The sequence below is a fragment of the Rhinolophus ferrumequinum genome, chromosome 14 (assembly GCF_004115265.2).
Source record: "Rhinolophus ferrumequinum isolate MPI-CBG mRhiFer1 chromosome 14, mRhiFer1_v1.p, whole genome shotgun sequence".
NCBI lineage: Eukaryota > Metazoa > Chordata > Mammalia > Chiroptera > Rhinolophidae > Rhinolophus > Rhinolophus ferrumequinum.
In genome coordinates, this window is record NC_046297.1 from 58,043,215 (window position 1) to 58,145,677 (window position 102,463).

The 102,463-nt window shown below is 36.6% G+C and overlaps 2 protein-coding genes across 6 annotated transcripts; both read right to left on the minus strand.

Annotated features, from left to right (window-relative positions):
* Nucleotides 1-1,531: 1,531 nt before the first annotated feature.
* Nucleotides 1,532-72,930, minus strand: TAF2 (TATA-box binding protein associated factor 2). 5 transcript variants are annotated; one of them, XM_033126624.1, is made up of 27 exons: nt 72,223-72,930; nt 71,727-71,781; nt 63,031-63,191; nt 55,206-55,324; nt 53,731-53,872; nt 52,207-52,438; nt 49,688-49,872; nt 48,587-48,700; nt 46,794-46,893; nt 45,061-45,146; nt 42,127-42,262; nt 40,931-41,085; nt 40,145-40,259; nt 39,675-39,784; nt 37,832-37,897; nt 36,456-36,708; nt 34,931-35,071; nt 32,137-32,247; nt 29,584-29,777; nt 28,661-28,800; nt 25,775-25,844; nt 20,785-20,894; nt 16,984-17,213; nt 15,385-15,540; nt 14,796-14,901; nt 11,959-12,081; nt 1,532-2,563 (listed from the first exon to the last, which is right to left on the minus strand). In XM_033126624.1, the coding sequence occupies exons 1-27, from the start codon at nt 72,303-72,305 to the stop codon at nt 2,268-2,270; spliced, it is 3,789 nt and encodes a 1,262-aa protein (XP_032982515.1). In that variant the 5' UTR covers nt 72,306-72,930; the 3' UTR covers nt 1,532-2,267. The 5 variants fall into 5 exon arrangements, with proteins under 5 accessions (XP_032982515.1, XP_032982516.1, XP_032982517.1 ...); XM_033126625.1 differs by having other exon boundaries at nt 1,532-2,533; nt 72,223-72,928; XM_033126626.1 differs by lacking the exon at nt 15,385-15,540 and having other exon boundaries at nt 72,223-72,928.
* A 793-nt stretch (nt 72,931-73,723) lies between these two features.
* DSCC1 (DNA replication and sister chromatid cohesion 1) lies at nt 73,724-89,806 on the minus strand. The gene is made up of 9 exons (XM_033125764.1): nt 89,347-89,806; nt 87,119-87,287; nt 84,615-84,749; nt 82,561-82,651; nt 80,581-80,719; nt 80,045-80,097; nt 79,672-79,826; nt 76,788-76,936; nt 73,724-74,185 (listed from the first exon to the last, which is right to left on the minus strand). Exons 1-9 carry the CDS (start codon nt 89,526-89,528, stop codon nt 74,077-74,079), a joined length of 1,182 nt encoding a protein of 393 aa, XP_032981655.1. The 5' UTR covers nt 89,529-89,806; the 3' UTR covers nt 73,724-74,076.
* Nucleotides 89,807-102,463: the final 12,657 nt, after the last annotated feature.

The window sequence follows — 102,463 nt, forward strand, 5'->3', positions numbered from 1 at the left end:
TATAAGGGAATTTAGAATATAACACTTGAAATCTAGAGAGAAAGGACAGAGCTTTAAATACATGGTGTTGGGTAGCATTCTGGAAGGATTTATCAAAATAAATCCCAGATGGATTCTAGTTGGATAAAGGATATAAACCTGAAACATAAAAACTTTAAAACCAATAGAAAAATTGGGAGAATTCTTTTATAATCATGGAATAAGGAAGACCTTTGTTAGAATGATACAAAATGTGGTAGTCGTAAAAGATAAACTACACAAAAGTAAAAAACAATTTCTGCAAGTATATCATTCGTTAAAAAGTGTATATACTATATAGACATATGTATAGGCTAGCTGTGGAAAAATACATGTAAAGCTGCAACAGTGCCTCTGGTGAAGGAGATTGGGAAGTCTTACACTAGAAGTTTGTATTGTTTGTGTGTAATTACCTATTTTGAAAATGTGAATAATTTTTTGCATTATCTGCTCCTAGTCACCAGGTTAAATAGCTGAAAGCTCACCATAAAAAAATGTTCTTCATAAGAAACATCCAATATAAATATCCAATTTAGACATAACATGCACAATATACAGTTCCTAGTACAATGCTTGACATGCAAGAGATGCTTAATTACGTAGGTAGCTATTATTTGTCACTGTCTTCCTACAATGCTGATATTTTTTAAATGCATCCTTACTATTTCAAAGCTGGGAATTCTATATATGGTATAACTGCAGACTATAATATAAAACATTCCATTTTCCAAAAATAATTTCAGTTGGCCAACATTCAATTAATTGAACTCTTCTAGTAACTGCCATTTAGGCCCTTCAGTGTCTGATCACGTTCCCTTTGCACTTGTACTCCAAACCAACTGCACTGCTTTACAATTATGGAACATGCCCTTGCTTTGCACTTTTGAAAATACTGTATCTTCTGCTGAGAGAACGTCACCGCATCTCTGCCTACTAAAATCATTCTTCTCAGCAGGGCCAGATCAAATCCCACCTATCCACAGCGCTCTCCCCAAACTTTGTGGATAGGTATATTACATACACACAGAAAGAGAAACGTAGCAAAAAATGTAAAAAGATACAAAGGCAGAATGATCAATTTAAAAAGTTATTTATTAAACAAGTTAAATGCAAATAAAAGTATATTTAAAAGTCTAACATTAAGGGAGCCTTTTAAAATATCTATTCTGGGAAGAAGTATCTTCCAAACTTCCTAATGATGAGGGAAATGATAAAAAATACAACAGGGATGAAAAACATTTTTAAACAAACAAAATAAAGCACACGGTAAATTAAGAAATAAAAAAACACACAAACATACAAACAACTAAAGTATAAAACTAAACATTTCATATGTTTTTAAATGTTTATGGTATATTCACATGAGGGCCGAATTGTCCATATCCAAGTTAATAAATAGTATATAAACTTTTTTAAGGTACCATAATTTGGGTAATATAGAAATAATTTTAGAATATGTGTTGGGTGTGTATATTGTCCACATTTAGCAATTTTTTTTATGTATGAACATTTACACTTAATGAAAAAAAGCCAATTTAAACATCGTGATTTGAGAACTACAGATTTGATAGTTCTGTTAAATTCCAACATCATAATCGCTGAATGCATTATCAAAAGACTTATTCAATTGTTTTTCAAATGCTGCTTCTAAAAATTTCAGTATTTTCAGGCAAAGGAAAATATCAGGTATTCTTGTTTATAAATTGGTATTTAGTTTCTCTGTTTAACACACACACACACACACACACACACGCAATAGAGAGAAGATTCTATAGGAAAAGCCTTTTTCAGTAGTTCCAAATGGTGGTATGTAATATGTCATTAGTGGTTTCACCGCAGATTTGGCAGTCGCTTCTGTTTAAAACATAACTTTTGCCTGATAACATTCATCAAAGGCTTGAAAACATAATTGGCTTTGGCAGTGCACATGGAGACCGCGAGGGGTGGGAATGAGGACTACCAGTGGAGACGAGGGCTCGCATGAAGAGGTTTGGGGTGGGTGGGTGGGCGTGTGGGGGTGTTAAGCAGGAAATGGTGTAGTCCAAACTATAAAACACATTTTCCTAATTACATCTCAATTGTATAAATAATGTAAATCAAATGTTTAGCACTTAAATGGATTCTGAATTTTTAGAAGAGGCCCCGTTTTTTTTTCCTGTTATCCTTCTTTGTAGAGGACAAAGTTTTAGTTGAGTACATTGTCCTGGACACCGAGGGAAAGGAGTCCAAAGGTGTCCTTTGTCCCCTTCTCAGTCTGAAAGAGAAGGAGAACGGATAGACCTGCCGCTGGCGGGGCTGGAGAAAGTGAAAGCCTCCTTGTCCTTTTCCTTACTGTCGTGCTTATGCTTGTGCTTATGCTTATGCTTGTGCTTCTTCTTCTTTTTCTTGTGCTCGTGGTGGTGGTGGTGATGGTGGTCACTGTGTTTGGAGGACGTAGATTCCTTAGAAAACACTGAGAGTGGAGTTGTTGCAACTGGATGCAGAATGCTCATCTCCAAAGGTGACTGTTCTTTACCTTCAAGATTAAAAACACCCAAATGAATTCCTGTTGATAACAAGGAAAGTGAGACGAAAGTAAGAGGGAGCTGATGACAGTAGAGAAAAGAGAGATTCCTAAATGTTTATCCCTTCCCTGGGAATAATTAGGAACAGGAGAAGTATCTAAGTAAGACACCCAACTGGTTACACACAAGTAAGTTTTTAGCACCGTGGCCAGGAAGTTGAATATTTCAATCCCGTACAGTCTATACGAATTATGACCTATACCATTGTGTCACCAAACCATCTTCTAAACACTAGTGTTCAATTATTTTACAGTACAATGAAGCAACAGTAATGAGGACACAGGTGTATTACAGGTTGAGACCCATATTGGTCCATGAAAACATAGCTCCTTCAACTACAGTTCTGCCCTAAGGTATGAGGGGGGAACAGCAGTACTATATTTGTGCTACCTGTACAACAATTAAACACACAAAGACATGTAACACTAGTTACTGCTAATGATCTCAGCGAAAATTCCAATTTCTGTAGTTCCTTAAGACAATTTCTGGGGATAGGCAAAGTGAACTATCCTTACATTATTCAGTATACTTAGCTTAAGAAACCCAGAAAAGGTGGGGAGTCTACAGAGGGGATGTCTCTAATTTAAAGACAAGAGTAATGTCATTTAAAAATAGAAACAAACAAAAACCCCCTGAGAATTAGGAGCCCTGTGCTCTAGGACAGGTTCTGTTAACCTTCAGCACATTTCATCCCTCTTTATTTCACCTAAAATATGAATCAAATGTCTTTGAAAGTTCTTTCCATTTCTAACATTCTCTCTGTCCAGGAATCTACAATAGTAGTTTTCCGACTCTCGTGTACAAGAATCGTTTCCTCCACTCTACAATCCTTGGGCCACACCCTAAGAAACAACTCTTTCTGTAGTATCCTAGGTTCATGTTACTGCTTTCCATGCAGCCAACTAAGAAGAAAGCCTGAGAAACACTTTAGATCCACTCCCCTTCTATTAATAGATCTAGTTGGTTACCAAATCTTGTTGATCTCACAAGTATCTCTTAAATCTGCTCCCCACCCTGTCTGCAACTGTATTAATTCCAATCACCTCACCTCACCTGGATTACAGTACTAGTCTCCTGTTAACTGGTTTCTTGGCCTGAAGTGTCTTGTACTCTAATCCTTACTTTACACAGCTGCACAGGAGTCGTTCTCAACCAGGGGCACTTTTGCCCCCACGGGGTTATTTGGCAATGTCTGGAGACATTTCTGTTGTCACAACTGGGGAGGGGTTGGGGGAGGAAGGGTTACTGGCAGCGAGGCCAACAAACACCATACAATGGACAGGGCGGCCCCTACAACAAGGAATTCTCATGCCCAGCCTGCCAGGAGCGTTCACGCTGGGGCTCCCTGCCTCACAGTGATCTTCCTGAAAACAAAGCTGGTCATCACTATCCGCTTAAAAATCTCAGTTGCTTCTCCCGATAGACTAAAAGCCAAAGTCCTTGCATTTCCGTGGAACGGTTTCTGGAAAAACATATTTTTTTTTAATCCAAACTAAAAAAATTACGCTTTTCACTAAAATGGACTGCAATGCAGTCCTTTCTTTTCTTTTTTAAAAAGTAAGTTCTCAGCATTAATTCTGATCCAAGCCAGCCCCCAAACTAATTTTACTGACAATTTATAATCTGTCCTGAATTTACCGTTCTAGCCTTATTTTCCACTTATTATACACTCTAGGCTAGCCCTTTCATAACTCTACGTATTTGTAAATGCTATTCCACATTGCTTTGAATACCCATCCCATATTTCTTCTCTGGCTCACACATTCGTTTAACGAACAGCAGAAACTACACGGTAACTAGAGAAAATGGTGACGAACTGGACAACTCAGTCCTCCTGGAACTTACAAACTAGCAAAGAAGAAGGAAATGGAATAAGTACACCTGAGTAATGAAAAGATAAAACAGAGTGAAGGAGGAGCAGAACCGAAGACGTACATTACATGGGAGTGGGAGTTGGAGGGAATAAGAGGCAAAATTCTCCAAGAAAGTCAATTTTAAACTAACCTAAAGGAGGGGTAAGAAAAAGAAAACAAACAAACAAAACATTTTAGGCTCCAATAATTTAAAACTCAGCTCAAATGTCATTTTGGGGGGACCCCTCCCCCAAACTGGACCGCCCCCTCCATTAGTTCTTTCATTTTCCCACAACATAATAAAGATGAGAAAATTAAGGCACAGAGAAACTGACTTGCCCAACGTTGTACTGAGCTACAAAACCAAAGAGCCCGACACCACAATCTGTGCTCTGAGCCACTCCGCCCGTCTGCACAAAGCATGGTTCATACTGCAGCACACCTTTATCGTTGGATCTCTGCCATTAGACTCCTAACTTCTTGAGGACAAGGAGTCTGTCTCATTTCATCTTTGTATCCCAACATCTCACACAGTACCTAGCAGACCCTACATGCCACCTCCCCACCCCTGCCAAAGCTTGCTAAACAAATGAATTAATGTAACAATTATAATTGTTGTGTTTCTTTTTAAAGAGAATATCAGGTGCACTTAGTCCAACTAAATGCAATTGGAAGGTCCCCAAGTTTGAAGGCAGACGGACAAAGCACAGAAACTAGCATAGATCTTTCGTTCAGCTAGTACTGACTGACTACTGTACTTCTCCGCGTCAGGCACTGGTCCAAGTTTTAGAGCAAGTGAACGAGTCAAAGTTCCTGTCCTCACAGATTATTCACATTTAGCTATCGCAAAATTGTATTTTTTATATTCATATGGTTTGGGTAAAGCTATCACTTATTATTATAATACAAAAACTAAATAAACAAATTATATATATAGAAGCAAGTCTGGGGATCTATATCTTTTGCAATTTATTGGTGCGGAGATATTCTTCGAAAAAGAAAAAATTGAAGGATATCTGATTTACAGTATCAGTGAAATATACCACTGTATGATTTTAATTTAGATTAAAAAATGAGTTACATGAACATGGTCACAATTCTATAAACATGGGGAAATAGTTTCACATCAAACAGAATACATAGCCAGGTGATGAGGAGAAGTAAGAGACTTCAAAGCCTCATGAGCAAATTCCTTTAGCGCCTATCTCATTATTTAGTCACTCTGTATCAAGAGGCGCTGCAGCTTTCCAATTGGCTGTCTGCACTACACTGGGAGCCTGCGGTCCTTTTCTAACTGGGGGAAGTATCATCATTAATGCTAAACACTTGCCAAACTACTTGGACTGCAGAAGAGCCAACAGTTATATTGGAAAATGTACTTCTCAGCAGAGGCAACTGCCAAATGGACAACTGAGCGCACGTGGGTGGGTTCTTTTCCAAGGAATACTTACTTATAACTATTTCCAAAGTACCAATTTCTTGTCCAGTGGCTTTATACTTTGCATTAAAGATATACTGACTGATTATAAATCTTACATTTCTCTTGATTTGTATGAAGTCTTATTAAGAAGACAATGGATTAGCTAGATCCAAGGCTAAAGGTATTGGGAACCAGGGCTCCTAAAGTCAAATGGCTGATTGCAGGTCTGAGCAGATAATTTACAAGATGAGCATGAAACATCTGGTATAATAGAAAGGAAGATAAAGTCTTCTTAACAGACTCAAGAGTCAACTTAAGAGGTTCTCATTGTCCAGAGGTGGGACAATTTGAATACTGGTAAGGATAATAACTGTACTGGGCTGGAACTCACTGATCACATGGGAGGATGCTGGTTAGTCAATTTGTTACTTTTAAAACTTATTAAGTAAACAGAATCAAGCCTTTATCTTTGTTTCCCTTTATGACCTATGTATATTACTGGGCAACAGTAGATGAGGGGGAATTTAGCTTTATAAAAACAATCCAGTTTATAAATAAAAATGGAAAGCTAAATTAGAATGTCACCAGGTTACAACCCTCGGAATTAAGGAGTTGAGGCTTTGAGCATCTTCCTGACTAACCTCACAAAGTCACCAGACGTGGTGTGCTCCCAGACCGAAGAGCTCACCACCATCTAGAAACCTGAATCCAATTAAGCTTCTAGATACAGCTACAAATTTACAGGCAATATACAGGACTCCAACATGTTAATTACACCAGAGGTATACAATTCGCAAAACACAGACTTGAAAACTACAGATCAAAAACCTGATTTCTTTCACAAATACGTGTACATTGTAAAGGGGTGGGGGAAGAGAGATAAAAAGATCGACTGGAAACTTTAAATTTAAAAAGATCTAAAGGATGTATCAGCCAACTGCAATGTGTAGACTTTATGTGAACATTGACTCAAACAAATAAATTGTTAAAAATATAAAAATAATGGCATTTATAAGTCAACTGAAATGTAAACAATAACTGGATATTTAATGATATGAAATAATCCAATTTTTAAAATATAATAACATTACTGTGGTTATGACTTTTTAAAGCCCTTATCTTTTAGAGATACATACTGAATTATGTAAAATGATGTGTGGGATTTCTTTCAAAATAATTCAGAAGAGTGAAAATGAGTAAGGGTATAAATTACACAAGACCGGCCATGATCACTGTTCAAGCTGAGGAACGGATTCATGGGGGTTCATTATAACTAATCTGACTAGTTCAGTTTTCCATAATAAAGCGTTTTTCTTAAAAAGAGAAGGGAATTTGGCACCATCCCTGAAAATGTTAAATGCCCATATTCTTTGATTTAGAAAATTCATTTCTAGAAATTATCCCACAAATGCGTTCATGCATATGTGCAAAGACATATTGTAATATTCATTAGAATAGTATTTGGAACAACAGAACATCTGATAAAACCTAATGTTACTCGATCACCATCAACAATCTTTGGCTCTTTTCATTTATTGTAGACAATGTGTATTTTTTGTTCAATCTCTATCTTTCCTGAGTTTTATCAGGTCTAATCCAAGGTGGTAAGAAAGTGCACTTTCCTTCTCATGTGGAGTTGTATTAAGAGTCAGATTTGGGACACATGAATTTACTTACATCCTAGCATAATGAGGTCATCAATAGAATCTCCATTGAGAAAAATGCCATCTCCCTAACACAAACATTTAAACACATAATTTCATATAATATTTCAGAGGTTTACAAGATGCCTGGGAACTTGAGGCCCATCCAAGATTAAGCACTGCTCATTTTTAAGCCAATGAAAATCCTTTCAGTAACCTGAAATATGTTTCTACTGTAGAATAGCAGATGCATAAGAAAAAGGAGAGAAATGTACAATTCACATTCTATTTTTTCTATTTCATGTTATATACAAAGAACAAAACGGATGCTGACTTTTGTTATTCTGCCCACCATAAAATTTTTCCTAGAGACCTGACAAACCGCATTACGGATAAGGGTTAGCTGCAGTCCATTTAACAAATGTAAAACACACAGAAGGAGGTGCTCACTATCAGCCTAATGTGGAAGCTTCCCAGCCATCTGATAAAAGCGCTGATGAGAGGCGGGAAATTACCTGCTAGTTCTCTTAAACTCATTCGCATTAGGTATATATTTAAATTCAACACGGACTCGGCAGTTTCCATTAGGAAAAGTGTGAAGTCTGTTCTTGGAACTCTTTAGATCACTATAAAAAAGTGTAGAATTATATCGTTATAATTTAAGAAAAAAGATCAAAGTCTGTTTTTCATATTAGAGTTTTGAAAGAAAGAACTCTAGGGCTCTCCAGCTTTTTTTAAAAAGGATTTCATACACCAGAACAGTGTTTTGCTGCCTTACGCAAGAAGCCATTACGTAATACAGCAGTCCTAGCTAAGCAGCTGCTGGAACTCTCCTTCCCACCCCCACAGAAGCCACTAGGGATTTCCCCCCACTCGTGCTCCTGTCATTCCTTCTCTCCACTTTATCACAGCGACCCCTGTACCCGCCTCAGGCTTGTGCAGTGGTGAAGAAAGGACATGGTAGGCTTAACCCATGGAAACCATATAACTCTTTCTCCAAATTCCCTTCCCTGGACTCAGGAGACGGAAAGAAACGGTAATGACAGAAAACACCACTGTCACTTCTCCTTTCTTACTCCAAATGGCTTAACCTATCACACATGTATCATCCGTACCCCGGAAGTATTCTTCTCCCTATTATATGCAAGGAAACAGAAAATTAGGGGGTGAGGTGGGGGGAAGGTTAAAAAGCAAGCCAAAACCGGTCCCATCCCTGTTTTATGGGATCGAAACCCTTTTCTATCCCTCCCAGATGACATCGCCAACTCATTCCAATTCTCATCTTGCTTCCTGGCTCTAAAGCACCCGTCTCAGACTTGCTCATGAATAAAGCAAGCAGGGGTCCAAACTCCAAAGTGTTGCACTGGAGACAGCATAAATGAGTATACAGATTACAGGTGCAACACAAGGGGAATCAATGAAATAAAAAGCACATCCCGGGGCCGGCCCGGTGGCTCAGGCGGTTAGAGCTCCATGCTCCTAACTCCAAAGGCTGCCAGTTCGATTCCCACATGGGCCAGTGGGCTCTCAATCACAAGATTGCCGGTTCAACTCCTCGAGTCCCACAAGAGATGGTCCACCCTCTGTAACTAAGATTGAACACAGCACCTTGAGCTGAGCTGCCTCCCGGATGGCTCAGTTGGTTGGAGCACGGGCTCTCAACCACAAGGTTGCCAGTTGGATTCCTTGACTCCCGCAAGGGATGCTGGGCTCTGCCCCCTGCAACTAAGATTGAATACAGCACCTTGAGCTGAGCTGCCGCTGAGCTCCCGAATGGCTCAGTTGGTTGGAGCGCATCCTCTCAACCACAAAGTTGCCGGTTAGACTTCCGCAATGGATGGTGGGCTGCACCCCCTGCAACTAGAAACTGCAGCTGGGCCTGGAGCTGAGCTGCGCCCTCCACAACTAAGACTGAAAGGACAACAACTTGGAGCTGAACGGCGCCCTCCACAACTAAGATTGAAAGGACAACAACTTGACTTGGAAAAAAGGCGTGGAAGTACACACTGTTCCCCAATAAAGTCCTGTTCTCCTTCCCCAATAAAATCTTAAAAAAAAAAGCACATCCCTGCCTAAAAAGGCCTCTCAGTTAATTAACTTTTTCACGAGAACATGAAAATCCAGATTTTTATGTGTAATCTCTTCATTTTTAGTCAACCACTTCAAAAAAATCTGTAACACTTCTATAGGCCAAGTAAAAGATGCCTCAATTGAAAAAGCTGAATAAGGCCCCCAAAACCCACCTGAGAACTTTAATCTAGAATCCCTGAAGACTTAAGAGAGATCACAGCTTCCCTTACCACTCGCTGTTCTATGCCTTCTCTCCTGAACCCCCAACTCTCAACCCCAGGCCAAGGCTCTCCACAGAAGGAGACACCCAGCTCTAGCCGGGAGGCCACAAGAGAGGACGTTCCTGTTTTACTGCCAGCTTTACTTGGGTTAGGTTAAAATTGTGCTTCTGACATTCCAAAAGATGGAGCTAAAAGTACTCCTTCTCTCAGCAATATTGTTACACGAAGTGGCTAGGTTTGATACTTCTGTTCTTCACTTATAAGTTAAGAGGGTTTCTGTTGGATAGTTTGGGAAAGTTACCTATCAAATACAACAATGTGTCTAAGGGAAAACTGCATTTAGAATCGCAAAATAAATACAGGTATAAATAAACATTTGGAACACTAGCATTTGTAAAATGAAGGAACACTAGCATTTGTAAAATGAAGGTTTTCTAAATTCTAATGGTCACACTAGTGAATTTTAAGACTTGGTCAGTGTTCACAGGGTAGGTACCGAACAGCATAAATACATGTAAAGAACATGCAAAGGCACATTAAAGAATATATTCAAATCAGTCTGTATATAACATACTGGTATGCACTTTTGCCTCATGACATAAAAGGGTCCCACAATGATAACAACCAAAGCTAAAATTTTAAAGCTTTGCTATTTATTCCCTACCACTAGCCCTGTATCTCATCCCGTCTTCCCATACGATGCCATGAGAACTATAAGATAGTAAAGAGAAATTCCAAAAAAAAGTAAAAATGTACTTTTTAAAGCAACATGGGACAATAACACAAAGGCTCAATGGTGGCACAAAAAGGTGTTAAGATTTGCTTCTACATAGGTTAGTGTGCCACACAACTAAGAAAAACCAAACAAACGTATTCAGATTATCTTCTAGAATAAGAATTTATCTGACTGTTGGAATTTAGACAGAATTTATTTTTCTTAAAGACAAGAAAGGCAGGCAGATGTATGACTCTCAAACTATAGCAACAGGTTTGAAACATCCGAAGCATTATAATTTTTAAAAACGTAGAAAAATTTTCACGTCTAGTAAAATTTCAATAAGTATAATGATAACAAAGCATAACTACACCCAAAACAAAAACAAAACCAAGAAAATACAAAATGGGCAAGGGCCAAGAAATGTCAAAATTCACTTATCAAAGTAAGTTCTAAAGTCTCCAGCTGATTTCCTTCTGAAATACATTTTGTGAATCTATTACAATGAATGCATAGAGCACACAAGGAGATATAAGCACCCAAAAGTCTGGGGTCTCAACACCAAAATATTTTGATGTGTTGCTTTTGTTTGAAGTCTCCTATTAATCACAGTTAATTCCCTAAGTCTCTCAAATAAATAAACAGTTACTCTTGTTTATATCATAAAAACCAAGTTTATATTATATAAGCAAAACCCATCTGTTGAAATTTTAAAGCCTGACTAATGAGTTTTGGAAAAACTATTCTTTAAAAATGATTTTGCTTATGTATCTTGTTTTTTACTCTCTGTTCCTCTAAAACTTGAAGGCTGAATGTTTGTTCATCAGCACTGAATGTTCACTCTTCATTTGGATTATAATCTTCTCTTCGTAGGCAGCAAAAGAACAATATAAAATAGGAGAATCGATAATAAACATATCTGAACTGAGTTACCTTTCATAAACTCAAGGCCAATTAGTACAATTTAAAAGATAGAACATGTTAGTTTTCCTAACATCAAGTCTTAGGGATTGACCAACTGTAAAACTTTCAGGGGGAGTGGGAGGAGCAAAAAAGTGGTTGATTTCTCTATTTTACAAAAGTGTAAAGGCACAGATTCGATAGTTTTTATTGAAATTGGCATTTTTCATATTATAATATTCTTAGAAAAAGCACCGCAAGGAATGAGCAAAATGTTAATATAATGGGTATCTTCAAATGGCATAATGAGGGATGATTTTTTTCCCCCTCCTTTCTACTTTTCTGTTATTTCCAAGTTTTATGTACTAGGGATACTCTACTTTTGAAATAGTAAAATGTTCATTTAAAATAGTCTGCATATGCAATAATATAAATTCAATGTGTTGCAAGGAAAGCAAGTCCTCAGATCTATTTTTTTTGTTTTTTTAAATTGAAAAGAAAACTTATGAAGTTTATAGTTTTGTTCTTAAGCAAAACAATAACAATAATTTCACCTGTTCCCTTCCGTGCAAGTTCCATACTCCACGGGGGTTTTGTGGCGGGTGTGCCATCACAGCCTGGTGAGTGCTGGGGTATTAAAGCAGACCGGGAGCTAGCTGGTCGGTATTTAGACAGCCCTAAAATGCCAAAGAAGAAGGAGAACAGGGATTTATTTCTTTATTTCCCAAAAGAAAAAAGCAAAACCTGACAGGTTTTTATAAGTTAACCTTAAAACCAGAAGCAGTTCAAGAGTAAAATTCTAATAATAAAAATAATACTTTTTACTACTGACGATCCCATTTGATTTAATCCTTTGTAACGGTTCCTATATGCTTAAGTCTGAGAACAACACACATTCGAGAAAGACAGTAAGTTTGACTTGCCTGCTGAACATATAAATTGGATTCTATACTCTGGGGCAGAAATCATGTCACATTTTTTATTATTTATGTGGCATTTTGCATATAGTAAAGTTTGCCATCCCCCCTCAATATGCTAATCAAGTCCATTAAATATTTACTCAACAAATCAATCCAAATAATTTAGGGGTTATAGAAGATATTAGGAAATGGTCTAATGTGAACAGCATTATAGTAGGTATCAGGAGACCCATGTACTGATTCCAAATTATCAACAAATTAGATATATTATCCATGTAAGACATTTATCTGTTTGTGTCTCAATCCCTTCATTTGTCACATGGAAAAAGTGTAAGATTTGGGTCTAACCCTGAGTTGGCTATTACTTGACTCTGTCATTTTAGGGCAAGCCATTTGATATCTTTATGTTTAAGTTTACTTATCTGTAAAATGGATAGAACAGATCAATAATTGTTAAGATCTCTTACAATTATAAAAGCCAAAGATTTCATAACCTGTCAGTTTTCAAACATATCTTAAGCTCATATTCTACCTGAAGCCAGTTCTCAAATTCTACTAGCTAATCCCAGATTACTAGATAGTGAAAAATAATTTAGGTCTCATAACTAAAATTAAACAAAAGGCCAAATAAACAAAAAGCAGACCAAGGTAGATAGTAGATAAGAGGGACTTTGCACAAATGTAACATGTTAAAAAACAAACAACAACAAAAGAAAACCTCATTCTCATTCAAAAATAAAAAGAAAAAAGATCATAAAAGACAAACAGCAAACAGCACAGGGTTATGAATAGGATTTTCCAATAAAAATAAACAGGAACAGTACCCCCAAAAAAAAGAAGAAAAGAAAAATCGTCATAATTATAATAAAATAAATGCATTATAAAGTAAAACTGAATTATCATTTTATAGTGTATTAACAAGTATCTTTCAAGTTATTACACTGATAATAAAACATGACATAAAAAATTATAAATTATAAATGAAAATTAATGAATTACACCTTTTATCAATAAATATAGATGAATTTTAGAACAACGTTGAGTGAAAAAAACAAGTCATACTGAGTATCATACCATTCTCATAAAATTCAAAACCAAGTGCAAGTAAACGTACAGATCATATAGCTATGTGGTACACTATAAAGAAAAGCAGCAGAATGATTATAAAAAAGGAACAACAGAAAATTCAAGGCAGTATTTACTTGTAGTGCAAAGGCCAGTGAAAAGAATAAGGGAAGAAGCACAGAGGGAACAGGTGAAGCATGGAGTAAAATATACAAGTTAAGGTAGGTGGCAGTTCACAGATATTTGTTTTATTACCATAGTTCACAACTTACATGCAAGTTACATCAAAGCTTTATTTCCGAAAATTAAAAAATGCTGATGACATAAACTAAATATAATCTCTTCAAAAAGTATTTTGGCAATATGAAGCAAGAGCTAAGAAAATCTTCTGAAGTATCTCATAATATAGCTAAAATTAATCATTTTGCCAATAATACCATGTTTCCCCAAAAATAAGACCTAGTCGGACAATCAGCTTTAATGCGTTTTTTTGGAGCAAAAATTAATGTAAGACCGGGTCTTATATTATAGTAAAATAAGACTGGGTATTATATTATTATATTATATTATATTAATTATATTATACCGGGTCTTATGTTATATAAGACCCGGTCTTATATCATAGTAAAATAAGACCGGGTCTTATATTAATATTTGCTCCAAAAGACGCAACAGAGCTGTTTGTCCGGCTAGGTCTTATTTTTGGGGAAATGGTATATTTTGGGGAATTTACTGTAAGAACATAATTTGACTAAAAAAAAGAAATAAAAGCTTTTGTATGAAAATGTGCAGTGCAGAATTACCTATAATAAACAAAAATCAGAAATAATGTAAATGTCTACCATCAGGGAACTAATAAGGTAAACTATAGTATATCAACTCAATACTGTCTCAGGTAACATTTTCAAAAAGAAAGATTATGATGTTTAAGATACATTTAAAAACATCTATGATACGATATGTGAAATAGACAGGCAAAAACACAGGTGGCATTACCTTTAGTCAAGAAATGTTTAGATATAATTATGGTTACATTATTAAAAAGAAAATAGATCTAGTATTTTATTTTGAAGTTAAGCCTATTACAAGACAGAAAGAGAGAGAAAGAGAGAGAGAGAAAGGAATTAAAGTTATTGGAAGGAATTTGATGAATGGATTTTTTAAAAAAAACATCAAGAATATCAAATATTAAACAATAATAAAATAAAACAAAATCTAAAGAAACACTTTTCTTTTTTTTAAATTTATTCCTTTGCTGATATGTGTTATAATCTAATATTTTATTTTATACCAGCTACTTTAAAACTGTACAGTTGTTCACTTGAAAATAACACTACCCACCTTGGGATAGTGATACATGTGAACTCTGTGCATCACGCCAGTGACTGCAGTAATGCTAACTGTACCTGGAGTTGATGGCCTTTCAAGCATGTTCAGGTGATGGGAAATAAACGCCTGGCTATCATGAACGGTATCCATATCAATCTCCTCCTCGTCTTGAGAACTTGAAAACTAAAAAACACACACACAGAACAAAGGAGAAAAAGGGCCACTGTATCACTTTACGCTTGGATCTTACTTAGCTCTTAGGAAAGGTAGCAGAGAGGCCACAAGATATACCCCCAAATAATCTTAAAAGGAAAAGCAGTCTCTTTTTCTCAAAAAGTATTAAGAGAGAGAAAAGATTATGTGGTTTTTAGTCTCCCAAAGAAGCTGACGAAATGTAACAGCAACTAAAATCTATTCCTATGTTGTGGGAAGAAGTAGTGAGCTGTGGTAGACTGTGCACACATAGTTCCTCCCCAAACAGAGAAGAAGTACGTGATAACAGAAATTAAACAATCAACTGGAATGTCTGAGATGGACACTTGGGTTCTTTTATGATTCAGTCTGCCCCATCTGTTCCTAAGGAAAAACCATTGCAAGTATTCACAAAGATTTATAAGAAGATGAATATCCTACACTGTTAATACAGGCTTAACCTGTATTTCTTACTCTGATTTTCAGTTTGACTTTACTGCTATCCTCATTCTTCTCCAGTATTTGACCAGGTTCTAGTGGGGACCCCAGTGGTGTATCAGCCTTCCTCTTCACTCCCTGCTGATGAGCTGATATATTACATGATGCTTCCTTGGCAAGGTGATCATCTTCCTGCAGCAATATTCAAGATCAAAATTAGATTCCTGAAGACAAGCAGCTCATATTATAGCTGAAAACTAATAGCTATAGCAACCATGCAGATTAGAGCATGCCCAGTGCCTAAAAGTTATCAGCAATGGGCTTACAATAAATTTCACCTTTTCCTGTCTGCTGGTTTTTTATTTTTTTGGGGGGGAGTTGGGGGGTAAGGGAGAAGGAAGTTATGTGAACTTTTAGATCTTTCCCAAAAGAATACTATCTTTTGGTGTCTTTTTCTCCTCTTATTCTGAAGACTCCAAGTATGAATGTGAATAAATGAACATATGTGAGTAAGAATTATAAACACATTCATTTCTATAGGTTTATAAATATTTAGATCTGAAAGAGCTCTTTAATGAGACTCTTTTTTGCTATGGAAAAATTTGTCTTACTTCTTTATAACCCAAACTCGAGGATACATTTTAAATTTATAACAAATAAGTACAATTATATTTCAGAAACTCTAGATAAATAAGTAATTTAAAATGACTATGTCTAACTAGCATAGAGAGAATCTCTATGTGTCAAAACACCAGTAGGGAATTGCCAGGCAAGTAATCTGGTCTAAATATTGGTGAAAAATGAAGCTTGAAATATTGGGGACATTTTGTCATCAATAAGAAAATCATTTCTAGAAAACTTTCTTTAAATTACAATAAAATGACAGATATGTATTCTAAAAGTTTTTCTATAAAAAGTCTAGTACTTTTATAATCCATAGTCACAAAGAAAACTTTTCTAAAGGCAAACACATACACATATATATAAATTTCAAAATGTAATACTTAATCTCCTTCCAAATCAGATTACTCATTTACCTGACCATTCGTCATTATTTATTTGTTTAATTCAACAAGTATTTGCCAGGCACTTTCATATGTTTACAACTGTGCTACCATGTTTCCCCGAAAATAAGACCTAACCGGAAAACAAGCCCTAGCATGATTTTTCAGGATGACATCCCCTAAACATAAGCCCTAATGTGTCTTTTGGAGCAAAAATTAATATAAGACCTGGTCTTATTTTGGGGGAAACACGGTAAGTATGACACAAAGTGGAAAAAAAAAAAAGAAAAAGTCAAGGACCTTTGTGTTCAGTTTGCCACTACCATATATGGACAATATAGGTTTATATGTAATAGGTTAAATATTCATTTTAATTTTATACTACTCAAAGAAGAAAGTCTATGCTCAAGTACAAAATATTATTACATCAAAACAAAAGGAGTAAATGGACTGGCAGCACTACATAATTGTCAGCAACACTTTATAAATTGTAAAGTGTTAAATTAATGTCAGCCAGATAAATTCATGGCATAGAAAACTTAGTGGCTTTAAAATTTGCCAGTTCAAAAGAAGCAGTTCTCTCAACAGCTCTATATAATCAAACTACATCTTCTGTAAATGTGATTCTTACAGGGTTCTGAAATCCAACTAGCTGTGCATGACTACTTGGATTAATAGCAGTTTCTTGGTTGCCTGCGATGGCCTCTGGAATTATGGTTGGATTCAAGACAGCTTTTTTCTCTTTTAGATTAAGAACCAACCCAAGCTCTGGCAAGGGTAAGCAGGAAGGTCTACTGAGGCCAAAAAGTGTGAAGTACAAGTCCACAGCACCACACCGTAACCTCCAGTCATGCGAAGTCCCTAAGAAGTAAATAATAAAGAAATAAAAGTCAATATGCACATTTATCCATACATTTTAAACTGTTCCAGAACCTGTACAGAGGGAAGAAAGGGTTCTGATGCCTAAAAGGAGCCATCCATTGACTAGCCTCACTGGCAAACCCTCTACCTTATTAACGATGTATCTTAACACAGATACATATTGTTACAGGAACAATGTCAGTGAATGAACTAATGAATTTTATCATTGAAAAAATTTTTATCACACCATTCTTTTTTATAAAATGAAAAAAAAATATAGTATTTGTTCTGCCTCTACATCTTCCTTTTAATTTGCCTGATTTTCTTCTTTAATAGCCTGTTAGGAAGACACTCCATGAAGCTTCAGGAACCCTACCACTTGAAACAAATTCTCCTAACTCCCGGATTTATTACTTTCAGGTTTTAAATAAATGATAAGAAACCCTACAACTACTTGAAACAATACAATTCTAAACTTGGACGTATCGTAGAGGAGGAAAATATTTTGCTAAACACCTTTATATTTTCTACTAGGCATTTGTTTAAAAAAACACACACACACACACACAAATAAGCAAATCCCAGAGGTGGCAACAGGTAGTAAACCAAGTATGGACCAGAAGAAGACTGCCTGTGTAGACATTCAGTTTAAAGTAGTTGAGAGACGAGAATCAAGTGCTTTCAAATCCCTTGATGAGTCTCAGTTTTTTCACGTCCAAAATAAGAGTGCTGGTCTCAGACTATACCTTGCCCAAAGCAATGACAGACCAGAGCACACTGACACCAGAATTCTTTCTCACTTTCCTTTTTTTTCCGAGGAGAGCACCCCAGGTAGACAGTACCATCAAACAGAACAGACTGATGGATGAAATCTGTCATCTAGGGTTAGATCATTTTTATGGTTTCTGGGCTGAATTTAAAATGATCTAGATAATTTAAAAGAAGCGGTATGTAAATTCTTCTAAATACGAAAATAAACCCTATAAATACTTAATTTTGACCAAGCACTGCGGTGTCAAATGAGTACCATAATGTTTAAAAAGGAGAAACAAAAAAACAAAGAAATTGCTACAACAAATTTTGGACAGCATAAATATTAAGCTGTGTGGTTTTCAAAAACAAATAGTAGAATAAGAAGGTAAATTTAATAAAGTAGTGATTCTGATGAGATTTGCTCTAGTAGATAATTATCATATTAATTATATGCAAAGGTAATCCACATGGAAGGAATTATAATTTTATAGAGTACATACAATATACTACACTCTGCTAGGTAGGCACTTTGCACGCTATATTGCTGTGAAGGAGCTCTCATCAATCCTACCAGAGACAGCTTCAATTTTGCTATTGTGTGATAAGGTAACAGATATATAACACTGCTAGAAGCAAGAGAAAGAGGCAGAAGCCTCAGGAGGAGGTTTTACATCCTCAAAACTACAGAGAAAGCAGAAATGGGAAGAAGAGATACAGAATGAAAATAAGGACTTTACGCTGGAAACCCATTCTCTCCTTTGGAATATGCGTATCGGGACACTTTTCAACTTGACACTGCCTAATTTTTTGGTAGGATTCATTATTCTCCTCCTCAAAGCATTTTACGTATAAAGAGGTTCCATAAAGGACAGATACATATCAGATTCCTGGGCCTTTTATTACAAAGGATGGCAGAGCTCAACCCCCTGAAGGAAGGGAAAGAATCTTGCCACAGCAGCTAGCCCTATATATTAGGTTGGTGCAAAAGGAATTGTGGTTTTTGCAATTCTTTTTAACCTTTTAAACCGCAATTACTTTTGCAACAACCTAATATATTCATGGGTGTAGTAAGAAAAGGAGTGGCTCTTAGGCATTTTATCAGTTAGGAAAATAAGAATGGTTTAGGGTACATTTATATTAGAAGAAAATTTAAACCGCAATATAGATCAATATGTCACCTCACTAGGTCTGCTGCCATTCTGACCTTTATATGTTGTAGATGACCAATTAGGCAATGGAGTGTGACTTCCTCAAGCTTTACAAAAATTATTTTAATTTGAAAATTATTTTAATTTTAAAAGGCAAATGGAAATGCATACTTTGATGAGCAAGGTAAGGGTGTTCTGTGTTCTGAAAGTCAGAGTAAGGATGATTTGGCAGCACACTGAAGGCCGCTGAATTGCACAAAACCCCTAGACTAAGGTTTTGTGACTTTTATTCCTATGTGGGCTTTTTGGTTTTGGTTTCCCTTCAGTTTGGATAGAGGAATGAACGTTGTTTTGTTCCTGAGGGAAGTTCCTGATAGTTTTTTTCTTCAAATAATTGACTTACAAGTATTAAAAATTAGGGCTGATATAAGGAAGCTAAAAAATAAACAGCAGTGCTTCTATTAAAATTACAAAAGAGGTAAAAAATCAGAACTCCACTGTATTTCAAAATCATAGAATAAAATCTTCTAATGGTTGTTATTACAGTGGAATTAAGTTGAGCGATACAATGGGAAAAATCATTTCTGCTTAATTACCAGCTACCTCTGTGATGATCTGGGGCAAGTCAGCTGCCTGAGCCCTAAAATAAGAGCAAATACCTTAGATGATCTGTAAGATCCTCTCAGGACTAAAAATGCTCCGATTTCAGATCAGTCAATTCCATTAGAGAGAGGCTCTGAAACAGCTGCTGATTTCCATCCTCGGTTACAGCATTTTGAAGACATTTCTTTCATCTTTTGGCTACCCCACCCACCCCAATCACTTAAATGGCAAGGAATGTTCATATCCATGAAAAGAACTAAATCGTTCTCTCTCCTCTCAGGTAAAAGTGCTGTCTGTTCTGTCCACATTAGCAGTTATATTAATGCTTTGGAACCAACCCGGCTCACCTGAATCAGGAGAACCGCACTCAAGAAGCAAGTAGGAAACCCCACAGGGATGTTCTCTATTCGAATCAGACAATATCTAACGACAAACCTCTAAAATACCAAATCTGATCCTAAAAAAGCCCATCTCTTCATTTTCTAAAGTAACTGCTATTAAAGCTGCTGAGAAGAAAGCTCACTGTGAAAGCCACTGTTTCAGGACATTTTTCAATAAACCCAGCATTCCTTATTGACGACAGGAGCTTGGAGCCACATACAGTTGGGCCAGACAACTGTGCAGAATGCCAGAGGGTAGGTCTGCCCTCACCTTTCTGTCCATCTCACACTAAGTAAAAACAGCAAACTTCATTTATAGTTGTGTGCATATATGAGTATATAATGTCCTAAGAAATAGGTGAGAAGACTTATTTTCAACTCTTGGTAGCCTCTGAAATAAAAAACAACAGTAACACTTTGCCGGTTCGTGTTTGAAGCTCTTTAAATATTTCAGACAGTCTCACATAAATTAGTATTTTTGTTTCCTCAACCACCCTGCGGAATATATCCTTAGCAAATGTTATCACATCCACTGATGTGAGGGTAAGTGCAGTAAGTATCCAACTTAAAAAAAAAAAAAAAGGAAAAAGACAAAAATTACCCCCAGTTTTATAAGTATTGAAAACCTGTTATAAAATGAAAATACACCAATTATAAAACATTTTGAAAAAGCCATTGCTGTCTCACCAGAATTCATAAGTTTCCAAAGTTGATCTACCAGGGCTTCATTACACAAGGGGGACTCCATGTTCTTCGTAAATGGTGGGTTCTTAGTCAACATGTTTAGAATTTTATGTCTGAAAGATAAAAAAAATTAAACTTTTGCTGACCATTAAATAAAAACATTTGAAAATTACCTATAGTTCCTCCTTCCTATTGTACCATTTTCCTTTTTAGAGCTAGCTTTGTGTTTAAATTTAGTTTCATTTCAAAGGCATTATGCTACATCCTAAATGTTTACTGTTATATTTTTCACTAAAAATTTCTGATGGGTTTGCTCTTTCTAAAATTGGCATAGTGTACAATGAGGTCTTCTAAAACCTGACTCCATGTATTACTAACCAACGTTTCCCATCCTACTTCTAAAATGAACATTTTACTCTCTTTAGAAAAGTTTACAAAAAAAAAAAAAAAAACTGGTCAGTAAATATAAAAATCTTAAAATGGGGCAAAAAAACAAAATCACATATAGATCAAGAAGAAGTCTACATTTGAGATAATAAAATAAATGTAAACTTTATTATTCTGGTATCTTTGTAAAACATGTAAAGCATTTTAATGAAAATGTGCAGGAACACTTTAAATATGGAGACTGCAAAAAGGTTTCCTCAAAATAAGCTGAGGTTTAGAAGGGCCAATTAATAAAAAAGTATCCTTATAGAGTGTAACAGCTAAACTCTGCTATTGGGAGATTTTATCTCCTGTGAGCGGCTACCTGCACACATTATGGAGTCGTCTGAAAAACAGGGCAATGTGACTAACACAAACTTTGAGAAAGAAAATGTTCAATGCTATGAGTAGGAGAGACCACAAGAAGAGGATAGAGAAAGAAAAGGAGAAGCAAGGAAGCTAAGGGAGTCATCTAGCATTTAGTGATGGGGTAAAAGCCAGGCCTAGGACTAGGTCTGAGAAATTCAAGACTTGAGAGTAATGAAATGCTTGGATAGAACGGAGGAAGAAAGAAACTTAGGTTGTAATTTTTACTGAAGCTAGCAAACTTTAAAGAAAGTGTAAACCCTGGCAATTTTTATATTTAATTGTTGATGAACAAATAACGAATGGGATTAGTACTTGAGAAAGAGCAGGGAGGAAAGTGAACCGCTAGTGGTAGTTTAAGTTACTTAACTCCTCTTGGCTTCAATCTTATGTCTGTAAAACTGAAATATGTGGATTCCCACTAGTAACATCGTTTGTGCTTTGAAATTTGAAGACCATTTGAAAGACTATTGAAAGGCTATGAGAACAAAAAGTGAAATGTCATTATAGATGCAATTTACAGATAGGTAATATGAAAGAGGATACATATCTTTACGGATATTTCACATCAAATTTTCATATCATTATGGAGAAACACAATTCCTGTCCTTAAGGACCTCAAAATCTATTTGTAAGAATAAATCAGTATTACAAATAAATAACATCTTTTAAAATGTGGATATGTCTACTGTTTAGAGCATGTTGATCTTGTTATACTTTTAATTTGCATGAGGAAGGAAAGTTACTAAGTTTCTATCCAGCTGCTTTCCCAGTTACTACAAATACCAAAGTGGTACGGCCCAACTAATAAAACTTGATGATATTTACTCAGATCATTACAAACTCTTTATAGCCATGCCAATGAAGTGTAAAGGGTGCTCTGGGGATATCTTTCAAATTACCACTAAAAGAGCAATAATGATTAGTACATGTATTACTTTACGCAATTAAATATTTCTTGAAAAGTGTTTTTCTCTAAAGCTTAGGTAATAGAAGATTTGTACAAGAAAATATTTATAAAGGACTAAACACTCAAAAGCAATACTCAGAGATAAAGTTTAATGGAAGACAATGAAAATCTTATGCTTAATTTTTCAGAGATTAAACATCAAAATTCATAGTAAGCATATGCTTCAGACATATGGAACAGACCTGAAGTAAATCCTGAGAAAGTCATGGGTTTATGTCATATTCATAGCAGCAAAAACATCATGTTATATCCCTAGACACTTGAGAATTTTCTTGGTAGGCTAATCACTATTTACAAAAAATGGAGTCAAATTAAAACCAAAAAACTGCTCAAAATCTCTCAGATGAAAAACCACTGGATGTATGAGGTGTGATCAAAATATACGGTGAATGTTTCAATAAAAAAAATTTATTACAATAAAAGACACATTGCCATCAATCACTCTCAAAATACTCCCTTTCGCTTCGCACACACTAATCCCATTGTTCTGGCCACTTTCTGAAGCAGTTCTGGAAGTCCTCTTTCGTGTCATTAGTTGTACTATTGTGGTTGCCTCAATGTCTTGAATTGATTCAAAACGTTTATCTTTCATGGTTATTTTGAATTTGGGGAAGAGGCAGAAGTCACACAGCGCCAGATCCAGTGAAGAAGGTGGATGAAAGAGGACACACCGTAATGTTTTTATTTGAGAGAAACTGCCATACCAGAAGTGATGTGTGACATGGAGCCTTTCTGTTGTGATCACAAAATACGGTGAATGCTGCTGTCGGGTGCCATCCAATGGAAAGGCAGAGATCTTCAATACGGGAAGTGGCACGTCCAACCTTAGTAACAGTGTGTGACAAGTTTCAACTTGTTCGGTGCAGTCGGGTGTGAACTGCAGTTGAGAGAAGGTATGTTTTAAAGTGTGCCGTAAATCATCCTCCATCATGACAATGCTCCGTGTCACACATCGCTTCTGGTATATGGCAATTTCTTTCAAATAAAAACATTATGGTGTGTCCTCATTCTCCTTACAAGTATTAACTGGATCTCGCACTGTGCAACTTCTGGCTCTTCCTCAAAGTCAAAATGATTCAGGACATTGAGGCAGACACAATAGTGCAACAAAAGATACTCACGAAAGACGACTTCCAGAATTGCTTCAGAAAGTGGCCTGAATAATGGAATAAGTGTGTTTGAAGTGACCAGGAGTATTTTGAGGGGGATTAATGGCAGTGTCTTTTACTGTAATAATTTTTTATTTTTATTTAAACATTCACCACATTGTGTGATCACATCTCATAAGTAAGTCCTGTGAGGAACAGACACAATATGATCATATGCATGCTGATTCCGAAACAAGAATTCCACATCACCTTTAAAATCATCCTACCCCTTCTAAAGCAAATATGACTAATACATATAATGTTATATGTCAATTATACCTCAATAAAGATGAAATAAAGGAAAAAGAAAAAGTAATGGGACAAAGAGAAAAGGACAGCACTCCTATTCAAAGTATAAAAAACAGAGAAACACAAAAATAGACAGATGTTCCAAGACACCAAAAAATACACACATAAAATAAATGCTGTGTGTTAATACTTCACTGCCATTAAAGACTTTTCAACACATGATGAACTTTTTTAACTATGAGCATAACTATGCACTAGATGGTTTTAAGTAAAGCCTAAGAGGTTCCCTACTGGTGATATACGTGAGCAACATCAATTAAGGAAATACGTCAAAAATAATCATGAAATATATCCTTAAATACATTTCCAGTTCAGATTATAAATAACAGCGCTCTTGAAATTTCAATATTAACAGTTCTACACAGTATTTCAAAAGCAATCATTTAGAGTCCATAGTATATAATTTAGAAATATAAAAACTTTAAATATTACATGATACTATAATCTAAAATGGTCTTCAAAGCACAATTCCAAGATCTCAGAAATATGCATCTTAATGTTAGTTCTGTTGATGGAAATGAAAACATAAATGAAGAATACATGGTAAACTCTATTTATACTGTATTTATACTTTCTGTTCCTACTTGCTATCAGTAGGATCTTATTATAAACTTTAAGAGATGAGGCAGCTTTCCTGCCTATCGCCTTTTTTATGAATATATACTTTAGATTGGGGGATTATGAGATTTTTGTCCATGTCAATCTTACCCTTAGTATGTACCAATCACAAGGATAAATTATATAAAATACAATTTAGATCACAAATGAAGAACTATGAAGTATCAACAGCAAACCTTTGTAAAAAGAATGCTTATATAATAAACATCATTTAAGACACTGAAATATAAGGTAACTTAACCAAGAACTCACTGCTACAACCAACCTGAAAAACTACTGTTGGCAGAAGATAAAGTCTCTGTTAGAGAGCTGAAATCTCTTACGTGGATTCCTTGTGCCATGATGCATTTCAGTGAGGTCAGAAGGCAGAGTTTACTTGTTTGTCTTTTTAGAAGAAAACAACTATGTGCCAACTGATGTGTCAAGTTGCGCACAACAATTCATGTCTAGGTCTGTTTCTAGTTGGAATGGCTATAATCTAAATTACTTCCCTGATTTCCAATTTTATTTTATGAAACCGTAACATTGAAACAAACAAAAATCTGAGTGTCTACTATGTGCGAAGAAAGACAAAAATGGTCAAAAATTTAATCCTATTCAAATACACAATAAACACCCTACTTTGCAAAAGAAACAGCAGAAATGAAGACTAGAAGGGAATACAAAAATGAAAATAATTACTGTGTCATGACTAGGATTTTCTTTTATTTTCTAAAATTTTTAAAGAGTTACATTACATTTTTTAATCCCAAGTCTATTTAATAAAATTTAAGATTTTATACGAGATAGAAAGGAACAACTGATATACACTAAAACATTGCACTTAATTACTTTTAAAATAAATTAAATCAATCAGTACAAAGGTTTCATCATTTTGGATAAGGGATAATCCATGTGCATTACAAACTATTACGTAGCTTTTCTTTAAATTACAACAGAAATCATATGTAAAATTAGAGAATAAACTTTACTAACAATATATTTTTAAAGCCAAATCAAATTTAAAAAGCAAATTAAAAAGGGCACCAATAAATGCATTACATATTCCTATGTTTTCAAATATAACAGAGACTTGTTCCATGTATAATATTCTGAAATTATTCAATTTACCTTAGAACTTACCAAAAAAAAAAAAAATTATAGCACGAAAACTAACCTTACATAGGGCACAGGGTCATTCTGAATCATATTAAGCAGCCACTGCAGTTCTTCATAACTCCTGTCCACTGAAAATAAAAATGAGGAAATGTGTTTGTTGCAATTATAACAAATTAAACAAGTGATAAGCAAAGAGTTTACACTTAATATTTAGAACTCTGCCTTCGCTGGATTTCCAATCATAGTTGAAGGCTGCAGGCAACTCTCTTTTTTTCTCAAAATATTTGTCTAATTTCTTTCTTTTTTTTAATTTATTTTTATTTTTCAAGTACAGTTGACATTCAATATTATTTTATATGAGTTTCAGGTGAACAGCATAGTGGTTATACATTTATATGATTTACAAAGTGATCCCCCCAATTAATCTAGTACCCACCTGATACTATACATAGTTATTACAATATTATTGACTATCGGCCCTACGCTGTACTTTGGAATGTAGACTTCTTTGTAATTTTTTATATAATAAGCCACTTCGTAAATTTTGCAAGTATTGTGCTATATGCAGCGAAAACATAAAACAGGACTAAAGTGTGCATTTTTCACTACAGTCAAATCAATGGCAAATACAACATAAGCAAATTATAATTTATTAAGAGCCCTAAATAAGAGATGACTAACTCTAAATGGACAAAAGGTGTTTAAATAAAATTGTGTAATTTGATGCTTAAATCAAATTATAGAGAGGTATGATACAATGGTGTCTCAACTACATTATAGTAAAGTTTTACCAATAAAAGTGGTTTTTTCCATTTAAGACTAAAGAGAAGCCTTAACTTTTCAACATAACATAAAAGGAAATTATAAAAATAGTGCTATAAATATAACTGACCAACAAAATGACTCATTAGCTATTTCCATTCACCTTTTTAAGAAGTTATATTTTCCATTTTTTCATTTTCAAATGATCTAAAATTCATGGATCACATTTAAACTTACTTTCAATTAAATTACACCTACTAATTTAGTGTTCTTTAGGAAAGAATTAAGAATATTGGCATTCTATTCCATTTCAGGTACCGTGTTTCCCCGAAAATAAGACCTAGCTGGACCATCAGCTCTAATGCATCTTTTGGAGCAAAAATTAATATAAGACCCGGTCTTATTTTAATATAACATAAGACGGGGTCTTACATAATATAATATATAATATAATACAATATAATATAGTATAATATAACGTAATATAATAAGACTGGGTATAATATAATAAATATAATAACGGGTCATATTAATTTTTGCTCCAAAAGACACATTGGAGCTGATAGTCCGGCTAGGTCTTATTTTTAGGGAAACATGGTAGTATTAATTCATGAAATCTTCCTCTTTATGTGACAGTGAACATCATTCATACACCTTGGGAGAGGAGGTTAGGAATACTGGCATATTTAGTGGATCTCAGGACTTGTAGATTTCATGAATTGCTAAAATGTTAAAATAAAGCTGGAGACTTGACAGAGGTTACATTTTTTTCTTGCCAAGAAATTCATTAAAAGAAAAAAAAAATCACTATTTTCACCATCATTTCTTAAAACAAAGAATATTTTAATCCTCAATAAAGAGGAAGAACAAATGAGTCCTTTCGAACTTAGACCAACATATAAAATATACACAAGATATTGCCCTTACCCTTTTATAATTTCTAACTATAAACAAGTATTTCTATAGAAATTTACAAAAAACAAAGATTTGAGTTGTATTTTCCCCTACCTAATATGTAAAAATTAGTAAATATCTACTAAAGAACTTCCCTCACCCCTTACTCTCTTTCCACAGTCAGATGAGAAGTTCAGCATACATTAACTTCTTTACTCATCTCCTATTTTAGTGCTAAAATCTGGAATTTTATATGTAGATTAGTTATTTTTTACATTTCCAGAGTATTTTTAAAGAATTATTTTTGAACTTCAATTATCTGAAAACTATTAAATTTTAGAACCATATTAACAAATCTTTAAGCGTAACTCTTTATTTTACAGGCGCAGTTGCTCATCACTGTCTTTCATTTCAGTTTCAACAATCTTGAGCTATTACTTTGATTCGTTTCCAGATCAGCTGAAAATTACCTTTGAGAATTTTACGTTTTTAAATGTCACACAGGAGGTGTACTTCTAAGCTGTCAATGCTACCTGAGCAACAACTTGGCAAAGGAGAGAATCTTAGATCATAATTTTCCTTAAACATTATGTTAGCCGTTTGTTCACTGTCTTTTGAACTCTTCATATTCTGAAGAGGTTACAGGCCACATTATTCTTTGACGTTACACAATAATTGGACTTTGATAGTCCTAGGAACTTACACATTTTTTCCTTAACTTTAAAATTTTAAATTTCATCACACTCTAGCTTAGGTCAGTTTCATTTGTATTCTATCAAAGTATTCTATTGACTTCTTAAAATATTGCTTTTCTTCCACTTGTCCAATCTTCATGACTTAACATTTTTTACATTTTCGTCTCTTTAGCTTTCTCCTCTGTATTTTTGAAAATGTTATAAATATGTAGTTTTCTCGTCTTCATTTTTTAGCCTTGTTTTTATCAACTTCATGAATCCTTCCCTAATTCCCCTATTGAAGCTCCTTTATGTCTCTTGTTCTACTTTCACAAATTTGTGAAAGGTGCACGACATTTTCTTGAATTCTTCTTATATAGTTAGAAATTTCACAAAAATAACATGTAATTAAAGCTATAAGAATGATATACTGACTTCTTGGAAAGACCAAAAATATCTATAATTATATTCTTTTCCCTCATTTACTAATTCTTATACAAATTCTACATTTACCAAAAATCAGTGAGTCAAGAATTTAAAATTAAAATACCTGCATGGTACACAGCAAACATTTCTTTCTAAAATGATATGCACATACATTTCTAATGCATTACCTTTAGTATAATCAACAACTGCTTCCAAAGCTGCTATCCTAATGTCCACAAAGTGGCCATATTCTGCATAAGATTTAAAAAGGGCTGGATCGCTTGGCACATGTCCATTCTTCTGAAGCACGCGTATGGCTCTCAAACAACTAGGAAAACAGTATTTACACTTAAATACTTTTGTTAAAGTGTTTTCAATCAACCTTGTTTGCCAGGCATTAGAAATTAATCTATAACAGTAAACTGAAAAATTGGTAGGATCTGAATCCTTTTCATTTTTAACGTTAAATTTTTGCTATGAATGATCATAAAAATTAAAAATATCTAAATCCTATGAAAACAAATTTTAAAACTTGTTTAGAAATCCAATTTCTAAGTTTTTATTATACTTAATATTTTCTCCAAAAGTTGTAATAATATACAGCTTAGTAAATAATAAATGTGGCAAGTTAAACTGTTCATGTTTGAATCAGTGAATGAAATTGATTTTAGCAAACTCCTAAAGAAATAAATTTTTTAAAAGGCATATACAAAGATGTTGAAGGAAGTGAAAAGTCATCTTAAAAGAGCTTAACAGTAGAAGGATGTATATACAATATCCATTAGGATAAAAGATTACGCATATATCAAAAATCATACTTATGAAGAATTTATGATGATGAGAAAGTATTTATGATATAAGCAGGATACAAAATCTCTATATACAATATATGTCCAGTAATTTAAAATTTATACTGTTACAAGAGGAAAAAATTTAGAGGGTCACTCTCCAAAATAGTATAGTAATAATTTATCTGTGGATGACAGAATCATAGGATTTTAATTTTCTCCTTTAACTTTACTGTATTTTCTAGTTTTCTATAATGAAAATAAGTTTCTCTTATAATTAATAAAACAAATAACTTTAAAGAAAATGTAAAGAATCATCATACCTGACAGTAATAGTATGTCTATAACTCGGAAGAAGTTTTTCCATATTCAAAAACCTGGTGATTTCTTCAAGAATGAGTCGCACATCCGGATTTAAGTTATCCAAAGTTCGAACTTCATTATTCACACTGACTGCAGGCGTAACAGAGTTAGCAAGGGCATCAATCATTTCTGCACGATAATAGTTATCTGAAAACTAAGCCAAAAAATAATTATAAGAATATAACAAAATTCACGCTTCTGTTCAAAAATTAATAAAATATTTATAACTTAAAAGCATAATTTATCTGAAAACATAAGCAAGTTCTCTGTTAAGTACTCAAACTCTGTCCTTTGCATAGAGTTACACATGGAGAAAAAAAGTGAAAGAGATTCACTAATTAGTAATATATAAGTTTACTCAACAAATATTTACTACATGAAAACCACTCTTATAGTAACCTCGCCAGATTCCTCTAAAAAGAAGACCACAGTCCACAAATCCTGCTTGTAATAGAGCTTCACATACGCTATCTAGTGCTCTACTCTCATATATAAACACATAACCAAATATTATCAGATAATGACCAAATATTATCAGATAATTGAGGACAGCACCAACATAAAAAAGACACACCAGAACAAAGGGAAAAAAGCAACTTGAAGGAAATAGAGGATGCAAGGGAAAAAAAAAATGGCGGGGGGGGAATCCAAAAACTATCAATAATATTGCCTAAGAAATAACCAATGACATATCTTCCAATAGCAAAACATTTTTAAAAGAAGAAATATAAAACGAATTTTTAAAAGAAGAAATATACGGAGAATCAGGATCAAAATTAAATTAAAATATAAAATTGAAAAAAACTCCAGAAGTTTTGAGCAAAAACAAAAGGAAGGAAAGTACAAAGTAAATTGGAGGGCTGACGTATAAGAAATAACATATGAATAATAGGAGTTCTAGCAAAGGCAGAAAAATGGAAAAGGAAATCATCAAAAAGGAAATTAATTCCTAAATCCGTATCCCAGAAAAGCAATTTATTGAAAGGCAATCGGGGTGTAGCTAGATTTAAACTCAGCAAATCAGATGCTCTAGGATGGGAATTTGAACATGGTCCAAGCGAATTAATTCCACCAGCAACACAAACTGCCAGGCATGAAGGAGGAATACCTGTCCACTTTTGACATCCATGGTGGAGGCAGAACCTCACACTGACACACATGACAACAGAGTCCTTAAACATTCCTATGTTCAGATACTGGGCAGGAAAAGAAAAATAAGGCACACAACAACAAACAAACAAAACAAGAAAAACTACTCCACAAGTGTATACTTTGGACAAAGTTTTGTTTTCAAACCATTGTAAGTTTCCTTCAAGTATTTTTATAGTTTTATTGTTACTTCTGATAACTACTTTGAAAAGTCCATTTATTTGATCACTGTTTCTGACCTAAGTATTTGGATCACAGAATGAACTCAGAAATCAAAAATGAGAATGGGTTTTGGGTGAAATAGGAAAACCAAAAGATTTAACATTTACCTTCAGACCACATCCAGTTCTCACATATATTATAATCCTAACTGAACAAGCTAGTTTATCTGATCATCTCGAGGTTATAAGAGATAAAATGAAACAGAAATAATTTGTGGAACACACTGGGGTAGGGAGGCATCTAGGACAACAAAAACTTCTAAATAAACATACTTGTGACTTGTTTTTCTTTTTTTACTGTTGTAATGTTTTATTAAACTTTTCATGAATTTGACCTATCCCACCAGTTATATGTCTCTTTCTATGTGCTGTTCCTTCTACCTCGAATAACCTTCCTTCCCATACTGACCCTATTCACAGACTTGGAAAATCCTACTTCTCTTTATAACTCAGTTTGAGCATCACCTCTTACATACAAAACTTCCCTGTGCCTTTCTCTCTACCCCTGGAAGAAGGCAATACTTTTGAATTCTCCTAGAAAATTATGTATATACACCTCTACTATAGCAGTTATGACTGACTGTTAACTGTTTACTTGTCTGATTTCCCTATTACATTGAATCTGAGAGCTTAGAATCACTATTTAACATGGTACATTGCCTAGCATAGCGTATATTCTCAAAAACATTTGCTCATTGTAAGAATAACAAGGTGAAATAATTTTGAAGCATGGCATCTAATAGCTATTTGCTAAATAAATGAATAAATACACATAATGATTAAAAAAAAAAAAGTCAAATTCATCAAAGAAAAAGCTATCCCAAGAGGGAACTATTTTCTGGGACTCACTTGGTAAAAGAAAAAAGGAGTCAAAATAAAATTGGGCTGTCAGACTTTACCAAAACAAGTTCTAGCTGGCTTCCCCAAATTTGATGCACTACTATCTCCACATTACAACAGCTATGAGGAACATATAAAAACCAGCTAATCTTGGTTTTCATCCACTGGTTAAAAATAAATCCCGTTTGTATGTTTCTGTCTCCAGAAATATGAAGCACAATGGACTCAACAATAAATTCACAGTCTAACTATTTCTTTAAAAACAAAATATCACTGGGTAGTTATATAATTAAGGTATCTTACCTTATTTTTTCTATTGTCATTGTACTTGATTAAGTCTAAAATAAATGTTAAGACTTCTTTGGGACAAAGGTTGTGAACATCTCTCAATAAAGCCATCGCAACTGGCATAGTCTACAAAAAAAAATAAAAATGAAGCATATAAACTCATGACTATAACTCATTACAATGCATGTAGAAAAAGGGTTATTCTGGGGCTGACATGGGTATCTGGATGGAGCCCAACCACCCTCACTCCCACCCCTCCCACTGGGAACATGTCTCTAAAATCCTAACAAAAGAGAAGAGCTGAGCAGAAAACCAAGGGGAGAACTGCACAACTGGATGCATGCACTCTGTAACCCATGTGCCTTTGTCTTCATTTGTTAGAGGAAAGTATATGTGATGTAAATCACATAAAGTCCGTTCTGTGTTTTACAGTGCAAAAGACATGGTTTTTTAACATTAGAAAACCATGATCCAATTCCTACTCTACTACCTACTAAAATGGATTATTTAAGCTACTTGCTTACGAACCAGGAGCCCCACAACCATTGTCGGGATTAAATAATGTAGTGGGGTGGAGGCATGGAGCATAGAGTTCATGATCAGTCTGAGAAGACACTGATTCTTCAGGACCACCCCATCTCAGCTTAAGGGAAAATGGTAAGTTATCTGAAATGCAGCCTAACTTTCTCCTTCCCAAATTTTCACAGGCAACTTTTCCAACGAGGTAGAAACCTGACTCATACAGTGGTGACCTCTACCAGTAAAACGAAGCAACTCAAGGCAGAACTACAGATATGAATAGACACCACGGGCCCCAGTGCACAGTGAGATTTGGACTATCCCCTCTTCTGATTCAAAGTAACTATACCCTCTAACTGAGGAGCAAAGAGGAGGATGGCTCCTTTGATGGCTTGAAGGGCCAGAAGCAACAGGACAGTCAGTGTTACGACACTGTAACAAATGTCAGTGTTAATGCTTGAAGAACAACTGAGAAAAAGGCTTTTTCATAGAAGTATCTGTCCTATGTCTGTTCTGTCCTTTTAGGACTCAAGTTTGATTTAGGTATTAATCTCTCTTTTCTGCCACTAGAAATATTATGGGAAAGGTGAACTGGTCCAAAAGCACAGATTTTCCAACTTTTTTGATGGCTACCCACAGTAAGAAACACACTGACATCCCAACCTAGCGTTGGGCGCGTGCGCACGCGCACACACACACACACATACACACACTTAGATGCCACATTTATAAACTCAAAAAAGAAAACCCAAAATACCTTATACATGCCCTCATTATAAGTGCTACACTATGGTACTGCCTATCATTTTTTATTTAAAAAAACAAACAAAAACTCTCAAATTGATTTCATGACTCCTTCACCAATAGATCACAATTCTCAATATAAAACATTGATCTGTTGATATATGGAAGCACCATCTATGAAGGAGACATACTGGGCAGACACAGACGTTAACCTGCTTCCATACCATAAATGAGTGAAATGGCCACAGAGTTGAGCCAACATGTCTAAGTATCATCATATGTTCAGTCCTGAAAACTCAAATAACTGGATGCCAAAGATCTTTGATCACACCAATACTGGCTTTCCCCAAACTTGGATCTTCCTGAATCTGTTCTGCTGATGAAATTCACTACAAATAAATCATGACTGCCACTCTCAGCAGGCGTCTCAGTGTTGCTGGGAAATACTTTTCCTTTCCCTCTCTCATATATAAACCTCAACTTGCGTAAAATCTCCTTCAACATCTATCATTTCACTTATTTCTAATCTTGCCTCCAAAAAAGGCAAGTTTTTTATCTTTTCTAAAATTAACCTCTCAACGGTGTCCAACCCACTACTAATACCTTCAGAATTCGCTCCATCTTCCCTTTTTTACATTTACTTGCTCCCATTAAATATTTCATCTCTCCCTCTCCAATGGTTCCTCTCTCTGTGCCAAACATGCCCCAAGGTTTTTCTCTTTCTACACAAAACAAAAACAAACCCAGAATGTCCTTTCCTCGGCTGTGCTTTATCCTCAACATGTCTTATTTCTCATATTTTTCAACAGCAAAATCATGAAAGAATAGGCTTCATTAGTGTTTTTCTACTTTAACTTCACTCCTCCTTCTAGTTCATCTAGTAACTCTAATCTCTGCCTTCATTATTATTAAATTACTCAAAACATTTTAAAAATGATTTCCTAATTGCCCAAATGCTGACCACCCTGCCATGCTCATACCCCTTCCTGAAACAGTGACTCCATCACACCACTACTTTCTAAATTACCATTTATAAAAAACTTACTATGTGATAAATATAGTCTAAAACACTTCACATGCTTGATCCTATTTAATTCTGAAAAACAGAAACTTCACGATTGAGTAAACCGAAGCGCAGAGGGTAAAGAAACTGGTCCTCATGCAAACGCTAGTGAGTAGCACAAATGGACCTGACACTAGAGTTGTGTGCTGTGCTCTGTGACTCATACACTGTCCACTCTAGAAGGCCTGCCATCAGGACTTACCCGTACTGCCATCCCCCAGGTAACCAGCCAAAAATTCAAAATAATCACTTCTACTTAACGTTAGTATTAATGTGGATAGTGAGTTACTTGCCCATAGCTCTTAAATCAATGAACAACCACTTAAATAAAATTTTGGACAAAATTTTAGCAGCAAAAGAACAAAGGCAAAACCTCTCAGAAGATAGTAAACACATCTATTATTTGAACAGTCTCCAAGTGAAACTGAGATATAGAGAGAGCGGCATAAAACAATCATAAGAAATTTAGAAAGTAAACTGTACCTTCTGTAGAAAATAACTTTGAAAGCTCATAAAGTTGTTTGTTTTCACAATGTTTGGACAAGTTTTACAACAAAACATTCTAGTAAAGAGTGACTTCATGGCTGGTGGTCCTGTCCACGTGCTCACCATTGAATTTGCAATCTGCAAATAATTAGAAAACAAGTAATTTCCATCACCACTGCAAACACAGTTTTAAATAAAACAACTTTCTAAAAGTTTTCAATACAACTGGATTAGTTTTCAACTTTAATTCTCAGAAATTTAATATATTTTAGCTTTTCATTATCATCTCCAAGAAAACGACAAATTCACCCCCCAATTCTTATGTACACTTATAATTATTTTCTGTAAATTAATTTCTAAATTGGAGCATTTTTTATGTTTTAAGAAAACATGTTTGCAAAAAGCTTCTGTTTGTGTTTGTCCCTTCAGACAGATGTAATTCTAGCATTTTAAATTTATCAGCTAGAAACATCACCATGGATTTTAAATACGGTTTTAAACTCTACCCTAACTGAAAAACAAACCAAGTACAGTGCTACCATTTAAGTTTCTAAAAATGCATACACAAAAACGATATCTTGCTATTGATACTTTTAGTGTATAAAAAAATGTCTGAAAAGAAGAAAATTATAATTAACTATATATAGCAGTCAATAATTTTATGGATCTGCTAAGAATTTAGCATGCAAGAATCACAAAGATCTTTCTAGAAGCAATGAAATTATATCCTTAGCATATGATTATCAAAGAAAAATCATCTTTTCCCTCATATACCTGATTGAATGTAGAAATCCAACTTCTCACTAGTTACCATAAAGATAAAACAAATCTAAAACATTACAATCTGTTGAAATGTTGGACAAATGAATTTAGCAGTGAGGAAGGCAAGAGAGTCACTAAACGGGAATGAACCTATTATCAAGATGCTTTTTAAATACCTGGAACCCAGTATTTCTGGCCAAATTTTTGCGTTTTTCTGGTTTCCATTTGTTCTACCTTCAGTTATTTTGCATCTAAAGAAAAATATTTAGTTTTCTTAATAAATTAACTTTTCTAGCATGTTATATTATAGAACCTATCATCTTAAGTTACATACCACTAATACTGATTATTAAGCCCAAAAGATGAAGTAATCACCACAGTAGGTCAGTGAAGATGAACTGATTTCATGTACTATCATGTAAAACATCACTGAAACCAATGAATTTCTTACCAAATACATTCTTTGCTTTAACAATGTGGTTGGCAAGTCAATAAAATGGTGAAAAATTCTTTTGGTTTTAAAATCTGACTCTCAGTTTGACAATTATAAAATTTTAGTGCCTTATCTATTTTCAGGTCAAAACATGTTTCTTTCAAATCAGTCTTGTTAAAAATATTTGGCAAAAGCTTTCAAGGGACTGGCTACCGAGTAAAATTAAAGACTATAGCTTTTAATTCATTTTCAGAGTTTGCTGGTTTCTTCTTTTTTAAACATGCAATACTCATCTTGTTTTCTTGCTATTGCATGTAATAATCTCACCTTTGCAAGGCAGAAGCAAGCTGACATTCTTACTCGGTAGAAACACTGTTCTTGTTCTAAGATGTCAGTAAGTGCCAGCCGTGATGCTGGAGTGGGGAACTTCTCCAAGGCCAAGATGGACTCCTGCTGTGCAACGACATCCCTCTCATAGCGGAGCTGGTACTGCCACATAAAATCAGCTTGCTCAAATTCTACCTTCCTCAGTACTGACATATCAGGATCTATTCTTATCCACAGCAAAGGGGAATCAGCACTGATGGAAAATACAATTTTCGTTATTTTTTTCAATTTTATATACTTATAAAATAAAAACAAAGCATTTATTACCCAGATTCTCTTCTACAAATAGTATTCAAGACTGCCTGGAGTTTTACTGTATTCAGTTTTTTTTAAATCACATGACAACTTTCTCATTATGTTTAATATATTTCAACTTTATCACAATGTCTAATCTAAGATATACAGGCACAATATGGATCAATAAAGAGTTTCAGCTATTTTTAAAACTGAAAGTCAATAAAATTTGGAATAGTGACATTTAAATTGTGTTTTGCAAACACAGAGAGCCTCAAAAAGCTGAGAGCTCATCAGGAATGCAAATTATGAGCACTCGCTAGTGAAGTGCTGGATCAGAAACTGAATGTTAAGAACCCCAAGTGATTGACAAGCATGTGATAGCTTCAGAAGCACTGCTCTAGAAGCCAGCAGGGGAGAAAGAAAGCTGCCTGAGCAGGAACTGTGACCACCCCACAATTATCCTGTACTTCCTTTTAATTTCACCGGGGGCAGGCTAGATTTACTTCTTCCTCTTTAATTATTTTTTTAATTTTTTCAATTAAATTTATTGAGGTAACATTGGTTAATAACATTATATGTTTCAGGTGTACAACTGCATAATACAACATCTGTATACTCTATTGTATGCTCACCACCCTTCCATCACCTTATATTTCACCCCCTTTACCCTCTTCATTCTCCCCTAACCCCCTTCCCCGCTTCCTGTCTGATAACCACCATTCTGTTGTCTGTATCTATGAGTTTGTTTGTTTGGTTTGTTCGTTTGTTGTTTTTTCTTTTATAACCCACATATGAGTGAAATCATTTGATTCTGGTCCTTTTCTGTCTGACTTTTTCTTTTAGCATGATACTCTCAAGATCCACATTTGCTGTTGCAAATGGCAATACTTCACCTTTTCTATGACTAAGCAGTACTCCATTGTACAATTTTGTGTCAGATTTGCTTTTAATATAAGGTTTCCACTGCCTTTCAAAAGTTTTAAAAGCACTAATTCAGGACATTTACATACTTTGAGATGTACATAACAAGACAAATGAGAATGCAGAAAACATTATGTCCTTGAACTTAAGAAACTTACTCCATTGCAGAAAGATCCATGTCAACCTCTTCTCCATTCATCAGTGGAATTTTTTTCTTCTTATTCCTACATTTTAGAAAAAGTTTAAGTTTTAAATCATAACATTTCCAGTTCTGAAAGGAGATAAAGAGTAGCTGAAGTTCAAATTAAGGATTTCACGCAACACTAAAAGATACCCTAAGGAAGGAACAGTAAATGTAATAGAATTTAAACACAACACAATGTTTATTTTGAAGTTGAAGGGAAGGAGATAAACAATTTTAAAATGTATTTCTGACCAAAGTTTAACAAAAAGTAAAAACAGGCAATTAAATGTCAACTTAAAACATCTATTTTTTTTCCTCAAGAACTGGTAGCTGCGGTTTTATACAGAAAAGCGATTTATCAATAAAGAAATCTTTTATTAAAAAAATTTAAAAATAACCAGTCCTGAAATAAAACATAAATAATTCTGAACATAGGACAGCAAGGGGCTGTCCTATATGAAATGATTAATTATAAAACATCTTAATAGTACTAAATAATATGTACAATTAATTAATATGCACAAGATTTAAGGTAAGCAAAACAAAAGCAACTGCTTCTATGCAAATTACTCTTGAATAATAAAATATACTGGATAACACACTAAAAACCTGGGTGAGGATGACTAAACATAGGAACAGAGAAGAATCTTCCGGTGTTCTTCACACCAAAGAATTTCCAAATGACATAAGTTTCCAAATTCAATTTGCCTTGAATTTTGCCTGGCTCCAAACACTCAAACTCCATTCCACCGCCCCTACCCCTACAAAATAAGGATTCTCAAACCTAAATTGTAAAATTAATTATTTAATTCTAAGGAAAAAATACTGTCAACAACAGAAAGCAAATGAAGAACGTTTGGTAATACTAACTTAAAGTAAAATGGAGAGAAAAAAACCTGAGGAAATGCTATGAAGAGGGTAGCAATCAGATGTTCCCAATCTCACAGATAGACAGGAAAACAAGAAATGGGGATTTCACTCTAAAGTAAGAAAGAATTTTCACAGAGAAAGAATGACTGATTAATTACAGGGAGATTTCAGAATCAAGTTATGAAGGCCATCAAAATCAACTGACATTCTCATCTGTCTGACATGACCTAAATGTAGTCATGCATATAAGACTTCTGTTCCTAAAATTCTGATGTTAACTAACATTCCTCCAGTAAAGCACAAAGATGTCCTCACCTTTCACTACTGACAATATATGCTAATGGTTGATTTTAAAAAAAAAAGAGTGGTAAAGAAAAAATACATTAAATCAAAGATGAACTGCTGGACTCTTTTAAGTAAACTGACAATGTGCCTTTGAAAGACATCAAGAATGTTCTGTAAGGGCACTGGTGATACAGAGAAAAAGGAGAAAGACCCCTAGTACAGAAGATGCAAGGGCTTTTCATGACATATGTATTCTGCTCCCTCCTTTAAATTCAATGACCATTTCCCCAATATTTCCTGTAGATAATATTAATCCAACGAGACTAATAAGAATGAACCTAAGCAATCTTCCTTGAATTTTTCCTGGCTCCAAAAATTCAAACTCCATTCCACCTCCCTTACCCCTACAAAATAAGGACCCTCAAACCTAAATTGTAAAATTCATTATTTAGTTCTAAGGATAAAAATATTGTCAAGAACAGAAAGCAAATGAAGTATGGTTTGTAACACTAATTTAAAGTAAAATGGAAAAAAGATACTAGATAACATGTTCTCCACCTAAAAAAATTAGGTTACATTAGGATTTTTATTTTGGGGTTTTAATCTGTAAAACTTACAATGTAACTATAAATTTCAATTTATAATTATGATCCAATGCCTACCTTCTGCTTTTGGAATGGCAAGGTATATCATGTTTAAGGCTGTTTTCTTCAATTTGTAATGTATGATTGAAGGATCCATCTAACTCCTGCACTGTCACTTTAAGTGGTCCCTTTAAAAAGAAACAAAATGTTGAAAGATAGTGCTAGAAAGATAGCAATACATTTTCTTACGTGTATAGGTATACATATCAAGATATAAAATAATGCTATACATGATGTGTATCTATAGACACATAAAGGCAGTTGGTACCAAAGCAGGGGAAAATTGGGAAAATGTGTGTCCTCTGAAATCTCCATTTCCACCTGTAATCCTTATTCTCTTCACTGATACTTGTTTTCTTCATTTGATTCTTTGCAAACAAAATTTCACTATGAAACTTCTAACCAGGTCCCTAACTATAAACCCTTCTTATACTGAAATTGGAGAGAAAGCAATGCAAAAGGCCATTTTGGAAAAAAAAAAAACTTACCACATATTTCTGGGTTCCAGGAGATGTATAATCTTGTTTTATTTCCAATTCCAAAACATTTCGTTTTCTATTAAATGCAAAACTTCCATAAAATTTTACCACTCCACTCTGGTCTCTGAAGATGTGTAAAGGAATTTTTGCATACTGATATAAATATGTACTAAACAAATATTCAATATGTTAGTAATAATTTTCAAAAAATGCCTTCCCACCAGTTCAAAGCTTGAGAGCGTATTTCATTGTAAACCAGGTGGCAAAGTATTCAAAATTCTTGTGAAAAATGTTTCCCCAGAGTTAAGCAAAATTTCTGAAACATTAATAAATTTGTGTTTTGAAAGAAGTAAAACCACTCTATTGGGTTATTAATGTAATAGTGTTTTGAAATGAGAAATGTAAAAATGGAAAAGCTCCAAGATACCACTCGAGTTGTGCCAACCTCTAACCACATCTAAAAGTCACCAGACCATTCTATTTTACAAATAACCCGACAGGTCTGTCTGGTGCATTATTTACCTCCCCTACCATCAAGCCTATTGCTATAGTCACACATTAAAAAGCACTTTAAAATATGCCAGATTTTAGAAATGTAGATGTGTATATGTGTATCTCAATGATTAGTAGGCACCCTTAGAAGAAATGATTTATAGTTCCTGGTTATTTCTACTATTATTGAGAAATTTAAATAATTCCTACCTCCTTTCATACCCCAAATCTTCTCCTCCTTCCCCTTCCACACATACCCTTATTTCCTTCCCCCCTTTGGTGAACTGCTATTTAAAAGGATACACCCACTGCTTTATTAAAGGCTGAATGTCTTTGCCAGAGACATTCGAGATGGATTTCAAAAACCCCGATGTAGAAACCAACATCTGACTCCACATATGTGACTGGAACTTCTGAGATGAAGCAGTACTAGCCAAGCTTAGCAGTTTATTGAAAACCTGTAAGGTAAGTGTCATTTAGTAAGTTTGTATAACATAATATATACCTTGCTTTCAATTCTACACTACACCCGTTTTGCATTATGACATTATTATAGTCAATTACAGAAGATGGTAATTTCACATTTGACTACATAGATTGTTCTAGTTAAAGACTATTACCAGCAGAAGCATGCAAAGATTTAAACAGCCAGACCATTCTTCCTCTAAACATAACTGAATTTTAATGATGTCCTGGACAAACAATGAATATTGTGTTTTTAATAATTATAATAAGAATAATATATAATACCTATAATTTATTGCGCTATGAGCTTTAGATAGAAACTAAACATTATTTATGAAGTTGAGAATGGTCATTAACATGTATACCCTCCTAAAAAGTTGACTGGCTCTTTATAGATCATCTCTCGTTTAATATTTCTTTTGTTTACTCTGAAGGCAAGGTGAAGAATAGAAGGATTAAAGAAACTTAATTTTAGGTCAAACGTAAAATGCTTTTAAAAAAAGATTACTAAGAAGCTATTTTTCACTCACCTCTAAGAATGTTATCAATGAAAAAAAGCAGCTGAACATTCATAATATATCTGGTTTCTACTACCTCAACTATTACATCTCAACTACTTACACCAAAACTTGCTTAAAATACATAGTAGAATTCAGCAGTAGCAAAAATAAACATCTTTTATTATTAGTTTGTTTTTTTCTATTGAAAATATTTCTAAATGGCACTTAATCCTTAATATTCTAAATAATGCCAAGCACAAAATCATATATATAAATAAGTTTTACTTTCATCCTCACATTCTAATTTTATCTTCATAACAATCCTGCACTAAGTGGGTCAAGTACTGATATCCATTCTACCTCTGAGGAAACACAAAAAGCACAGGCACCTTAGCGGGCAATCAGCTAATGAAAAGTACTAGAACACCAGCTATAAACCCAGATGCCCCACTCCTATTCTACAGAATAGTATTCAGATTACATACACATGCACAACAGATCTTCACAATTGTTAAGTTCTTAACGTAGACTTACTTGTAGCATAAATTCCATACTGATCCTATTTTCAATCAATCTCATCACCAGGTGAGCTTTACACTGAAACATAGTGTAGTATTCCCAGGAGAGTGTGTGTGGATGCTTTATTGAAAAATGTAAATGGGATGCCGGACTAAAAAAATAAACAGATTTATGTATTATAACAAATTTGAATATTAAATAAATAATACATTTCATGGCCACATCAGGACAATAAATCAAAATCCTCATGGGAAGACCATGCAATTTCCTCAGTATGAGAGCAACCAAAGACTAGGAAACACCCCAAAATAAACTTAACTGGAAGAGAATAATCAAGTTTTATGAAAGGACATTAAAAACTTGAATAAATGGAAACACATGCCAAGCTCCTAGCTAGGAAGACACAACAGTAGTGTAAATATTTCAAGGTGGTCTAAATTCATCAATACAATCAACACAAGTCTAATCAATATCTCAAGGTTAAAGCATACACACAAATAATTTCAAGATGAATTACGTATCTAAAACAAGAATAGTTATAAAAGTACTAGAAGAAAATAAATTTTTAAAATTGCTGTCCATAATATTGGGGTGGGAAAAATCTTCCAAAGGAAATATATTTATAAAACCCGGAGACATTAACACCAGACTATGTAAAAAATTAGAAATGCTGACACGATAAAAGAGATCATCAGCAAATTAAAAGAGAGGTAGTTTTGTAGAAAATATATATGACATATATGAACATTTAAGATGTTTACAATTTTTCACTATTTCAAATAATGCTGTAGTGAACATCTTTTTACACATGTTGCAAGTATTTCTGTATAGCAAACACCTAGAAGTAGAATTTCTATATTGCATACCTAGAAGTAGAACTGTTGAATCTAAAAAATTACCTTTTTAAAAATTGACTGGTACCAATAAATTACCTTTCAAAATCACTGTACCAAATTATATTCTCAATCAATGTATAAAAGCATTCATTACACTTCCTTAAAAATGTGGCATGTTGAAATTTAAGTATTTGCCAATTTTATATTTGAAAAATTACTTTCATATTTCACTTATTACTTCCAAGCTTATAAGCAGCTTTATAAGCAGCAATATGGAAAAGGTTAAATAAATTCCAAAGTACAATGGAATATTATATAGCTCTGAAATGGAAAAGAGTAAATTTATGTATAGTCACATGAATGCTTGCCAAAATATATAAATATGGTTAGCAAATACACAGTAAAATGAGTATGACTGAATTACATTTTGTAAATGCCATATACACATAAATATAGACACACACAAAAAAAAGTCCCATATACTGGAAGACAATATACGAGATGTATAATCACAGTTATCTCCAAGGAGAGGAACTGGTTGAAGTGAGGGTTGGCAAAAGAGGGCTAAAAAGGCTCTTTTACTTTTTACTCCACATGCTTCTAAATTGTCGTTTTGAATTTCTTCAAAGAACATGTACCCAATGTGCTGCTTGTATACATAAATTTAAAAACATTAAACAAACCACAAGAACTAAATAAATGTGCAGAACCAAGGTAAAAGCATTTAGTGTAAATAATATTTACACACCATGGGAATGCCCTAATGTTATGCTAGGAAACTGCCATACTGCAGGCAGCCAGGAGAAAAAAGTGGAAGACACTAACACTTACTGAGTATGTGTGTACTGTGTGTGAAGCTGTATCTCGAATAATCCTCACAACCAACCTGGTTTTAAGCTGGATCATCACTGTCACTTTACACAGTAAAACACACCCCCATACACACACACTCTGAAAGGTCATGCAATCTTCTTGGATCACAAAAATTAATTACAATAAAAATCTAAGTTTGTCTAATTCCAAATTCCTATGCTTTCCCACTGACTTCATCTTTCCTCAGTGACCATGCTACAACAAAGAAAAGGCTACTGGTTATACAACTTCAAGTTCCTTAACCTTTGTTGTGCTTTTAGACACTTGGGTAGTCTGGCTAATTCTATAAAGTGTTTTAAAATGTACAAAATAAATTTACAGAATAACCACACAAAAAAAACTAATTATAATGAAATGTAATTATCAAAATATTAAAAACTTAATATATATCAATATATGTGCTAGTTTATTAATGTATTAAATAACAAGATCTTGCAGAGGCCTACTGCAGTAATTCTGAGGCAGTGATGAGTGCAAAGAATATTTCAAAATATCTGCTAACAATTATAATGTGACAGGAAAATATCCATGATTCTGTTGTTAACAAAGTCACAGCACTGTCTGTTGCCTATGTTCATAAGTAAAGAAAATGCAAAATTTCAGTTAATGGTTAGCGAAAATTTAGAAAAATTTCCCATCCAATTCAATCCATATTCCCTTAGGGAATCCATGGACCCTAGAATCTGCTAGCACCATTAATTTGTTCTAAGTAGCTGTCTCCTTTACAGGGACTTGCTGAAAAACAGAGAGAATGACAGAAAGAAGAGAAAGAAAGTGAGAGAGGACAACAAACAGAAAAAAGGAAAGAGTAAATAAGCATCTAGATAAGTGAAGCTTCAAATAAACAGGTATAGGTAGGATGTCTTAATGCTGAAAGTAGCTACTTAGACGTAAAACAGTAATTAGTGATATGAGAACAAAATACTTGTTTTCATTGTTTTAAAACTTTTATGAGAACAGTATGATATAGTAGCATTAAGGAAATTTACATGGGAAAAAGAAAAGAATTCCACTTTTAAGAGCATTTTTTCAAGGTTTAAATCCACTCATAGCCATCACATAATAAAAACAGTAACAAAAGGAGTAATGAGAAGATTACCAGTATCAGTGGCCACAGTTATTACCTACTATTGGTATTACTATTTTGGCCTGTGTGGGCCTCAACACACATACAAATGAAACTAAATGAGTGATCCCATACAATAAGGTTTATAATGTCATCTCTGAACAATAAACATACTTGTCCTTCTCTTTTCCTCCACCAAATATGGGATGTAGTAAAACTCCACCAGTTTTCAGTTCATATGCCACTATTTTGTCCAGCTCCTTAAAAAGATATAAAAATAGAGGAGTCAGCAAAAATTGTTTTACATATCAAATTGAAAACTGAACTGTGATTTCTCATTTCCCAGAATTAGAATGTAAATTTCTTGAAATAAATTATATGTATTTGGAGAGCAGTTTATGTTCTTATAAACAAAGCACTCTACACAGCTGGCTGAATGACAGAGCCTAAAAGGCTTCTCAACTCTGTGACTTCAGGGGTGGCCAGTGGCCTGGCAACTTTTCCTAATGGCTCTTCCCAACCTCTCTGACTAGTTTTGCAAGTTTATTTCTAAAGATCCTTCTCTATTTTGCTTCTGATGGAGGATTTAGGCAAGTAAAAAGGAATGGGAATAAAACTGCATTAGGAATCTATCATTTGAAAACTTCTCTACTCATCTCTAATATGATATACATCGCAGTAAAAAGAAAAAAAAACTTAAGTGAAAAAAAAATAACACAACTGTGCTGGAAATTCATGACTAATTTAAATAATATACAATCAGAATAGAGAAGTGGTAAAAAAAATAATAATAATAATCACAGTGAAGTGGTTAAAAGCCAGGTCTAAATCCTGGCTCTACTACTTACTAGCCGTGTAACTTTGGCCAAATAACTTAACCTCTCTGTGCCTCAGTTTCCTCATCTGTAAAATGGGGATAATAACAGAATAGTTAGGAGGATTAAGATAGTTAATGTTTATAAAATGTTTATAACAATGCCCAAAACATGGTAAGTGCTATATGTTATTTTTTCCCCTTTGTTAATAGTTTTTGAAATGAAGAATGGACTCTTCCAGTTCAAGATGTAGGAATTCTTTTATAGTTCTAAATGTCTGAAATCTTTTACAATTACTTTTTGGCTTATTTAAGTTCAGAGTTGGATGATAAAGATATGTAAAATGAGAAAAAGGAGATGACGAGGGAATCTATTTAATACACATAGTAAAGGCTGAAATTTTCCCACAAGAGAAGGAAGAAGCTAAGCATGATATGATTAAAATGTGTATGTCCATGAACACAATGGGCTAGGCAAAATACAGTTGATTTTTTCTTTTGGGCCAAATCTTTCAATCCTAGAAAAAAGATGTGACAATGACAGAGAGCATAAATGCACTAAGAGCTAGCCAGTACATAATAAGCACTTACTATGTACAAGGGACCATGCACATTACATGTATGATGTCTCACAATTCCCATCCATGGAGTGACACTACTACTACTCTCCTTACACAGATGAGGCTTGGAAAGATTCACCAAAGCCACAGAGCTTGTAAATGTATGAGGCAGACAGGAAAAGCAATCTGACTCTCGAACCCTAAACAAATTTAGGAAGTGAGATACAGTAAAAATGACTACTATGAGGAGCTGGAATATAGCTAATGACTAACTTGATGGGTAACGACCTTAAGTATTCTCTTCCTTAGCAAAACCTCTTTGGAGGCCAACACTGACAATGGAAACTAGATAAAATCGACCATTACTCTTTCTCAGTAAAGTGATTCTCAGTTTATGTGGGGAAAAAATAGACTTTCAAATGACATTTAATATTTTACAATAATTAAAAGTAAAGGACATGCAACTTGGAAATCAGGAGAACACTATAATGTACTACTGACTGCTAAGTGGATAATGGATTTAGCTTTTTTACCTCTTTAATCCAATGGCGGTATTCATTAACACCGAAAGTTTTCTTCATCCAAAGTCCATAAATATATCCCGAAATTCCCTTCAGTACCCATTCATCAGACCTAAGCAGAAAGTAAAAATGTAAACTTTTAATCATAAAAATTCTTCAGAGAAGACCCAAGAGGATAACAGAACAAGTTTAGTGTATACTTCTCTGCCTTCTTAAAGAAAATCGGTTATTAACAAATTATTTGGTTTTCTCACTTCCTCCAGCTGAGTTCTACTTGTACATTCCTTACACCATCTTTACACCTGGCTTCACCTTTAATGGTAAGATTGCTTTACAGTCTTATTTCCATATAATGTACCCATGTTTGTGCTGTACTCTGGCACTACTGCTTCTCCCTTGTCCTACTCTGTCCACACTGTCTGCCTCTAAAATAATACCTGCCCGTAGCCAGGACTGTACGGCTGAATTCTTACAGTCCACATTCTATTACTGCCAATCCCATGCATAATTATCAGTGGGATTCCAAAACCTGAAGTTTATTTATTTATTTTTTAAAGATTTTATTGGGGAAGGGGAACAGGACTTTATTGGAAAACACTGTGTACTAGACTTTTTCCAAGTCAAGTTGTTGTCCTTTCAGTCTTAGTTGTGGAGGGTGCAGCTCAGCTCCAAGTCCAGTTGCCGTTGTTAGTTGCAGGGGGCACAGCCCACCATCCCCTGAGGGAATCAAACCGGCAAACTTGTGGTTGAGAGCCCATGCTCCAACCAACTGAGCCATCCAGGAGCTCAGTGGCAGCTCAGCTCAAGGTGCTGTGTTCAATCTTAGTTGCAGGGAGCACAGCCCACCATCCCTTGCGGGAGTAGAGGAATCGAATCGGCAACCTTATGGTTAAGAGCCCATTGGCCCATGTGGAAATCGAACCGGCAGCCTTCGGCATTAGGAGCACGGAGCTCCAACCGCCTGAGCCACCGAGCCGGCCTGAAGTTTAATTAATTAGTTTTTCAGTTTCTCAAGAGGAAAGGCCATTGACACCACTCATTCATTTATTCATTCACATCTTTAACCATTCATTCATTTGTTCATTGCAACATTTTGCCTATCATGTTCCAGGCACTTTTCTTTAATGAAACTATGTAATTTCAGGAAAACTGCAAATCAAAAGGCCTTACCCTTTGCCTTCCTCCCTCCAAGAAAGGGAAAAATATATATATATATATATTTACATACTATTTATAGCACAGAACGGTCACAATTATAAATTACAATCTTAAAGAAGTTTTCTGTATTTCTTCAAATTTATCTGAAGTTAATTAAAGAGAAAATAAAGTGTTCTTAACTCCCACATCTTTCAGGTAAATTGTACAAAGCTAGACATGAACGGGAAACTTCACTATTCATTATCACTATTATAGAGAACCATTATTTTACCTTAAACATTATCTTGAACATTATCAACTACACTGAACACTGACATTAGAATTCTGACTATTGTTTAATATATACTGAAGTCCTTTTATGTCTAGTATTTTTTTTTTAAGGAAATCGCTGCTTTCACAATTCTTACCTTATTCTTATTGCAAATTATGGAATTCATTATATTGAATTCATGGCCAAAAATTTAGGATGAAATTTGTACTCATTATTTTTCTTTAAATATATATATATGTATATATACAGAACAGTGTTTTTTAAGTTAACTATCTGCAGTTAGGACAAAGTCAGCTTAAACTGCAGGAAAAGAAAATAAAAACAAAATTTCTCAATTCCTTCTTTTTTATTGGTTGTAAACTTTGAAATTACTCACCAAGACATTCTGGATATGAAACATCCAAAAAACTGCTGGGCCAAGGACTGGGCTAAACACCTTCTAGTCAAAGGTGTCTCATCTATAATCATGGCACTGTGTAGCAGATTTGTGCTGGAAATTAAAGGAAGACACAGCTAATTATAACCAAGAAATAAACAATTATTGAGTCAAATTAAAATAATCACACTTTTAAAACATGGAATTTAAGTTAGGCATAAAAGAGAAAAACCAGAATATTCTCCCAAAGAGTTCTGACATCTTTTCAAAATGTAGCTGAAATCCATAATCTTGATAAGTTTTGCTTAAAGCAATGGCTGCAATGTTTCCCAGTGATTTCCACAAAAAATATAAAAACCCTTTTTGGGGAAAGGGGAAAGCATCATTAATCAGAAACTGGTGTGTTAACCAGAAACTTGTCCTCCTATGAAAGGCTCTTCTCATTTCAAAAATCTTTTCCAAACAACCATTCATTTTTTGTGCTCTATTATTTACTTTCATATACATTGACCCATCAGATCCTTCTAACAACTCTCTGGAGAATGCAGAGGCAGTATTATTATCTCTTTTCGCAGATGAGAAAATTTAGGCCCCGAAAGAGTAAAATGACCGTGAGACATGTAACTTCTAAATTTGGAACTTTTCAAGAAATGAAAGGAAGAAGAGGGAGAAGTAAAGAGGGTAGAAAAAGAAAAAAAGGAAAAAAGAAAATGAAGTTCTCTTTTTCTTTTTTCTTACAAGAAAATTTCTGACAATATTAAATTTTTAAATAATGCTAAATAAAAAAACTCACCAGCTATCCACATATAACTTGTATGGTTTTTTAAATTGCATAAGCAGAAAAAAGATGTAAAATATGTAAAATATTAATATCAATTAATTCTGGATGAAGAGAATATCAGTCTTTTGGATTATTCTGAAATTTTCTTCTTTATACTTTTCTACATTTCTTAATTTTAAAAACACTAGATTTTCTACAAAGCCAACCATATCTCCATTAAAGGAAAAAAGGTCAAAACATGTCTTAAAATTGATCACAAAATAACCTGTTTTCACATCATTACCCTAATTTAATAATTTCAAACTTGAAGAAATACCAACCTAAAAATGCTCATGGAAGCATAAGCAGCCACTTCAACATAAGCCTCATCAATGAATACAGTCTTAAAACAAGAGTATGGATATCGACATGTAAGAATTTCTTCATAAAATTCAAAAACTTCATGAAGATATGATGTGGTATGCTTAAGCAATGGAAGAAGTTGGGGTAAACAAAAATGAGTAACCTGAAAATGAAAAGCAGGGAGGAAGATCATTAAATAAGTTAACTTTGATATTTTAAGTTTCCTAATTATCTCAATTATAAACAAATGTTCACGTAAACCCATTTTTTTTCTTGTTTACAAATTAATGGTACTGCAAGAAAATGCTGGTGTAAAATTAGTGATTAGTTCTACTGACTATTTTTACAAAATATTTATTGTACTTAAAAATTAAATTCACGATGGATTGTAAGTCTGTGAAATGCTCAGACCCAAAGAAAATAAAACTGGTTCCAAATTAAGTTAAAATTTCTTCTGCATATGCATACAAAATAAGAAAGATTTAAATTTCCGAAACTTATTATAGATCTCCCTTTGATTCACAGATATCTAACAAAGTGAATATGGCACATGTCATAGTACCATGTTAACAATTAATAATGTTAATCACACTATCTTTACTGTACATACGGAAAACTTACTGTCATCCTCCTCTACTATCTCAACTACACATTGAAAGCTGCAAGGGAGCTTGCTGCTATTTGGGAAATAAGAAATACCTGCAACAGAAATAGTAATTCTGATTTTCTTAGTAGGTTACATCTCACACCTTGGACACAACACACAAATATCACATACCATCTTCCTGATTCTGTGCCAAAGGAATGGCATCAAAGGTAACAGAGATCGCTCTTAACTAGAATGACCTGGCAAGGTTTCATTCAGGAGAATGAATGAGAGCTAATCTTTTTTAATTGAACGAAAGTTTGATAGGTAAGGAGAGGAAAAGAGGACATCCCAAACAAACAGTGCCAGAGATAGGAAGAAATAAAGTCTGATCGGGAAAATCGAAATAAACTATATTGAATGCAACAAACATAAATAAGTAAAAAAGTAATTAGAAAAAAATCTAGAAAGGAGTATTAGGGTCAAATTTTAGAATATCTTGAAAGCCATGCTCAAGAGCTCTGATTACCGCAGGACTGTGGAGGCAAGGAATGTTCAAGCGTATGATAAAAATTACTCTTCTAATAGCATTATAAAGAACAGATTAGAGAGGGATGAAGAGCTCTATATTATTAATGGACAGGGCCCAAACTGCATCGTGATTAGCACTTCTCTTGATACACAAACAAAAAATAAATTACTATTCATCAAAAAAATGATTCACTTTCAGACAAACCTACATGATAGCAAATCTACTGATAATGGGGTAAAAATTAAAGCTATTTATTTGAGACAGAGTGACTATGTCATGGGCTCTAAGTAAGTGTTCAAGAAAAATACTTCTTAACTGTCATTTACCTTTCTCTCATCCAATGGCTCAGAGTGGGGAAAAAAAATTCTTCAAAACACAAAGTAGGGACTCATCAAATGATTTTAAAGTTGGTCATTTACCAAAGATAAGAAAATTCACTGCCAATCTTATCAGTGAATATACTCTTAAGAGACATTGTCAAGACAGTAAAAACAAAACTGCTCACAAAACATCTTTAATATTTTCACAAGGTTTAAAACCTTGTGAATTTCAGGAAAGCAAACATAAAAGCAGACTGAGGCGCTCACTAATAGTCTCAACCTGGCTGCCCTCCATTTTTGATCACATAACTCAAAGAAATGCTGTTGAGATACACATGGTCACAGTATAAGCCTAATATAATATTTATTATATTAAAAAAATAATAACTAGAATTGAAAACATAAAAGACTAATAGTAAATAAAAATATATTCAATCAAATGTTACTTTAAATGTGTGCAGTAGCGAAGAGGGTCACTAACCGATGAATTACTTTCTCACCACCAGAAATCCAAAGCTTGCAGAGGCCTAAAGCTCTGTCTAGCCAGTCAATTGATACATGATTTGTCACAACATACGGGATGGGAGGAAACTGGGGGGGCCTTCATGAGTATGTTGACCAGAATTCTAACCCTGCCTGAGTTTTTTCTCTTTTCCTCAATGTATACTGAAGTGAGAACAAATGTTGCTCTTTAATTTGAAATTGTCATATTTTTCAGATTCCAGAGATGGACTAAAAACATTCATAAACATATGCCAAACAAAAAGATGACAATAATAATAGAATTTGTTACAGAAATCAAGCTATATTCTAATCAAGGCATACTTGAAGCTCTTTTTGAATGCTAAGCCCTCTTTTGGAAAAAGTCTGAAATTTTAGTATGACAACATTTTGAAAGGAATTCATGTTATTAAATATATCAGACAGGAAAACCTTTTTGCTGTAGTGATATTCTTGAGAGCGAAAAGAAGAGTTAAGAAAAACTGAATATTTCATTAATATCTTTCTTTTTATCAGGAGTAAAAGAGTGAAAGGAGAGAAAGGAGCAAGACGCCATACCTCATGCATATATGGATCGACAAGTATTTCAAAAGGTCCAATGGCCAAGGAGATATTTGATGCAGCTGTTGGGATGGTTAGCATGTAATGGAAGGTCTTCTTTCTCATATCATGGGTATACACTGTCTCCACCAAGTCTCCATTGGAAACAGCCACCATTGCAGCATCCACCGTAAATTCTAATTTCCATGTACATAATTCAGAGTATGAATCAACACATGGGAACCAAAATCTAGAAAAAAGAACAACAGTATAGAAAATATGTTGAAAGTGTAACCTACATTGTTTTCCCCCCACATTAAGTTATTTTAACATTTACAGAATACGTACAAGAGCAAATGTCAACTACTGGTCTAACGAAGTTGAAGTCGTTTACTGTGCAACGTGAAAGAATTTGATTAAAGACAGAAACCTGACTCCAAATATTATTTGGTCATATTAAGAAAATATATAATTGTGGTACCTTCAGTTCAAACCTTAAAAGAAGTAAGCAATTCTTAATTTCCAATTTTTAAATTAAAAATAATTTTCACTTATATATTCACATTAGTCAGTTTTTAAGTAGCATTCATTTCCAGATACTAAAAAAGCTTATTGTTTTAAGAAACACAATTAATATTCAATCTACTCCATAAGTTAAGAAACTGCTTTTTTGGAGTGTACGATGCATTGTATAAATTCAAACAGTGCTGGTAAAACCAGAGATGAAATTTGTATCCAACTTTCTATCAATTAAGGTCGGGTTTGATTAAGTGCCAGGGTTTGTACCTGGAACGGAAACACAAAGAAGACATCATGGCTGGTTTGGAGGAGTTAATAATCTGAGAGAACACATATTGTCAAATATATTTCAATAACATGTAATGAGCAATAGAACTATGCGAATGAACTACAATTATACACAAAAATTAAGGTAAATCTCACGACCATTGTGTTCAACAAAAAGCCAGATATAAAAAGCATAACGCATGTTTCCATTTAAAGTTCAAAAGCAGGTCTAACTAAGCAGGTCTTACACCTGTTCAAAAGCAGGTGTAATTAATCTACGGTATTTTAGAAATCAGGATAGCGGTTGTCCTTGGGAAGGAAAATATCAGGTGGAGAAATAGTGAATGGAAGTGGGTGGCGGGAGGACTCTGTGATGCTCTGTGGTAATGTGCTTTTTCTTGATGTGAGTGTGGATTCCACGGCTTACTTGAGCAAATGTATTGAGCTTTCTATTGACAACTTGTGTAATTTTCCATATGTTGTTTTACTTTCTGTATGTTGTTTTTCTATACGTTGTTTTAGTTTAATTTATCTCAAGTTAAAGATTTGAGATAATTTTAGAACAGTAGTCTTGAAAAGGACAGAGAAGAGGGAAGACTGAGGAGGAATGACTGATTAAACAAGATTCAGAAGGGGGAGAAGGTTGGGGGATCAAGGTGGTAGTTTTCATTGTACACTAAATACATATACTGTATATTATATATATAGAGAGAGAAAAATGAAATTAACTGAAATATATAAGAATTAATAATCTACCTTGTGGAATTTTGATACCCACAAGAGAAAACATGAGCACCTCTCTCTGCCATACTTCCCTCTACACTGGGTACCACAAAATGAAGACCTCCTTTTGGCTGATCCAAAGAAAAATTGATGTGTATCTTTAGGACCTTTAACTCTGAAACAAATAAATACACACATTGATACATAAATATATAATTAAGTAACAGTGGTCTATATAACAAGGGCAGACTTACATTGAACATAAAATGGAAATCAAAGTCTCAGTTTTACATGAAAAACCACACTACTTAACCGAGTTCAGGCTTTCACTATCTCTCTACCTGTGTTAACTCAACAGCCTGCCCTCACTGGTGTCCTCACTTCCATTTAATTCTAGTCACTCCTAGCTGTGTTCTCCCATAATGTAGCTCTGGTTATGGCATATCCTCCTGTCAACATTTCTGACAATGCGACACTGCCTGAAGAAAAAAATTCAAAATTCCCACATAAGACACTTAAGTCTTTCCAGATCCATTTGAAAACTTACTTTTCCAGTTTGTTCTCTTATTATATTCCCCCCCAGACTGTCAACCCTGGTTAACTTTGGGGAGTAGATGAAGGAGTGAAGGGTGGGGTAGATGGGAAAGGCTACCCAAGAATTTATGTTGTGCAATATTTATTATGGTTTCTGTTATGTTTGATTCATACATAATAAATGCGTTGCTTTCAAAAATAAGATTAAAAGATGTTTCTTTTAATTTCCCCCAAAACATTATAACCACATGGACTATCTCTAATCTCTGAACATAAAATGACCTTCCATGCCTGTCCCTTAAATTGTGCAAACCCCTACACTCCACCCCCCCCAAAATCCACACCCTCCACAAAAACTACCAAAAATAAGCACAAACAAAACAAAAAATTTTTTACTTCCTTATCTTGGTTAATTTTTATAAAGCTAAATAAAGGCCATATATAATAATTATAATGGCTAAAACTTGATGCAAGAGAAAGTAAAAATTTAGAAATAGTAAGACTATTTTCAAAAGTGTGCAGACTGGGTGTTAGAAACCCTATGTTCTAGCCTTGACTCTCCTACTAATAAATGACCTTCAGCGGGTCACTTATTCTCTTTGGATTTCAGATGACTCTCCGGTAAAAGGAAGGAATCAAACCAGATGATTTTTTAGGATCCTTCCTGCTATAAAATGCTGTAATTCTAAACTGATTTGATATTGTGTGGGTTCAAATCTTGACAAATTGTTCCATCCATCCAATTTTTTTTTAAATAACTTTCCACCATAAAAACAACAGTCAAATGAGTTGATTTGTGTCACAGCCCTTGACTGCTATTTTCCTGTTAGCCTGTGATCCTTAAAGGAAAAAAAAAGAGCTTCCAATTTGTTCAACTGATTGATTTACGATTCTGACATCATTAATTTTCAAAGTTCCAGTCACTGAATCTAACAAGATTTTACTGTACAGTCAACACATTCTTGATATTTTACCATCAACGTGTTTCCATAACTCGGACGGCACCTTAATACATAGTTCTCCATTTCCTGCATCAGGATCCACAGCACTAACGGCAGCCGCGTAAGCATTGGAAAAATAATTGAGGTTTCTCCTGAGGGGGGTAGAAAACAATAAGCCACATATCTACCAAGCATTTTCTTAAATATTTGCCACCATTTTTTGTAAGCATTACATTGTCTTACATAATTCCTAAGAACACCTTTCATACAAGTAACTGTTGCTCTACTACCATGACAAAAACTTTAAACTATAAATATAATGATATATATATATCACTATAGATACATATATATATACATATATATATACATATATATATATGTATATATATATAGTCCACTCACCAATGCTATGTGATTACTATTATAATTATCACATCCTTCATTAATTTGGGAATGCCAAAGCCATATAGTTTTCTGATACAAAGGTAGAGAACATATGTAGAATTGAAGAATTAATTTATCAGTCTGGCAAAAATTTGAGAGGATTCAACAAGCTTTATAATCTGACAGAAATTAAGATGTCTCCAACATGTCAGGATGGGAATCACGTCCTGGAAATGTAATACTGTGCTTCACTCCCCAGTGCATGACAATGTAAGCTTAAAGACAGAGGGGCACTTTCGGCTGGTTCATTGTTATAGCCCCTATGTGCCAGGGGACACTCAAGAAATATGTGTTCAGTAGTTACGCGGCTTTATTTCCCATTGGATAAAAACAATACACAGTCATCTTATGGAAAGATGAAGACATTGCTCTCATCGGCTTTTCTCATTTTATTCCATACAAACAACACATATGTGTGTGTACACACACACACATTACATTCCCTCACTGAAATCAGTTAAAGGAATATGGAAGAAATGGGAAAAAGAGGAAACACAGGAATGGCAGGAGCAAGAAAACAAGATGAAAAGACAGGCTGTGGGCCATATTCTTGTTGTGCACCTTCACGTCTGTCCCTTGCCATGAGATAAATCCACAAAGCAACGTTACTGACATTTCACTAGCCCAACGAATTGTTAGCCTAGTTAAAAAACAAGTTCCATAGACTCCACAGAGTGATCATAGGGACACACCATTCAAGAAAACATTTGAGTTACACGCTCTTAACCTGACAGAGACCACTCCTCCATCTCCATCTATCCACTACCTAAAAAGGATGTAATATTAACTATGGCTTGATTGTAATATTAACAACTACACAACATCAGGCTCTGGAAGTAGTTAAACAGACTGCTCAATAATTTGAACAATTTCTTTTTGTTAGATAAATATGTAAAATAAAAGGTGTGAAAAACTCCTGTGTTTTCACACACCATCTACTTTTTTATCATACAATAAAAGTAACTTTTTTTCCTTTGGTATATAATTCTATCAATTTCAACACATGTGTAACCACCACCACAGTCAGTATATGGAACAGTTCCATCATCCCAAAAAGTCTCTTGTGCTATGTGCCTTGTGTCAAATAAATGGAATCACAGAATGCGACCTTTACAGGCTGGCTTGTCTCACTCAGTGTACCTCTGAAATTCATCACAAGTGTTACATGTACCAATAGTTTGTTACTTTTTACACTGAATAGCATTCCATTGTATAGACTGTACCACAGATTGTTTCTTGTTTACTCACTCAGCCACTGAAGGACATCTGGCTTGTCTGCAGCTTGTGGCTATCACAAACAAAGCTGCTCTGAACAACTGGATTGGTTTTTACACAAATTTAATTTCCATTTCTGTAGTACAAACACCCAAGAGTGGGACTCCTGAGTCATATGGTAAATATGTACTTAGCTGTGTGAGAATCTGCCAAACTGTTTTCCAGGATGGCTGTACCGTTGTGAATTGCCACAGCAAAACATGAAAGGGCCAGCGGCTCCGCAGCCTTGCCAGCACTTAGTTAACGTAACGTCTAATTTTAAAAACTACTTTGTACATTTACAGAGTTCCATTTCTTTTCAGTAAAATTTCAAAAACATGAAATTTGAAACATAGTGGAAGAACTTGTAATCTTTCCCCAGTTATCTGTGAAATTCAAAAATGCCAAATTTAAACATTACATATTAGGCTGCTCACTTTCTTTATGGACACTTATTCTCTGAATGTCCTCATTTCCTGAGAAAAGGTAAAGTGGTCCAAATGAAATGGTGAGTCACTATAAATGGAACCTACTGGGAACTCAGGAGGAGCAATCGTCTCAAGGTTTGGATTTCAGTGTTTGCTTTCATACTGTGAATCAAGTATGTTTCCTTTCATAATAACCTCATAAAAGCCAAAAATTACAAGGCAAGATTATAGTAAGTTTTCAGAGAAATGATGACTACAAAATATTGCCGGATAACCATCTCCATCCCCAACCCCCCCACCCCGTCCTCCTCAAGAAAACAAAGCTGAAAGATGAGTAATGTTGTAGGGGATATTGAAAAATTAGTAAATTAAGGTGATCAAAAGAATTTTCTCTAACAACCAATTATAATCACCCATATTAATTCAAATAATCTGTTAATTCTTTGTCAAAGAATATGTGCTTCTTATAACTATAGGTGCAGATTTTGCAAAACTTAAGATTAAATTATTTGTAAACATTTTTTCTATAAAAAATATTTCATGGACGCACAATATACATCAGAGAAGTATATACACTGTAAGTATACAGCTCAATGAATTTTCACAAAACCCAAGGAGCCAGCATGCAGAGCAAGAAGAGAACTTCACCAGCTTCCCGAAGTCCTCCTGTGCCCTCCTGTAATCACTAACCAAACCCCACTCCCTATCACCAAGGGTAACCCATTATTCTGACATCCAATGGGATAGATTAACAACTGAATATCTTCTTTTGTGTCTGACTTCTTTTATTCAACATTAAGTTTGTGAGATCCATCTGTATTACTGCGAGTAGTTGTTAGTCATTCATTCTCATTCCTGTTTAGAATTCCAAGTATAAGAATACATCATAATCTACCATTCTACCACTGATGGGTCTTCGGGTATTTTCCAGTTTTGACTATTACAAACACTGCTGTGAACCTTTTTTGTACATATTTGTTGGTGAATTCATGAACACGTTTGTACTGGGTGTATACCTGGAAGTGAGACTGCCAATCAAAGAGTTTGCATATATGCAACCTCAATTTCTATCAGTAGTGTTTGAGGGTTCTAGTTATTATTCTACATCCTTGTCAACGGTTGTTTATTTTCTTTTGTCTTCAGTTTTAATAGTTTACAATAGGAAGGAAAAAAAAGCCAGCCAACAGAAAAATCCATTTTCTAAAAATGGAACCAATACCAAAATTAATAAAGATGACTTTTTAAAAATAGCTAAAACAACATTTAATATGAAACCGTGAAAACAGTTGGCTTAAACAAAACTCTACCTTTTTCTATGAAAAAGTGTAGGGGATTTCACTGATTATAAGCTCAAACTCGAGTGAACTACTTGAAGTAGCTATCTATGAATGGTTAATGAATTTTAAGCTACTAGAAATACTGATAAGCATACAATGGCTCTGTTGAAATGCATGTGCAGATTAGTCCAAATAGGAAACCTATATCTAGTTCTAGGATTATTACAATTAAGAAACCACAATGCCAAACTAGGGAGCTTTCAGAGAAGGGCAAAGAGAGTGGAAACAGATTTGGAAAGAATTTTAGATGAGGAATGGTCGAGAGTATTGATATTCTGTAGAAGGGAAAAGAGAAAACTTAGGGGAAAACAATATTTAATAAGGATAAGTTTGTGAATATTATAACAAAACAAACTGCAGCTTGATGAAATAAAGAACTTTCTAGTATTTAAAAATAATGAAAGGGGTGCTTTAAAATATAGCAAGCTCTCCAGAGCTGGAAGCATTCAAGCAGAAGATAGAAGAGTACAGAGAAAATTCTTGGTTAAGTTTAACTAATTTTCCAGCTATGAAAACTTAATTCCAAGCAATATTATTAAAACAAATGGCAGTGAGGCATTGTGGCTGAGTTAAAATATAAAACTATTCATAATACTTAACCATAATCAATAAGGGAGTCAACCACTTTTATATGATACCAGTAAAATAACATTTAAAAGCCCTATGTAGAGGTCTGCATTAAAATACACGACCTAGTCCAAACCACTGACATTTCTCCAAAAAATATATAAAATAAAAAAATAAAAAATAAAATAAAATATAGGACCTAGAAAAATCTTTAAAAAAATATAGCAAGTTTTAAAAATCAACTCTACATCACTTTAAAAATCATTATAATCACTCAACAGCTACTTCATTTATATCTTAAGATAGCTTCATTTCTACTGCCACTCCTTAGTGAAAAGGAAGACAGAAACAGGAATTAAATTGATTCTTGGAACTTTGGAAAGTTGAGACATCAAGCAAAATAAAAAAGGTCTTCTTAATGTGGCAAAGCCTATGTGGGAAGGGGAAAGAAACATAAAATTCCCACCCTTCCCCCTCAAAAAAAAGAAGAGAGAGAGATGTCAGCCACGGTAGGTACCTAACCACAGAAAGTTTCTCTGTCAAACTCTGTATTTATTCTATTCTAAGAGAGAAATGTAACCAAAAAAAAAAAAGGAAAGAAAAATACCCATCAAAGAGCTCTAGCTCCTACGGAGGCAAACGATAATCTATAATACGTAAGATTCAAACACAAAATATATTTGGAGAAACTTCAAGTGCTGCAATTATTTTACTGGCAAACAAATGAAAAAACAAAAGAAGGGAGGGAGAGAAAGAGAGCGAGAGAGAGAGAAAGAGAGCGAGAGAGAGAGAGAGAAAGAAGAGAGAGGAAGCCTTACAAATGTTATATAACCAATAGGGTTTTTAATTGCTAGTACAGGTAATTTTAACAACTCAGCTAACAATCACTTGGATAAAATAGGTAAAAATGCCTTTCAGTCTCTTATCTAAATGTCTCCCTTCCTTATAGTCCCCCCACAGTCAAAGGTGCTGAATCTCAACTAAGGTAAGAAAGCTCACTCTTTCCATTAAAAATAGGAGGGCCTGGCACCTTAACTTTAAAACAAATAAGAAGAAAATGTGATGAAGTAGTATATTACTTCTTTTAATGTTAGTACATTCTTGTATGTATAAACGATCAAATTTTACCACTGATTTTTAAGTTTAATTTTCAATTTCAAACCTGTTATAGTTCATTTGTGCTTTAGCTTTAGTGGAAATTTTAGTGGTTCATTAAAGAAAGATACTTTAGAAAAAAGAAAGGTAACAAGTATCTAGGGACATGCAAAAGACCTTAACTATCTGCCTTTCCCAAAGTTCCCTTTAAAAAATGACGTCATCAACAGGAGATATTTTTCACATCTAGCCACTAAGAAAAGCAGTAGTTCTTCTAAATAACTGGTATGCTTCTGTCTTGTGTCTTATGAATCTTACAAGTAGTAAGTGACAGTGTTTATAAGTGGTAGTGTTTCCCCTCTTTGGTATGGCAACCAGAAATATGAAAACCATATCTAGTTTTCCTCTAATAATCGTGCAGTTAATTTAATAGTCTGTACCAACCATCCTGTACAATTTTTATCCTTCATGCTAATTTCATTAGTTACTTTTTAAAACTGTTGTCTACTAAAAATTCTAAAACCAATCTGAAATCCTCTTTTGAACAAGAGAATAAACAAACGCCAGCAAAAATAACTAATGTCATGTCTTAAAAAGTAATCAAGATTCCAGAGCTAGGCAGAAAAGCAGGGGTAGTCAGTAAGTATTTACTCAGCGACCATGGCTAACAGAACTCTGGTTCTACCGGAAAAGAAAATGTAAAAGATATTTTATCTTACCCAATTTGCTAACCTAACTTTTGAAAAGATTCTCCTTTACGACTTCCTTTTCTTTATTTATAACACTAAAAGTGATAATGTCCCTTCTCTATCATTAGAGAAAAACTGGGGGGTATCATCACCTAACAATAAACACGGCACAAGTAAAACATGCCTCAACAGATTTGGGTCCATTGTTCCAGCCATTGCATTGTCACAGATTACCTTCTTCGAGACCAGAGCAGCAGCAACTAGTAAAACAGATGTGCAAACACTGTGTTTTGTAACTGGAGAATGGAGAGGGCTTCCCACCCTGTCATCCAATTCAGAGTTCTAGGCTCAACAGGATAGCTACTTTGGCCTTCTGGAAAGGAAGTGTCTCCCCTCCCTGCCTTTTCCATTCCTTAGTGGTACAGACTTACTAATCCAAAGGCAGATGATTTTTTTCTCAGGGAAAGAGGATACAGATGATTTTGTAGTAAGTCTTTTTATGTCAGTTCCACAGGTGTGGCTGTAACAGCAATGTAATCTCAACAACTCACCTTTATGAAATGGAAAGGCCTGGGAGCAATTCAGATATTCTCTGTACTTTCCCAATAGCATTTTATTTCCTCTTCTCTGAGTTTGAAAGCTTCTAAACCAATGTTTATTGGGATCATAAATATGTCTAAAATAAACCTTTCTCAATCTTCCCGATCTCTTAAGACAGTGGCTTTCAAGCTTTAGCTTGTATCGGAATTACCTGGCAGGCTTAGTTAAAAACACCAATTGTAGGACCTATCCCCAGTTTCTGAGTCAGGAGGTCTGGGGTAACACCTGGGAATATGCATTTCTAACAAGTTCCCAGGTGATGTTGATTGTCTGGAAAATGTATTTTTAAAACTGCTGCCTTAAGACGTTATTACACATCTCACCTAGTTCAAACATCATCTTGACTAAAGAGTTTATAATTTATAAAAAAAAGTTTATAGCTTGGGATGTTCTACCCCAAAACACTGAGAATCGCAGAAAAGATATAATCCAATGCTATCAAAGCTTTGAAAACAAGTGCCTTCAAATGCAGTCAACAGTATTTAAATCAGCACAGATCTTACTGGGACACAATCAAGTAAAATGCTAAGAGCCTTAAGAATGATAAATAATCCTATTTTCCACAGGAAATAATTCAAAGGAAAAAAAAAACTTATCTGTGCCAAAATATTTACTCAACATGGTCACAAAAGCTGGAAATTATACAAATACCAAATAACTGGAAAATAATCATGCAAACTACAATATATCGAGTAAATGGAATATTACCTGACCATAAAAATAACAAAAAAATGAAGCCTATCAGATCATATGTGGAAACAAAGTATTTCAATCAAAAAAGTAGAATATGAAACTGATCACAATATGTTTATGAATAAAAATCAGAAGTAGCTTCAATAGATGCAATATTTATTTAAGGTGAAGGAATGAGCTATTTCAGATACAATATTTTTATATAACATTCTATATCATATAGAATATTTTATAGTAGTCTGTGGTCAACAGATTATGGTGACCACCTAACTTATTGAAGATTACATTTAATATTTACAAAGTAGCTTTTAAAAACATTAAAAGTAGAAATATGGCTAAGAAAATATATTTAAAGTTCTCCAATAGTACTTGTGTGGTCTGAAGAAGTGAAACTTAATAATTTCCTATGTTGGACAGAACTAGGAAAATTTCTTGAACCAAATGTGCAGAGTGGTAAAAGCAATAAAAATTAAAATTAGCAAAAAAAAAAAAAAAAAAAGGGAACCAGAATCTAATAACCTAAAAAAATTCTACTTAAAAAATCAATCCAGAACTATAACAGCTATACACGATGTCAGAGGGGTAGTAGATTGGGGGTGGGGGGGTTATCACTCTGTGAGGGATGCAAATATCTAACTACTACATTGTTTTGTATACCTGAAACTAAAAAAAACAAAAACCAAGAAACAATCCGATCTTATGAAAAAAAACTGTTAGAAATAATTGACTTTTAAAATGTATAACTTACTGTTTTGATTCATTGTGACAAACTTCCAAGGTTGGATCATTATAAATAAAAGCAGCTTCTAAATCATTGATCCTTACTCGGTATATTCTACACTGTTTGCTGCTCAACTTGATTCTATTCAAGTTTGCAACTGTGGGAAATACAGTCAGTTCCACAAATCCCTGTAAAGATAAAGAATAACTCAATTATAATTAAGATTGGTATGTTTTAGAACATATTCCTTTGATTTCTACTACTTATACACATAGTACATTCCAGAGACAGAATCCCAAATAGCTACCGACATACAAATGCGCTCCAAGTATCTTCATTTCAAACATGGTTGTCCTAGTGGCTGCATGGGTGTGAGTTATATACACTTCATCATCCTGGTGGTTCACATTCACTATCAGTGAAAACTAGACCACCTGCTAGAAAAGTGTAGAAGAACTTACTATTCTCGAATATTATAATTTCTAGATAGACTAGAACTCAAACAGGGAGAAAGGAAGAAAAAAAAAAAGACAGCAGAAACAGAATGAAAACCAGTTTGGTGAAGTAAAAGAACATGGCCCCAAAACAGGGCAAAAAACTACACCAATGAATCTAAAAAGTATGAGTCTCTGCACATGGGTGGGAAATCAGAACATGTAAAGCAGCAAGAGCTACAGCAGATATTCAGGCAAGTTGAGAAAATCTGCTGCTTCCAAGAGCAGTGGATACTTCAAAGTACTGAACGGCCCCAGTACTCTGCGGCCCCAGTGGCCATATACACGTAGTTAGCTGTGTGATGAGCAATCTATCTGGAAAATGTACTGAAGACACGAGACACTGCTACACATACTGACTGCCCACCACCCTCGTGTTGAATCAAACGGGAAAGACACATCAATGAAACATGGAATATCTGTCCAGTGAGTTAAATATCCTGGGTTGAACACTGATGGTCTCAAACAAGGTCTCAAACATAATATGTGAGGGCCTGGAAGAGTAACATTTTGGGGACTGCAAAGTGGACAGAAGAATCTCAGAGGCTGCAACAGAAATATGTAAGCTAAAATTCAGGCAATAACCATAAAGGACTAGATTACAACAATTATAATGGCTACTATTTAATGATCATTACTAGATGCCAGACTTTACACTATATACTTTCTTAAATTCTCTCTAATCCCAGTAACAACTTGAAGAGGTAAGTACTATGTTATACTTTTTACAGATAAGTTAACACAATTAAGTGTATCATTAATAAGTGGAAAATTGAGTTTCAAATCTACTTCTAAATGATCCCAATTGATTTCCACCCATTATGCCAAAATCTTGCTCAGTACCAGGCTTTTAAGTAACATGCAAGAATTTTTTTTAGATTAACATGCAACCCAACTGCTCAAAAACCTACATTCCCTAGCTCCTTTCCCTTCAATCCCCAAATAAGAGGAGAGCCATACATCGTTAAATTAGACCATATGGACAGATCTACGTGGAAATTGAGAACAGAAAGAGGCAAAAATGCTGTTGATGACATCTCTGTGTTTAAAGGTGTAACCTGTGAGCAACTGTGGGGAGGAAGACCCAAATTCCCTTCATTAGCCTTTCAGCAATGACCAATATCCATAAAGGAGCTTGGATCAGCTCAAAGACCAAGATAATGTCACAAGTGAACTAGAAAAGATTATGGAAAGTGCTGCCAACAATTAGCTACGTGGGTGGGACATAAGAACAGGATTTGGCTTTCTAAACTAAGGTTTGAAATAATCAAACAGTGAATGGAGTGTATTTCATGAAGACAGGAAAGCCCAGTCTCCTTGAATTCAGGTCTCTGACACCACCTAGAGTCCTAACCTACACCTGCCTGTAACATTCAGACCCACTGATCGGCCTCCAATCCCCGCCGCCGTCCTTAGCAACTGACGTAAATAGCAAACCCCACAGGTCATCTAACATCTCCTTGCTTTTCGCTCTCTCCCCACTTCACAGGTGACCATCCTCTCAGAGCCCCTATCCTACTTCCAGTAACCTCCCCTGTGCCATTCAACCTTTCCAAAAACTCCTTCTCTACTTTCTAGCCTTAGAGGAAAAGTCTCTTGAATCCCCCTTGACAAGAAGCTACTTCCTCTTTCGCTATAAATTAGAGGAAGGGAAGAGGAAACCTTGCAGTTTCCACTGCTACTTCTAGACCATTTACAGGATTTTATACAGCATATACTAAACAAGCAAGGGCAGGATAGTGGCACTGTTCCATGTGCATGTGTGTTCTGGAGGAAGACTTCCTGCGTTCAAATCCCAGCTGCACCAGCTAGTAAGTGTATGATCTTAGGCTAAGTTACTCTAGCTCTCTGGGCCTGAGTATCCCCATCTGTAAAACAAGAGTAGTGACACTACCTACCTTTTGGTGTTGGCATGACAATTGAGCAATTTAGTACAGGGAAAGCACTTACAATTGTAGCTGGCACTTAATAGTATGTTTTTATTGTTCTTCTCTACTTCGTTTCTTTGTGTTCATGCCATACAGGTATACCACCCTCTCTATTCGTCTCAAATTCCCCATCATTCACGGAAGGCTCATACTCTCCCTTTCTAAACCATCACTGTAAGTGACTTGAATGGAGATATATCTGATCCACACAGTAAAACTGCTTCAAAATAGCTTCACTTCAATTCCTAAGATCGTCACTTTTATTCCAGGACAGCAATTGAGATCACACTCTGAAAGACACCTCATCGGCGCTCAGAACTGCTTGAAGCTGACACTGTAAACTTGAATGTCCACCATGTCCATCCTTCTGCCCCTTATTACTTCTCTCCAGTCCTGTTCAATCACATTTAGCACTCCTGTTCCTTCACATCCTTGCTTCTCACTGCTATCCCTCCTGGCACCTTTAGAGTGACCTTCTTCTCCATTCACCAAAGACCCTTACCTTCAACCATTCTTCTGCCAACTATCGATTCTCTTGACTTTCTGTTACATGTCCCTGTCTTTCCCTCCTATTAAGAATGACGCTCCCACTAGTCCGCTACAGGCCGTCTTCTGCAGCATGCTCAGAAATCCTGCTCTATCAACTACCCTCTCCCATAATTACAAGCTCTCCTCTCTATAGGATTTTGTCCCATGCCCCACAAACATGTTAAAGCCTCATATTACCTTCCTTTCAAAATCTTGAGATCTACATTACCCCCAAATGAATTAATTTTTGCCTTTTTCCTGGAGTTATGCTTTAGTTCTGAACTGACAATCATCCCTGGAATCCCCAAACATTACTCCAGTCCACTAATCAGACTGGAAGTCTTTGGAGGTCAAATAACAAAGGGGGTCATGGCCAAGTCTCTCAGAGCAGGATTAGTGCTTATTTCCCTAGTCCCAGAACACACAGGACAGATTTTAGTCATTGGCAAATACCCTTATTCACTCTCTGATCAGTGGAGGGAGGACCATTATGGAAGGACTAAGTGAACACCACTAGACAGCCCATTTTGCCTCCCCAAGATAGTAAACCAAAGCAACTAGACATCCCTTGGGGAACTGCAGAGATTAGTATCCCCAGCGATTTGAAAGATGCCCACTACATCTTCACTTAACTGAATTACTTGGCTAGTGCAGAAGTCAAGCAGGTTTTGAGAATAATGGTGAATTACCACAAACTTGTCAATCACAACCATGTTTGCAGATGTAGGACTTTTACTGAAGCAAATCAGCACAGCTCTTGGTAATTAGTATTGCAGCTAATTATCAAACAAATGCTTTTTTCCCCCCAGTTCTTACCAGGAAAAAAAAAAATCAGAAGCAGGTTGCCTTCAAGACAGAAGAATCTCTTCACTGTCATCTAATAACTAATAACTGTCAATTCTCCTGCTCAATCAAAACAAAGTCAAAAAAATCCCTTGATTGCAGGATAGCCCAGGGAATTACACTGATATATTACATTAACAGTTTACTACCAGACCAGGTAAGCAGGGAAGAGTAAGTTCTCTAAATGACTTAAAAAAGACAAAAAGAAGAAAAGAAAAAAAGAAAAAAAAAATACAGATGGCAGAGGATAAGAGTTAAATCCCATGAAAGTTTAGGGGTTTGTCACATCAATAAAGCTTCTCAAGTTCCAGTGGTCTAAGACATATAAAAACAGGCCATTTAAAGTGAAAGTTGCTTCATTTTGCGCTGCCCGCCAAGGGTGGGAGAAAGAGGCATGAAACTTGGTGGGCTTCTTTGGATTCTGGAGGCAATATGCACGTTTGGGCATACTGCTTACTAGGCAACCTATAAGGCTATCAGTTTTGAGAGGGGTCCAAGGCAAGAAAGGGTTCTATAGCAGGTCCAGGTTGTCATTCAAGCTGCCCTAACACTAGGACCTTACGACACAGCACATCCAATGGTATCGGCAATGTCCATGGCAGGCAGAGATGCTTTATAGACTTTGGTCTTCTCCAACAGAATGACAGTGCGTGTTCCTGGGGTTTAGGAATATGGCCATGACCTCTTCTACCAACAACTATTTCCCATTTGCAAAGCAACTACTGGTTGGCTACTAGACCCTAGAGACTGAACACGTGACCATGGGACTCCCAAGGACTGTGTTACGTGAAATGGCCATCACAAACTGAGTGTAATATGACACTCTGAAGAATAAAACTGAGCATGCACAGCTTTCCACTTTTAAATGGAAACAACACATCTGAACTAGGCCAAGCAGTCTCTTAACACACAAGCGAACAATGGGACTTGCTCCCACTACTTCTCCATTATTTCTTCCTCAGTCCACACCTGTGGCCTCATGGAGAGTTCCCCTTGCTCGGCTAACAGAACAGGACAAAACATAAGCCTGAATTATGAGTAAGTCTTCACAGAATGCTACCACCCGTCAGAAGTGGATGGTAGTTGACATCAGAATCTCACTGAAGTGTGGCCCTGAAACACAATGGTAGAAGACTCTCCAGTGGACAGAACGTTGGAAAATACATCTGGCTTCACACATTGTTTGAGGCAGTAGAGATGTATGACCTCTACACATCTACACTGATCGGTGATCAGTCAGTTACTCACAAGTTCGCCATCTGGTTCCAGACTTGTACAGAACAAGATTAAAATCCTGAAAATTAGAAAGTGGTGGAGAAGTATAGGAATGGATTTCTCAGAACGGGTATAATACGAAAATACTCATGTTGTTATCACAAAAATGACCATCAGAGAGCATTCACTGTGGAGGGAGCCCTCAAAAATCAACTGGCAAGATTATCTCCCCAGTAGATGTCAGAGACTCTTACCCTAGCTACCCTGCTCAATACACAAAGTGATTCTGGTGCAAGAATAGAGGCAACCCATGAACCCCACCACATGGTCATCCCCCACCAGGACTAATCTGACTGATTTCCACCATTGCTGAGTGCCCAGCTCCCAACAGCAGAAGAGCACAGTAAGCTTCTAATATGGGACCTTCCCAGGAAGATCAGTCAGTCACTTGGTAGAAAAATAACTACATCAGACAGTTTGCATCATAGAGAGGGACAGTGATTTGTCCTTTCAAGAACAGACACATATTCTACATAATCCATCCCTAACTACAATATACAGTTGACCCTTAAACTACTCGGGGGTTAGGGGTACCAGGTATCCAGTCAAAAATCCACGTATAACTTAAGTCAACCCTCCGCAACTGCAGATGGTACATCCAGTTGACCCTTGAACGTGTGTTTGAATTGCACAGGTCCATTTACACACAGAAATCCCCATTTAAGGGGATCCGCACAGTTCAGACCCATGTTGCAATACTGCATATATGCCTCCGACCATAGGAAAGTGTAGCAATGGGCTCTTAAAACACACGAAACTTGCTGGTTTATCCTGTGCCCTTTCACATAGAAACAACTGGCATGATCAATTGCTAAAGGCTCAATTACAGCATCAGTTGAGGTACCTCCAACAGGGTGCTGTCTCACACTAGTGAACAATACATAGGGTCACTTCTCCATAGCCAGAACAGATCTGGGAACCAAGGGGTAAAAGTTGGAATGAATATTTTCACTATTGCACCAAAAAGAGCCAATGAATTTTTGCTTCCTGTCTTTGTAACCTTGGGTTCAGTGTGTCTGAATGTCCCAGTGGCTAAGGGAGAAATGTATCCACCAGGGTACATAATCATGGTTCCATTAAATTGGAAGCTGAGACCATCCTTTGACCACTTTGGGCTCCTTATGCCATTGAACCAACAGGCAAAGAAATGGGTCACTGTACTGGCTGGGATGACTAATCCCAATTATCAAACAGGAATTGAGGTTCTGCTATACAGTAAGGACAAAAATTACATTTGGAATTTTGACCAACAGTCCTACTCAATGGAAAACTAAAACCACACAATAAAGACAGGACAAGCAAGGATGCAGATTTATAGGAATGAAGGTCTACGTCAAACCAAAAGGAATGCTGGCAAAAGGAAAGGGGAAAATGGAATGAGTGGAGGAATAAAGAAGCTGTGTGTATCACCTTTGGCCTTGACACCAGCTAAAGAAAGCAGGGGCTGTAGCAATTAAGTTTCACATTCTTTTACAGTTCTCTTTCCATTATCTAGTATGATAGGTATTGGTGATAGCTAGTATTTTAGGTGGGAAGAGTACTGATCTGCCATTTCCTCACAGTATTACATTAGATTAGCTCAGGGATCAGCAGACTTTTTCCTTAAAGGGCTAGGTAATAAATAGGCTTTACGAGCCAAAGTTTTTGTCATAGCTACTCAACTCTGCCATTGTAGCTCCAAAGCAGTCACAGACAATATATAAATAAATGGGTGTGCCTGTGTTCAAATAAAACTTTACTTACAAAAACAGGCACTTGGCTACTGCCAACCCCTACAATAGCTGACAGGACTGTTAAGTTCTGTGTTGGGAATACTAGCTTTTCATCTCAACCAGACGAGAGAGGATGCTTTGGGGCAAAAGGGGTAAACTGTTCTAGATAGTCTCCTTTTGCTCCCCCTTGTCTGCTCTCCACCCTACTCTGCACCCCAGGAGCTGCAGTAACTGGGCACTAGCTCTGTAGCTTCTCCTTGGCTTGGTCAAATGGGAGGCACAGAAGACTGAAGCGCAGAAGGAAAGGGAGCTCTGGTATCCATTCCCCCAGGTTACTCTCTGCCAGGGTGAGGGAGGCAGTAGCTTCATTCTTCTACCAAAGGCCACAGTTGCTGTAAGATGACTTTCCTACAGCTACAGTAGGTTCTATAATAACCTCTCCCTTCCTTTGTTCTTTTAGGTTTAAATGTGGTCACTTCCTTAGTGTTAATCTAGTGTGTTCCTCCATCTCCAGCTTGTTCTCTTAACCTTGTTTGTTCTTCATGAAGTACTCCTTTCATTATTCCCCCTCAATTAACCTGTATGAATGTGACATGTGTTTCCTTCTAAGACCCTAACCCATACACCATCCAACCAATTTTTCCAGTGGGAAACCTAAAATCATCCACAACTCCTTGCTAGCATTTAGGAATGCTAGACTCATCCACAATGACTTTCTGCCTGTCATTTTGCCAGGGGCAAAGGAGGTACAGAGGGGGACAATAGACAGAAAGGAGATGCAGATGACTCTTAAGTCATCCTCAATTAAAGATGGCTCAATCATTTGCTAACATCATGTCCTTAAATTGACTTAGTCCCCATTCTTTCAGCTGCTCTATTTATAAAAATTAAAATTAGAATAGTTATCTACCTCACTGGGTGAAGATTGAGTGAGGTAGGTCGTACACATATGACCCTAGAAGATAGTCTTATGTGTAGTATGTACGTAATAAATTCAATCATGTCAACTCTACTTCTATGCATTTCACTAATATCATCATGCAGGACTTCATCAATTCTCCTCTAGATTATTCCAATAACCTCTTAAATAGACTCCCTAATTCTTATATTCACTACCCAATTTTTACAACACAACATACCTAAAGTATCCTTCCATGAAGCACAAGGTAAGGAATCACATGAAAGGAAATTAAAAGAGAAATTCCGTAAATGAGGAAACTGGATTTAATGAACCTTTAAGGTTCCTTATAAATCTAAGATTCTATGATTCTTTTGAAAAGGTTACATTTTTTTTAAATCTATATAGCTCATCTTAAGTAAACAAGTTGAAGAGGAAAGGTTACGTCATCACTCAAAGAAAACCAGCTCTCACTAAGATTTTGGTCTACTTCATACAGGTTCCCCTGAGAGAGTAAATTAAGCATTTGGGTTGTCAAGGACTTTCCAAGACCGGGTTATATCCACCATCAATTATATCCACAATCAATACATCTAAATGGGGGGAAGGTTACTAGCTTTCAAACTCCTTATCTAAAATTTCACTAGCAAGCAATGTCACTTAAACCAGATCAGTCAAGAATCAGAAAACAAAACTGGCCTCTTAACGGCCAACGTAAGTCAGTGTGTGCACTAACCTTACTTAATTTTTTTATAGAAGAAATCTCACTATGGGGATGTTCTTGTTTCCTGCACAATTTTAAAATGCTTGGTAATACAGACATTCATATTCCACAACATATGAGAAGGAATAAAACTTTAATCAGGAAATAGGACAAAAAGGTGGGTGAAGAGGAGATATTCGCGAGGCCATGGAACTTGAAGTCACACAGACTTGAAAGCTAATTCTGACCTGTTCTTGAAACACAGTTATCTGGAAGGGAAAGTTTCCAGGTATTGTAAAGGGTGGACTTGTTACTGCGTATAGTTCTTGAGATTATACTTACCACAACAGATTTCCTCTGGAAGTTTATGTTGTTGATGCAGACGACCTGATGGGTTGTATATTAAAAAAATATAAAAATAAAATAAAGAAAAAAATAATTCTATTATTAAATGAAGCATAATTATATCCACGTATAAGCAACGACTATGTCCTAAGCACCTCAAAATCACACTTTCTGTCTAATTTTAAAACCCTGCAAATTGGGTTAACTTGCCTGTTTTCAATTTAACAACAGCCCCAAAAATAAATTTCTTTGGACAAATACAGTTTAGTACTTTTAAGAAAACGGTTTATTAACCTGCAAGGGACATTCAGTCTGTTGAAACACACTGTCATTCAAAGCATTTTCCTCCTACAAACACCATTTCCATGATAGTGAGTGGGTTCTCGTTTCCCACTAAGTTTCCCAGGCCCACCAAGTCAGTTTCAAGCAATCACAAAACATAATTAACGAAAACAAAACCCAGAAGAGGAAAGGGAGATGAAAAAATACTTATAATTTATATGGCCTTGGGCTTTCAAAGCCCTTGTCTCCTTTCTTCCTGTTCATTCTGGCGGGCTCTAAACCAGTGGGCGTCATGAAGCGATCCCGCGGAGCCTGGTTTCCCGGCTTCCCGGAGGGCTGCGGGCGTTACCGGGCTCCGGCACCTCACACTCCCCGCTCCCCCTCACTCTCCAAGTCACGTCCCACTGCCGGGACTCCTTCGGCGCCCACGCCCGGCCCCGCGCGATCCGCCGCCTCAAACACGCTCTCCCGACTCGGCTCCCTCCAACTGCCTTAGCCGAGCTCCTGTCACGAAGATGCTCCTCTCAAACACCACTCAAAGCGACCGTCAGCCGACATCTTGCCTGTCACCTATGACCTCCAGCGTCTGCGGAAGGACGGGGGCGGGACCGGAAGTGTCGTCAGGGGCCGGGGCTTGCGCGACTGTCGGGATTTTCCTTTTGCCTTTCCAAGTACATATAGAGGTTGAGAATAGTTAACGTTTAGGAAAGCAAAGACAAATATTTATTGGGTGAGTGCAGGAGGGCAGGAAAGAAAGGAGGGAACCTTTCAATTTTAGAGTAAAGGTCTAACGCAAACACATGGAGAAGTATGGGAACAAGGTTTGCGAAGAGCCCGGGGCTGGGGGCTAGTAACCCAGGAGTCTCCTGAGACCAGGAGGTGTGCCTTTGATTTGCTGTGTGAAGACACCCTAAGCTCACTCACTGGGTCCCAGTGATTTCAGCTGTAAAATATATGATTAGACCCCAGGTAGTCTAACGTAAGCTCCAGAGTCCTCACTAGGCACTGCTGCCTCAGTGTTTATTTAAAAAAAATAATAATCCACATAGATCCCCAAAAATGTTTTGAAAGGACAAATACTTTGAAGCCATCATATCTGCATTCCATGTTTATGAAAATAAAACTGTGAATTTTAATAAGTTACATCTTGGTTAATTAATTGTGGATTATCCATTAACATTGTTTTTTAACCTTAGATCAGATTTAACTCTGGCCTGCCCTCTCCAACTTTGTCCTGGTGACAAATTCATTAGCTAAATTAAAATTAATTTGACCTTTGGTCTAAATGAAAACAAATTAGGAAAATAAAGCTATAAAAACTTCATCAAGCATTCCAAAACCAACTAGAAATTATTTGTATATAGCTTTCTAGTGAGTATTACCTGTATCAGTATTCTCCATTATAAGGTTACAAATTGCACTATTAGTATCCTTCATATAGGATTAGGGATTGAATCCATTTCATCCCAAAGTGTGTCTATACCAGCCAGGAAAACAGAGGAGTAATTATCAAGCTAATTTCATCAATGCGAAGAACTAATGTAGGTAGGTGATAGCATCTTATGACTTGCTGTTTTAATGGAAGGTTGAAAACTGAAGGGGAACCCACTTACTTGAGAATGACATTTAAGTCAATAAATAATTATAGGAAACTATCACTAGTTCTCTGAAAACTTTTAAATTTATTAATGATTAGAATGTCAGATCCTGATTAAAGAAATGTAATGATAAATACAAAAACAGCAAATTCTTTTTCTATAAATAAAATCGTATGGACCAGAGATATACTAAACATAACTAAATATAAACATACTTTCTTTTGTCCTTGTTTACATTGTATACACTGTGTACATAATACAAATATAACTTGAAAGATATAGAAATAGCCTATTACATTTACAAAAAAAGAAGAGCAGTGGTTTCAAAATACTTAAGATGAGGAGAAAAGTAACTCAAAGCCCTAGGTTTTTAAAAATCTGGGATACAAATACAGAAAAGAATCTTTTTCTTATAACCAGCAACTTTATATAACAACTTTAGTCCCAAAGGAAAAACTGTTGTTCTTTTAAGAAATGGGTCTTCTTGAGTTATAAACTTTAACACCATTTTGCATTGAAGATCGAGCATATTTAGTAAGTAATGCACCTATGGTTTGCTTCTCTCCACACAAATCTCTGTGGGAACAATAAAAAAAGAAATGAATAGCATGAATATTTTAGGGAACATCACTTAATATTAACAGTATTAATTATTTATAGCTCTCTTCTCTAAGTCCATCTTTCCAAAAAGCATAAGTGTGTGTGTTTGTGGGCTAGACAGTGTGGGAGTAGTTACTAAGCCTTAATTGAACTATATATATTACATGTATCTTCAACCTTCACAATAAGAGTATAAGGCATTATTTAACCCCATGTTAGATATGAGGAAACCAAGGCTCATATTTTGCAGCTAGCTCTCATGTTTTCCCCATTTCATCACATAGCCTCCAAATTAGAAATGCAAGCAACATGATACATTGGGGTCTAGACCCAGAGAACCTGGATACCACACTACCTGTGTGAGCTTGTCTATCTCCCTGAACTTCAGCTTCCTCTTAGGTTCCCTAAAAAGAAGACTATGACTGGAACACAATTAGGGAAAAGAAGAATGGGAGGACATGAACTAGAGAAAGGAGGAAGGGCTAGATCATGTAGGGGCTTTGAAAAACCTGGGAAGATGTTGTGATTTAATTCTAAGCATAATGGGAAGGCCGGCCTAGGAGGATTTTAATTAATGAAGTTTAATATGATCTAAGTTTTAAATAATGGAAGCAATGAGTTGATGATTATGGAAGCCGGGTGGTGAGTTCATGGAGGGTTCATTACATTATATTGTCTCTCTGAGTGTTTAAAATTTTCCAAAATCAAAAGTTTTAAAAGGAGGAGAGGGGAAGGGGGCAAAATAGAGGCAGGGAGACCAATTCAGATCAGGTACAACATGAGCCATCAGGATTTGCTCGTGGTTTGAACCAGAGGGCGAAAGAAGAAACAGAGAAGGGTGATTCCTAGATTTTTTGTTTGAGTAAATGGATTAGTGGTAGTGCTGTTAAGAGAGATGAGAAAGATTGGGTTCGGACAAGGGGGTATCAACAGTTCTGGTATAAGCATGTTGGCTGTGCGATTTCTAGTAGATATCCAAGTGTAAACGTTAATTAGGCAGCTTGATCTGAAAATCTAGAGCTCAGGGAAAAGGTCAAGTATGAAGACAAAATTAGGAAGACACTAAATTGAAATCCAGGCCTAGATGAGGGCATAAAGGGAAAAAATATAAACAAGAGATGGTCAAGAATAGTGTCCTAGAGCACTCTAACATTTAAAGATTTGGAAGAACAGGGAGACATCAGCAAGAGACAGAAAAGGAACTGCCTTGGCAGAGAGGGAGAAAACCGGTATATTTCAAGTAGGAAGCGGTCCAGTGTGTCACATTGTGCTAAGAGGCCAAGTGAACAAGGACAGACGATTGGCCACTGAATGTTGAACGATGGATGGCACGGGGGTAAGGAGATGTCATTGGGTTAAGGAAAGAATGGGATATAAAGAAGCAGAAAGTGAGCACACAAACTTTTAAAAGGAATTTTCTTGTGAAGGAGAACAGAGGACATGGGGTCCAGTAGGCTGTGATAGTTGTTTTTTTGTTTAAGATGAATACTACAGAATATCGTATGTTGCTGGGAATAATCCAGCAGATAGGGAGAGGCGAGGGGAGAGGGGTAACTAGAGAATACAAGTCTTTACGAGGCCAGAAGAGATTTGTCCTTAGAAGCAGGGATGGTTCATACGTTATACAGGAGGGACTGCAAAGCAAGTGGGTGCCGACACAAAGAGGCTGGCAGATTTGGCAGTGGGAAAGACACCAAACAGTTCTTCAATTGCCGTGTCTGTTTCTATTTTCTCAAAACACAAGGTTATAAGCTGAGGGTGAAGAGAAAACTGGGTATGGATGGTATGAAAAGAGAAAAGAAGCTGTACAGTGTAAAGCGAGCTCCAAGGGTAGAAAAGTTCATGAGGAAATGGCACCTTGCCTGGGGCTCAGTACCACTTAAGTTCTTAAGTGAGCCTGGCAAGCTCCACTGTGTATTTTTCCCCCAGGAAATTTAAGCTGCCCACGTGAAAGCACAAAGCAAGCAGAAAGCTGGGTTTCATCTTTGTAGATTTGTGCCTAGGAGGTATGACCAGACAGGGAGAGGAACCAAAGGAGTAGTGTGTGCAGTCAGAGCTAGAGAGACTGACCAGGGAATCCAATCTGCGTAGAGAAGAGAGTAGACTAGACAGGTGAGACACAGTGAAGGGGTGGTCCTATAGGATTTGGGGTCCTATAAGCAGTGGCCTCAGGGCTCCCCTGTTCTTCTGCAATCTGGCTTTCACCACACTGTTCAAGCAAGGCAGCAGAAAAGATAAGAGGAGGCAATCAAGAGAGGGGGGCTTGCATTAGAATCATGGGGGTGTATAATCTGACCTCCTTCTAAGAGTTGCAATTTTGCAGGGAGGAGAGCAGAGAAGTGGTTTTCAGAAGCTGTAGTAAGGAAGGAATATAACACATACCCAACCTCCAGGATAAGTAGTTGTGGAGAATGAAAGAGAAGACAGCCACCACTTGAGAAAGTTTTGAAGGAAGCAGTGTCCTCTGGGAATACGCAAAAAAATTCTTTCTGTGTTCTAATAATAAATATAAAACCCTATGCCACTCTTTATTTAAAAAAAATACAAACTCAAAGTCCATTTTTAATAATTTACTTACTTAATATATGGAGCAATGTCTTCTTCTGTCCACTTCTCCCTTAGAGAGAATAGACTATTAAAACGTTCCTGATTATCCTCGGGTAAATCATCTACTTTTAGCAAAAATATGATTTCTGGTCTCGAGTGTCTATCCACCAAGGCTAAACCCTATTAAGAAATAAGAAGAAAAAGGGCCATTAAAGTAATGGTCTAATGTTTAAATATGACTCATTCTTTTAACTTTAGCCTAGCCCAAGGCATGTAAAATGTCAGCTACCTGAAACTTACACAAACTACCCAGAGACTTACAATAGCCTTTTCATTAAAAAAAAAAAATCTCCTTTAGAGAGTGAATTTTCCTTTTCCCTTCTGCAGTCTGACTTCTACCATACAATTTATCTAGTCAGCTCTAGTTCAGTTACAAAAACCCATCATTGTCACATCCAGTGGGCCCTTTTCTTGGATTCATCTCATTAGCCCTGTTTTCCTTGTAATGTTGATTACGCCTCCCTCTGTGAATCTCTATCTCTGACATCAACGTCTCATTATTTTCCCCCTAACTTGATGTGGCAGTTCCCTGGGCCTTTATCCTGACCTTTCTACTGTCTCACTGTCAACTGTCCTGCTAAACCTGTGATTTCCACCACCATTTACTTGCTAGTGACTGTAATATTTGTATCTGCAACTAAAATCTCTCTTCTGAGCACCCGCTCTCTATATGCAAACCTGTATGTGAATTCATTGCGCATGTCATCCAAACCTGCACTAGTCCCACTGTCCTAGGAAACCAAGAAATCTAGGCGTCACCCTTGAGTCCATTATTCAATCTCCACACCTAAGTGGTCACTATATCCTACAGGTTTTAAAACCTCAACATTTCTCCCTATTCTCTATCACCTATTTCTTTGGCCAGTACTCTCTTAGATAGGAGTATTTAAGTGTTGAGAGCCTGGACAGTTCTTTTTCATCATCTAGTCAACCGTCCATGCATCCATCCTTCCATCCATCCATCCATCCATCCATCCATCCATCCATCCATCCATCCATCCATCCATCCATCCATCCATCCTCATTACTGTCATAGGTTCTTTCCAAAAGGCAAAACTCACCAGGTAGCTCTAGATTCTAAGTGATGTTAATGAATAACCCCAAAGAGTTTTCTACATAGAATTGAAATTCCTTAGCACAGTCCAGTGTCCTCACTAGCTCAGCGGCACCCTTCACTCCAGTCACTCATCCCAAACAGTGCCCCAATTTGTATCCCTCTATGCTTTGGAACACGCTCTCCCATCTGTGCCCTTCCATCTAGAGTGATAGTTCAAACTTGACAGCTAAAACATCCATTCCTTCCGAAAATCATCCTGATTGACCAGTCAGATAGACAAGCCCCAATCCTTCGTTTCTGTAACAGCTTGTGTATGCCTTTCCCATGGCACAGATCGCTCTACATTGTAAGGAGAGTTTTATACGTGCAATGTGCATTCCCCCCTTCCATTGCCAGTCCCCAGGCTGATGATGTTGAGGTACCTTGTGTGATGTTTTCTCCACAACATCTAGCATGGTGCCTAATCATAAAAGGACTATATACTAAGCAAATCCTTTCACTTATTTACCAATACTTACTGAGACCCTACATGCCAGGCAGTATGCTATATATTGGCAAGCAACAGTGAACAAAATTCTATCAAAGAGAGTGGGGAACCACATAATTAAACATTTTTCTAAAGCTACCATGTTTTCTCGAAAATAGCACCGGGTCTTATACCGTATTTCCCGAAAATAAGACCGAGTCTTATATTAATTTGTGCTCCAAAAAACGCACAAGGGCATACTTTCAGGGGATGTCTTATTTTTTTAGGTACAACAATCTACATTTATTCAAATACAGTCGTGTCATCCTCTTCTGGAACATCGTCACAACGTACTAAATGTGCCTGTCTGGCTGACGATGTTAACTAGGGCTTATTTTGCGGATAGGTCTTATTTTTGGGGAAACACAGTATGTGATAAGCACCATGAAGGAAAAATATAGGGTGTTATGGAAAAGTAAAACATAGGGCACTTTTTTTTAGAGTGGAGGGCCTCCTAGATGAAGTGACTCAAACATGAGTAGGAGGTAGCGGCTGAAATTAGGGAGATCATTCTAGAACAAAAAGGTTTGTGTGAGGGTCCTAAGGTAGGAGAGAGCGGGATGGTCTTGAAAACCTAAAAGAAGGCTGGTATGCAGAGAGGAGGAGAGAAACTTGCAAGAGATGAAACTACATGGAGGATTACAAAGGGCCTTGTAGGCCAAGATAAGAATTCTGGATTTCATATCTTAAATGCAATGGGCAACCATTAAAGTGATTTAAGCAAGATGTTCATCTAATTTGACTGGCATTTTTAAAAGGCAATTCTAGTAGCAACACAGAGAACGGATTGGAGGTGGGCAAAATTAAAAGTATGGAAGGCCTGTTTACGGACATTATTGGTATTTAGAGCCACGAAACTGATACTTTGGGCTAAGATGGTGCTGGTGGAAATGGAGAGAAGTCAAATCCAAACAGATACACCAGATGGGAACTGGGATTAATTGTAAATGGGCCTGACGGACCTCAATGAGGTGATAAAAATGTTCTGAAACTGGATTGTGGTGATGGCTGTGGAACTCACTAAATTTACCTAAATTCCTTTTTTCAAAAGGTGAATTTTGTGATATATAAATTATACTTCCATAAAATGTTGGGGGTTTTTTTGTTTGTTCTTTTACAGATTTTGTGATGGATTAAGTGTATAGTGTACTCCTAATGGGTGCCTAGGAAACTAAATATTGGCTCCAAATTCAGTTCCAATACAAGTTTCATTTCACCTAGTAATTAACGTTACCTGTTGAGTCATGGTAGCAGTCACTAGGGCCATCTTACCTTAAGCTGGTCAAGCCTCGTTATCATTCCTTCAGGAACACTCTGTTGCCACACTTCTTGAAACTCAGCGAGATTGAATTTCACTGCATTTTGAAGTAGCATTTGTGCTGTTGCTCTGCATATTTTATCAGCACTCAATTCAAAATAAACTTCACCTAAGGAAAAGGTATCATAGAGTTTCCTATTTTCTTCTTACAATTAAATACACTACTACTGTTTTCTTTTCTTCCATGCAGTTCACAGAAGGAATGACACACAACTCATCTCCCACAAACCCATGCAGTTATTTTTAACATGAACACACCTCAAAAAGACATACCAATTTTAACATGCATGAGTTACAATACCCATTAAAATACATTCCAAGCCATACCTTCTTCTATATATTTCCTTCCATAACATTTAAGACAGTGTTCGATCATCTCCCTGAAAAATTTAAAACACTCATTTGAAAAGTTATCACATTTTTATGCATTATATTTTAAATACCACTGCTAACAAGAAACTAAGATATAAACTTGAGATTTGAAATAGTATGTGATTTTGGTTGCCAAGTAAAACTTTACATTAGGCACTAACTAACTAAAATATACTAAGTATTTTTACTAACTAACTAAAATATACTAAGTATTTTTACATGAATTATGTGAGCATGCATGAATAATTTCAGCACACAATATTACAAAATAACTTAAACATAATTATTTTATATTTTTATGGAAAAAAAAAAGCACGTGATGCACATTTATTCACCCCAGTGACCAAAATTCCCAAGTCCTTCTTGGTTGTATAGTTTTTAAATTTCTATACCAAAATAGAAGTAGTCTATTCCCTGGGTTTAATTCCACCCTTGAAAATAATTTTCTTCCCCTTAAGGAAATCTGGAGGGACAGTAATTAAAATACTTACTCTGGCTCTAATGGTCCAAGTTCCTGAAGGCTTATACTCAAAGGAACTTTACTAAAAGACCAAGATTCAGAATCCACAAGCTGAGTTACATGAGTCAGAAGTTTCATCTCATAATCAAATTCAAGAATCCTCCAATAACCTACAAATTCCAAAAGTTATATTTATCAGAGAACATACTAAGCAAATTAATTGGCTAATAAATTGATAAAGTAGCTGCATGCTCTTGCCCACTGCAAAAAAAGGAGACACTAACAGTCTTAGCTTTCTTCACCAGCAATGCTTCTTTATATGCTTTTCTCCCAGTCATTACAATTATTTCTCGAGGGAGATCAAATAGTTTTTAAAGAGTACTTTACATATGATTAACACTGACTTTTTTCAAGTGCTTTAATACTCAATTATCTCACAATAATCTTGTTGTTCTCAATGGAAATATGGAAACCTATAGCTGGTACAGTCATTTCATTGGAATGTCCTACAAATGAGATGAAGGTCATAGGTTTGATATCTCACACAGTCACCTCTGCTGTGGGGTACTGCCATGGTTATCGTTCTCATCTCAGCTATCTTGCAGAGGTGTTCTCATGCTCAAAAAGAAGTCTAACTCATTCAAGAGACAAAAGATTCAGAGGTATGATGTAGACCAGGGGCAAAATAAAGGCTGGGCATCAAGACACCTTTCCCTATTCCGGGAAAGATTATGAAATGCCATCTTATAATCGAAGGCACACCCACCACCCCTGGAGAAACAAATCAAGTATACAGCCACCATTTCCGAGGGAGAATGTTGATATTCTTATGTGGAAAAAATAAAGGCAAAAATAAAAATGCAATGTGTAATATAAAACAGAAATAAAGCTAGGAATAATCTATGCCCCCCCCCAACATCACCAAAATTTTATCTATCCCCAAGCAGTAAGTGCATAATGCACAGGGCTACATTAAAATCCATTGTGGTTGGTTTCTTAACCTTAACATTTACAGTACCCATATACCACAGCAATTAGCAGCAGGCATCCATAATTAAAAACTTTATTTCCTCTCCTTAGGACCAAACGGGTCTCAAGAAACCACCACAAAGAGCTAAGTGCTTCCAGTTAGTTCTAAAGTCGTGTGCAGTTGCTTTATTCAGCATAATTTGCCATATTAGAGAGTGAAGGTCTCGGGAAAGCTAATCTGGCTTGGCAGATTGTGAGCAAATTGAACAGTGCATCTACCAACCCATGCCAATTTCGTCCTTCCTAACACATGGGTACAGAGTTAAGCTGCTTCTCTGGGCCAGCTTAAAAGAGCTGAAAAATGCACATAAACATCTACTCAAGTATTACTACAGGCCCAGATGCTGGAAAAAAGCTCCAACTCCAGACCAGAAACCAGTCAAAACACTCAAGAAAGTGCTCCGGGCTTCTCTATCAACCTGAGACCCACACACACTACTGGATCTTTTACATGGGTATATTATACAAACTGTTTAACACATATTCAAAAATATGGTAAGAGTTATCACAAGAAGAAACACAGTCCCATCTTCCAAGCAATTTGGCAATACAATGAGTTCAGTAAGTTAATTCTGAACCAGGAGTTCAAGTCAACCTGGGTTCTAAGCCTTATCCTATCACTAACTCAACATGTAGCCCTGGACAAATGGGTTTCCCTTTCTAGGCCTAGTTTCTTCACCTCTTAAAAATAATAAAGAATTAGACTACCTGATATCTGAGACCTTTCTCAGTCTAACATGGTTCTTCCATTACCACTTAACCCAAAGAAAAAGACCTGTAAGGCGTGGTTGAAGTCAATGGCTACACCCAGACCTCCTCGTGTAAAGGTGATCATGTGTAGTCTCTATCCCACACCCAAAAATACAAATATCATCAACCTTGAGCCCAAAAGATTAAGCAAATAACATGCAATAGGGTGAAGCTGTCCAAAATCTTCTCTCATATGATGTCCAATCATCATTAATAACAATAGTAATGCTACCTCCAATCTCACAGGCATTTAGAACTTGTAATTGGGCCATTATTTCTTCCTCACTTGCCTGAATTTGATCAAGCAAATCTTCCGTTGTATACTAAAACGAAGAAAAAAACAAAACAAAACATTTTAAGGCCTTTGAAGAATATTTTTTAAGACTTTTTGAGTCTGAGGGAATAAATACATAGCACAGATTAAGGCAATATTTATACACTAGCTCAATTTCTTTTGTTTATGTATAATGATTACTACATGAAGTCAGAGTATGTCTTAGATGAAAACATGGAGTAAATCTTCGTGATGCTAGGTTTAGCAATCGTTTCTTAGATAGTACACCAAAACACAAACAACAAAAGAAAAACAGATAAATTGGAATTCATCAAATTGAAAAACTTTTGGTTCAAACATCATCAACACAAAGGGACAAATATTACATGAGTCCAATTATATGGGCTATTTATAGTCAGATACACAGAGACAAAAAGTAGTATAGTGGTTGCCAGAGGCTGCAGGCAGGAGAGACTGGGGAGTTAAGTGTTCAATGGGTACAGTTTCAGCTTGGGAAGATGAAAATTTTCTGTAGGTGGATGGTGGTAGTGGTTGCAGAACAATGTAAATATACTTAACGCCACAGAACTATACACATATGGTTAAAACAGTGAATTTTATGTTATGCACATTTACAATTTTTTAAAAAATCAAGAAACTGAAGAGACAACCCAGAGAATGGGAGAAAATATTTGCATATCATATATCTGATAAGGAACTTGTATTTAGACTACATAAAGAACTCTCTCACAACTCAGTAATAAAAAGACAAATAACCCAATTAAAAATTAGACAAAGGAGTTCCCTGAAAGGTTACAGTTGCCACATCAAATCTACTCTTAGCTATATACCCAAGAAAAATGAAAACATAAGTCCACTAGAAACTTGTACATAAATGTTCACAGCAGTGTTATTCATAATAATCAAAAAGTAGAAACTATTCAAATGTCCATCTGCTGATGAATGGGTGAATAAAATGGGGTATATTTTAAAATAGGGTATTATTCAGCAATTTAAAAAACGAACTGCTGATACATGCTGCAGCATGAATGAACCTAGAAAACACATGCTAAGTCAAAGAAGAAGCCAGTCTGAGAAGACCACATATCATATGATTTTTATCATATGAAATGCCCAGAAATCAACAGAGAAAGACAGTAGATTATGGTTTCCTAAGGCTAAGGTGGTAGAGGGAAGGAGGGAAAGGTAGGAGCACATGGTTTCTTTGGGAGGTGATGAAAATGTTCTAAACTTCTATATTGTGACGATTGCACAATTCTGCGAATATACTAAAAACTGTTGAATTAAACACTTTAAAATGAGTGAATTGTTTGTTATATGAATTACATCAAAGTAAAGCTGTTACAAAAAAGAAATCAATCAGTCAATGGAGCAAAAGAGAACTTCTGATACAAATATGCGTATGGTCTTCAGGATACCAGTAGAGTTCTATAATTTTGAATGGAATTACATTTAAAAAGTACCATTTTTTAAAATTTGGTTTATAAACTTTTTTTCATACTTCCAGGAATTAGTCAATCCTGATATTAGAGTAAGAATACTCTCCACAATGTATTTATGTAATACAGAAAATCCAATACTTATCATCATTCATTTTCTCAAGTTCCTAATTATAATTTTTCATTAAATAAAATTAATTTAACCTGTAAAAAACTATTGTTGCATAGTTAGGAACATGAGCTTTCAATTATGTAACCATCACCATGATATCCGGCATTTGGTTTATTATGCTCCAGAAAAACAAACAAACCAAAAAACAAAACAAAACAAAAAAACAAGGTGGGAGGAAACAGGGGACAGAAGAAAACAAGATTGACAAAATATCAATAACTGTTCAACTGGGTAATGGATATATGGGGGTTTTTCCACTTTGGGGTATGGTTGAAATTTTCATAATATAAACTAAAAAGTAAGAATGTCACCAGTAAGTGCCTCTAATCATAACTCTATTTTTTTAATTCCAAATTAAAAAATGAAAATAACAGTCTTACTTTTGAGCAATTTGAATCCTTTTCTTTTTGACTGTCAGGTCCTTCGTAGGTATTCTCCATCAAAAGTCTCTTTAGCTTCTTTAATTTAGGTCTACATCTTCTTAATTCCCAATAATTATTAGAAAAACCAAAGATCTAGAAATTAAAAACATATCATAACCTTTTAGGGGCTGTTCTAAAAGAAAATTTCATACAAAATTTCAACCAACCCACCTGCCCTCTACAAGAAGCAAGAAAAGGGAGACTGGATATCTGGGTTCTCTTAGGAACGTACTCATCCAGCCATCTCAAACATATAGATGGGGATCTTCAGGAAACGTCTTTTCAAACCCCAATTAAGAACATGCTGCCGGCGCGGCCAGGTGGCTCAGCTGATCAGAGCGCAGTACTCATAACACCAAGGTCCCGGTTCAATTCCCACATGGGCCAGTGAGCTGCACCCTCCACAACTAGATTGAAAACTATGACTTGACTTGGCGCTAATGGGTCCTGGAAAAACACACTGTTCCCCAATATTCTCCAATAAAAATTAAAAAAAAAAAAATGTGCTGCCAACATAGAACCAATAACTGAGCTCCACTATCTCAACTATCTGAAAACTAGAATGTGCCCAGAAAAGAATGACCAACCAGGATGGTGACAATTCTGCAAACCAGGCAGAAACAACTGAAAATGAGTATTTTTGGGCTTAAAAGCAGAAAATAAAGAAGAGACATTATCACAATCATCAAATAACAAAAGGATGTTAAAGGGAAGAAGGGTTACCCTTGTTGCTCATGACGTCAAAAATTAAGCAGAAGTTAAGGGACAGAGACTTTGATTCAATGCAGGAACTTCTTTATTTAGAATTGTAGCTATTATAGTTCCTTACTGGACTTATGGAACAGTGAGATGTCTACCACTCACAGTACCGATAGTGGCTAAATGATGGATAAATATGTTATCCCTCTTTGTGTCTCCAGAACTTGCCTAGTGTCTTGCACTTAGTAGGTGCCTAATAAGCGTTGCACATGAAAGGAGAAAAGGCTGAACTGGATTAGCTCTGGGGTACGTTCCAATTTGAAAATAGAAGGCCAGGGGATGCTTCCACTCTCAAACTAGTATAAAGCTTGATTGCCAAAACAAGGCCCAGAGCCTGATGAGGATGCTGCTAGATTTCAGGCCTTCAAAAGAGGAGCTGAAGAACCAAACCAGAAAGATTGATTTCACAAACTGGCAGCCTGCTGGCTATATCCAGCACACAGACATTGGTGTGTGCTTTTGGATTAGGAGAAGGGGAGTAAGTTTAGCATAGAGTATAAATTAGTGGCCAACATTGAAAAAGTAAGAGTTTTTGACCCCAAAATCGAAATTTCAAGCTTTATTTGGGAAAAAGAAATGAGGAGACCTGGCAATGCTGAGTCTGCTTTCCCACAAGGCCAACTAGTAGCCAAACGCCTACTTAGGCCTTGTGTTCTTCCATTTGCCATGGACCCCACCATTCCTTATTACTCCTAAGACTGGACATCCATCACCATTTACCAAGGCCAGCCTGCTTTGTTCACGTGCATTCCTTACCTAACCTTTTTAGGCACCCGAAGTACAACCACAGATTAAAACTTTGGTTAGTAGACCTTTGCTAAGTTTTCCTCAGTCTCAGTACACAGAATTCCCATTGCAAGGGCTCAAAGGTATTCATAGATACTGTTGGACCCTCACAAAAACACCTACAAAACTAGTGATGAGAAAATAACCTCTTTTACCAAAGGATGAACTGAACTGCCAATACTTCTAGTTAATTACAGTGAAAGACATAACCCTACCAAGACCAAAATACAATATTTACTGCAAGTTCTTCTGTTCTAGCAACATCCTATAAATCACTGAGACATCCCAGTATTTTCCTTTATTTCTATTCCAATTTTTTTTTTTTTTTACAAAGGTACTTGGCTTGAAGTTATTCTGACAGAATCAAGGGCTGTGTTTTGATTGTCATATGTGTAACAATCTAGCCAGGATGGAGACATATTGTTTGGTATCTGTCATCAGTAGTCTCCCCCAAAACTAAGAATTTGTAATATATGGCTAGAGATAGTAATGAACTAAACAGACTTCAAAGGTGAGAAATACACTTCCCACAAAAACTCAAAGTTCTTCATTTCTCTATTCATAAATATTACCTAACATACTAGTTATGGTTTGAAGGAGTCTCCTCTCAAAACATATCCACAGAAAAACTTACCAAAAATGGATAAAACTCTTAGAATGAGTTACCTGATAGCAACTTTCTATGTTACAGAAAATGATCAACTTGTCTGGGACTCAAAACTTAAACTGGGAAAAGAAAGACAACTTCACAAGGCTACAAACAAAATAATGCTCAGAAATTTCAAATCTCATTAGGGAATTTTTCAGATTTCCTGTGATTATACATTTCACACCTAAAGTTTTTAACTAAAGACAAGATTAGGACACGTCTTGTCATTCTCATCCTTATATAAATCAGGAGACAGAAAACAGTATACCTCAGTGTGAGTAAGGTTACAGTGTGTTTCTTCCATCTTCAGCTGGTCTGGGGTTTTACAACCAGGAATTACAAGCAACATATTTGAAGTGTCTGCTATCTTCAAGTCGTATGTTTTGTCTTTACTGCACAGTACAGCCGGTTCATCTTTATCACCACGAATCACAAGGCTACAGGAAAAATGGGAGAAGAAAACACATGGTCTATTGAAATGCCAATGGACCCCTTCATTATAAACAGTTCCAACATCCTCTAGGCTGGTAGAATTTAAAATTGTTCCTTAATGAGGCTGTATCTGGCCCCTGCTCTCATAGCCCTTGCTCAATGATGGGCTCCACAGAGCAAGAACTGGGCCAACTAAGAACCAAAGGGGCATTAGGTGGCCTTACTAAGGAAAAATAACACAGGTAAGGAGTCAAAGAGATCAAATGTCACCACATGGCACCTTCGCAAACTGCTGGGAAGAGCACAAGACAAAACTTCAGTCACGGTGTCACACTTCTAAAACACGCAAAAGTAGTATTTCTGAAACTTATGCATAGGCATCTTAGGGAATCTTGTGAAAAAGCAGATCGGATTCAGTAGGTCCGGGATGGGACCTAGGCTTCTGCATTTCTAACAAGCTCTCAGATGATGTCCAGGCTACCGGTACTGGTTCCCACCCAGGAGTGGTCATTCTTGTTTTGTTCTGAGAATCCCCTAATAATCAATAGAGCACATCCTGGCCTAACCATCAGCTATGTTGCAAAGAAATCGGGAACTTGTGAAAACAAGACTACAATGCTGAATGAAAAATATGTAAAAGATGTTTACACACTGGTCTACCCAAAGTCTCTGACAAAGGGTCACAGGTAGAAAAAAAAAAAACAAAAAGGAAGAGGAAAAAGAAAGACCAAAGACAAAGATAATTAGATGACGAGAGTTGGTTCTAGCAATTTTTCTTGTCTATAAAGCATTTAACCCTCCTGTATACGATTCACTTTTTTAAAATGATAAAAAAACAAACCTGAAATACAAGTCTGTGTAAATACTGTTTAAAACTAAGCTTTCATTTTAAGTGACAAGACTAAAAAGTTTTTATTAGCTTTCTGGTGCTAGTAACATTTACTATTCCCGATACCGACCCTGTAACATTTATTTGGACATTGTACTATCCCTGCTTTGAAGTATTTTTAGAACTACCCCTCCCCCACAAAAAAAAACTTTTTAACAAACATTTCTAGGTGAGCTAGATTAACTATAACTGGACAAACAGAAGGCCCTCACACCTGAAGTCCTTTCTCAAATCCACACCCACTGGGTGGAATGAAAACCCATGAATGAAGTTCTTCAGTTCCCTTAAAGATACTTTGTGGCTACCATCTGGAGCCTGGCCAGTTAACTCTGTTTGCTGGGTCAAGTGTGAAAACTGAAAAGACAGCCTAAAGGATTCCATTTAAAGGAACCTAGAAGAGAACAAACAACCTAATAAAACACAAGTGTTGGGGGAGCCAGCAGTGCAGTAGCCAATCAAACCACGACTCCTAATCCTAATTTCCAGGAGTTGGGAACCGCAAAATTGAGAGAAAATGATTCTTTAGACGTCTCCTTTGACCGTGTTTTTTAATCCATTGTCTTGCAGCAAATGGGTAGTTGACCTCTAATTAGAAACAGCTCAGATTCCCATTCAGTGACGCCAAGCAGGTCTGTTTTTTTTGTTCGTTTTTTTTTTTTTAGTGCCTTCCACAATTACCAAGTGTGTAAAACGGCTTTAAACATATTCCCTACGGTCCTACCCATCGTGTGAGTAAGATAAACATAAGTAGAGGGCAAGAAGAACGGTATAAATGCGAGATGTGGCCGTTGCATTTTCGTGTAGAATGGCCAAAGGTGTTCTGTGCAGCCCCCTGGCATCAATGTTAACCAATCTTCAAAACGTCACTTAGGTTCTATGTTCTGACCTGTCTCTGACCAGGCCTCTAAGATCAGCCGGAGCAGGCCTATTTATTGATCACCTCAGATCAGCTAACCGGACGGTCTAGCAGAGGAATGGAAAAAGCGGGTTTCCTCTCCCTGCCTAGAGAAAAGGCCGTGGGGATCAGGCCACCAGCCTGTGTGAGCACCGCCCCCCTCTCCACCCAGGCGACTCACTCCCCCTCTCAGGCCCCGTTTCCTCATCCTGCGTTTTCGCGCAGAAAAAGTCAGAAGGTGGCTAGCCCGAGGCTGGAGGGCCGGTCGACCCCCGCTCACCTGCTTCCCGCCTCGAGCTGCTGGCCCAGCGCGGGCTCCAGCTCCAGCAGGCAGAAGTCGCCGGCGGCGGCGGCACTGGCCTCCGGCCGAAAGCCCAAGCAATGCACCGTCGGCAGCAGCTCGGCCGGGTTCAGCTTGGCGATCTGCAGCGTCGCGTCCACCTCCTCGCGGGTCCTTCTCATCGCTGCGCGGAGTCCGGGGTTGCGAGCGCGAGAACCGAGGTCCGGACGCTGCCGGGACCACGCAAAAGCCACAAGACGCAGAAGAGACAGTTTCTAAAGCGCGCCAAGGCGGCTGGGGGCGTGTTTCCGGGGCGGAGCGCGCCGCGGGCGCGTGCCCGGAGGGCCCTAAATCTTCTTCGTGCGCGAGCCTGGAGGATGTCTGGTCGCCCCCAGGCCGAGCAGCGGTTGCGGCGAGGAAACCCGCTGAGCTCGCCCGAGCAGAGCCGCGACCCCGCGGGGCGCCACGCGGAACTTGCAGCCACTTCTTCCGCTGCTCTCTCCCCGCCCCCCCTTGTTTCCCGCCAAAACCCCCATTTCCTCGCAATCAAAATAGTCTCCTCTTCTGCCACTGGTGTGCCTTGTAATAAGGGCTTTGCATGCTTAATTTCACGGACCCTTCACCACACCCCTGTAAAGTGGGCCCTTGTGTATTCATTTTGTAAATGAGGAATCAAGCTCCTTGCCCGTGGTCGCCCAGCCGGGAGGTGGCAAAGTCTGATTCCAGCCCATTCTATGGTTCTAAAAGCATCCTGCCGGGATTCGTGCAAACACCATTGGCTTGGAGCGAGGCCCTGGTAGAACTGGACGGGGTATCTCGCTTCCTTGGTCTGGAGACCATCATATCTGGCAGACAATGGCTTGGTCTAGACCCATGCATTGGTTGAGTACTTAGTCTCTGCCAGGTGGCAGGATGGGACCGGTCTCAAGAGCAATGCAAACTTTCTGGGGCTGGCAAGTTTGTCTCTCCTGCGGGAGACAGCAAACTCGCCACTGCAGGGTGGGTAAAATGCCCACTTGGTGTTCTCCAAGGTGTCTGGTAGACCTAATCTTACAGTGATCTCAATAGAAAGTTTTAAGAGAAGAACTCAGTATACCCACAAACATGAATAACTTGTAACAGCATAAGCTAGTCAACTCTCCCAGGGGTGCTTGCAGGCTCAGTTTGGGATTCTTGCTGCCCCTGGGAGGAATATTCCAGTTAAGAGATGGTGGCCTCTTAGTAGTTTGTGTATATTTGGTAGAAGTAAAAAAAAAAAAAAAAAAAAAAGCGGGTGGGTGAGTGAGTGGTTGAATTCACAGGAAATGAGCTGGCATTTTCTTTGGACTCCTGCGTGAAATTATATGCAAATACAGACTAGAGCAGGGGGCGGGGGTCTGGGTTGTGTTTTTGTTGATGGTGGAAAGGTTCCTATGACCTACTTCTTCATTAACCTTCTCTTTTACAACAGTTGAATGCAGTGGAGCAAAATGCTGAATATGAAGGCCTTTGCGTGCTGAGAATTTATGATTAGGAAAGGAATCTATCGCTGTGAATGCTCTATTAAAGGGGGAATACCCTACAATGGAAGCAACTTAGTATAAGGAGAAAACTAGCATTTACATCAGACAGGCCTGGCTTTAAATCCCAACTCTACTCATCCTAGCTTTCTGACCTAGAGCAATTTACCTAATTTCTCTTAGTACAACGTCCTTATCTATAAAAATGGGATATTACTACCTACATCATTTTAAAGTGCGTGTAAAGCAAAAGATGTTTAATAAATGGCAGTTTTTGTTGTTGTTACCTAGTAATTTATTCTTACTTATTAAATAATGTTACTATTAATCAATTAATGACATCAGATTATTGCTATTGTGGCAGGGAGCTAGACCTGGGTTCCTCTCTTAAAACTGAATGATGATAGTTTTTATTAATTCATTTTTTTAGAGCACGTTATTGGATACATTTTTCTAAAGTCAAATTTTTTTTACGTATTTTTCTTAAATGTTTGAGGCTTGCTCATTTATCTGGTGACAGGAATAAAGAAAAACTTTTTAACAGGTAAATAAACAATTACAGAAATACTTCAAAAGAGCCAAGCATACTAAAATTGATAGTTTTTATGGACACCATACCCTTGATTATAATGTTCATGTATTGTGTTTCATAGTATGAAAAGCGAATTTTATTTAGTAAACCACAGTTCACATAAGAATTACACATGAGCACTTTTTGTTTGTTTTCCCTCTTCTTGATTCTTTTGTAATTTAGTGAAGAACACAGTGATATCCAGGCATTCCAAAAACTTAAAATGCCTCATAACAATGGCCTTGGTTTGGCTCCTTTTTTCCTGTTACTGTGGCCTTCTAACAGGTTTTCCTGCCTTCCATCTCCCTTCTCCCAAATTCCAAGACTATTATACACATAATTAATATCTTCGAAGAGATGAGAGATAAATCCATAGGTAACAACCAGCCAGAGATCAAAGATCATTTCCTGGTTCCCAAATATCATTCTCATTTTTAATGATGTATTTAGTTGGCAGCCTCTCACATTACGTAGTATTTCCTTCACTTGTAGTGTAAGAATTATTGTAGTAGAAAAGGCAAAGTAGAAGCCCGAAAACTGTCTCCACACAGATTAAAAACAGTATCAATTAAAAACAGGGGTAATGGCAGAAATGAATGCTACTGTCAAAGACTTAAGGATGCAAAGGTAGCGGGTCAGCTCGTACACCCATTTAATTCACCGGTCTGGCCCCTGCATCAGCTGTACTGAGTGTAGTATTTTCCCTCAAGCAGATTATCACAGCCTCAGGTACATGTGTAGATCTGATATATTTGACCTCATCTCCGTCATCCTTTTTTTCCTCTATTTACTGGGCACTTTTGTTGTTTTGTTGCTTCTTATTATCTTACATTGTCTTTCATTGAATTGATTGTGTCTGTTTGATTTTTTTTTTTTTTTTTTTTTTTGCTCTAGCAATTTGGAAGGTGTATGTCCTACTCTGCCTCACCTGCTTCTGCCTTCCCTCGTCCTCTTCAGCCTCTCTATGTAGCATCTGGCAGGCACACTGGTTGTCTGTGAGGTCTTTACTCTCACTAAGATGCCTCCTGCCATTTGGGGCTCTGTCTGCTTGGCATTTTCTTCCCCTCCTTTTTGCCTGGTTTAACACCTCTTCATTCTCTAGCTGAGCACTCTCTGATAGAGCTTTCTGAGATGTCGGAAATGTTCTACTCATACGTATGTCTGCACAATCCAATTTGGCAGCTACTAGCCAAATGTGGCTTTTGAGTGCTTGAAATGTAAATAGTGCAAATGAGGAATGGAATTTCAAATTTTAGTTAATTTAAATTTCAATAGCCACATGTGGCTAGTGGGTACTTTATTAGACCACTCAGCTATAGGTCCAGTAATTACTTCTCAGAAACCTTTCTCTGACCTTCCTGATCAGATCAAGTCTTTCTAATATATACTCTCACAGCAGCAGGTACCTCCTGGGTTTTAACTAAGTTGCAATTTTACATTTATTTTTGTGATTGTTTAATGTCTTTTATCGTCTCTACTAGTGTAAACCTATTAACTTCACTGTGATTTGGTCATCATTGAGGAGATTGCCCAGCACATAATAGATCTTCATATATATTTGCTGAACGATTGAATGAATGAATAAATAAATGAATTGTAATGATGTTTACCTCTAAGGAGAGTAGTGAAAGAGGACACCAAAAGAGATTTCTGGTTTATTTTTAATGTATACATTTTAACACTGAGAATGATAGGATAGGTAGAAAGGTAGAAATGAGCAGGAGAAGGCGGGAAATAGCCCCATTTTAAGAGCCTCTTGCAGTTGCTCTTACTTGGGGCACAAACACCTTGCTTGCTCTGCAGGATATTGAAAACAAAATATGTCATTACAAGAAGGAAAAATGCCAGACAGGGAGGGAAACCATCCCACTTATCAGAATATACACCCTACTTCTCAGGACCATTTTAATGAGCTTCTCAAATAAATTGTGGAAAATTGACAGGTTCGTGCTTACACCCTGAGAAATAACCTTCGGAAACAGAAGGCAGGACAGGACACCTCAGCAGAGAGAGGGGAAGATAATAGGGAGAGGGGGAGACAATTCTACCCATAGAGTAAAAATCCCTCACACAATGTAAAGAGAAGCTTCTTCCCTCTCTTGGGTAAGCCCATTCCATGTCTTGGAGTGTACTTGCTTTTGCTAATAAACTTCTTGCTGTCCCATGCTGCACAAACTCTGTCTCTTGCCTGAATTCTTTCCTTCAAGAAGACAAGAACCGAAGTACAAACATCATTCCTGGTAACAAGAGAAGAGCATATCATGCATTAAACGTGTAATTAAACGCATTAAAATATTTTTCCTCAATATTAAAAAACCCAACATGCAGACATAACTTCAAATAAACAGGTAATAAATCATATATGAATAGAGAGCAGAAGGGAGGGAGAAAGGAGAAAGAAAATAGTTGCTCATTCTATTTTGTGGCACAGATTAAAGAGAGACAAGAGTAAAAGTAGACCGTAAGAGAACCCAAATAAATGATGTAGAAGCCTGGGTTTGAGAAATAATTTTTGAGATAGAATGGACAGCCATGGCTACTTGATTAGATATCGGGAATAAAAGAGGGGAGAGAATCAAGGATGAATTCTAAGTTCCTGTATTAGCATTTCCTCTCATGTACAATATATTGTAGGAAGGATGGGAACAGATTTGGAGTGAGTTAACATGAGTTCTGGTTTTGATATGTGGAGATTGAGAGGCCGTGGGAGTATACAGGTGAGGACATGCCTTGAAGTTGGAAATTGAGTAAAGTTCTGGCCAGAAGATAAAAGGTACAGTTTTTGTTTGTTTGTTTGTTTTTTTAAATTTTTCTTGGGGAATATCGGGGAACAGTGTGTTTTCCCAGGACCTATCAGCTCCAAGTCAAGTCATTGTTTGCAATCTAGTTGTAGAGGGTGCAGCTCACTGGACCATGTGAGAATCGAACCTGGTGACCTTGGTGTTATGAGCACTGCACTCTCACCATTGAGCAAACCTGCCGCCCAAAAGGTAAAGTTTTTAAACGCACACATATGGTAGTTATAAGAGTGCCTATGAATGAGATCACCCAGGGAGAGTGTGACTTACAACTGAAAACTGGGCTATAAATGAAGGCTTACCAACATTTGAGGTGGAAACCTTGAGAAGAAATACCTCCTCGGGGAAAAAATTGCATGTGGTAGTGGAAATAGAATAAAGCGGTGTCTTGGAAACTACATTGCCTTATATTTACTGAAAATCATTTCAGATAAGGAAGTTCTGATTTATTTAATTCTATGGGTAATATAGTACCATAGTTTAAATTTTAACTTCACGTCCTTTATTAAATTTTAAGGCTTTGCTTATAAAACAATTAGGATTTTCCTCACTAGATGGTGATATTGTTTCATGTTTCACATAGACACTGCCTTAGAAAAAGCAAGGGAATATATATCTATTATTTACTGAGCAGAGTACCCTGAGCAGAATACCCTATATATGTTATCCTATCCAATCCCTACAGTAATATAAATCAGATCACAACATTCCTCTGTTCAAAATCCTCCAATGGATTCCAATCTCCAGAATAAAAAGCAATGGCCTTAACTAAGGCTCCCCCCCTTTTCTCGCCAACCCCCCCACCCCCCCCACTCTCCCATCCCCGGGCTGAGGCAGTTGATTGCTGGTTATTGGTCAGTTGCTCACAGCAGCTCTCGCCGGCTGCTGCCCACTCCTGGCAGCACACAGTAGCCCACGGTAGCCCACCTACGTCCCGGCTGCTGAGGTCCAGGGTGAGCCTTTGTTCGTAATCTTAGCTGTAGAGGATGCAACTCACTGGCCCATGTGGGAATCAAGCCGGTGACCTCGGTGTTAGGAGCATGGCGCTCCAACCACCTAAGCCACCTGGTGGGCTCAAGACTTTTAACGCCTTATATAATCCCTTTTACAAGCCCACTCCCACATTCTCTAAATTCAAAAGATGTACTTCTGCCTTAGGGATGATTTGTTTTTAAATCAACCTGACTGAGATATAAATTAAGTAAAATAAACTGCATCCATTTAAAATGATTTGACAAATGTAGAACATTCTGATCATCTCTCCCCCCAAAGTTTTCTCTGTGTCCCTTAGGGAAAGAAAGAGAAGGAACATTTTTAAAATATTAATTGCTACTTACTTTAGGTTTGCTTTACTCTTTTTTCCCCAGTTTTTTATCATGGATTTTAGGCATTTCTTCTTTTCTAATGTAAGTGCTTAAAACTATACATTTTCCTCTAAGCTCTGCTTTACCTGCATCCCACAAATTTTGAAATGTTATCTTTCATTATCACATGTTCAAAATGTTTTCTAATTGTTTTTGTGATTACTTCTTTGACTCTGAATTGTTTAGGAGTGAATTGTTGTTCCAGATATTTGTGATTTCGTAGATTTTTTTTTTTTGAGGGGAAGCAGTAGGCCACCCAAAAATATGCCTCTTTAAGATATTGACTATTTTAAGCTAATTATTTTAAAGAAACAAAAGACTCAGAAAGAACCTTTGACTTTCACCCTGCCTGAAAGGATTTAGATAGAGGATAAGGACCTGCTCCAGGAAGGTAAGTCTCATAGATAGCTATAGTTTAATCTGAACTAGAAAGTGATAGACAGAGAGGAACCCAGCAAGGCTCTTTTAGTCAAACTCCTCTCTATGTCCTATTGTTTCAAGATGGGTCAACAAACATTTGTTTACTAAACATTAACTCTTTTTACCTCCCTTTAAAATTGTTTTACCAAAGAGGGGGAGACCCTTCTCTCCCCCTCTTTGGTTGAGAATGACATATATACCACATTTTGCCTCACAGTCTTTGGAATTTTCATGCTTATGTGAATTCCCTGTGTGCAGGTATTAAAAACTTAATTTCTCCTATTACTCTACCTTATTTAACCAGCCAGAAATACTAAAAGGGAAAGGGAAATTTCCCCTGTCCCCACGACATCACTTCTTTTTCTTGTTTGGCATTTTAAAATTTAGCTAAATGATATATTCCTATACAAACACACATATAGAATCACCACAAATGCAGACTGAAAAAGGTGTGCTGTATTCCTTTATGCAGTGATGTTTCACTTGTATAATAGGTGCATATATTACACAAGTGAAACAGTTTTATGCAGTGACAAACCTTTCTTGGTAAAGTTCTGAAAACAAAATACAGTCTTTTCTTGATGTACACATTTTTCTTGATGTAATAGCATTCCTGGACAATTCAGGATTATATTAAAATTGTTTTAAAAATACCTTGTGTTTCTATATAAAACCAAATTAGGTTCTAGGCTCAGATAACAGCAAACATGAATCTTCATCCCCATGAATATGCATAGAACGTGAGAAAGACATTTTGGACTTAGGACAATTCAATTCTTCTTTGTGAAGTGCTCTTCCAAGCAAATGAGAATATCTATTAATAGTGTGCCTGTTCACTAAAAGACAGTAGCATCCCCAATAAGGTGACAAACCACAGTCCCCACCCAAATTTCCCAAAAGGCACCCTTGTGGGTGACCCTTATAGGAAACCCACTATCGTTTAGTATCATTGCAAAAGAGGTCACTAGGTGGCAGTATATACCAGAGTACTATTAAGCTTTGGGGACACCTTTTTAGCACCAAGACCTGCATGGGAACCAAGGTTAAGACTTAGAAGACTTCTTGGGAGGTGAGCAGGGCTAGGACTGGAGGACAACATGACCTTACGTTTATTTATACTGTTTTATGTCTATCACTACAAAAAGATGAGTCAAACACGACAAAAATATTAAAAATGGATTTGAATGATGAACAGATGAAAATGGTTTTTCTCTACCTGTACATTTATTTATTTATTTATTTTAAAACTTTTATTTATTTTAAGTGTGTTTTTCCAGGATCCATCAGTTCCACGTCAAATAGTTGTTTCAATCTAGTTGTGGAGCGTGCATCTCACGGTGGCCCATGTGGGGATCGAACCGACAACCTTTTTGTAAAGAGCACCATACTCAACCATCTGAGCTAACCGGCCGCCCCCTACATTTATTTTTTAAAGACAAGTTGTCTTTAGTAAGAATCTATCAACAGAAGTATCTGAATAGGATATTGCTAAACCATCTATTTGCTTCCATTCATAGAGAAAGAATAAAAATTGTGGCAGCAGGAAAATCAAGATAACCATTAATGGTTCAGAACAATGTAAATCTTCTGATACCATGTCATGCAGGGTCTCAGCTCCCACTCCCTGCACAAGAATACAGAAGATGGTGAGGCCAAAAAGGAACACCAATGGAGCCATGGATAGGGGGTTCAGATCACTATACTCTCGCTGGCAGCTGGGTTGGAGATTGGCAGGCAGGGTGTCAGGAGGGGTCTCTGCTCCCGCTCCCCACACAAGAACGCAGGACATGGTGAGGCCAAAAAGGAACACCCACGGAGCCACAGGTAGGGGAGTCATACTACGATATTCTCCCTGGCGGCTGGGCCGGAGACACAGGAAGCAGGATCCACACAATCTGCCACCCGCCGTCCTAACAGCAATCCGCGCTTGCTAGCTCAGCCACCATCTTCTTGCTAGCCCCCATTTTGCTGCCAGCATAGCCACAGCAGTTATATTAGTGGCCAGTGGCTCACTGGTTACAGCTGATGGCCAACTAGCCACAGCTGATGGCCATTTGATCACAGTCGATTGCCATTTACTACCTGAGCCAGCACCTTTCTATGTGAGGCCGAGAGCCTGGAAACTGCACTCCTGGCTCTGTCCCCACAGAGATACAGGCAACAGGAACCACATGATCCACAATCCGCTGTCTGCTTCTCTGCCAACCAACCAACCAATCAACATAACCACGGCAGTTATATTAGTGGCTAATGGCTAACTGGTTACAGCTGATGGCCAACTAGTCACAGTTGATGGCCAACTAGTCACAGCTGAAGACCATCTAGTACCCGAGTCAGCACCTTTCCATGTGAGGTTGAGAGCCTGGAATTTGCTCTCCTGGCTCTGTCCCCACACCATGAAAATTCAAAGGAAAAGAGCAACAGACTGCTTGGGGGAATGCAAAATGGTAACACAGAGAGGGAGGATTTGAATTCATCTTGAAGATTAGGCAGGAATAATACAGGGGTATATTAAGAGGCAACAACAATAATGACAGCTAACATGTTATTAAGCTTCATCATTCACAGTACTCTTTCATGAAAACACGTTTGATTCAAGTTCATCTTCTTACATAGCTATTCACCTTTAATCACTACTACTCAAAGCATGGTCTGCCAATGGGTGACCACCACCAGTTTTCAATCCTGTGGAAAATTTTTATAAAACGTATTTGAGCCAAACAGGATACACCTGGAAGCAAGATCTCAACAGGCTGAGAATAACTGCTTAGGAGAGCAACAGTTTGCAGTTTATTTTATGCATTTGAGATTAAAGGGGGAACTAAGGGAGATTACATAAAGGTGGGAGAAAGCAAGACAGGGATCGGATTACAGAATAGTTAAGATTGTGTGCTCTCTTGCAGGCTTTAGAAGGAGGGGGTCTAACAGGGTGATATTAGAAGGAGGGATCTGAAAGGGCATTTCAAAGGTGTGTTAACCTAGAAGCGCAGAAACAATGGACAGGGCTTGCTTAAGGCAAAGATAAGCCTTTCTAGCAAAGAAGTTATATGCTTGGGGTGTGACTACCCAGCATGACATGCACAGTTAGGAAATTATGACCAGATCACTGTTGCTTTCCCTTTTTTCAAACACACTATGATGAGAGACAATAATTTAGAAATATTTATAGCAACTTGACCAAAACAATAAAAAAAATGAGCTTCTGGGCCGGCCCGGTGGCTCAGGCGGTTGGAGCTCCGTGCTCCTAACTCCGAAGGCTGCTGGTTCGATTCCCACATGGGCCAGTGGGCTCTCAACCACAAGGTTGCCGGTTCAACTCCTGGAATCCCGCAAGGGATGGTGGGCTCCGCCCCCTGCAACTAAGATTGAACACAGCACCTTGAGCTGAGCTGCCTCCCAGATGCCTCAGTTGGTTGGAATGCATCCTCTCAACCACAGGGTTGCAGGTTCGACTCCTGCAAGGGATGGTGGGCTGTTCCCCCTGAAACTAGAAAACGACAACTGGACCTGGAGCTGAGCTGTGCCCTCCACAATTAAGATTGAAAGGACAACAACTTGACTTGGTGTGGGGACAGAGCCCCAAAAAGCAGTTTCCAGGCTCTCGGCCTCACATAGAAAGGTGCTGGCTCAGGTAGTAAATGGCCATCAGCTGTGGCTAGTTGGCCGTCAGCTGTGGCTAGTTGGCCGTCAGCTGTAACCAGTGAGCCATTAGCCATGAATATAACTGCCATGGGTAGGCTAGCAGGAGAAAGGGGGAGCTAGCAAGAAGATGGTGGCTGAGTCTGCAAGCGGCACAGTGAGGGTTGAGAATTGTGTTGCTCCTGGTTCCTGTGTCTCCAACCCAGCCGCCAGCGAGAGTATAGTGGTATGACTCCCCTACCTATGGCTCCGTGGGTGTTCCTTTTTGGCCTCACCATGTCCTGTGTTCTTATGTGGGGAGTGGGACCAGAGACCCCTCCTGACACCCCGCATGACACTTGGCAAAAAGGCCTGGAAGTACACACTGTTCCCCAATAAAGTCCTGTTCCCCTTCCCCAATTAAAAAAAAAAAAATGAGCTTCTGTTTTGTATGTTTTTTGTGTTTTTGTTTTTGTTTTTAGATTTTATTGGGGAAGAGGAACAGGACTTTATTGGGGGAACAGTGTGTAATACCAGGACTTTTTTTCCAAGTCAAGTTGTTGTCCTTTCAATCTTAGTTGTGGAGGGTGCCGTTCAGCTTCAAGTTGTTGTCCTTTCAGTCTTAGTTGTGGAGGGCGCAGCTCAGCTCCAGGTCCAGTTGCCGTTACTAGTTGCAGGGGGCGCAGCCCCCCATCCCTTGAGGGACTCGAGGAATTGAACTGGCAGCCTTGAGGTTGAGAGCCCACTGGCCCATGTGGGAATCAAATGGGCAGCCTTTGGAGTTAGGAGCATGGAGCTCTAATTGCCTGAGCCACCGGGCCGGCCCCTGTTTTGTATGTTTTTTAATTTCATTTTTATTATATATTACTAAAGGTCAATCTTTAATGAACTGAAAACACACACACACACACACACACACACACACATCCCTGTCCCTTCCCCACCAAAAAGTTTGAGAAGCACTGGTTCCCAAGCACCAAAACAGCCAGAAGGCATGAAGCAGGTAAGTAGGGAGAGCTATAAGAAAAGGCTCACATTTAATAGTTCCCACCTGTAACAGTATGCTCACTAAATTTTATTTAATAATGTCAACAACCCAATAAGATTGGTGGTATGATCTTGACTTTACAAAGGAGACAGAAAATTCAGAGAAGATAATGAACTTGCCCTAGTGGAGCCAGGAATCCAATTCAGGTGTCTGAATTTTCAGCCCTTTTAAGGTCTTCACACTGGATGAATCTCCCTGTCAGTATCCTTCTTTTGTCTACCAATATCTGTAGAGCACAGTTGATTTGGGGACCAGTTGTTCCAGAGCTCACTGGCCCACATTGGTGCTCACATGTCCTCAAGAGTCAGTTCACAAATCTTTCCCTAAGTTAGGAAAAGGGTCTGTCTTCTAACTCAATGGAGCATGGTGTGTCTCATACATCAAAAGAAAGGTTAAAAAAATAACAGAAACCAGTTCCTCATTTCCTGTTCACATTTCCTGTTTACACACACACACACACACACACACAAAACCCTCTCCTTAAGCATGAAAATAAATTCTGCTTCTTTCCCTTTTACTAGAGAAGTGATATCAGGTATTTTCCTGAATTGAATGTTTTCCCCTTATGAGAAGGTGCTTATTTTTTATCATAGTTTTTTTTTACCATAAATTTTTATGATGAATTTTATATCATAAACATTTTATCAGAAATTATTAAACAAGAAATTATTCTACAATAAAACATTTTTAATATTTATTTTTCAGACAAAGAAAGATGCTGGAATTCAAAGGAAAACACGACTAGATTGAAAACGGTGAAAAAAAATCAAAGACATTCACAACCATGATAAGATTTACATATGTAGGTAGAGCTTTTGGATAAAACAAAGTGTTGCCTGAACAATGAATAATTAGAAATGTGTAACAATGTAATGTTTTCTCATTCTGCACTTTCAGAAAACTTAAAACCATTAAATCAAAGAGAGATTTTGTGGGGCCAGGTTTGTACTTCTCTTTTCTTCATTTTGCAGGCTTACTAATAATTTTAAAAATTAATTAGAGATAACTTGAGAAAAAGTGTTTTGTCTAGCATCATAAAGAACAGCTATTGAACACACGTCACGTACCTGGAAACATTATATAGTGTTATTTCATTGAAGCCATACAATATCCCAAAAGATAGGAATTATTACTCCTGTTTTATCGATAGGAAATTGAGGCCCAGAGAAGTGAAGTAATTCGCATAAGGTTACAAAGTTAATAAATGACAGGATCAGGAAAGAAACTGCATATTTGATGTAAAGCCTATGCAAACTTTTGATGTTCTGTGTTATAGGATTAAAACATAGTGACAGCCAGCTGTTAAACTCATTAACTCTGGCATCTCTACTTCTGTTAAATGATTTATTTTATGCAGAATGAGGCTCTTAGAATCACATTCACTTGGAACTTTTTCTCACTTGGTTTACATTTCTGCCATAGTCTATTTAAAAAGTTAAGAAATTTAGGTAATTTCTTTTGGTGAAAATGTTGCCTAAAATCTACTGTTGAATTCATGAAGGAGTTGGACAATTGTTCTCTTTATGGAGTATGATTGAACATGGGCTTGGGAGTCTGTAGGGTTCAAGGGCTGTCTAACTGATTTTCTAGGTGTGAAAGTTAGGCAGATTACTTCACTTTTCGTTTGTAAATTGACATTAAGAATACCTAACTCAGGGTTTTTGTGAGAATAAATTAAATATAACCAAAGTGTTTAGCACCACATAAAGCACAGAATAAATGTTCAATGAATTGTTGCAAATTTTAAGTAGTGATTTTGTAGAATGTTGGAAAAGACTTCAGTGATCTTTAAAAAAAAA

What these genes read in the sequence shown, in the direction of transcription:
- TAF2 (XM_033126624.1), bottom strand. Translation starts at nt 72,305, where the DNA reads ATGACGCCCACTGGTTTAGAGCCCGCCAGAATGAACAGGAAGAAAGGA. An exon ending in CTGGAACCCAGAAATATGTG is followed by an intron (nt 39,785 to 40,144) that starts GTAAGTTTTTTT and finishes TTCTTTTTAAAG; the next exon opens with GGACCACTTAAAGTGACAGT. An exon ending in AAGTCAAACTGAAAATCAGA is followed by an intron (nt 14,902 to 15,384) that starts GTAAGAAATACA and finishes TGTGTTTTTTAG; the next exon opens with TTTTCAAGTTCTCAAGACGA.
- DSCC1 (XM_033125764.1), bottom strand. Translation starts at nt 89,528, where the DNA reads ATGAGAAGGACCCGCGAGGAGGTGGACGCGACGCTGCAGATCGCCAAG. An exon ending in GTAACCTTACTCACACTGAG is followed by an intron (nt 84,750 to 87,118) that starts GTATACTGTTTT and finishes TTTAATTTCTAG; the next exon opens with ATCTTTGGTTTTTCTAATAA. An exon ending in CGAGGCTTGACCAGCTTAAG is followed by an intron (nt 76,937 to 79,671) that starts GTAAGATGGCCC and finishes ATTTCTTAATAG; the next exon opens with GGTTTAGCCTTGGTGGATAG.